This window comes from Syngnathus leptorhynchus, chromosome 1 (genome assembly GCF_054491065.1).
Source record: "Syngnathus leptorhynchus isolate UIUO chromosome 1, UIUO_Slep, whole genome shotgun sequence".
NCBI lineage: Eukaryota > Metazoa > Chordata > Actinopteri > Syngnathiformes > Syngnathidae > Syngnathus > Syngnathus leptorhynchus.
Window position 1 is genome coordinate 5,125,259 of NC_141195.1, and position 109,563 is coordinate 5,234,821.

General features: G+C 41.0%; 3 protein-coding genes across 8 annotated transcripts; 2 read left to right on the forward strand and 1 right to left on the reverse strand.

Annotated features, from left to right (window-relative positions):
• The first annotated feature begins 2,759 nt into the window (after positions 1-2,759).
• Positions 2,760-15,492, forward strand: atp6ap1lb (ATPase H+ transporting accessory protein 1 like b). The gene is made up of 7 exons (XM_085918578.1): positions 2,760-2,893; positions 10,092-10,129; positions 10,701-10,783; positions 11,773-12,011; positions 12,288-12,338; positions 12,615-12,858; positions 13,614-15,492. Exons 1-7 carry the CDS (start codon positions 2,760-2,762, stop codon positions 13,848-13,850), a joined length of 1,026 nt encoding a protein of 341 aa, XP_085774704.1. The 3' UTR covers positions 13,851-15,492.
• A 3,192-nt stretch (positions 15,493-18,684) lies between these two features.
• Positions 18,685-96,639, forward strand: LOC147061529 (voltage-dependent calcium channel subunit alpha-2/delta-3-like). 6 transcript variants are annotated; one of them, XM_085918540.1, is made up of 36 exons: positions 18,685-19,132; positions 19,284-19,365; positions 35,622-35,738; positions 41,811-41,870; positions 48,514-48,676; positions 50,867-50,998; positions 51,275-51,486; positions 52,262-52,336; positions 53,520-53,609; positions 54,262-54,375; positions 56,501-56,579; positions 59,116-59,249; positions 64,874-64,945; positions 65,333-65,413; positions 66,036-66,110; positions 66,822-66,905; positions 66,981-67,052; positions 67,971-68,032; positions 68,106-68,173; positions 69,516-69,561; positions 70,802-70,899; positions 70,982-71,075; positions 71,238-71,333; positions 71,485-71,606; positions 72,278-72,355; positions 85,589-85,650; positions 85,941-85,985; positions 86,064-86,126; positions 86,928-86,998; positions 89,197-89,272; positions 89,381-89,433; positions 90,381-90,436; positions 92,262-92,376; positions 94,811-94,928; positions 95,021-95,098; positions 95,194-95,426. In XM_085918540.1, exons 1-36 carry the CDS (start codon positions 19,014-19,016, stop codon positions 95,284-95,286), a joined length of 3,255 nt encoding a protein of 1,084 aa, XP_085774666.1. In that variant the 5' UTR covers positions 18,685-19,013; the 3' UTR covers positions 95,287-95,426. The 6 variants fall into 6 exon arrangements, 5 of the variants coding, with proteins under 5 accessions (XP_085774666.1, XP_085774639.1, XP_085774646.1 ...); XM_085918513.1 differs by having other exon boundaries at positions 70,982-71,333; XM_085918520.1 differs by lacking the exons at positions 94,811-94,928; positions 95,021-95,098 and having other exon boundaries at positions 70,982-71,333; positions 95,194-96,639.
• On the reverse strand, positions 76,747-81,121 carry lrtm1 (leucine rich repeat transmembrane protein 1). The gene is made up of 4 exons (XM_085918565.1): positions 81,100-81,121; positions 78,541-78,925; positions 78,242-78,447; positions 76,747-77,255 (listed from the first exon to the last, which is right to left on the reverse strand). The coding sequence occupies exons 1-4, from the start codon at positions 81,104-81,106 to the stop codon at positions 76,747-76,749; spliced, it is 1,107 nt and encodes a 368-aa protein (XP_085774691.1). The 5' UTR covers positions 81,107-81,121.
• Positions 96,640-109,563: the final 12,924 nt, after the last annotated feature.

Sequence of the window (109,563 nt, forward strand, 5' to 3'; positions counted from 1 at the left end):
ATTTAATTCATGAATGTTATAAATACATGAATATTTAAAAATATACCTTATATTATTTTCACTGTATTATATTTATTATTTATTTATTTATTTATTTTCCTGAGCACAACAGGTTTTACAATATTATGATGCGCTGTAAAAAATTCCACCTAACATTAATTCATAAATGTTATAAATATATGAATATTTAAATATATATATTATACTATTTCTGCCGTATTATATTTATTGTTATATCATTATTATCATTATGAAAATCAAGTAAAAGACAAGGGCAGATTTGGAATCGTCGTCCAAGTGATTTGTCAAAAAAAACTATACTAGCATCTCCGACTTCAAAAATATGGTAAACATTTCTTGACCGACTGGTGTAAATATCAATCTGTTGGATCGATAATGTACCTCTGACAGTGATCTGACAGCATTATGATTCTTTTATCCAGCTTTTGAATTGACACTGCAGATCGGAGTAAATAAATAGTAATTCTATTCTAAAAGTACGTGCAATGTGTGTGTCATCACAAGAACAGCTAAAGCAACTTTGTCACTTTGTCACCCTGTGTTCTGAAGTTAGCACATTCATCTACAGTAATAGCCTCATTGTTGCACATGGGCCGCGAAAGGCACCGAACCTCCCACAGCAACCGAGTGTGAACGTTGATGACGACAACTGGTCATTAGAAGATTAGCAGTCACGTATTCATAACACATTACTGTGAAACGGCACAAACCTATTATATCACCACTAGCACGAGTGTTGTGTGTGGGTATGAAGAGCGGGATTAAAAAAAAAAGTTGGATATGAGATCATACCTATAAATAGACAGTGACCCCCCCTCGGCCTCTTATGTTCGATCTGTTTCATAATCATGAATGCTACATGATTCATTGAGACAAGGCCAAATACAAAGTTGGATGAACAAAAGTAGAAGCTATGTGCAACATAAACAAATAGCAAAAGCCTATGCTGAGAACACAAAGCAAATGTAAGTGTTTTGTTTGTGGGGGAATATTCCTGTTCCACCTGGATGTTTTCAAGCGTGCTTCCTGTCGATCTGCGCTGACAGCGGTGACGATCTGCTTTACAGGCTCCCCATAGCAGACTGACACCGTGGCCGGTTGAAGTGACTGTGGCAGGCTGAGACAGCCTTTAGTCACTTCCTGTTACTGTGAGCCCTGCGAGACACAGATGACCCGTCTTGGCCCGTGCGACATCTCCAGACTTACGTTTTTGAGCCTTCATGTTATCGTTTGACAGTTTTGAAATTGCGGTTTCTTCAACTATGTCGATAATAGATGTTCTTATGTCACAAAATGTGAATGGACTTTAAATTGGAGTTTAAGTGAAAATGTGATTCTGCTGACCTTTGATTTTGACGCTCAGGAGAGTCCAGAAGTTGGAAATCCTAAATTGGCTGAGTACCAAATTTTATATGCACTGATTTGTTCCTAAGGATTCATCATCATGTGTTTTTCTTTGGAGTGAGCTTGATGGACTCACAAATGACATAGAAATCAATCCACTGTTTTCTTTTTAAGTTTGAAGTGGGGATCTTGTAGGCTGAAATGTGGAATCATTTTTAGGCAGTCAAACAGTACTAGCGGTTCCCTTTTTGTAGTCTTCAAGGAAAACACAGATGATGTTTTGTGGCTTTTCTGACTGAATATTGCAAAATCCTTCTATTGATTCTTCAATATTTCACGTAAATTAATCTGACAATTTCTGTGTGTGGAGCCGCATAGTTTTTGAATGCCTGGCAGAATTTTTTTATTTTTTTTATTTTAGGCAGGTGACTCCTTCCTCAACAGCACTGAACACTAATTTATTCACTTTGGCTTTTGACTCAGCATGATACTTGGTTTTATTTGTTGTTTTGATAATATCTGACCATTGCATGTCTTTATTCAAAGGTTGAAGAAGCACTACTCTTGTGAGAGAAAAACGACAGACGGTGTGACTCACTTGCCATGCATCGATGAGGAAAATCTCCCACAATAGTAGGTCAAATTTTTTCTTATATAACCACTCTTGCTATTACGCTCATTGCTTATGGAAATGCAAGCGAGATCTTAGCAACCTCACGACAGATGAGCACCTAGGCGGAAATTGAAACAGCGGTCGGGGTCACCGGGGGTCCGACCTTTCCTCCTGTCTCGTCCCACCGCTGCTCAGCTGCTGCTGTCATCCATATTTGCAGCCTCAGTGGACAATTTCCTCCGCTGCGGGCTCGCAATAACGCATAGATCAAGTGAATTAATTCTGCTTTTGTGGCAGCACACTGGAGATCTAGGTCATGCAGTCGTGGCTCTCCTCCCCCCTCTTGTCAACATCCTCCCATCTCCCTCTGTGATCTGACCTTGACTTTCACAGGTTTTTGCGTGTGTGCCCTCTCTTGCGACTCCATATGTGTGTAGTTGTTTGTGCGCAAACGTTGACGATGACATTGGAGACAGCAAAAGTATGACGGGATGGGAAATACAGCGAGATGTTTCCTAAATGTGGGACTGGCCTGCACCTACCTGTGTATATGCCAGAGGCAGAGTGGATGGAGAGCACAAGAGTAGAGGTGGGAGGGTGGCAGAGGAAGAAGAGAGGGAGGGGGGTGCAGCGAGGGAACTGTGACGCACGCCGATGCTCTGTGCCGGCCGCTGATTGGCCGCGGCGAGTGCCGCTCACAAGAACTGGGAGCCAGGCGGCCGCTTGGAGAGCAGATTATGAAGCGGTGCTCCAGCAGCGGCAGTCTCCTCTCATTGTCTCAATGGCTTCACACGCATTCCTCCTGTGCTCCATCGCTTTGCTGTCTGCTCTCAGCCGGCCTGCTCTGACTCTGTCCGAGGAAGAGCTGAAGCCAGGGCTCACCTACGATGAAGTGCCTGATATCTTGGACAGAAGGTAAAGACATTCTTTTCTCCATCGCTATGAGCACAAGAGGTGTGTGTGTTTGTGTAGTGGGGAAGCAAGGTTCATTCTATCTTTTGTATTCCTCCCCATTGTCGTGCTTCACCTTGGCGGTCTCGTAAATACCGAAGCTTGTCCGCATGTGTTTGGAGAGGGCTGCACCGCAAGCCTTTGTTTGCCTCACTGTTGGGGACTGCATCAGACGCCACTCATCGATCACAGATGAGGCTGTTGTCTATATTAGAGTAGTGTCGGTCCGAAACGAGGACGCCGACCGAATAAGGCTGGGGATGGGGGGCGTTCAAGTGGGTTGATGAGGACATAGAATGGGAGAGTGGGACATGGAGGGAAGGTAAACAAGGATGGGACAGGGAGGAGAGGATGCATCAGTGGTGGTCTGCTGGAGTCAATTTAGTGATGCAGTCATTGGGAGAGAGCAGGCGGGTGGGTGGGAGGCAGGAGGAGTGGCTGAGGGGGTGACAAAATGAGAGAGGGGGAGATTGGGTCAGGGAATTGTAGCCAGACGTGTCTGCATGTTGCAGTCCTGCAGGTCAAATTTGGATCAAGCATTCAGGGGCCATGGAAAGAAGCACTCACAACAAACAGCCTTACGAGGGCGAGACTGAGGATGGACTGAGCTATAGGCCTCGCTTGCTCATACTCATCACAGACACCAATAGTATTGAACCAATGCCATGTTAGGCTTTGGAAACTATGTCACGCTTTGCATAATGTCCGACAACTATTCTGATCTGTAGAGTCTTGAGCTTTGGAAGTAGAGGGTCACGGTCTGAGTCCCCTCTGTGGACCCAAAAACTGCAACTCCTGGTGTTGCGCTTCAAATTGCTGACAGGCTAGTGTGAGATGAATTCCCAGTCAATGCTTTTTCATGTTGTTGCTTACTTGTGATAAAATCCTGGAAACTTTAAAATATGAATGAGTCACATTCATGACGACATTGTTAGTTAGGTTGGTTGCAAAACAATTTGCTGGAGTGTTTGTACTTCTATTTTTAAGTTGGGGGATAGAATAATAGACAGGTAGTCCTCTTTACTTATATTTCTTTGTTGTGAAATGCGGGAAAGCCAGTTTTCACAGCAACAAAACTTAAAATATTTTATTGACTTACTTGACCTAAAATTCTGATGTCTTGAAAATTTGAGCTCACTTAGCTTTTTTCTTTTTTGATTGACTTACAAAATGCAAAATAACAACAACAAGGACTTGAATGTAGAAATGGGATTTTATTTATTTATTTATTTATTTATTTATTTATTTATTTATTTATTCATTAATTTAATATGTATTTGTTTTATTTATTTGGGCATCATAAATGTTATGACTACCGTAATTTTCGGACTATAAGTCGCGTTTTTTTCATAGTTTGGGTGGGAGGGGGGGGGGCGACTCATACTCAGGAGCGACATATGTGATTTTTTTCACAAATTTTCAAAATTCCAAAATCCGCGATGTAGTGAAACCGCGATAAACAAACCGCGATGTAGCAAGGGATTACTGTCATTTGAACTGCAAGTGACGTCATCGGTTCGGGATGACGAACGGCTAGACTTTTGAAGGATTTAATGATTTGGAGTGACACAAGGTTTGAAAAATTTATTTATGTTATAGTTATTTGATATATTTTATTTCGTGTAGCAACTTGTATATGTTTTTATCGTTACAGTTCATTAGTTGTTGGCTCATTGAACTCTTGTTTTGTTAAATAAAGAGCCATTTACCAAACTCACGTCTTTTCTGTTAACGCTACAATATAGTTATATACTAGATCTGTGCAGCGTTGTTGACATAAAGGACGAGGAATTTGATCGATGGATTTAATGATTAGGAGTGACACAGATGGTATGATAATATTCTTGTTATATAAACCCACATTTTTCCTGGTACTTTGTTAACGCTACAATATAGTTATATATTACATCTCTGCGGCGCACGCACGGCGTTGTTGACATACAAATAATACATTATTATTATAAAGGACGAGGAATTCGATCAATGGATTTAATGATTTGGAGTGACACAGATGGTTTGATAATATTGTTATTTTATAAAGCCGCGTCTTTCCTGGTACTTTGTTAACGCTACGATATATCGACATCTCTGCAGCGCACGTGCGGTGTTGTTGACATAAAGGACGAGGAATTTGATCGATGGATTTAATGATTTGGAGTGACACAGATGGTTTGATAAGATTGTTGTTATATAAACCCACGTCTTTCCTGATACTTTGTTAACGCTACAATATAGTTATATACTAGTTCTGTGTGGTGCACGCGCGGCGTTGTTGACATAAAGGACGAGGAATTTGATCGATGGATTTAACGATTTGGAGTGACACAGATGGTTTGATAATATTGTTGTTATATGATAGTTATTTGAAATATACTTTATATATCTTTATATGGGTCTGTGGAATAATTACAAATGCAACTTACAATGGGTTCGACATCAGCATATGCGGTGCATACGCGGCATTGTTTACACAAAGGACGATCGATGTATTTAATGAATTGGAGTGACACAGATGGTTTGATGAATGTGTTATTTATGTAATACTTATTTGAATAACTCTTAATGTTACGTCAGGCCTGTTCTCAGCTCCTTGTTTGTGTATATGTCACGATAGCATACCGTATCGTTTAGCCTGTTGTTGCTGGTTCATGTCTGTTTTTGGTGTTGGATTTTGACAAATAAATTTGCCCCAAAAGTGTGACTTATACTCCAGTGCGACATATATATGTATTTTATCACTTTATTGTGCATTTTATGGCTGGTGCGACTTATACTCCGGAGCGACTTATAGTCAGAAAATTACGGTAATAACGTCAATTGCCCTTTTTGACTGGTTGTGAGAAATGATGAATTTTTTTGCACTGCTCTAATTACGCCTCCAGCTAATTTGTTTTTAACTTTTATATCAATCCACTATGATAGCAAAGGGCTGCCTTACTTCCATCTGATCCCATTTGGTCAGGATCAAACTTTATATATAACCTACTAAGTAATGTGAGAGCTCATTGTCGGCTCCCCAAGTTGGAGCATCATATTCAGCTCTGACACACTCACCATGTCGTTATGTAAGAGCAGTCTTTTAGGGCTGGCTTTTTCTAAAAACTTCCAAATAGCATCTCATTGGCTGAAAGAGGAGATGAAGATGGAGCAAAACAACTTTCACTATTATGCAGAATGCCTCTTGAACTATAACCATCCAATATGTGACAAATAATGTAATTGCACGTAAAGTCAATCAATCCAAAATATTCATTGCATGGCATAAAAAGTACTAATATATGGACATTAAACATTTCGAACTTAATTGAGTGTTACCACATACACTTGTACACATACAACTTTACTTTCTGAACACGAATGCAATACTAAAATATAATGTAAGTAAAATATGTTAACTAGTACTACTACTACTAATATTGGGTTTCTCATATACATAGTATATATTACGGCAATCCCCCAGAGAAAAGTGACGATCCAAAGAACTTTGTGTGACATACGTATGATTTGTAAATGCAGACTTCGTCATGCATGCCCTTGTTGCGAAGGAACAAAGTGACGCTGCATCAGGATTAAGGGCTCCGTTGTCATGATTAGGGCAAGTCTGACACAAGATGCAGTCCAAGTGTGCACATGGTGGGGCTTTTGTTTCTTTAGGCGTTTTCCTAGACAGGAGCCGTTTGAAATTTGTCCCATTGTTGGACTGAACACAGCCATTTTAACCCCTCCCCCATATTTCCACCAGTGGATGGGAATGTCAAAATGTGCTTAATTATATCCTTGAACTTTTGAAACACTTTGAGCTAAATATAGAAATAGATTATGAGCAAAATATCTTGGAAGAGAAGATTAATCAACGATGAACGTAAACAACATCCATAAGAGCAAATAATCTGTTTATACACTGGTCAAAAAAATTAAAGGAACAGTTTTTTATCAGGGAATGGCATGAATTCAATTACACTTTCTGATAAGGTTTTGGTCAGGCACGTGGCAGAGGGGGTTGTTAATCACTTTCAGCTGCATTGGTGTTGATGGAATGAACAACAGGTACACTAGAGGGGCAACGAAATTAGGTATCGGGATGAAATCCTTGCACCCATGGTTAGACCCTACGCTGGTGCAGTAGGTCCTGGGTTCCTCCTGATCCACGACATTCCTGGCCTCATGTGGCAAGAATATGCAGACAGTATCTGGAGGATGAAGGAATTGACACAATTGAATGGCCCTCACGATCATCTGATCTAAACCCGATAGAACACCTTTGGGACATAATGTTTCGGTCCATCAGACACCGCCAGGTTGCTCGTTAGACTTTGCAGAAGCTCACTGATGCCCTTAGACAGATCTGGGAGGACATCCCACAAGACACCATCCATCGTCTCATTAGGAGCATGCCACGACATTGTCAAGCATGCATACAAGCATGTGGGGGCTACACAAGATATTGAAAAGAGTTTTGAATTGCAGAAATTGAATTTAGGCAAAATGGACGAGCCTGCCACATCATTTTTTCACTTTGATTTTTGGGGTGTCTATATACTGAGCCCTCTGTAGGCTGAAAACTTTTATTTCCATCAAAAGATGTGGCATCCTTTTGTTCCTGAGACATTAAACTGTCCATATCAGTATAGATATCCAACTTTTTTTTTCACCATTGAAATCTGATGTGTTTTCAAACTGTTCCTTTAATTTTTTTGAGGAGTGTATTAAATTCTTACTCTACTGATGTAAAAACTAATGAGTCATGTGTTTAAAATCCAAAATTTCATTTTGATCTCTGAAGCATATGAGATTCTCATCAGTTTCGACACTTGACCAGCAGTTAAATTAGAAGCTGTAATCAAACCTCCACAAAAATGGCAACAGGGACGGACGGGCAACACCTCAGCTCAATCTGCTCGAAGGAATCTATTCATAGGCCTGCCTGCATCTACTCAGCGTGGGCTTGAGTCAGATTTTCTTTCACCAACAGGATTGTCTTTTAGATGATACATGCTGATTATTTTATCAACATAGTAATCGATTAGTGTTATTGCAGTAAACGTTATTGCCATTGGGAATTCTCACAGTGAATGCTTTGAACTCCTGTTTCAATGCCAGTGTTTTATGAAGCAAAAAAGTGTCACCCACAACAGTTGCGCCTCACCTGAGTACTTCGTGCACGTAGTTGCACTTCTCGTAGGTGTCCTCAGTTTATGATGACCTACGACCTTTTAAGATTGTGAGCTAGTTTGTGCACCAGTGTTCAGCATTATTGTCCCACTTACAACTTTTTATTAACAATTATTTACAATTATTTTATTATGGGTTTATATTTATACATTAGAATGTTCTTTCCTACAAATAGTATTTATTGTAATGATGACTTCATTAATTCAGTTTACATCAATGATAGACAATGGCAACAAATTTGGATTATGTAATAGCTTTTTGTTTTATAGAATCCTATGTCTACATTTTTACAGTTGAATGTTTTAATGTCATTATAGTGATACTTGGAGAGCCAAATATTTTCTGTGCATAGTACAAAATGCCCCATTGCAAGAGACTGACTCGATTGTTTTTGCCTTCTGATCTCCACAAAAGTCAGTAGTGTGTCAAATGTGTTGTTTTGTGAATATGCACACATAAACATGCACGCTATGAGACTATGCAGTCCCTCAGAGTGCTTTGTGCTCAAATCATAACATCCTCATGACATCAGGTGGCACATTGGCGGGCGTGTTCAAATTTATGAGACATATCAAGAGGGAGTGAGGTGAGCCAAAAGGGGTGGCGTCCATTATATAAAAGGGCATGTTCAGCACTCGGGCACCCGTGTGACAGGCTCAGCCAATGAGACGGCCTCAGCAGTCCCAGGTTGCTGACCTCACCAAACTGGCACAGGAACAAACGCAAGGGCTTTAGCTAGCACTTGCGCACTCCTCTGGTCCTTTTCGAGCAGATGAGGCCTAGTTAACTACAATAGATGGAGCATGTGCAAGATATTATTTGTTTCTTTCTTCAAGTCAGCACTGTCCAGCATGCTGCAGAATCTGATTTGATTAATCTCATCATTTGTGCTTGTGGCCTTTGTCTCCACGCGGTCAGACTTCAGCCGACCTGGCCTGTGTTCGCCGCTAATCCTAATCCACCTGGCACCAAAGAGCATAACATTGTCCAGGTAGAAACTGCACCAGATGGGTGGATAGCAGCTCCAGACAGCTGAAACGCTTACATAAATGCATTGGCAACCTGCAGTACTGTTTACAGTTCTTTCAGAAGGGCAGCCATGCTTGATGTCAATTATGAACAGAAGCAAAAAAACTTCAGGCTTCGGCTCACAAACATATTTTTTCTTAAATCAACTTTGACACAAATAAAATAAATAGACGTCGAGAAATGTAGCAAATCATGAAGCCCAATCCTTTTGATCTATTCTATTGTTAAATATCAAGTTTCCCTATCCCAGAATGAAATACTGAGATTTATTTAGTGTGTTGGGCGGGCGACAATCATGTCAACCGTGTCTGAGCAATTGTGCACAGCACTTGGATGCAAGAGCCAGGAAAAAAAAAACCTTTAGGCAACAACTACCACCTGAAAGAATGGGCTGAACATCTCACTGACGTCAAGATTTTCTCCTCCATGAATGTGGCTCCAGCCCAACCCAACTGCTTCAAATGTTCAGCTTGACTGGCTCATAGCAATGCATGAATGGAGAAAGTAACTGCACCAAAAATATTTTTAGGATGTAGCATTTGCTTGTTCTCTGAACAGCAGGATGACTATTAATTAAAAGCTTGAACTGGACATGAACATTTATTCCACAGTGTTTAAGCAAAGCATCCCGACAAGTAGGACGGGCCCATCCGCTGCTGCCCAGTAAACCAGTTTCCTCTGTCTGACGTCTTTTATTGGACAGTTAAAAGGAGCAGGATTAGCTTGACTGAGGCGGCGCAGGATTGCCCAAGAGGGAGTGCGGAGCAGCTGCTGGCTCGGGTCTCACACGTGAAGGAAATGCGTGTCCAATATATGGGTCAATACCACATCAGTGATTCGCAGTCCACCAGAGACTCAGGGGCTAACTGTGCACATGGCTGATTACAGAGCATTATTTTCAACTACAATGTATGATTTCTTGCCGTGAGCTCAAAATCTTGTCTTTTTTTTTTCTTCACAGCAGAGAGAACCCCAAACAAGCCACAAGAGTCACATCAAGTAAGTGAGTGACAAACATGGCACGATGGAAGGCCTGATTCAATCAAGCTGACCATGCTGACATGCATTTTGCTCCTGACCCACATCTTTGCTTCACTCTTATGCAAATACAAGTGGTATCCCGGCTTTTTTTTTTTGCACCCCAAATCTGACAGATGTGCGGTTATCTTTAGATGGGTTTACAAAAAAAAAGACAGATAATCACTGCTCCGATTTAGAGGATGTTGTGATGCAATGTAATGTGGGATGTTTGTAAATACTAATGAATGGTGTTACTGCAAATACAAAATAAAAACGCTGATGAGTCAGTCACAGGGATGACGCAAAACTACTGGAAATAGAAAGGATCTTGAGCGCGGAGGTGTAGGCAAGATATATTTGTGCACGCGTGTGTTAGAAGCATGTGTGTGTGTGTGTGTGTGTGTGTGTGTGTGTGTGTGTGTGTGTGTGTGTTTGTGCGAAAGGGGGCTGAACTTTTATGATTACGTTGCAATCCGCTGCAGTATCAGGATCAGCTTAATGTGTATGCTGATGTAACCTTTCCCTACCAAACCTAACTGTACATTTACAGGTCAGGATGGAGAATACGGCTTAGAAAGCGAAGAGGTCTTTTTAATGCCTGAAGATGAAAACCCACTCAGGAGAATCCTGGAGGTACGCACGTGGACTTTTGCTTCTCCATTGACATTGTGTCTTCAGCTGCATATTACACTTGTGCATACACATTGTGTGTGCGGATGAAAACCAAACGAGGCACTCTGCCGCTGTGCGTGACCTTGGATGTGGGAATATTCTGGTGTCACATTCACCAGAGGAACACGCACACACACACACACACACACACACACACACACACACACACACACACACACACACACACACACACACACACACACACACACACACACACACACACACACACACACACACAGCACCATTCTATATATTACACATCTGTGTGACCATATGCCACAGATTGAGTCAGACATGCTTCAATCTGTTTCATTTAGATTAAAGGATCCTATGTCCTCTCTGATTCTTTTTCAAATTGTGGCTATTCCAGGCATGGAGAAAAACAGTATGAGCCATATATGTCAACCGCTAGTGGGTTGTAACTGATGACCCCCCCCCCCCCCCAAAAAAAAAAAGTCGCTCAGAGTAAATGTCTTGTAATACATTGCTGGATTAGCACAAATGCCTTCCAATGCGATGTAGTCTCAGATCAAAGAGATTAAAAAGATGGAGGAGCTCCTGGTATAGACTACTGTACATCATGTTGTCCTCAAAGCGCACATCTGCCACTGACTGACTCAAATTCGCCTTGGGCTACATCACTCTTGCAACAATTCGAGAACAGGGGTTACAATTACTAAAGACACAAAAGTTGTACGTCATGAAATTGTAAATTGCAAATATGGTTTTAGTTTCACTCCACAAGACTCGTTTGGATTTATTTAATCAACTAATTTAATTACAATCCAAACAAAATTGGGTAAAAGTTGGATGACTGTGCTTGTTGTGGTTTCACCTACTGTCTCCCTCTCGTGGACAAACTGTAGTCAGACAGTGTTTCTGCCTGTCAGAGCAATTACGAGGCGTAACTTCTTTTTTTTTTTCGGCATATGTCTTTTTTCCCCTGCCAGCCTTTCAAGTGGCATCATGCCGGGATCTCTCACAGCAAGAGGAAGCTACTTCAGTCGCTGATGGGACCATACGGCCCCTTGAGTGTGTCCTACAACGGCAAGACGTGCATTCTATTCAAAGCAAAGCGGCTGGCTATCCGCTACCGGAACCACACCTTCATTGATCTAACTGAGAAAGTATTCAACGCCAACTCACCTGTAGATACCAAAGGCTCCGTTTGCACCAAGGAGAAGGCCACGTAAGTAACAACATCTTGAAACATCTTGGAGCGCCACTCCTTGCACACCAAACTATCCAAACTTAGTTGAATAAATCTATCCGTTTTAACCATTTCTATGGAAAAACATCAGTCCTGGTACTGACTGTGCTGTATTTAGGATTATCGCAAAGTACAAGGATGTTGCACATGTTCCAGACAGAATTTTGTACTGTAGGGTCAGTGCGCATGTGTTTTGGTTCATAGTGGCGTTCCAAAAACAGTTCTCTGAATTAACATTTTAATGTTCTTGCACAGGCTTTCGTTAAAGTTTGGTGATGTGGAAGACTTGCGAGGTCTAGTAATCAGGTAATTTTTTGTGTTCTTTCTTGGAATGTGTTCAACAATCAGCACATTTTACATGATTACATTTTATGGATATGAAAATACACAGCACTAACAAACTCACATGCACAGGAGGTATGTGGTCCAATGTGAGCCTCAGGTAGCACTGAAAAACATTTTTAGAATCTAAATTGCCCATTCCTGACATAGCACGTCTCCGACTGATATAGACCAATTGTGTCACATAGCCTCACAGATCCAAAGCAAAATCCACAACAAAACTATGGTCTTCCCCGCCAGGCTTCAGATGTCCAACACCTTCTACGAGGCAGCAGGTCAAAATTGGTTCACCCTGGACAGTGTGCACATCCACTACAACTGGACTCAGGAGGCCACGTTCAACGCCAGCGAGGTTTACGCTCCCGCCACGTCGTCCTATCACTGCCAGCACGTCAGCAGTCTGCACAAATACGACACTCTCCTGGTGCCCAGTTCCCACACTGACACGTCCGCCAACTGGCACATCACTTTCACTGATTTCCAGGTACAGTCTCTAAAAGGGGGTGCAGGTGTTGTAACCTCAGACTACTTCCAGTGTCTGTCAATGACAGCAGGTATTATTTATTTTGTCACGTAGCGGAGACTGCGCTTGCTGTGACAGCTCGATCAAATTACAGAAAAGTCATCATTTTATACGTTGGGCTTAAATTTTTTTTCCTGGGGGCAGGGTTAGCATGAGGAGGGAGATAGCTAGGGGGTTCCACTATTCATTCATTCATTCATTCATTCATTCATTCATTCATTCATTCATTCATTCATTCATTCATTCGTTCGTTTATTCATTCATTCATTCATTCATTCATTCATTCACAACCCCCAAACATTCTTGAGAAAACATTGACAAACACTGCTGGCCTAGCACATGGGGGGAATCCATATCATGACTCACTTTGCATATTTGTGTTGATAATCAATTCAAAGGTGATAAAAAAAAATCATCAATGTTAATTTTAGGGATATGACTACTTTTCATGGTTGATATAAAAATCCCTATTTCACAATAACACTGCTCTTTTTTTTCATCCCATTTCTACTTGGGTGCATGTCCATGTTTGCCAGCCATTTCTTTTAGTGTGCCATCACTCTGTTATAGCGTATGTTTGCCAGTCTGTTGGCCTGTCTGTACCCAATGTGCTTGGCCATCTGCTAGGCCATCTCAACCTGTGTATGCTAAACCCAGTAAAACCTATTTGTTCTCTTTAATTCTGCCTAATCTCCGCTTCCTGACTTCCTTTTCAGATTCAAGCCTTCAATGTGCAGTCGGACAAGTTTGCGTCGGCCAGCGACTGTGCCACTTTCCTGACGCCGGCCATTCTTATGGGCTTGGTGACGTCTCTGATCCTGCTCCTGGTCCTGGCCTATGCACTGCACATGGTGGTTCACCTCAAGCACATCGACCGCTATGAAGAGCACAAGGCGACCGTCTACTTCCCCCGGAGTCCAGAGGCTGAACTGCCGGACAAGAACAGCCTGTGAGCAAAGAAGACAGGGGCAGAGAGAGGAAAAGCAAGGCAGCGGCAGAAGGCAAGTCACGGAAAAAGTATCCTCCACAAAGTACTTCTTTAACAAAATGCCTGTTCACGTGAAAACCTTGTAAATCACTCGTACCTAAATGCAGGATACTTTTTCCTCATTGACTTGTATCTTGGCATCCGGTGCCTGGATGCGCAAGCCTCTCCTGGGCCTACAGTTCATGATCCAAATGTCAAAAACGTAAAGGACAGCAGTCCTGAGGCCCTGAGGGGCGACAAGCGGCCTTTACCCCAGCCAGCCATGAGTCCCTTATCAGGCTATCCGTCACTGACACAGCTAACATCAGATGCTCTCGATTAAATGTAAGTAGTACATGGGTCACTCACAAGTGTCATATCACAAGCTTCCGTCACTCATCATCTTTCCAGCTTTCTCGAAGATATCCTTTGTCCTACTTGCTGCAACAACTATACGCTTCAAAAAGCCAGTTTTAACACTGGAATAGTGTTAGCTGCATGCCATTAAAAAAAAAAAAACAAGCTGGTCAATCTGAGCTAGTGCAGTATTTCCTGATCATCAGAAAGTGTTGCATGAAGTGCAGTTTAAAATGAGCAAGTGAGGCACACACGAAAAAAAAAAAAAAAGCTTCAGAGCCAGAGCGAACGGGAACATAAGGAAACTCTGGTCTAGCATCTGGCTGGAGTGAACGGCCCTTCTGAGCCTTCCATGTCTCTCACCCCGTCCGGAAAACAAGACTGCTGCTTGGGATTTAACTGTGAAATGGCCTTTTATGGACCCACTGGATGAAGACGAGTGGAGAGGGGTTCTACAAACTAGCACAACATTCGTTAGTCGCAAAAGCACTGACCACCAGACTTTAAAAACTATACGAGGAACAATGGTGCAAACGACGACCCGCCTGAGGGTGACACGGAAGTGCATCGCTCTGATGAAATGACTCTCAGAGAGTCAAGATTTTGGACAAGGGAGGCCGTGGGACTTCCCGACGAGACACTGGGTGTGACTGCCAAAGTTGAAGCTTCAAAAGGTGTTGCCATAAAATATGGTGACCTATTGTGAAAAAGAGCTAACCGTTTCAGCTACAGTATGTGCAAAACAAATGTACAGAAGTCTCACTCTGCAGAGGTCATTTTTTCTTTGTCTTTTTTTTTTTTTACATAGTACAGGACAACGATAACAATGCTCATCTTCATAATAAACGTTTTAGCTACATCCGAATCTCTTTCCAACAGTAATTTACTTCAAATATAAGAAGCATAATTACAACACATTGTGCAGTAAGATGAGGTCTAATGATATGATTTCCGCTCCCTTCAACAAATGTCTACTTGTTTTAAAATCGGCTCTGATGAAGTCAAGTCTAGTCAAACAAACTGTAAATCCAATTTCCAGCCATAGAGGGACAATACTAGGATTTATGGATGCCATTATTATGCCAGAAGCCACCCTAGCAGCAGTGACAGCATCAGTCAGTCATCACCACAGAAAAGACAAAGAGTCAGCATGACAATAAGTAGATATCTTAACATTCGATATGGCAGTTCTGTCAATCTGTAGCAGTGTCAAATGTGTTCTTTGGTCATAAGTGTATCCTACAAACTATAAAATGAGTGCGGGGAGTTTGTTCAAGGACCAACTGACTGAACAATAAATGATATTTAGAGGACAATGTGTGCTGTGTTGATATGTGGAGGAGTGCTGCTAATATTCAGATTCATTCGTTTGCAAAGGTTATACAATCCCACCGGTGTAAAACGGAGAATACAGAGAGATATTTGTATTTAATTGGCACGAAAAAATGCTAAATACTTAAAAATATATTTTCGTCTTTGATTAACCCTACACCGAAAAAGCCAAAGTGTAATTTCATAGCATAACCAGGAGAGGGCAGAATACGAACGTCTTGCAATGGAAGAGAAAATATGCTCTTGCAGTAAAATTATTTGTGGTTATCTATTGTCAATTTTTTTTTGTGCCACAATCACGTTAAATAGGCCCAGTTAGCATTCGAATACATTTTGAATAACCAACCATTTGCCGATTGATGGTGTGATACAATATTACAGCCTCGAGATAGCGGTGTTTGATTTACTTGGAATCGTCTGCCATTGGTTCTGCCAGGCCAATAGAGAACTCAAGTGCCTACAATATAACGTTGACTCAAAGAGTGACAAAAAGATTCATTAGGAAATGCTAGTCAACAAATATTCCAGCAAGACTACCAATGATTCATCAGCGCTTCTTGCAGCCGGGCAGAGATTCTTTATGATGACCTCAAACATCAATCAGAGAGTCCTAAATAGCTTTGCATTGTGGGAGCTCAAGATTTCAGCAGGACGGTTTCTCGAGTTCGTCTTCACATTATTTCAAATGTCGGCTTTATAGAAGAAAAAAAAAAAACAGCAATGGATGAAGTTCTCTCTTCCTTTTGTCCAAGATAACATCGTTCACACTAACTGCTCTGCCAATTATTATTTTTCTCTAATGGCGTTTTTTTTTAAATGGCCGTTGAGACTTGGTGAGTCAACTTTTGATTGGACTTTGCAGTCAAGACAACCGCAGTCAAGACAACTGCGGACTCCAAATTTCCTCTCCCCTATCAGCATAGCCAGCATGGAGGACCTAATTTTAGCCCTTAGGCTTGTTATTATTGCAAATAAGGTGCGAATCAACAAGCCTGTGGGCCAGCGGCGAATATGAATTTCATGGATGGAACATGGTGTTCTGCATATGCTGCTCCACACTCAGAAATATAAATATTTTTGTAGGCCTTGTAGAACAAAGTTATTAATGAAATGCTTGAGATGTTTCATATGTGACATAATCAGATGAAAGTGGATGGGAGAAAAATAAGTGAGGCAAAAATAATGAGGTGAGAGGCAAAGGAAAGAGTTGAATTGAAAATGGAACTGAAAATGATTTGTGCGGAATAAGGAGTCCTTGTGAACAGAAGAAAATACAAAGGGAATTAATACGTTGCCTGCTTGTTATTGCTTCGTATAATAACAGCACAGCTCTCCCGTAAAGTGGTTTCTTTCACACCATTTGATGGAACATTTAGTTTTGCTGTCATTTAAGTATTTGTTTTCCTTGGCTAGAGTTTGTATTGGCCCAACCAAATCGAGGACTTGGGCCAGCACGAGTATGTTTTTTGTTTATTCATTGGGTAGCTATAGCAGGGGCTTCAAGCTTAACAAAATAGTGACATCTAGTGGATACTGCAATCAATGCATCCTATCTGACAAAATTGTCTGAAAAATTAATTGAATTTCAACCTTCTATATATGCTTGATATTGTTTGTACGATAATGAAATACCGTTTTATTAACAGCACACGGTCAATGGGTTTTATGTATGTCTGCATTAACGATTTTATTGCTACTGTTTAGTACCATTGATAACTTTTTGTGTCATCGTTAAAGCTTGACACGAATGGAAAAAGCTCAAGTGGAAGAACATGTATTTTTTAAGGTATAATAAATCGTCTTCATTTGACTTGTATAAAAGTTGGTTGTGACAAACAACTGGAAATGGACGTTCCAGGGTGAGCCAAGTAGAGACCTCTAAACACAAAAAAGATGCTTAGAGCAATATTTCTCAAACCAGTGGAAGAACCAAAATCACCCAAAAAGATTCAATTAACCTTCACTGTCAAATAAACTACTTGGAGCCATGGCTAGCTTTGGTGTTCGGCCAAGATCAGAGATCAAATGGATGTTCAAGGGCACGATCCACTTTGGGAGCAAAGCCCAATAAATGTTCTCCTGATGAATTACACAAACAAGTGACAATGAGGAAACTATTGGCTGCTTTAAAGACTTCATGAACCCAATAACCACTCTGATGATCAAATCAGTACACCTAAAATGTTTTAAAGTTGTTGAAAGTCTGCAATACGGTTTGACATGAATGAATGATAATTCGTCTATGTAAATCATTGGATCAGCATTCTATCAAGGCAGCCTCCCCCTTGTGTTTTTTTTTTGTTTCATCTAAATTGACCTTGATGCTAATGCGCAGCTGGGGAAAAAAGAGCACAACACAAGGCAAAGTCGACATTTGGACATGTTTTTTTTCTCCTTTTACCTATTTCATTCTATTTTGTTTTACAATATTTGTCCATGAGCATAACATTATTACTATTTTCCTCTGATCATCATAATTATGGAATCAAATCGCTGGCCGGATTGGACAATTGATGATCCTTGCTCTATCTATAGGGTCCTGCAGTGTGCAGATATTCACTTCTGCTGATCCCTTCACAAAAAATTCCCAGAATTGCAGCTCCAAGAGAAATTCGAGCTGTCACATGGGATTCGTCGCCCGAAGGCTTCTCATCATCTTTCACCCACCATATGCTCACACGTTGCTAGTGCCACGTCGCCCGAAAGGGGCACTTGGGTGCAACAAAAACGTCATGTCATCACCCATCTACCAGAAAGCTGGACAATACAGAACACCCCCCTCCTTTTATATGCAGCCACTCCACTCTTTTTCATCAGCACTTTGTCAGAAATCTGCTTCAGTGAACTGCCATATAGTGCATGACTTGATGTGACATGAAAGCTTAAGGACAGCTATTAAAGCCCTGTAATAAAGATAGTGTGTGTGCTTGTGTGTGTGTGCGCGCGCGTGTGTATGCGTGTGAAAATATGTGTGTGTGTGTGTGTGTGGGGGGGGGTGCTTGGGTCAGAAGTATGGCGTAATTCAACAACAGCATCCTCTGTAGCCAATCCTAAAATGCCGTGAGAGAGAGAGAGAGAGAGAGTGCGAGCGAGATCAAGAGAGGGAGTAGGTTTTTTCGGCACCACCTGAAAGCCACTCCTCTTCCTTCTCCTCCGTTGCTCAGATCTGTCAATAACGCAAAGGCAGCGGACTTTTTGTTCCGGTGAAGTCCAAGCTCGACTTTCACGTCCGAGTCGTGTGACAGCACCGGCGTCGCACTTTCGATTAGTCCCGCTGCGTTTGCGCGTCGCTACACATATTGTCCACCATGCATCAAGCCAGGAAGCTTGGTTAATTTCCCCGATTTTTATATATTTATCTATTTATTTTTATTTGTTTATTTTCATTGTTAATTCTCTGGAGGGGGGTTCACAGTGGCTGCGTAAATCCAACAAGCACGGTGCGTCGGAAACGACCAAAATGCAGGTTGATCGGAGCAAGGTCCGTGCTTGGAGCGCATGTTTTTTCTTACTTTCTTCAACTCTAAGTTACGGCGTAATCGAGGTTGGAGGATTTCATCAAAGCATCCCTCCGTCAGTGTGAGTAAATGCTTTCCATTTTTGTTCACGGTACTTCTGTTAGAGAAAGATGACGATTTGTAACCCTTGTAACAATCACATTTGCCAAGATATGAAAGTTTTTTTTCAATTCTAAAATTATGCATTTACAATCATACATTTGAACCCGCAGAGTGAAGCTATGGGCTTCAGCATTTGGTGGGGAGATGAAGTCAATCTCTGCAAAGTACTCCGGCTCTCAGCTGCTGCAGAAGGTTAGTCGGCATCAGATGCACTTTTTTCAAAATTTACCCCCATTGTTGTTGTCGGCATACCTGTACATTAACTTACGTTGTTTGCCTCATTTGTAGCTACACAACTGAGTTCATGAGAATAATGTACTCCTCAGTATATACAGACACGGCTTCCAACTACAATATAATGCTGTGGAACATGCATGGCTGGAGCATGTTTTTTTTTTTTTGTCATATTCTGAAAATGGATTCAGTCAGGATGCAACTTTCTGTACAAGGACATCCATTTGTCTTAAAACATTTCTTATTTGAAGTCTTAAAAAATAATTTGAAATTGTAATTAGGAGGCCGTTTTTTAGCTACTTAATACATTTCTTGCTTATCGTCCACTAAACCATACAGAAAATGTGTGAATGGTTTGAGAAAGCGGCAAAATGTTTTCCATCCATATTTTATGTGTGTGTAGCTTGACAATTTGTAGAGTACAACGTTTCAGGGGTTAGTACTTGTGTAAGTCCTTTTACCAAAACAGTGAGGCTCAAGTTTTAGCCACCCTCGGAAATTGTACTTTGACATATAGGGTTCTTTATGTATCCATAATGCTTGACAGCTAACTTTTGACTTTGCTCTACTGCTATTTTTCACACAAGAGTACATTTCATCATTTGCACCCTGCAAATAATCTCAAGACCAAACACAAGTTAATTTCTTTACATCAGTCTTCCTCTGCATTTGTGGCATTTTCGAGAGTGGTGAAATGCAAATTCTCCACAAAGAGGGTCAGGCAATGAGCCAAGAATAAAAGCTGTTGAATACATATCGTCAAAGTCAAAGTCTGTTTTATTGTCAATTTCTTCACTTTAAGACACACAAAGAGATCGAAATTACGTTTCCCACCGTCCCACGGTGACTAGACACATTACTCAACACATACAATAGCACAAAGAGTAAAAACGAATAGACAAGAGCGATGAATAAGTAATAGGCAAATAACCCAGCTCAGTGGCCTAGTAGTAGAGTGTCCGCCCTGAGACTGGAAGGTTGTGGGTTCAAACCCCGGCCGGGTCATACCAAAGACTATAAAAATGGAACCCATTGCCTCCCTGCTTGGCACTCAGCATTTAAGGGTTGGAATTGGGGGGTTAGATCACCAAAATTGATTCCCGAGCGCGGCGCCGCTGCTGCTCACTGCTCCCCTCTCCCCCAGGGGATGGATCAAAATCACATGGGGATGGGTTAAATGCAGAGGACAGAGCCCTTTGAGACTGCTTGTGATTTAGGGCTATATAAACTTGACTTGATTGATTGATTGATTGATAAATATACAAAACATAAATAAATAGACAAATAAGAGGAGCAAAATGGAGCAAGTGTGCATACAGCAGACAGCCAGAATACAGCGCAAAAGAACAGGTCGCTATGCAGCCGAGGGTGGGGGGGGGAGAGAATTCAGGAACCTGACAGCTTGGAGTATGAAGCTGTTGGTGAGCCTGGTGGTGCGGGAGCGCAGGCATCTGTACCTCTTCTCAGAGGGCAGAAGATCAAACAAAGAGTGAGCGGGGTGACTCACATCACACACAATCGCGGTCGCCTTGCAGAAGAGACGGGAGGTGTAAATGTCCTTCAGGGAGGGGAGTGAAGCTCCAATGATCTTACTAGCCGTGTTCACTATGCGCTGCAGGGCCTTCATGTTGTATTCAGTGCAGCCACCACCCCACACAGCGATACAACTGGAGAGGACGCTCTCAATGGTGCCACGGTAGAATGTGGTCATGATGGCAGGAGGAGCACTTGCTCGCCTGAGTTTCTGCAGAAAGTACAGGCGGCGCTGAGCTTTCTTCGCCAGCGACGCAGCGTTGGTGGTCCAGGAAAGGTCCTCACTGATGTGCACCACCAGGAATCTAGTGCTGCTCACAAAAAATATATATATAGAGGGGGATAAAGCATTGTTCAGGGTCGCACCCCACCGGTGTCGCGTTGCTGCCGCCGGTTGCGATGAGTGAACACGACGGCACACCGTATTCACATCGGCAATCACGCATATCCACTGTACGCCTCAGGCGTGGATTTCATCATCTACTGATAAGCCTGAGTCAGGGTGTTATCTTTCTGACAGGATAAAAACTCTTCCCCTTCTCATCTTTTGCCACCCCCAACGAGGAGATAACCCTCCTCACAGAGTGACGACCTCCTTCTAAAATGCAAATGAAGGCCACAGGGTTAACTGAGCAAAGAGGAGATTGCAGACATTGCTGGAAAAAATGTACCGTGTAACACCAACTGGAAGCATTGAGTGGTGCTCACCTTTCCCGCTGAATGCAGAGCTTTGTTTGATTTGCGCTTTTTGTCTTCAGGCTTTGACGCCGCGTAAAACATGGAAAGATGAAAACCAACAATGAATTTCTTGAAGACCAATGTAGATGTGGACAAAATTGTCTGTTAAAGAATAGTGACCAGAATAATTTGATGAGACGGGACTTTGGAGAAATGCATATTGTAAAGCCTGGAGGCTTCTCCAAGAATGTCCTTTTGATAGATGAGATAAAAGTGGAGGATTTTTTTTTTTTGTGTGTCACATCTGATCCATGATAACACACACCAATTTGGCAACCCTCGCAATGATGTCCACCATTACGCCCAGGCCACAGACAAGGGAGTTTCACCAATCATAAATACATTTGGATTCAAGGATGATTGGTTTGATGAATCTGTAAAAAATATAGGACTGAAAATTAAAGATAAGGCACACACAAACTCCTACAAATTTAGGTAATGTCAAAGTCTGCTTTATTGTCAACTTCTTCACGTCAAGACACACAAAGAGATCTAAATAGCGTTTCCAACTGTCCCACGGTGACAAGACGTATCACATATTAAACATGGAAAGATGTATAAATATATATATATATATATATATATATATATATATATATATATATATATATATATATATATATATATATATATATATATATATATATATATATATATAGTTTTGCATTGTGTGTTAGCATTTAGCTAGCAGCCTCTGTAAATTTAAACTGCTGTGGTTGTACCTTATCTTATGCTGTAGTATCACCTTATACTGGACCACGGACAAACAAAACATACAAGTAAACAATACAAAAAGTAAAAACAAGAAGGCACATACAATGAATAAATAAGAGCAACGAATAAATATATAAATATTGAATAAGTAAACAACAACAACACATTCTTCTAAATGTGTATTCATTTGACACTTATAAATTGTTGCTTATTTTTTAGAGATGTAAATGATGAGATCATGTACTTCTTTCACTGTATGATCAGTGGAAAAATATTTTTGTCACCAATGTGTAACTGAGTAAGATATTATGACTTGATCTAACAATGTAATGACTTAAATCCTCTTGCTTGAAATTTGGTGGTGACTTGACCTGGTTGATTGGCCCCCCCCCACACACACACATCCCATCCTCACATTTACTTGGGGTAACCAGTTGCGATTTATGGGAAATTCATAGGATTCCTGTAAAAACTCAATCTCTCTCCCGTATAGCGGAAAAATCCCTGAATCTTGAAACCATCGCGTCCCCTTTCGCCCTCTGTCCTTATTTGCCCTCCTTCTCCAGTTCCTGCCTCCATCTCACAGCTCACATTTCAAGGTTATAATAATAAGGGAATATGTGTGTATGTGAGTTCCTGTACAATAACACCCCGATCAATAATTATTATTTTTTTTCACTTCATACAGTGCGTCACATTCAAACTGCAGCTTATAGATTTTCAAATCATTAAACATCACTCACTGATTGTCACAATGAGCTCTGTGTATTTTACCCCCTTCACTGCTAGTCTGCTGAATTCTTTAATTTCATGAATCATTGAACAAAGTTGTCTCTAGTCTGTGTGTGTGTGAACTGGTTTTCAGATCACTGACATTACAACCAATCACAATAGTGGGACATTTTTCCACAGTGCAATAATTTCAAGCCCCCTTAGTGATGAAAGGTACACTTCAAATTACCACACTAGAAAGCCAAAGCTCTGTAATGGCCAAGGGTCTTTGTCAAGTGAATGCAAAAAAATATGGACAAAAGTATTGGTACACTATTGATGAGGACTGGCTGTGGTTTGGATAAAAATGCTACATATTTGTATCGCATCTGTACAAATGGTAATAAATACCTTGTATGGTTGTTTGGGTACATACCGTAATTTTCGGACTATAAGTCGCTCCGGAGTATAAGTCACCCAGCCATAAAATGCACAATAAAGTGAAAAAACCCCCATATAGAAGTCACACCGGAGTATAAGTCGCACTTTTGGGGCAAATTTATTTGTCAAAATCCAACACCAAGAAGAGACATGAACCAGCAACAACAGGCTAAACGATATGGTATGCTAACATGACATATACACAAACGAGGAGCTGAGAACGGGCCTGACATAACATTCAGAGTTATTCAAATAAGTATTACACAAATAACACGTTTATCAAACCATCTGTGTCACTCCAATTCATTAAATCCATCGATCGTCCTTTATGTAAACAATGCCGCGTATGCGTCGCGTATGCGTCGCATATGCGCTGCGCCACTGACGTCGGACTCGTTGTAAGTTGCATTTCTAATTATTCCACAGACCCATATAACGATATATCAAGTATATTTCAAATAACTATCATATAACAACAATATTATCAAACCATCTGTCTCACTCCTAATCATTAAATCCATCAATCCAATTCGTCGCCCTTTATGTCAACAACGCCGCGCTCGCCGCACAGATCTAGTATATAACTATACCCTCCTAACTGTGAGGCCGACGTGCTAACCAGTTGTCCACCTATGCATATAACTAGTTCCACCAATTTATATTATATGATTAAGTGTTCACCTTATACACTGCCTTCACTCCCTGATGTCATCGTCCTTCTTAATGAGTTTAGTAATCCTGCTGGCACTAATGTCAGAGATTTCCGACATCTTGTTACACTCATTAAAGAATCTGAACTTCATCATCAAGAAGATGTTCCCTTTATGAACACAGCCTCAATGTTGCAACATAATTTTTCTCAATGTCCTCAATAATTGCCCCTGCTGCTTTTAATGGCCCTCATACTACATTTGTGCATTATTGTGTGAGAGTTTGTTCATCGACAAGGCTTTTCTCATGCACATGGGGGAGCATTAGAGAGCAAAAGGCAAGGGGACGATGAGAAGGTGTAATGATGTGTGACAGCTATGCAGTAATCCATTTGGCTGAATAGTACTGAAGAAAAGCATGTGTGTATATTTTAACACGTATAAACGGTATGCTCTTTGTATGACACTTATGAATATGTGTGTATGTATATATCTGGCCGAATTAATAATGAGCTGTGTCTGCCGAAATTACAAACCTGATGCTCATTTTACTCATTCCATTGAGAGCTGGTTTTATACATGATTATACATCTTCCTATAAGGAATCAACACTTCAGATGTTCACATGTGAAAAATGCTGGCCAATTGCTCTCAGTTTGTGTGAAAACAGTGAACAGCAGACTATTTTACACCTCCGCGGTTATGAAGTATTTTGTTTTTATACCTTTTTCTCTTTGCCTTCTATAGAGTGAGATGACTTAGTGTGAGTGTGGGATGTGTGATGATGCCAATCTGCTGCCGATGATGGGTGACGTTTGAGGCGTTCCACCGTTGCTCGGTGTCAGTACAGGGGAGACAGCCACAGATTAGATTTAGTTTTGGGGAAATTGACTCGCTGTCAGGTTCCGTTCAGCCTGACTGATGATGAGTTGAGGCGAGAGTGTGTGTAACGATGTGTATTGCCCTTCTCTTACCTAAAACACTCACTCACTTGTTCTCATCCACCAAAAAATGATCTTGCAGAATTTATAACTGCTTCTTGTCTGTGTGTAAATGAGACACAAAGAGCAAAGTGCACTGTCGAGTTAATTACAAAGTCAGTCAGGAGTATAGTAATCCCTTGTTTATCGAGGATAATTGGTTCCAAGACCACCCGCGACAGGTAAATTTGCGATGTAGAGAAAATATATTGCTACAATATCCATAAGAGACTTTTATGAACCTTTATTGTATTTTATTGGATTTTTAAACACTGTATTTTGTACTTTTAAATGTTTTTTGTATTCTTAAAAACTTTAGCAAACATTTCAAAGTCAAACTGATTTTCAAAAACATTCTTTATTTAAATAAATAGGGAAATAAAGAAAATAAACAAGATTAAATATATAAAACATCCACACAAGACTTTTATGAACCTTTATTGTAGTTTTATACACTGTTTTTTAAATATTTATTTTTATTTTTAAACAATTATAATTTTTTTTAAGTCAAACTGGCTTGCAGAAACATTCTTATTTATTTAAATAAAAGAGGAATTCAATACGAGTAAATGTATTGTTACAATATACACACAAGACCTTTATGAACCTTTTTTGAAGTGTAAACGTATCTGGCTCCTCTCTGCTCTTACGTGCTGGCCAACTGACGGGCCGCCGCAGCCCAGCGCATCCGCACAAGACTTTTATGATTTGATTTTTATACACTCTATTGTACTTTTAAATGCGTTATTGTATTTTAAACACTTTTTAAACCATTTTAAAATGTCACGGATCCTCTCTGCTCCTGCGTGCTGGGCGACTGACACCCCCCCCGCGGCCCAGCACTAGCGCATCCGCAGAAGACTTTTTTCTAATTTTACTTTTAAACACTTTATTGTATTTGTAAACATTTTAGTGTAAATGTGTCACGGCTCCGCTTTGCTTTTGCGGTGCTGACCGGCTGACACATCCCGGCAGCCCAGCGCGAGGGCATCCACACATTGCTCAGCACGTAGTGCTCAGTGCTGGGCGCTGTCCCAAATCCTGGACGTGGTTATGCTCACTGCCGTTGTCCTGACTGTTTCTGCACGGCGGTGCATTTTTCCTTTGTCCATTTTGCTCTCGCCCTGCTGGCCTATGGTATCACGCGCTAGACCTCTGAGGCACAAGGCGCCAATACGGAACTGCTAATCTTCAGTCCTCACAGTTTTGACACGCACGCCTGGTACCTGATTCTCATGTGCCTGACCCGCTGTGATACGAGATGCCTGCATGACGCGAGCTCGCTGACCGGCTCGTCATTTTAAAATCTAAACGTGCAACGACTCCACTCTGCTCTTGCCGTGCTGACCAAGTCAAGTCAAGTCAAGTCAAGTTTATTTCTATAGCCCTAAATCACAAGCAGTCTCAAAGGGCTTCACATAGACAATCAATTGACAATTATTCTCAGCCAGCTGTCGCGCCTCCGCTGCCCAGCGCGAGGGCATCTGCACAACACTTTTTAGACTTTTATGACGGGCAAACAGGACAATCCGATCAGGAGTAACAAGCAGACACACAGTTCTACTCCGCTTGTCAATCGAGAAGCAGAGACGTGATAGTACGTGTGTAATGAAGTGGAATTCTGAGGTGCTGCTGATATGTTGACACAGACGGAGTGAATAAAGTGCGGGAGCCTGAGATAAAATGTTGTTAGAACTGCTAAGCCAATCCGCTGCAAGGACACAGATCAACAAGTTCCCATTAGCCATTAGTGTCATATGGGCAGACAAAGCCCTGTGCTCCAAGTGACGCCGCAAAAAGCCACGACCATCGGGGAGTCACTGATGGTGTAGTAATCCACGATAGAGCGAGGCCGCAATAGGAGAAGCGCGAAGTAGCGAGGGATTACTGTATGGCCTGTGCCATGCTGCTTTTGACGTTTGAGCAAGGCGGCTTTGTTAACGCAACCACCTACTCATAATGTAATTAGTGCTTTGTTTGTGAGAAAAGCCACCGCAAATCAAACGCTGCACGGCCTTTGGCCACCGGATTAAAGTATTTAGATTGCATGTGCTGACGCTGTATTTGTGTACTTGGAAATATCAATCACTTTTGATGCCTTGTTCTGCTGTGTGACTCTTTGATTTACTGCCAGTTTCTCTGTCAAAGCGTGAAGTATTTGTTTTAGTGGACAATTTGTTTTTGTAAGGTGTTTTTCCCCCCCATTCACATCCACATTTAATCTTTTTTTTTTTTTTTTTGCAAAGCAGGCATGCAAGCAAAACTTGGCATGCAGTCTAGTCTTACACAGACACAAAAGACGAATATCCTCTGTTGTCAGGCATCGGCTACTCAGGTGTGGCTGTGCCTCAGATGGCCGGCAGATAAAGCGCATGTCATCTTGCAGCAGCACAGGTCACCAGGCACATTTTTACAATCACACACATACATAAGCACCTTTGATCTATCACATTAAGTTTCTGTGATGATGACGAATAGCTCACTGTCATTGCTCCAGCAGCACAACAATCGCCAGCTTTGTAAATGGAAGGGACTTGAAGTACTGAATATGTGCAGCTTGGTGTGAAGGCCTGTCAGTGACTTGTGGCTTCTCAGATCCATCATACTCAAGTTTTTAGAAAACCTCTTGCAGGTAAAGATGGACCGGCAACTGACAGCAAGCGTCAAAATGTGTTTAATAATAATGATTGCTTTAATATTTGAAAGAGATAACGTAAAACTTTGCTCTAGCTGCTACCTTGATTTTAACTGTTCAGCATTGTCCAATTATTTGACTACTTTTGAAAATGTCTCCTCTTCCCACGCCATCACTTTGTTTTAATAATAGATAGTGTGCAGCTCTGGCACTAAAGAATACATGGAAGGGGATCTGGGGACAGGATTGCACAGGTGCACACAGAGGCCTCGCTAAACTGTCGTTGTGTTGGGCCAGCACAATATGGCGTCACTCTCACGGGGGTCACAATAAGTCAACCGCTACGTCGTTGTCATGCACATTGACACAAATGCTTTTATTTTGACTCTGCTTCATTCCGCCTCTTTTGCACATCACTCGGCAGTGGAGAGAGCTTCCAGATGAGTGGACGAATGCTCCTTTCTGCTCACGACCTTCACCCGTACTTGCTTGCGTCTCGCATTAACAACACATTCTGAACTTGTGCTTTAGTGGCCGTGAAGGACCGGACATTTTTTTCTCTCCCAGAGTAATAAACTGGTTGACTGTAATATTGACTGTGGGAAGATGAAGCTCCATTTGAGAGAAGAGGGGGGAAAAAAAGCTACCAGACAAGCTTGTTTTATTATCTAGACATTATTTTTCTATTGATAACATTGCTGATGAGTATTATGAGTGACACTGGACTAGTTTTGTCCAAAGTAATAACAATGATAGCCTCATCAGTTTAGTTAACCCCCCCACCCCTTTTTTGTTTTGTTTTCTTTCATACATAAGGTTTCCAAAGCCATCAGGAGATGAGGAGCCATTATGATCTCAATGCATGTGAAGACATGGCAGCCATTAGAGAGAGCAAGAATTTGGCTTCGACTCTTACGGGCAATGGTGCATACCTAACAGACGCCGTGCACACTAGGAAACATTCCGAGCTCCTTTGAGCAGCCATGCTACAAGGACTTCCACGAACGGTGCATGCTCATGTTAGTCTACAGCTGTTATTCTACGCTTCCACTCAATAAGCCTCAGGCGACATTTAAATCGACAAAAACACACACAGGAGGTCTGGGTGACTTTCCAGCCAAATGGATATTGGGGCATATTAAGGAAATTATAAAAAAGAGCAATATGGGTTTGAGCAGCCTGGATTGTAGTTTCTGTTCAGGTCTGCTGCTGCTGTTAATGTTTACATGTGATTTATCCGTCGTATAGTCCAGGGGTCACCACTCAACGACCTTTTTTGCGCTTTATTCTGATTGTCTGCTGTATGCACACTTGCTCCATTTTTGCTCCTCTTATTTATTTATTTATTTATTTATTTATTTATTTATTTATTTATTTATTATTCACCGCTCTTATTTATTCATTGTGCCTTCTTGTTTTTACTTTTTGTGTTGTTTACTTGAATGTTTTGTTTGTCCGTGGAAAAAAATATAAACCCCTCCGTGAGTCGTCACCTTATCGTGGTGGAGGGGTTTGCGTGCCCCTATGATCCTAGGAGCCATGTTGTCTGGGGCTTCATGCCCCTGGTAGCGTCACCCATGGCAAAAGGGTCCTAGGTGAGGGGCCAGACAAAGCACGGCTCAGAAGACCCCTCATGATGAAAAAGACAAATGGACCTAGTTTTCCCTCGCCCGGATGCCGGTCACCTCTAGAGCCAGGCCTGGAGGTGGGGCTCAAAGGCGAGCGCCTGGTGGCCGGGCCTTCGCCCATGGGGCCCGGCCAGGCATAGCCCGAACAGAAAACGTGGGTCCCCCTTCCCATGGGCTCACCACCTGTAGGAGGGGCCAAAGGGGTCGGGTGCAAAGTGAGCTGGGCAGCGGCCAAAGGCGGGGAGAACCTTGGCGATCCGATTCCCGGCTGCAGAGGCTGGCTCTAGGGACATGGAATGTCACCTCTCTGGCTGGAAAGGAGCCCGAGCTGGTGTGTGAGGCAGAAAAGTTCTGACTAGACATAGTCGGACTTGCCTCCACACATAGTTAGGGCTCTGGTACAAGCCCTCTCGAGAGGGGCTGGACTCTTTTCCACTCTGGAGTTGCCCACCTCTGAGAGGCGTCGAGCAGGTGTGGGCATACTTTTTGCACCCAGAGGGTAGCCTCCCTCCGCCTTCGGGTGGGGAGGACGGGTCCTGACTGTTGTTTATGTCTATGCACCAAATGGCAGCTCAGAGTATCCACCCTCCTTGGAGTCCCTGGAGGAGGTGCTGGAGAGCGCTCTTTCTGGGGACTCCATCATTCTACTGGATGATTTCAATGCTCACGTGGGCAATGACAGTGAGAGACAAGGGCGTGATTTGGAGGAACGGCCCCCCTGATCTGAACCTGAGCGGTGTTCTATTGTTGGACTTCTGTGCTCGACACGGATTTTCTATAATGAACACCATGTTCAAGCATAAGGGTGTCCATGTGTGATCTTGGCACCAGGACACCCTAGGCCGCGGTTCGATGATCGACTTTGTAGTCGTGTCATCGGATTTGCAGCTGCATGTTTTGGACACTCGGGTGAAGAGAGGGGCGGAGCTGTCAACTGATCACCACCTGATGGTGGGTTAGCTCCGATGGTGGGGGAAGATGCCGGTCTGACCTGGCAGACCCAAACGCTCTGAGAGGGTCTGCTGGGAACATCTGGCAGAATCCCCTGTCAGGAAGAGCTTCAACTCACACCTCCGGCAGAGCTTTTCCCACGTCCCGGGGGAGTTGGGGGACATTGAGTCCGAGTGGACCATGTTTCTCGCCTCCATTGTTGAGGCAGCCGACCGGAGCTGTGGCCGTAAGGTTGTTGGGGCCTGTCGTGGCGGCAATCCCCGAACCCGCTGGTGGACACCGGCGGTAAGGGATGCCGTCAAGCTGAAGAAGGAGTCCTATCGGACCGTTTTGGCCTGCGGGACTCCGGAGGCAGCTGACAGGTACCGGATGGCCAAGCGGAACGCAGCTTCGGCGGTTGCTGAGGCAAAAACCCAGGCGTGGGAGGAGTTTGGTGAGGCCATGGAGAATGACTTCCCGACGGCTTCGAGGAGATTCTGGTCCACCATCCGGCGTCTCAGGAGGGGGAAGCAGTGCACGGTCAACACTGTTTACAGTGGAGATGGTGTGCTGCTGACCTCGACTAGGGACGTCGTGAGTCGGTGGGGAGAATACTTCGAAGACCTCCTCAATTCCAATGACACGCCTTCCATTGTGGAAGCAGGGCCTGAAGACTCTGAGGCGGACTCTCCAATCTCTGCGGTCGAGGTCACTGAGGTAGTTAAAAAACTCCTCGGTGGCAGGGCCCCAGGGGTGGATGAGATCCACCTGGAGTTCTTAAAGGCTCTGGATGTTGTGGGCCTGTCATGGCTGACACGCCTCTACAACATTGCGTGGACATCGGCGACGGTGCCTCTGGATTGGCAGACTGGGGTGGTGGTTCCCCTCTTTAAGAACGGGGACCGGAGGGTGTGTTCCAATTACAGGGGAATCACACTCCTCAGCCTCCCTGGTAAGGTCTATTCAAGGGTGCTGGTGAGGAGGGTCCGTCGGGAGGTCGGACCTCGGATTCAGGAGGAGCAGTGTGGCTTTCGTCCTTGCCGTGGAACAGTGGACCAGCTCTACACCCTTGGCAGGATCCTCGAGGGTGCATGGGAGTTCGCCCACCCAGTCCACATGTGTTTTGTGGAAATGAAGCAAATGATGATGACATGCATTACCATGTAGCTATGACCTCACCACTAAACTTGCTATGGTAGGATTTTTTGTGTGTGTCTTGACATGTGAAGAAATTGACAATAAAGCAGACTTTGACTTTGACTTTTTGAAACTGAAAGCTGCAGTGAGACGCTTCTGAAATAACGTGCTCAAAATTCCTTTAATTACTGTTTATGTGAACATGAATAAATGATATGAATCTATTTCAAGATTTGAATAATAATGATCAAACATGTTTTAATTAGGTAGGGAACAGAAACGTCAATGGGAAACACGATACCTATAAATCTCTGTGTTTGGATTTTGAAATGACTGATTACTCCTGAAATTTAGGAAGTCATCAGAAATGAGGGACACAAATAATATAAATTGACTTGAGTCAGACTCAAATTGCTATTTTCAGGCTTCATAACTTGCTTGGATGTTTAAACATTGGGGTGTCGATATTTCCATTTGGCGACACCAAGACACCCAAGGCCACATTTTGATGATCGACTGTGTAGTCGTGTCATCAAATTTGCGGCTGCATGTCTTGGACACTTGGCGAAAAGAGGGGTGGAGTTTTCAATCGAACACTTCCTGTTTGGCTTCAATATTACACCCTCAATATTACACCCTGCTGTCCCTGTGGTCCGGAAGTAAATGGATGGATCAAAATAATAATCATATTAATAATAATAATAAAGTAAATAAATAAAAGAACCCCCCCTAAAAAATAAAAAGGTATTGGTTTATTAAGGTTTATTGCTGATCTTTAGATTTTTGTCGAGGTACCGTTTCAGTACCGGTATTGCAGGTAGAGTACCAAAGTCATAAAGTCGGTACTGTGACAACACTAGTTTTCAGTATGTGTGTTAAGTTACATGTGCTGCCCGTGTAAGGGATTTCTACACAATCCTCCATCTCTGTGCCAGCAGATACGAACTCGGACCAACCTGCTTTTGAGGCAGCCTGGACAAGCGTGAAATTAATTGTTCCACTTGGTCTCCGGTCAGCGCTCTTCTTTTGAGGGACCAATTTGTCGCCTGGCCCACGAGGGAACCTATGAAAGGAGGAGGGTAGAGCAATGATTTGCTATTTTGGAGAGTTTCCGTCATACGGGAGTGGTTTCCCTGGCTTGGCTTCTGCCCACCAACATTCATAGGTATACAACATCAGTTGATGTGTAGTTGTGGTCACCCTCTCAGACACAATTATTCACGGAAAAATCTGACAAGACCAAATCAACCTGAACCAAGTGATGCCTTTGGGTCTTAATCATCATCTCATGTTCCCCCTTCCTGCCACCTACTGGAAGTATTTTCCCCTCCATCAATCACTTTAGCATCAAACCCCAAGAGGCGAATGCACATTGTCACAGATGCATATGATGCAACTGCTTTGTCTATGCGCTAACACGCCACATTGAAGAGAACAAAAGGGAGGGAACACATCTCAAATTCCAAAGCATGTCCTTTCTTATTGGAAGATGCAGCCTGTGAGTTTGAACACAATATTGGTCATCAACTTGTTCAGATTTTGAATCTATTAAAACATGACCACACTCTGGTATAGATGATACAATATAAACTTGTTTCCAACAGTTATGTAATGTGGCCAATTAAATGTAATTTTCTGGCCTCCCAATGACTGTTTATGCTAGCTGACTGTAGCTATCCGGTTAATTATAAAAATAGGTTAACTCCACAATTACATTTTTCTTCCTACCATTAAATTTCTCTCAGCTGATGTCATCATCATCATAGCTTGTCACGCCAAACAGCCAACCAATCTAGGGTGTTCTGCACGCTCGGAGTATATGCTCGATGGTCTGGTCGCTCTCTCCACACTCACACGAATATTCATGTTATCAGTGGGCCGAGGGTTTATCCTTTTACCACCCACAAGATCGCAATTGGTTGGACGTTCCTAACGACCCCAGCAGATGTCATAACCAACATCCATCCATCCATCCATTTTCTGTAGCGCTTTATCCCCACAGGGGTTGCGGGCGTGCTGGAGCATATCCCAGCTGTCAACGGGCAGTAGGCGGGGGACAACCTGAACTGGTTGCCAGCCAATAGCAGGGCACACAGAGACGAACAGGCATCCGCACTCGCACTCACACCTAGGGGCAATTTGGAGTGCTCAATCGGCCTACCAAGCATGTTTTTTGGGGATGTGGGAGGAAACCGAAGTGCCTGGAGAAAACCCACGCAGACACGGGGAGAACATGCAAACTCCACACAGAGAGGGCCGGAGGTGGAATCGAACCCGCACCCTCCTAACTGTGAGGCGGACGCGCTACCCAGTGCGCCACCGAGCCGCCCTTAACCAACATTCTTCCACAAATATACATATATGTTAGCGCTAAGTTTTGAGCTGCTTAAACTATCTTCTAATCTTTGCGAATAATGACAATAAAGCATTGAAAAGTATCAGGCTTTGTTTTGGTCCAACCAGTGTTTGCGAGGCCCAATATCATTTTGTGCCACACTCCTCAGCAGGACATCTTGCTTTACTATTCAAAATGAACAGATGCTCCATTTTAACTCAAGAAACTGCAGCCAAAGCATAGATGTGTGTACTTAATGACTAATAATATTAAACTCCTTTTACGCGACACTAGTGAGGATAAGCGGATCGGAAAATGGATGACCTGAATAAATTATAACATTACGGGCTTGTGAAAAATATATAAAATACTTTATATTGGTGTTATTAATGTGACCTCACATGATGTTATTGTAGGTATGATTGTAACAAAAAAAAGACAAAACAAGTGCTTTGTTTTGAACCGGACCTTAGAGAAGAAACCTGAAACCCCAAAACATGACCTGACAGCCTCGCCCGCACCCCCACTCCCACCCCCACTCAGTTGTGAAGTGTTGCAGTTGTCACCCGGTAAAGGGGATTATTGCCATGATTTCATGAGGATGAAGCTGCCGCAATTTTGCCTGCTGAATCACCAGTCACAATGTGTCAGAAAATGCATGCATATATTTTTTCACTTTTTGAATCTTACTAGAAGGAATTGGAGTTATAGTCAGCAAAACATAATTCAACATGTATCACCCACCATCAGTGCCTTTCAAAGCCTTTATTTTGTCCTTTGAAGAGGCAATGCCATGCGGCAATACAACAGCGCTAAAGACAGAAATCCTTTGACACGAACATTTACAAACACAGGGGTTTTATTCGCCTTCCATCATACTGCAAGTTGCAAAGTGCCCTAAGGAATTCAACTCACTTTCCTCTAATCTCGGTAATTGCTCTAAAAATCTTATCTACTTAGGAAACTTTAATTGATTCAATACTCTCTTCTCAGGCCCGTATACTGTCTGAACATGAATGTTCATGGTTGATGTAGCTGTCTGTCTGTCTTTCCGTCCGTCTTTCCGTCCGTCTTTCCGTCCGTCTTTCCGTCCGTCTGTCTAAATGCCTTAACTGTCTTTTTCCATAGTACTGCATTACACCGCCCTGCTACATACGAGCACAATCTGCTCCCTCTCAGCCAATTACTTAAATCTCAAAACCTGCTGGACCATTTTCTTCCCTCCCATGAACTTGTCTCTTCCGTCACCTTGCTCTTTTGTCTGGTACCGTGCAGGAGCAGCTAAGAGCAAATGCCCAGAAGAGGGGAGGGCACACTGTATGATATGACCGTAATCTCCCGTATAATCCCCTCAAGAGTGAAAAATCTTTACCAAGAGTTTTGCACAAATTTTAGAAAACGTAAAAACTATACTCCCTTGCTTAAATCATCTGTGTGCTTGTGTGTATAAAAATGTGATCAGGTATTCCTTATATTATGGGGACATAGATCTGTCGGTATGGTTGTTGGAATTAACCAGATTTAATGTCGGTGTCCCAAATTAAGGTGCGACTAATGGCAAGCATGTGTGAATGCTAGTATATGTCCCCCCACCCAAACTAAGAAAAAAAACGCGACTTATAGTCTGAAAATTACGGGAATCATTCCTTAAAAATATATTAAAATGCTGTGTGATAAATTATATCTCGCTCATTTGTCTGATATAAATAAAATATTAACAGTGACGACATTGCAAATGTTCTCCTAATGGTGTTAATGGTGTGGCATTTTTCCCCCCTGCAGAAATACAAGGAGTTTGACAGGGCCGTGCGTGTGGAGGAGATTGATGGGCTGCGTCTCGTGAAGAAACTGGCAGAGAACATGGAGGAGATGTTTCACAAGAAAGCCCAAGCAATGAAGGTACGACACATACTGGAGCAGATGATGGCTATATTATACAGTAAATTAATTCCACCCCTACTATGTCCAGTTACATTGTGGCATTTGCACAATTCCAGGTGTGTCAGGCGGAAGGTGACAGAGTGTAAAGGTTGTTTCACTTTATTGATCTAAAAGTACACTGAGCAAGCATCAGTATCTTAATGGCTCCTTCAGGACTCTTCTTATGTGATTTTCTGTGGAGTAGTGACAGTACTTTATTGCAGTAATAAATATCACTTTATCTACTCTGTAATATAGACAAGGCTTGCTGATACTTGAGACTTACTAGATGCATCCAGCAGAAGTTGTCTAGAGTCAGTCCAACGTTCCAGGAAATCTTCAAGTTTCAATACTTCCTGGAGCAAAATCTTCTGCCCAGTGTCGCAATTGTCCGTACTGGCCTTAAAATAGGACTGATAAGAAGATGAAAATAAATAAATAAATAAATAAATAAATAAATAAATAAATAAATAAATTAATTAATTAATTAATTAATGAATGAATCATTTTCAAATGCTTTCACTATCTCTTTTTTTTTTATTAGTTACATGCATTGTGAGTCTGTTGCTACTGGGAAATAAATGTGCCTTGTGACAAGCATCACTTTTTTTTACCTGAATGATAAGATGCATTGAGTTCACTAATATACTGTGAGTCTCTTTGTGTGTCATCTCTCGGAGAGTGCGTTAAAGCCCCGAAGACATAAGGACTCTGTGGGCTAATAGCTCCTCTCAAGACCTCTTCTTGAATGCAAAATGCCTCATAATTGTTCATCTCAGGGGATTGTGAATGTGACCTATGTGTTCCATCCATGTCAGAAGATTCACACAGGGAGATTGATTGATATTCATATGGCACCAGAACAAAGGCTATGTTTACACTGGAGTTCCATTTTCATATGTGGTCTTGATATTTTGCAACATTATGGACGTTGACTCGAAAAACAAATAGAAGAAAAGGGAATGGAAGGCTATATGACCTAAATGGATGGAGAATTTACTCCTTATCAGGAGCTATCATTTTTCCACTTCATTGCCACCTTTTTCATTTCCTCACCTTTGGCTGACTTATTAGTCAGGAACGTACAATGGAAGTCCCCTCTCTTCATCTCACTTTCAATCCAATTTCCCTCTGCCTATATTAGCCAAACTCTCGTGTCGGGCCAAGCATGCACACTCGCAGCTGTCCTAAAAAATCTCTCTCTCTTTTGTCTGCTTCATCTCTCTCTCTCTTCTTTCTCTCCAAGCCACCTCTCCCATCTCTGCTGTTTCCTTTTTTTGTATGCTGCACTCCAGAGATTCAATTTCCGTGCAGGCGCTCAGCCCTGTCCGTCATTGTGGTTTTATCTCCCAGTGTCTGTGTCAGTTCCCCCTCTTTATCGCTCGCTGCCACCTGCTGAGAAGCAAGAGCTGCACCTGTAAATATATTTCTTTTAAAGACTCTTTAGGTCAAAAAAAGAGGTTTGATTTTGTGTTACAGTTATGTAGAATACAAATGAACTGTTCATATATTTATGCAAACGCATGTTTAGAAGGAACCAGCGACTGTTTTGTGTTATTCAAGTTAAAATGGAGCTGTTGCAACTCGCTTTGAAGTTAAGCTTTTCACTATGCACTTCAAAAGCCTTCAAATTTTTGCTCTGTTTCTGCGTTAATGGGACATTTTCTTCACCGAGTCCTCATCTGCTGATATCGTTTTACCTGTGGCAGTCGCTCCTCCGTAGTTGGGAATGCGTGGCGATATGTGAAAAATAAAAGCACACGCAACTACTTCAAATGCAATTTTGCTCTCCATGCACTTAAGTTTCCAGTTATTGCAGCGGGGGCAAAGACATTTTTAAATGTTTTTTTTTTAAACTATTGTTTAAACTGCAGGCTAATATTTGAATACAATTTTTTTTGTAAATAAACTGTAGTCTATTTGCAAATTCAGACTATTAATGTGCTTGGGCTCATCACCTCCTACGCCCAAAGCTACATTCTGCTTGTTCTGTCAGTACCCACCAAATTCTTCTGACAGGCCCTAAACGCCTTTCAAATTTTCCAGCACACCACCAGGTGTTGACAGCTTTGCTCTTATCTTTACGAGTGTTCAAGACATGCATGGACAATGACATGGCCTCAAAACTGATCATCAAACTGCGCCCTCGGCTTTCCTGGTCCCAAGTGGGACACCTTTGTGTTTGTTATGGAGGATCTGTGATGAGAACGTAAATCCAGTAATGTACCACTCTGGTTCAGATTGGGGGAGTTACCATTCTTCCCAATTGCACCCTTCCAGGTCTCACTGTCATTGGTCAGATGAGAATCGGAGTACCCCAGAATGTGGTCGTAGGTCCTCGCTAACAGCAATCCAATCGCCCAAGATGAATGGGATTTTCTTGAAGAATCAAAAGTAGATGCATTCATGTATGAACATGATGCATGGCAAGTACAGAAATCAACATGAGTCAAAATGTATTTGCAATTTGTAAGGCAAATGATGAAATGCAGGACCTGCTGTTTGCCTTTCTCATTCCCTTTATTACTGGCTCACCACCGTGCTTTTGTCTATGTGGCTGTGAGCCAGCGCCAATGAGCCAAGCACAGACAGCAAGGTGTCACTGAGCCCTTATCCGTTTTGTCGAGGCTGCAACTCCCCCCCCGTATCGCTGGCAATGGTAATTGCTGTCCTATTGACCAGCTGATGTGAGCCGACCCCCAGTGCAGCTCAGCCCGTCAGCCAAACATCAAATTTGAGGCAAAAAACCTTGAGGACCAAGCCCGATCCATCTTAGCTTGCTTTTGTTTTTCTCGCGGTGGTAGAGCATCCATGTCTTGAAAACAATGAGCCAATCAAGTTGACGGCTCGAAACGAGGGTCTCATTTGAATTTCAAAAGTGCGTCCAATCAAAGGCCTTGATCAGACAAATTGTAATCGCAGGTTGTCACATAATCAAAGGCCCAAATGAGTGCAACTCAAAATGAGTGGGGTAAGCGTGACATAAAAATTATGCAATGCAAAATATGTTTCGTTGAAGGGCAAATAACGGCTTAGAAAATTGTAAAGTATTGTTCAATAATTATGCGTGCCAATGATGGATCTGTTTTAAGATAGTTTTACTTTGGGAAACAATGACCATCAATCCTACTGATGTGATATTTGTCCTTAGTTGTTTTTCAATTACCGTAATTTTCGGACTTTTGTCATAGTTTGGGTGGGGGGGCGACTTATACTCAGGAGCGACTTATTTTCAAAATTCAAAAATCCACAATGTAGTGAAACAGCAAAAAACGAACCGCAATGTAGCAAGGGATTACTGTCATTTGAACTGCAATTATCGTTTAGCCTGTTGTTGCTGGTTCATGTCTGTTTTTGGTGTTGGATTTTGACAAATACATTTGCCCCAAAAGTGCGATTTATACTCCGGTGCGACTTGTGTTTTTTTTCACTTTATTGTGCATTTTATGACTGGTGCGACTTATGCTCACTCCGGAGTGACTTATAGTCCGAAAATTACGGTACTAAACCGTACCAACACTGGACAAAATAATGAAATAAAAGAAATAAATAACAATAATAATAAAATAATTGTTTAATAATTAGTAATCAGGAAAACATATTTTAATACTTTTTATTGCAAATAAAATTACATCTGATTATTCGATTAATCGGCGGCTCGGTGGGGCAGTGGGTAGTACGTCCGCCTCACAGTTAGGAGGGTGTGGGTTCGATTCCACCTCCGGCCCTCCCTGTGTGGGAGTTTGCATGTTCTCCCCGTGTCCGCGTGGGTTTTCTCCGGGCACTCCGGTTTCCTCCCACATCCCAAAAACATGCTTGATAGGCCGATTGAGCACTCCAAATTGTCCCTAGGTATAAGTGCGAGTGCGAGTGGTTGTTCGTCTCTGTGTGCCCTGGGATTGGTTGGCAACCGGTTCAGGGTGTCCCCCGCCTACTGCCCGATGACGGCTGGGATAGGCTCCAGCACGCCCGCGACCCCCGTGGGGACTAAGCGGTTCGGAAAATGGATGGATGGATATTCGATTAATCGATAGAATAATAGATCCAGAAAATATTTGATGACAGGTCTAGTGTGAAGTTTGAGCCTTCGCTTAATAACTCGCACATCATACAATGTGTAAGGACTGCAATTTAAAAAGACCACGAAGTCTGCTCGCTACCAGTAATACACGGGGACACGCAACACACAATTCCGTCCACCCACTACAAGTCAGCACACACTTAAAGAGTAACACATCAGAAGTGATCGTCCTTTTAATGTAGTGGGAATGAAATTCACAGAAGTGAAGAGCACTTAGAGAACCAACTGCTCCTGTTTTTTCCAACCTCCTCCTTCTTTGCAAATTATTTCACCCCCTCGTTTTAAAGCACATTGTACATTTTATTTTGTATGTATTTTATCAAAAAATTCCTATCAAACTGGTTGCATAGTGACATTTGCAAGAAAAAAAATGGCCACAGTACAGAGAATAATTGAGAAAAGCCTCAAAATTTTCCAAAATGAAAAACACAATAAGACACGCTCAATCTATCAGCCACTCAAACCTCCAAACGCCTTGAAAAGTGTTTGTTTTGACATCGACGTCACAGGTGGTGCCTGACATTTTGCTGGGAGTGTGAAGTTAAGTGTTCAGACCTTTTGAGAAAGCGACTTTCTTATTCCATTCTCATCCTCTCCTCGCTCCACTGTCCTGGTTTTTGTTCCAAAGCCATTCTTTTCGAGCTCTCAGGCAGATATCCTTCCGCACAAGTGTTTAGTGTGTGATTTTAGAGTTTAAAAGAGAAAAGGGGGCGGCTCGACTCACAGTTAGGAGGGTGCCGGTTCGATTCCACCTCCGACCCTCCCTGTGTGGAGTTTGCATGTTCTCCTCGAGCCCGCGTGGGTTTCCTCCGGGCACTCCGGTTTCCTCCCACATCCCAAAAACATGCTTGGTAGGCCGATTGAAGACTCTAAATTGTCCCTAGGTATGAGTGCGAGTGCGGATGGTTGTTAGTCTCTGTGTGCCCTGCGATTGGCTGGTAACGGGTTCAGGGTGTCCCCCGCCTACTGCCCGATGATTGCTGGGACCCCGTGGGGACAAAGCGGTACAGAAAATGGATGGATGGATGAATGAAAATAGAAAAGGGGGAGTTTTAGATGGTCAGAAGCACAGGAGACTGGATGCAGAAATGAATAAATAACCTTTTGGGACCAACTGCAGCATAAAATGCAGCAATATTCAATAGCCAGGTGGGTTGCTGTGGTTAAAAAAAAAATCGGCCAGAATTCACTTAGCATGCTTGCATCCCAAATCACTCGATGAGCAATAGCAAACAGGCATAGCACAGGTGAAGATTGCGCTACCTTTACCAATGAAGTCATTTGAATGGAAATGGAATGAAAGTCAGTCACCAGCTGTGATCCATGGACAGCCAGGCCAGTGTGTGTATGTGTGTAATCCCTCAGTCGCTCATAAGTAGACATTAGCAACCAGCAGTCGATAGTAGTGCGAGAGTGGATGTCGCAAAGACACATGTAAAACAACACCCGGCGACGATTGAGTTTGTTTTTATGGGGGTCCACTGACTCCAACTTTGCTATTACCTCCGCTGTCGGACCATTTAGGAAAATAGCCTCTTTTCACAAGATGGCCAAAATGGCTGCCAGCTTTATGCTTGTCCTGAGGGCTTTTTCTATTGATCGAGCACTAACAGCTGTGAAGATTTGTAAAGTGACTTTTTGCACGTTGTTAAGATGTCATTAAATGATATCCAAAATGGCAAAGAGAGATGAAGTCAAAGTACATGTTTACACTGCTCATCCTGTGGTAGGAATAGAAAATACTGCCTTGCTGTGGTATTTGATCTACAATGTTTGCCGCGAGTGGGGGTCAAGGTCACTTTTAGTATTGATTACTTTGTATACTCAGCATCCTTGACTCTGCCGCTATTGGACACATAACAATCAAGGTTAATCTGGTTGCTGCACGTACACATAATCTGCAGGTTTTTCAGTTTCTTGACTGATTATATTCTGCTTTAACACTGGCTCGTTGTCTTCCACTTTACCAGAGACTTGTAGTGGCGGCAGAGGAAGCCCACCTACAGCACGAGGAGGATCCAGACCTGCAGGTGAGCAAGCCCGCTTCCTGCCATCACCGCACAGTTTTGTATTAAATATTATATTCAACATTGAAAGTATAACATCAAAGATTAAATTTTGTTCGGTATTTAGCCTCCAACTCGAACAAATGCTAGCCTCATTTTCGACTTTTTGAGAAAGTCACTGTGATCTTTACCTAAGATTGAACTACACGTGGGAGGAAAGTCATCAATTTTCTCACAGGAGAATAAATTAATGTCCAAGTTATTTGCTGATAAAATGTACATGAACCATGAATTAATAACAATTTCATATCCCTGTCATGTAAATTCTCAAAGACTAACCAAACCGCTTCCTCCCCTCTCACCGTTGTGCCCCAATTCCATTTAAGCAGCTTTAATTTATAGAGCGCTATCATGCTTCATGTATGAGTGTACTTTGTATGTGCAAATGACGGCAGTCGCAAGACAACGTGATGCAGGTGGTTGTGTGGCTCTTTTTTGACTTAGTGAACATCTCAGACTGGAGTTTCGAAAAGTAGGAGGAGACACAGCAGGAAGTTGACTTTTAAATAGGAATGTGATGCAAAGCCGACTTGGGAGGAATTGCTACTCAGCTAGTTTTTGAGTCCGGGGAAATGCTTGTGCGCCCGTTACAGTGAATTTGTGTCGTGATGCTGTCAGCTTTGGAAGGAATCAGAGTGAATGCACTGGTAGTATTTTATGCTCATGCTGGTAGTTGTGCTGTTCTGAATTTCTCTTATGTGTATTCACTCTGTTGTGAAGATTTATAGACATTTTGTTTTTTAACATGTATTTATTTGAAATAGGCCTGTGCAATTAATCGATATTCAACTACAATTACGATTCACCACAATTACCAATTGTGCATAATCGTAAAAAAAGTGATTATTAATATACATTATATGCTATGTACAAAGTTTGTTGGTACCAGCAAACTATTCCTGAATTTATACAGTACATTTGCAATGTTGTAAAAAATGTTGGGTCCATTAAGGACCTTAAATGATTATTGTGTTTCAAAGAAATGTGTCTTAATATTTATTTTTTGCAAAAAATGAACATAATATGCGCTTTTCGATCTTTTGCAAGCACACCAGTTTGTCCATTTACAATTCTGCCATGTCCACATGTCTATTCTGCGTGGATTATAAAAGGAATGAAAGAAAATGCTTCGATTGGGCAGGGAGCAAGTTGGTGTTCAGTCTCACTACAGCGCAAATGTCTGTTTTTTTGCAAGAATACAAAAAGAGGGAAACTTCCAGTTTGGATTGAGTCATGAAACTGTATAGACAAAATGTTTTGATTTAATTCAAGTGACTAGTTTTACTAATAGAATGGTTGTTATTTCATTTGAGAAAAACCGCTAAACCCTGTGACTTTCTATTTTTGCTGTATTTCCACAACCTGCAAAGGTTTGGTATTTGTGTCACACAGTTCTGACGATGGTAGTTCTGATTTTGCTTTTTATTACAGACCACGTTGAATAATACACCGTAATTATCACCAGCTGGGTTAAAAATACCCATCCACCCTATAGGGTGAAACCTCCTCCATCACTATTCAGGGTGTATTTGTGTTTTTTTTGGCGGGGGGCTACTGGATACATATTTGGCTGGCAGGGGTTTGCTTGGAATTTCCTTATCTATCCATTCCAGAGCTCTTCTGCTTCCAAGAGAAATTGGCACGGTAATCTGCTCCGATTTGCCTCCCTCGCTCTTTTACCCGCATTGCTCACGCACTGTAAATAGGAAAGCAGGGAGCAGTCTCCCATGCCCTCTGCAGCCGGTGAAGACCATCCACGGAGAATGGCAAAGCCCAATGCTGCTTCCAGAAAATGTAATCCCGCTCAGAGGTGTGGAGAAAAACTCCTCGTGTTTTTGTTCTTCCGTGATCATATCTCGGCTGTGCACAGAAGAGGCCTCGTGTTTGTAGATTTGCCAGTTTGTTTGTTTTTCTTTATCAAAGCATATTTGACCTGCTGACTGCATAATCAGTTCATCTTCTGCTTCACTGGCCTGTCTAGGTGCACACAATTTCTATGAAAATGATTACGTGTTGCATTCTGAGACTGCTTTCAGTATAATGCTGTGTGCAACAGTAACTTTCAGCTTGATGCAAAGTAAATAATAATTTACCATGCAAAACATTCAGCAACAAAATTCAACTTTTTTTATATACCGTAATTTTCAGAGTAATTATTCCACAGACCCATATAATGATATATTTCAAATAACTTATCATATTGAAACAATATTATCAAACCATCTGTGTCACTCCAAATCATTAAATCCATCGATCAAATTCCTCGTTCTTTATGTCAACAACGCGCGCGTGCGCCGCACAGATCTAGTATATAACTATATTGTAGCGTTAACAAAGTACCAGGAAAGACATGGGTATGTCTAAACGGCTTATTCCCGGTGTAAACGGCTCTTTATTTAACAAAACAAGAGTTCAACGAGCCAACAACTACTGAACTGTAACGATAAAAACATATACAAGTTGCTACACGAAATAAAATATATCAAATGACGATAACATAAATACGTTTTTCAAACCTTGTGTCACTCCAAATCATTAAATCCTTCAAACGTGGGGCCCTTCGTCATCTTCGTCATCCCGTGATCGAATCCTTTGTCCTTTATGTAAACAACCGCCGCGCGGCACCGGTGACGTCACTTGCAGTTCAAATGACAGTAATCCCTTGCTACATCGCGGTTCGTTACATCGCAGATTTTTGAATTTTGAAAATTTGTGAAAAAAATCACATATAAGTCGCTCCTGAGTATAAGTCGCCCCCCCACCCAAACTATGACAAAAACCGCGACTTGTAGTCCGAAAATTATGGTATTCATACAGATGCTAACTAACTCTGTATGCTTCACATAATTAAAAGTACACTTTATATACCATGGTATTACGGACATCTCAAAGCAAATAAACAAAACAAAAAAGTCTAATAAAAATTGCTAAAATTTTGTAAAAAAAAATGTAAGAGAAAGATTATTTTGAAAATGGCCTCCATCATAAGGGAAAAAAATGGTTTATTGATTACTTAGTTAAAATACTGGAAAACTTGCTCACTAATACTTGAAAAATATCCATGTGAATAAAATGTTCAAGCTCTATTTACAAGTGTACAATCTCATGCCATGTCTTTTTAGATATGTTTGGACAAGTACTGCTTGTTACCTGGCCTGACATGCCTCGTTGCCGGTACATTTTCTCTTCACAGCTCAGCCTTGAGTCAAGAGAGCATCTGGGGAGATAATTATCCACTAATTAAGTACATTACTAATTTCCTGTAGCCGGAACATGAGATGCCGAAAGATGATGATGATGAGTAATAATGACGTTTACCTCTGTGTAACAAGATCTGTTTGCTAATGTTCCCGATCTCGGTGTCACAGTGTATTTGATGTCATACTATTTATATAAATATTCAACATTAGTTGTGCACATTTCGAGAGTTCCAAATTAGTAAACCTATGTTGAACCTACCCACTACCCAGTCTTGGAAATAAATAAATAAACAATAGTCTAAGCAAAGACTGATGCAGTCATGGTGTTTTTCACTTCACTATTTTTTTTTCACTGAAGCCTACCTTTTAAAACTTCTTTTTCGCACAATGAAGTGTTGAGTAGAAATCTTGGCTCCCCCCTCGGGTTATTTGTTACACTGTTGTGTTTACCCCCAAATTACCTGTATCCATGCCCCCAGTTGTTTTCCAGTCTTATTTCCACACCCGGAGAGTGATGAAAGTTGAAAGTGAACTCCAGAGGGTTGAAGCGTCACGGTTCTTTTTGGTGCGCTATCGCCTTCCTCCTTGTGGCTGTGACTCAATTTTATGCTTTTTCTGTGCGTGTGTGTGTGTGTGTGTGTGTGTGTGTGTGTGTGTGTGTGTGTGTGTGTGTGTGTGTGTGTGTGTGAAACCAATAGCAAGAGTTGTATGCTTGTATGAAATGTGTGCATTCAACTTGTGTGTTTCTTAAAAGAGACAATATGAACTTTTTTGTCTTTGAACTGTGAAGTCTCTTCGAATATCTAACCACATTCTATTACATAGTTTTTGGGCCATAGGCAAACCTGCACACAATTGTGCCACATAACAAATAGAGAAGTGACACGGACAACTTTTCTGCTTGTGTTTACAATTTGAGGCAAGATCAAAGACTTCAATCAACAGTCATTGTGATTAATGTTTCTGACAATATTAATTAATTTACACATTCCACACCATCAACTGACATAACACACAACTCTCATATGGGCGGGTATGACAACCTCATTTTCGAAAAGGGGAACTAAGGTATGCTGCTCTACCTACTTGCTCTCGTAGCACTCCTCATCCTCTCGTCTTCTCTCGAGCCCACTCTGAGTGGGTGCTGATGGCGCAAATGCGGTCTTTCGGCATAAAGATCAGCTTGTGAACACCGTGATCACGGACTGCATTAGTGGCACTGGGCACTCCTTTCGTGAGTGTACTACTAGAATTGCATAACTGACTTAACACACACACCTACACGTGTGCTTTAACACAAACGCACGGGAGCTTGCACAGATGCAAAGGCACACATTTACACGCCCACATGCACTCCAAAAGTGCTGAAACTCTCAGGCTAATGGGTGCAATTTTAATCAAAATTAAAGCCCACATGCTGTCAGTTTAAATGGCTAAGTCGTTCACCACTGTTTTGTTGTATTTCTTTCATCTAACTGTCACCTCTCTATACAATACTGTACTTTATACAGTATTGTTTAATATGACATTTATTGGAAGTTAGGATGCACTGGATTATATTCATTACATTTTCATTTATATGTGCATATTTACACTAACTAACTAACTAACTAACTAACTAACTAACTAACTAACTAACTAACTAACTAACTAACTAACTAACTAACTAACTAACTAACTAACTGGTGTAAAGACTATTGCAACTATATCTAACTACTGAATTTTCCGCACACTTAAAAACTTAAAATTTACTCAAAAACCATCGTGCACCTTTCAATGCAGAGTGGCTGATATATGGATCAATTGATGAATTTGTTGATCCATACTGGTTGTACACAGGGCTCTGCCAAAATGTTTCAGTATGTTTTAGTACGACTAGTAAATTACAAGGTCGCATCGCTTTCAGCATTACAGCAACCGTGATCAGGGGCGTCACCGAAATATGCTACTATTGGTCGATCGCATGACATTTAAAAAAAATAAAAATAATAATAATTAGCCTAGAATCGCTTGATTGACATACATGTAAGCCTATCGGGAGGCAGTCACAGTTAGTTCAAAACGTCTCCAAAAAGCATTCCGCAAGACCACGTACATCGACAAGTCCTACAAAGGAAGAAAGAGTACTTGAAATGTTTCAGCAAAGTCCAAGAAAGTCTGTGTGAACAGTTCCATCAGCTTCAAACTTATCTCTAATTGGAGTGATGGTAATTCATGTTGGTGGTTCTTTTTTAAACATCCTCCTAAATTGTCTTTGCACTTCTACTGTGTTTCCATGCTTCCAGTAACATTTTAGAATGGATTTTCTTTCTTCAAAGTTTAGTCTGGCTGCCATCATTTGGATCCATGGGTTTAATCTGCAAAGGAAAAAAAAAACTTTTGAGTTATCAGCTGCTAAAAGGTGTATTCATCTTTTTGGGACACCCTGTATTGACACACATTTGCACATCACAGGTGATCTGCACTGGGAAACAAATGAAAAGGTTTTTGTTTGAATTTGACGGCCGAGGGTCCTCTGGCACGGGCGTGACAGTATCTGGTATGATTTTATTTGTATAACCGCTTGACAAAAAATAAAAAGGTATTCAGTGTATGTAACATCATTTGCTCATTAGCAGTGAAGTCTGTGTTTGTGAAAGGAAAAACAACAGAAGAGCAATCCAATTTCAAGATAATCATTCTAAATTCAGAATGGTTTGAATTTAACCAAGCAATACTCAAATCAAATGTGAGTTAAAACTACATTGAATTAAATGGAGTTTTAAAGTGAGAACAGTTTCCTGCACAGCAAACTTTAAAAGACTGTCCAGTAATAATGACTGTGCTGCACTAATTAGTTTCCTCATGATGAAATGGAAAAAAAAAGTTGTGGCACAAAACTGTGGATGGGGAAAGTTTTTTTTTTATTAAATATTTTATTATGCTGTCTATGCCAAACAAGCGTGTATCCACCATTGCACTTTGCTGCCTATCTAATCCTGGGAATGTTCATGTATGATCAATGATCTTGTATTTTATTGTGAAATATTTGTTCATTTCCAACCATCCTAGGTGTTCTTATCTGTGTGTGATCGCTCCCCTCAGCCCTCAGCCATGGGTGGTATCTTGGCTTGGGGGTTGCAGGGATCCATGTGTTCTATATTTATCTTGCACCATCATTTATTAATAGGCTTTCCAGTATGAGGCACTAAAAATACAGCCAAGCCAGGGCACCGCATGCAGTGTGGCGATAGGAAAAGGAGCGCAAGGGAAGAATTCCTACCTCAGCATTTTATCACACATCATGCATGATGATTCAGAGATTCACATTACATCAGCATCTATAATACTTTCTGACGCAGCACTTGCATAACCGAGACATTGTGGTTTGAAGTATATTCATTTGTGTCTCTCTCTCTTGTGCCCAGTATGAATACTTCAATGCGGTGCTGATCAATGAAGTGGATGAGGAGGGCAACAATGTGGAGCTGGGAGGAGAATTCATCCTGCAACCTAATGACCACTTTAACAACCTGTCAGTCAACCTTAGCCTCAGCGTGGTCCAGGTGCCCACTAACATGTACAACAAGGGTATGTTTGTTTATTTTGCCTTGTACATTGTCACCATTCATCTATTATGTTAGTTTTGTTCCCCACAAAAAAAACCCAAGAGTGATATTATATGCAACAACAAGATAGTCGTTCATCAATTTGTATCTTCCATTTTTTATGTCCAAGTGTCCTAATTAGTTTTTAGTTCAAGTGTCCTAATTAGTTTTCTTGAGAGTTCTTAAGAGTTTTATGTCCTTTCCAGTCTTGAATGTTCAGTTTTTATTTTTATTTTTGTTTTTTTTATTTTCTAGAGTTCTCTCGGGAGAAAAAAATTACTGTGCATATTTGCAGGAGGGAATAATTGTATATTGAATAATTCATATGAACTTTGCTTTCTGCACACGGTGTCTGCATTTACATTTATGAAAATGTAACACTTTGGATTATTTCAGTCACATGCTAATTGTTCCAAAGTCAAGCACTCGTCTAATTCACCGTTCATACAGTCAAACCAATGAAGTCTCGGCCTTTGAACACTGCTTAGTAGACAGACTACATGTCGCGAGGGCTTAAGTCAGCTACCCAAGGCGGAATTATATTCGTGAGTGCGTAAAAGGGAAGAAAGTAGGTTAAGTCAAACTGATGGAAGGTCCGAGCAATACTTTAATTATTGCAAGGTGATGGGAGAGGGGGGAATCAAATGATAGTGACAGAAGGGGACTGATTGAAATGGAAAGGAAGTGAATGAAAATTCTATGAGAGTGCGACTGGAAGGCTAATGCAAGGAGAGGAAGCGTAATCTTGATTTGATTCCCTGCCAAATGAATGGAACGGGGCACAGACAGCGAGGGAAAGAGCTCGGAGAGGTTTTTTTTTTTTAAATCCTCCAGCTTTGTTCGCTGGGAGTGAGAACATTTGCTGGGACTGCAAGGAGCTTGTTTGGTGGGCAACAACTCGCCTTGGTGCAAAAAGTACTAAGAGGCTTGGATTAGAGAAAAAGAATGCTTCTCTGAACGTTTTCATTGTAGCGCTTGTGCTTTGATGTCAGAGTTTGCATGGCTCCAAGATCTAGACCACTTTTTGCACAATTCTGTTCTGTTTGGGTATGATGTGACACAAGCAAACTACAACGTCAATGTACTTATTATTACGACAGATATACTATTATACGTACCTACAAATAATCCCAAACTTTATGTTACGCAGTCGTTAATGGATTGCATCTGGAACTGTGAAGGAATTTGCATTGAGCAAGATTAGTTTTGCGAATTGTTAATTCTGACTGCAAATTGTCTTGGTATTGTTGTGCAAATTGTTCCCTTCCAAATATCGCTCCCCTCCAATCCACGTTGCATATCAAGCTTGCTTCCAAAAGACTAATACATTCATGGTTTATTGGCATGAGTGATGATGAGGAATATTTCATCTGTTTTTCTGTCTCCATTTCACATCTGCACTACTTTTGCCCACCTCTCCATCTACATTTTTTTTTATGTCAGGTTTTGATGTGCAGTGTAAAACGTTTTTTTTGTACAGATTAGAGTACTTTACTGGCGGCAGTAATCCAGTTAAATACTGTAATAGTATGTTGTATGTTACCACATCTTTCTAATATAAATATATATGTATTTTGATAGTATATTGACTGCATTACAATTATTCTAATATTTTAAATAAAATGTGGTTTTCTTTTGTTTTATTACCTTTGCCATCGCCACTTTTGGTTTTGCTCTCTGGGTCGATGCAAAAATCTAAATTTTAGGTGACACATGTCCTGTTCTTACAGCAAAGTAGTAGAATACCGACAGCCTTGAGTTTCGACTTGTTTTGCTTCTCCTCTTGTTTGCCTCCTAATGAGACAACAAGTAAGTGAGTGCTGGAAAAACATTCAAATTATGATTACGGCTGACAAAATCTTCCATTCAAGCACTCTTGTGTTTTTTTTTGTCAAACTTTCTATTGTCAGCCTGACCCACATGTGATTGTAGCACTTTGCGTACCAGGCAGTCGTCATAGTCTTCTCATTAAAGTACAAATTAGTTGGCAATACATTCCAGAATGAGCTTTGTACAGCAGTTTGACTGAAAGCACAAAACCACTTTGTACTAATGTCAGCACTAGTCTTAATCTACTTCTGGTTGAATTTTTAAAAAATGTATCATTATAATTATTTTTATATCTGAAATTGTTCTATTTTCTACCTCTTCCCTATCTGCCATGACTCATTAGACTCCGCCATCGTTAATGGTGTGTACTGGTCAGAAGCCTTGAACAAAGTATTTGTGGATAATTATGAGAGAGACCCATCGCTCATTTGGCAGTACTTTGGCAGTGCCAAAGGCTTTTTCAGACAGTACCCAGGTAAGCGTGTTTGTTCTGCTCTCTTGTGTGTTTTGTCTCCACCTTCTTGAATATATGTGAATGTTCAGTTACTCTCAGGCAGCCTGTCGCTGAGTGAGCATGAACAAAAGTGGCATCATTAAATAGCTATGAATACATTTAATATTTGATTGCTTCTGCTTTTTAGACTAAGCGGGACAATAAGAAAAAATCCTTTCAATTTCTTTTATCCTCTGGAATCTTACGTGTTATTGTTTGATACTGTGGTCACTCATTCATCTGTTTCCACTATCCCAGGGATTAAATGGAAACCGGATGAACACGGCGTCATCGCTTTTGACTGCCGTAACAGGAAGTGGTACATCCAGGCTGCTACCTCTCCAAAGGATGTGGTGATTCTTGTTGATGTCAGTGGAAGCATGAAAGGTCTCAGACTGACTATTGCCAGGCAAACTGTCTCCTCCATACTTGATACTCTTGGGGATGATGACTTCTTCAACATCATTGCTGTAAGTTCACACAGTTACCATCCGGATAGAGAATTCTATACAGACCTTGCTTTTGGGATTGTGTACAAATCAAGATGCACTCTTGCTAAGTTCAGAAGAAATGCAGAAATCAGCTTTCTCTCCTGTCACGCTCTCAGGCAATTAAAAGGCTGCTAAATGAAGATTTGTAGCGGAGAAAAGACAGTTGATGATGGGATGCTGCCTCAGGCATCCAAACCATTGTTACTGTGTGTGAGTGTGTGTGTGTGTGTCACCATGCACACGTCTGAGTCTGATGCTATTTCACATCAAAACGTAGCCTGTCACATTGCCAGCCCACATTCTGTCTCGTCACAGAACAAAGTTGTCATTATCATTTCATAGCCTAATCATGATGTTTAGATAATTCTTTTAGAACAATCAAGACTGATTGGGAAATGTGTTTCGTAATCCATTTGGCTCGTTGGATCGTTTTCTTATTGTTGTTTTACTTGTAGCTGTCACACTTTACTCATAATTACGTCAAAAAACTTCCAAAGCCCTAAGTAATATTATTTTCATAGCAGGGATTATTGTTTTGTTGTGAAATAATTTTAGTCTCTTTTGTAGCTACTTTATGTGTAAATAAATTGAGGAGGGGTGAGAACGTTAGCATACATCTCTTTGCTTTCATGCACTTTTAATTATCGCTTTGTGGCAGGCGTTTCAGTTCATGAATGGTCACGTCCTCACGTTACGTGCTGTACATTTTGGAAAAACTAATGATAATTTACTAATTCCATTTGTATTGTTTCAGTACAATGAGGAACTGCATTATGTGGAGCCGTGCCTGAATGGAACGCTGGTCCAAGCTGACGTCGCCAACAAGGATGTGAGCCCTCTTTTACTCCTATTATTCCCATCTGTCGAAAGACAGACGCTTCTAAGAAAATTCAAAAGTGTCAAATTAATTAATTTGCTGAAATTAATTAGGGATTGTTTTAAGGCCATACGCTCATCGGGTTAATGCTTTTGTTTGATTTACGCTACCTCAAATTACTTAACAATTGAATCGTGCTCATATAAGGAAATTATTGATTGTCCAAAGCAATTACTGGTAATAAAGTAAAAAAAAACACCCTTCAGTTGAAAAAGGTATTTATTGAAACCGCAGCAGTGCATGTAAAAAAGAAACTGAAAGTCATCATTTTAATTCACTCAATATTAATACAGACGTAAATATCATTGGCATCGATTTTTGTCTTTGCGATCTTTAATATGGCTGCAGGGTGATGTCACTCAAAGTGGCTCATGCAACCATTATACTGTATATACCCCATACCATTTATTAAGCAGTGCTCAGGTATTAATATGATTAATAGTATTAATGATTACTTCAGAGCTGGCTGTAGTGCAAATTAATATGCGCACAAGCTAGCACATGCTCCCACGGACGCACTGCTGCGATACGGATTAACTGTCCCACTGTGTTGGGGCACTTATAGGAATCCGAATCCACAAACATAAAGAACAAATTCTTCCCCGTGGTCACACTCAAATGCAGCAGGTAATATTTGCCGTGCTCTGGGGTGCAACCATTTACTGGAACTGATTAACCTTTTTTCCACGCCAAAGGAAAGGTTGTGCCTTTTGCCATTTGCAGTCAGATCGGTGATGCCGGAGGCTGTTTTGATGCAATTACTGTATATGTTACTGATGTGCGTGTGTGGGCGCTGCACGTTTGCGTTCACCCAAACTTAAATGAGTAGACCTCGATAGAGACTTCATATAGCTTTGGTCTCCCGCTGAGTGTGGAGAACCTGCTCTCCTCCCAATGGAGCCAAAGACCCTCCAGGTGATAAATAAAGAAGGGAGTGGAAAGGGTAGGGAGGGAGAAATAATTGAGTGAGAACGTTGATACCAAAAAGGGAAAATGTGTAAAAACAGATTCCAAAATTTTTAGTTTGCACACGTCCCCAATTTTTGCCAAGCCAGAGAAGCAAAACACACTTTCAGTTTTTTTCCTTTTGTCACCATGTTAGTAAAACCGATTCCTCTCGATTATATTTTTCCAGCATTTCCGGGAGCACCTTGACAAGCTGTTTGCTCAAGGCATTGGAATGTTAGACATTGCTTTAAGTGAGGCTTTCAATCTTCTCAATGAGGTAAGTATCACGCAATTGCATCATCGCTTGACACGATCAGGGGTCACAAACCCTAGGTCCGGGGGCCATTTGCTGGATGGGATTTTGCGACACGCTACTTGAGCTGAAAGTCCAACATCCAACTTTTTTGTCATTGCTTTGGGCTTTTTGTGTGTAAAGAAAATAAAACCTACTGTTGCTCTGCCTTGTGACAGTTTGGGCGAAATGTGATTCTGAAATGACACCAAGTGGAAAGCAAACATATCCTGTCACCCAGTCCCAATCATGTCTTTTTCAAAACTTGCCTTGAAGAGGCAGGTTGGCGATGAGAAAAGCCAATTTCAAGAAAAACAATGCACATGCAAAGTTGCGGTGCCGGGAATCAGCTGTCATTCGTCAACTAGACATGCTGAGGAGAATGCAAAGTAACAGGCAGACGGGAAAGAGTTGAGTTCGAGATGCCTGACTTAAACATTCTGCTAATAGTTATAATGTGTTTCCGTTTGATTAGTAAATAAAAGCTAATTAAAGCTGTTTTTCCTTTTGCAAAGGGAATCATATTTAGAGGTACATTTCACATGTTAATTTCTGATCCTTTTTCACTGTGGTGCTGTTTCTGCTATCCTCAAGTAACTCTGCCCTCATTTTCTCACACGCTCTCTTGTCTTGGCAGTTCAACGAGACCGGTAGAGGCAGTGAGTGTAGCCAAGCCATTATGTTGGTTACAGATGGAGCGGTGGATACATACGACACCATCTTTGCCAAGTTCAACTGGCCAGACAGGAAGGTAGCGTATTAGAATATGCACATAACACATGTCAGTATTATGTTGAAGGGCAATTTTATATTGAGGTCACCAACAGCAGACTATGAATAAGTTTTACATTTTAAAAAGTATTGTGGATCATAGATAAATATAATTCATTGATTAGTTTTTGGCGGCAATGTAAAGGAGTCTGGGTCTTGAAATAGGAATGGGGAGGGGCAGCAATGGAAAAGGCTTTGTCCCAACAAGTTCTTAACCTGGTACCATGTGGCACCTTTTAGTTGAATGTGTTGAGGACGTTGGAGCCAGTGGGCAAAACATTGACCCAAATCAACAAATCCCTCTCTCAACCTGCCAATACATGATTGTTCTGTTGTCAACACAGTGTTTGAAAATCACTGGTTTGTAAAGCAACTATTTAGTCATTCACCCTTGTTCCATACATCAAGACAAGTTTGTCGCTCTTTTCCAATAAATAAGGAAGGAGGAGATGGATGCAATTTTTCATCGACCGTCATTTACAGATTTGTGTGTTTTTGTGTGCACGCACATGCTGTGCTCTGTAGGTGCAACAATTAATCGATGAATCGACCACTAATCGCTAATCAAACTGAATGACAATCAGTTTGATAATCGATTATTTTAAGCCTCTCGACAATAAATATTCTCAGATTTCTTTAGTCCTGAAATGATGACAGCAGACTGTTGTTGTCATTAATCACACTAAGACATTAACAAATGTCTTCAACATTTTACCCTATTTTCTGATGTGTCCAAATCAGTAATACAATCATAAAAATATGTTAGTGCATATTCTGCGGGGTCAATTTGAAATTAGGTCTGTTTTTTTAATAAATGGATGTAAAGGACATGCTTTTCAAAAATCAGATTAATAAATAAGTAGACAAAATAATCGACAGATTAATTAGTTAATAAAAATAATCATCAGTTGCAGCCCACAGCACGTCATGAATACACCCAATTATCGTGGATAAAAATAAAGGCGCTCAAGCTATTCCCATGTGGCTTTTGGTGGTCCACCTTGTGAACTCCCTCACCGACGTCCGACTGCTACCTCAAGGCTGAAGATCAAGTGACAAGTAGTTCCTATAGTTCAATTTATAAAATGGTCTGCTGATAATATAATTCTTTAGTCACTGTCGCCGTGCACAGATTCTCTCCCTCTTCTGATGTCACTTTTCTTCAACAGAAGCTTCACAATCAAACCAAGTTGCTTTGTATCAGAATGGAAATGACATTTTAATAGTGTTCGCTCCAGTAAATCCAAATTGTAATCATGAAGTCTTCTCATAAATGCCATCTATGAACTTCAAGAAAACAAACATACTTTCTTGCATCCATGTTTTAAATATTTGAAAGGGAATTCTTTATATTCACGTGTGCATTCAAGTAGGTTGAAGATTGCATGCGGTGGCTGCTTGTTTGTACTTCTGCAGCATTTTGCACTGCAGTCAGTTACTTTCATATTTAATAAGCAGTCGCCTTTAGTTTGACCTCACAACAACCGCTAAAGTGCAATTTTGAGACTTTTCTTTTCTATCGCCGTCCGTGGATCAACTCTAAGCATACTGACATGATCTGTCACTTTGATGATTCAAATTCTCCAAGTTTGTATTTGTATAAATGGGTCTTGTCCGCATAGTGTAATTGCATAGCAACTCTTATGATACATTTATTTTAAGTGCAAGGCACTCTTTTAAAAAAGGATAAACACCTACTAGTTCAAATGTGCTGTGTCCCATTCAGTAATCGCACGCGCACGCACGCGCACGCACGCGCACACACATACTCACACACACACACACACACACACACACACACACACACACACACACACACACACACACACACACACACACACACACACACACACACACAAGCGCACAATATAAAAGCAATAAAACAGCAAAACACACATAAACATAAACATGATATTAATTCAAATAAACCATAGCTGTGTTTCATGGGGGGAAAAATCTGTTATTAAATCAATAGAAGGGGCCTGCTAATCAGAATGAACACACTGGCTTGTTTTGATTGCATTATCTCCCCCTTGCTAGTGGGATGGGCCCTGTGGAAATATGATTAAGAAGACTGACGGGTGCTATCTGCTTTTTTTCCACAGGTCCGCATATTCCCATACCTGATTGGCCGAGAGTCAGCCTTTGCAGATAATCTCAAATGGATGGCATGTGCTAACAAAGGTGGGATCAACATACTTTGTTCCCCTCAGAGAACTTGCAATGTGTTACTTTGAGATACACAAAAACATCAGTCGATGCGATAATTGTTTGGGTATTGACCTGTGTGCAGTCCCTGAAGGTCTTCAAGAAGAGGATGAGCCTGTGTGCCTGTATGTTTAAGTGTGTGCTATTTACCAAACACTCTAGTTCTGTGTATTGTTGAATGGACACCGAAGCAATGCCAGGCGATCCGGTGTATGGAGGCACACTTGACAGTCACGTTTTTTTTTCCTAGTTTGGGTGGGGGGGGGGGGCGACTTATACTCAGGAGCGACTTATATGTGATTTTTTTTCACACATTTTCAAAATTCTAAAATCTGCGATGTAGTGAAACCGCGATAAACGAACCACGATGTAGCAAGGGATTACTGTCGTTTAAACTGCAAGTGACGTCACCAGCACCGCACGGCGGTTGTTTACATAAAGGACAAATGATTCGATCACGGGATGACGAAGATGACGAAGGGCCCCACGTTTGAAGGATTTAATGATTTGGAGTGACACAAGGTTTGAAAAACGTATTTATGTTATAGTTATTTGATATATTTCGTGTAGCAACTTGTATATGTTTTTATCGTTACAGTTCAGTAATTGTTGGCTCGTTGAACTCTTGTTTTGTTTAATAAAGAGTCGTTTACCAAACCCACGTCTTTCCTGGTACTTTGTTAACGCAACAATATATTTATATACTATACTATATACTGCACGCGGCATTGTTGACATAAAGGACGAGGAATTTGATCTATGGATTTAATGATTAGGAGTGACACAGTAGGTCTGATAATATTTTTGTTATTTTGAAATATACTTTATATATATGGGGTCTGTGGAATAATTAGTAATGCAACTTACAACGAGTCCGACGTCAGTGGCGCGGCGCATACGCGGCATTGTTTACATAAAGGACGATCGATGGATTTAATGAATTGGAGTAACACAGATGATATGATAAACGTGTTATTTATGTAATACTTATTTGAATAACTCTGAATGCTACGTCAAAAGTACGACTTGTACTCCGGTGTGACTTATATATGTTTTTTTCTCACTTATTGTGCACTTTATGGCTGGTGCGACTTATACTGGGGAGCGACTTCTAGTCTGAAAATTACGGTAAATGCTTTCATCACGAACAGTTCATACCGCTGCTCTCCTGGCCTGTACCAATGACAGGTGTACTGTGTCACTGAAAGCAGGAGGATTCTTTTTTTTTTTTTGCTCGCCATCTCATCTCCCTCTCCCTCGTGGCTCAGCCCGAAGGACACCCTTAGGCCTCCGGAGGGACCAGTCATTCTTCACTCAGCGCCTTGATAAACGATGCTGCTACACTGAGGCAGCTTGTTGTGTGCCTGATGTGAACCTCTTCAGTGTGTGTTTGAGTGTGTGAGTGTTTGTGTGTGTGTGTGTGCGTGTGTGTGTGTGTGTGTGTTCACGCGCGTGCGTGTGTTGTAAGTGACTATCTGGTGAAATAAAAAATGGAGCCCGTACTTTTGGTATGAAAAGAATATAGTAGTAATGCTATTTAATGCTGCTTTGAGCCCTTTTATTTAAAAAAAACGTTATGTTTTTGTATTTTCTGGCTATAAAGGGCTACGTGTTTTTGAGGATTTCCAGCAACGCACTAGCCGGTAGCCATTTTAGTGTGCTAGACCCACAACTAACAAATATGTCATTTATCATTGGTCAAAGTTCTAAACTGTACTGAAGGTACTTTGCCTGCCTGGGATTGCGTGGAATGTTACTATTTTTAGCACAAAGGTCAAAGCCCCCCATTGCCTATTGTACATTTTGATTGACTGTTCCCCATCACACCTCACACCGGCGCTGTTATGCATTAATCTCGACCCCTCTGGCTCTGTCCCCTTTCTCCATGTGGAATAAAAGTTACCGCCTGACTCCCAAATCTATTTCCTCTAGCTATGATTTTCTCCTTGGCTACCTCATGGTGATGCTGCAAGTTTGCTTTCATATACGGGTGGGAAAGCAAGTTAATTCCCTCTATTCTCGTCACTTTTTTGTCCTTTCTGTCTGACTTGCTGCTTCCCAGATTCATTCTGCCCCCTGTTGAGATAAGAGTGCATTCCCTCCTGCACATAGACTTGAGCATCACAATACTGACAATATCGGAAATAGTGTCACATTTGGATGAAATGTCATAACATTCACATAAATAACACTTAGTATATATATCCCCAGGCCCATGCTAGTTTTCCTTTCACTTGTGCTTGGAATTATCAGTGAACATGTATCAAGTTTCATCTGAAAGTTGTCCGTTGCCTGCTGAACTGTACTTTGAAAAATGGTAAATCGCAAGTGATAAGTCTGGAAAGATTTTGATGCTTTTCTGGGAAATTGACTGTGATTTTCTTCTTTTTTTTTTAAAAATAATTTGGTATGTGTATCTCTGAAGTGGGAGTGGTAGCTAAGTGAGAAGAAGCAGCCAGTTCAAACTATATTTCTTGAAATTCAGAGTGTCTTTCTTTTTTTTAAACAACAGGTTACTTCACTCAAATATCCACCCTGGCAGATGTCCAAGAGAATGTGATGGAGTACCTACATGTGCTGAGTCGTCCCAAGGTGATCGACAGAGAGCATGATACAGTTTGGACCGAGGCCTACATTGATAGCACGGTTAGTTGCTGAACTCAAGTTTACACAGTCTGTCGAAGAGTGATACCAATCATTTTTTTATTTTTGTTTTTTTAAGTCTCCATTTACTTTTTTACTGAGCAGGGCAAAGAAGTGGTTTTAACACTCAATTTGATTGTGTCGCAACACAATTGTTGTGTGTATGACGCAGATGGAATGATGAGGCGAACAAGCTGCTTTTTGTGTTGTGGGGCTGAACCGATATTAGCGCTATAAGGTTCTTTGGAGATGCTACAAAACAACTCTAATCATCCATTTCTCTGTCGCTTTACTTAACCTGTCACTCAAACACTTTACGGTATTGACCTCTGCCAAGGCTTAAGGGAGCAGGTACAATGTCAGAGCCAGATCCAGTACAACTAAAAGACTGCTAAATACCTTATAGTAGATTTTAAATTTCAAATTGATTGCTAGTCTCAAATTCCTGCACAAAACCTTTAAAATATTTCAAAAGTTTGACGTACTTTTGTCTATAGTGTTTTCTTTGGTCACTCTTATGTCTCAATATTAAAAGCTTCAGTTGTGTAGCCTTTTGGACACTATTGAGTGGGCATAATTTCTGTCGCCAATCCCAAAAAAAAAAAAAAGCAGTGACTTTTTTTTCCTGTCCTCTACCTCTTTTCCCACTTGAACTGGCCCTAGCTTCCTCAAGCACAAAAGGTAAATAAAAATTCAGCTTTGAGATTGTTGCTGTTTTGTGATGTGTTGTGTTGATGCTTGGTGGTGTATGTGATTTTATTGTCAGATTCCACAACAATAGGAAACATAATTGAAGGAAACAACTATCACATAACTGTGACTTTTTTGTAGGCTGTGGTTTCAAAGCATCCAATGTGCTTGTTGGTAGTGTCTGCTCTTGCATGATTGGTCAAATATGCCAACACATCTATACACAGTAAATGTTTAACTTTCATTCGTCAGTGGTGATGCAGTAACAGCCATGCATGACACAATTTTCAGAACTGGCAGCAGTGTGACCATAATCGAGTCAACATTTTATTTATTTATTTATTTTTTATGTGAAAGCGAGCACGTCATTGGTATTTGTCTTGATCGTATTTTCGGAATTAACTTTAATTTCCATAGTCTAAATGGAAATTCAGCATCCTATAAAGACTAGTGGGATGATCTGCACTGCTGCTTTTGTTTCTTTAAGCCTTTTCAGTGTTATATTTGATTACACAATTAACATGAACAGAGAGTGCAGCCGCATGAGGCAGTTGGCAGACATTTCACACTGTTGGAGTGCTAGACGCCAGAGCAGCTTAACAGAAATCACAAATAGATACAGTATTGTCTCGCAATTGTGGCTATGATTAACTCTACAGTATTTATTTGCCTGCTATCTTCCCAATACAGCTCTGGCCATGGTGCTTAATTGCGTAAATAAAAGTGAAGCCCATCTACCGTGTGTTTGTTGGGGAGCGTTTTGGAGTGAGGTGGCAGTTCAACATCATTTAGTCTATGACTAAGGTCATAGCATTACTAAAGTGTCAATAATGTAAGTGCAATGATTTGAAGTGTTGAGTTATCTTGAGAGCCTTTTATTAAGGAGCCTACCTTGGCTGCCACACCACCATTGAGCTCAGTCTCCAAGGAAACAAAGGTCACGTCATCCATAAGCGTTTCCATTTGTCACATGAAGCTACTTTACAAGGCGTCCCCTGAGACATTAAATTAAAGGCATGGGAGTGTATTTGGATTTTTAGAGGAGTGTTGCAATGTTTACTTGTGTCTCCAAGAGGATTCTTTTAGCCTATGTCTTGTTAGGAAAAGGGGCATACATTTCTGGCCTTTTTGAGGTCAAAGGTTTACAGGTGTGGTCACAAGCTGTTAGTAAAGTTTGAATTGAACAAAAACATTCTCTGTAGTGAGCATATTATTTGAAAGGATTACAAAAAAGGTTCAGTAAGGATTGGGCCTTAAGGGAAATCCAGATAACAGGTCCAATTCTAGAATTTGGGCAACGTATTTGTGGGTCCCTTTAAGTATTAACGGACGGTTCTCCATCTTCTTTGAGATTATGACAATGCAAATTCTTTCACCGTCAAGGCAAGTAAAAGCTCCGCTTTCACAGTGATTTTGACATTTAAATATGTCGCCCGTTGTCTGTCCTCGTGCTGCTCCTTTTATCTACTTATTACACTTTTTCATCTCCCAGCATGGCAGAACAAGCCACCAAACAAATTAGCATTCAAGCACAAAGTAGTAGCCAGTGAATGGCAACTGTTGAGGAGAATCCCCAACATCTCCAAGCTCACGGTTTCAGATCTGTGATATATGATCCAATATTTGTTACCTGAGCTTGGAAATAGATTTTTTTTATTTTTAGATGAGGTCCCTCTCATTGCCTTTTGTCCTTTGATCAATACCATTTTTCCAGCAGCAAGGTTGTCCATCGTTACAGCACTAGTACTTAGGTGTACTTTTTCCTCCCTTTGATGTCCAATACTGTGTCCTCAGTGGCTATTACCATCTGTCAAAGCTCAGGTCACTGCTTCCTTTTTCGCTCTGTGTCTGATAGAGCCGCGATGGATGCTAGTAGTTTCCTGTCATTACCTGTTATCGGTGGCGGTGAAATTGAGGTGATGTTTGGAGGCTGTGCAATCTTTTCTGTAACACAATAGTTGTAAGCTGATTGCTGCTGCAGAAATGGAGAAACAATACCTGGATCAATATCACTATAAGGGGCCTTTGGTGTTCTCATCATAATCACTCAGTCGCAGAATAATGGAACTCTGAGATCTTATGACAAATGATCAAACATCTGCACTCATACCAGTTGAATGGTTCTTAAAATGATTTATCAATGTCAATTCATTGTCCACAAAAAAATATTTAAGAAATTGAGTCATTTTTATAACATGTATATTCTATTTTTATAATCACAACAAACATTTTGCATATGTCCCTGTAACTGCTGTCCACCCTGTCATTATGGGCTGAATTCCACCTTCAGGGACCCTCTGACAGTTTCATTGGCACGACGTGCATTTTTCTTGGGCTAGAGGCTCATTGCTGAGTCGATATTTATGCTTATGTTTTCTAATTTTTTCCCCTCCGTGAGTCGTCACCTTATCGTAGTGGAGGGGTTTACGTGCCCCTTTGATCCCAGGAGCCATGTTGTCTGGGGTTTCATGCACCTGGTAGGGTCACCCATGGCAAAAGGGTCCTAGGTGAGGGGCCAGACAAAGCACGGCTCACCAAAGCCCCTTATGATGACAAACAAAAATGGACTTCGTTTTTCCTCGCCCGGACGCGGGTCACCGCGGCCCCCCTCTGGAGCCACGCCTGGAGGTGGGGCTCGAAGGCAAGCGCCTGGTGGCCAGGCCTTCGCCCATGGGGCCTGGCCGGGCATAGCCCGAAATGAAAACGTGGATCCCCCTTCCCATTGTCTCACCACCTGTAGGAGGGGCCAAAGGGGTTAGGTGCAAAGTGAGCTGGGCGGCGGCCAAAGGCGGGGACCTTGGCGGTCCGATCCCCGGCTGCAGAGGCTGGCTCTAGGGACATGGAATGTCACCTCTCTGGCTGGAAAGGAGCCCGAACTGGTGTGTGAGGCAGAAAAGGTCTGACTAGACATCGTCGGACTTGCCTCCACACATAGTTTGGGCTCTGGTACAAGCCCTCTCGAGAGGGGCTGGACTCTCTTCCACTCTGGAGTTGCTCACGGTGAGAGGCGTCGAGGAGGTGTGGGCATACTTATTGCCCCCCGGCTGGGCACCTGCACATTGAGGTTCACCCTGGTGAGGGAGAGGGTAGCCTCCCTCCGGCTTCGGGTGGGGGGGACGGATCTTGACTGTTGTTTGTGTCTATGCACCGAACGGCAGCTCAGAGTACCCACCCTTCTTGGAGTCCCTGGAGGAAGTGCTGGAGAGCGCTCCTTCTGGGTGACTCTATCGTGCTACTGGGTGACTTCAATGCTCACGTGGGCAATGACAGTGAGACCTGGAAGGGCGTGATTGGGAGGAACGGCCCCCCTGATTTGAACTCGAGCGGTGCTCTATTGTTGGACTTCTGTGCTCGACATGGATTTTCTATAATGAACACCATGTTCAAATATAAGGGTGTCCATGTGTGCACTTGGCACCAGGACACCCTAGGCCGCGGTTCAATGATCGACTTTGTAGTGGTGTCATCGACGTCGTGAGTTGGTGGGGAGAATACTTCGAAGACCTCCTCAATTCCACCGACACACCTTCCATTGTGGAAGCAGGGCCGGAAGACTCTGAGGCGGACTCTCCAATCTCTGGGGTCAAAGTCACTGAGGTAGTTAAAAAACTCCTCGGTGGCAGGGCACAGGGGTGGATGAGATCCGCCCGGAGTTCTTAAAGGCTCTGGATGTTGTGGGGCTGTCATGGCTGACACGCCTCTACAGCATTGCGTGGACATCGGGGACGGCGCCTCTGGATTGGCAGACTGGGGTGGTGGTTCCCCTCTTTAAGAAGGAGGACCAGAGGGTGTGTTCCAATTGCAGGGGAATCACACTCCTCAGCCTCCCTGGTAAGGTCTATTCAGGGGTGCTGGAGAGGAGGATCCGTCGGGAGGTCGAGCCTTGCATTCAGGAGAAAAAGTGTGGCTTTCGTCCTGGTTAGGGTCCTTCAAATTGTATTCATTGAACCACACACTAACTGCTTGCTCACGGAATCATATCGATAAGGGAAGGTCCATCATGTGTTCTTTAAACGTCCACCCTGTCATAATCCACCCTCTCAATAGTGTTTGATCTTGACCAATGGGATTTTTAATAATCATCTTAATCAATGGTGAAATAAGGAAGTCTCAAAGACAACTTATGGTGACGTCTCGACGCCATTGTCTGTTGTTTTCTTCCATTGTTTCAGTTAGTGAGTGAGTGAGTGAGTGAGTGAGTGAGTGAGTGAGTGAGTGAGTGAGTGAGTGAGTGAGTGAGTGAGTGAGTGAGTGAGTGAGTCAGTCAGTCAGTCAGTCAGTCAGTCAGTCAGTCAGTCAGTCAGTCAGTCAGTCAGTCAGTCAGTCAGTCAGTCAGTCAGTTAGTTAGTTAGTTAGTTAGTTACAATACAAAGACTAAAATGACACCGGTATGTTTCCAAATGTTGAAGGGTTAACAAGCATAAGTGTTGATATTGCATATCTACAGAGGTAGAATATTTCTAAATATGCATGGTTTCTTAGCGGAAAACCATGTAACAGATTGTGAGCAGTCTCCACAACACAACGCCGTCAAGCTTTCATCATAAAATCGAAGTCACAAGCGTAGGCAGGCAGCCTCTGGAAAGATAAATATCTTAATTATTCCAACAGTCTTGAGGGAGGCAAGATACTCACATCCCAGCTAAAAGCACTGCCTGCTTATTCTGAAGGAGATCAAAGACAGGCTGTGATTGAACACGTTTTAAGTCAAATACGAAACATGAATAAAACATGTCATATAAGTTGTGTATAGCCTGAAGAAGATAATTGAGAATGACCTGGTCTGATGCACAATTACTCACATGTCCGCTATTTAGGGAAAGATCTGAAAAAAAGTGTCACAAGGCCATTTCACACCAAGTGCGTGATGATCTTTATTGCTTCCCTCTTTTCCCCTCCTCCTTCTGTCTTTTTGTTGCATCCTGATATCTATTTAGCTGGATGACGGTCAAGATCCAGTTCTGATGACCACCGTGGCAATGCCTGTGTTCAGTACCAAGAATGAGACTGTAAGTATCAGCACCATTATTTCATTATGACTCCGTTGTCAGGTTCCAAGGAATGTGAAGTGACGTTTCTTTGACTGCTTGCTTTTTGAATGAAGGATTGACTTTACAGGCCCACTTAATTTTGAATTATAGGAATCTTTAAAAGAGCGCTTAGACTTGTCAAGAAAATCAGGTTGAAAATGTTCAGACTACTTTCAACAATTGGTCCTTAGAGTACATTTGTCTGGCGCGGCACCTCAATTAACATGTCAATGCAGGAGCTCATAGTAACAGATTAGTACAAAGTTTTAAATCAACGTGTGGATTACCTTCCAAGTGTGTTTTGCACGAAATCTTTTCAAATAATTCTCAATTTTCTTTTTTTTGTATTTTATTTTGTGTTTTTAGCGGAACCATGGCATTTTGCTTGGGGTGGTAGGAACTGATGTCCCTGTCTCAGAGCTCCTCAAGACTATTCCTAAATACAAGGTATACGATGCTATTATTATTTGTACAAAGGCCCATTATAATTATACACACTTCATGCGGACTCGGTAATTGGAGTTGCAAATTGCGGCCAGGATAAAGAAAAGATTTTTCATATGGAGGTTTGATGCTTATTGTTCTTGTCTTCTTACTCCATTGCAATAATCAAAGAATCAAGTTAATTATATAGCACGGACAGCAGTGCTACTTGATGCTTGTGTCCCCTTTTTTTTATATGTATTATATAGAGAAATGTTTTTTTTAATTATTTAATAACAATTTAAATTAAAAGATTAATAAATATATTTTGTTGCTTTTCTTTTTCATTATTGTAGTTAGGAGTGTCATTAAGCTGTACATCATAGCCAGGATTTCTCATGTCATCTAATCATAATGTGGAGAAAAACATGGGTAATCCAAACTCTTCCAAATTATTTTTAATAAATAATGAAAGTCAGCATGAAGAAGCACATTTTCAAAATAACTATAACAACAATCCTAGCATTTTTTCATTGAGACCCTTTATGGCAGTCTGTGAAATTACTTAATTTTACTATTTAATTTGACTAATTTTAGATATTTATTGAATCATCTATCTTTACGTTGTTTGTGTATTTTCTCTTAGTTGGGAATTCATGGCTATGCCTTTGCAATCACCAACAACGGCTACATTCTTACCCACCCAGATCTGCGGCCACTTGTAAGTACTTGTTGCTAAACAAATTTTGGACCGCTCTATTTTAGCCACCCTATATAAATTGCATAGATTATTGTTGAAAAATATTCCTCAATAGAAATTAGTTAATAGTCGTGAGTTCATGTCAAGTAAAAATATATTTTGCTGTCACATCAGAATGTCAATGGGCACATATAGTAAAAATAGACATTTGTGATTTGTAGTTAAGGAAAGTGTGACGCGGTCCTCCACTTCAAAGATACAATGTCTGAATGGTTATGATTAATGCTATTGTGTTAACTGAGCAAGAAGAGTGAAGTTGAAGGGAGGCTAAAAAAAAGGCAGTAATAATGGAGGGATGAGATGAGAAAAGATGAGGAGGAGGAGAAGAAGACAAAACAGTTGGTGAGACAGTCGGACAGATGGTTTAATAGTGATCTAATTAAAGATGTTAATGAGGAGTACTAATGAGGGTTGGGAGGCCATCTTCACTGATAGATGAACACGAACGAGACTTCCTCGTACGCACATTCAGTACCGCTGCACAAAAACATGTTGACACACAGATGGGTGACAAATTGAAATAGAGGATAAAACACAACGTCATGTATATTGCAAGCTGTTGGCTTTGTGCCGATTATCTGTTCGAATGTGACACACTTGAACCAATAAAAAAAAAAAATTGGACACGTATGATGAAATCATCCCATCATAATTTCTTTCCCACCTGACTAGTATGGTGACAGCAAAAAGCGAAGAAAGCCAAACTACAGCAGTGTGGATCTGTCTGAGGTTGAATGGGAGGACAAAGATGACACGGTGAGACTTTGCTGTTATTCTAACACCGTTATGAAACCCGTGTTGGACTCTCACCACTGTCTTTTGTGCTTATAGCTGAGAAATGCAATGGTCAACAGGAAGACGGGGACCTTCTCAATGGAAGTGAAAAAGAGTATCGACAAAGGGGTGAGCAACCCCCCCCCACACACACACTCCTTTTCGCAAACAAAACCATTTTCTGAAGCTTCTGAATGGAATTTCAAAAGCAGCACTTAGCAGAGAAAGACCACTTTGCCAAGAGGTTATACAGCGGTGTACACTATTGACTGGGGAATTTGAGTCTGATTTGGTTTGTTCTGCATGCACGAGTGTGTCTGCCTCAGTGTGTGAGCCCCTTATCTCCGACAGGCACATGTTGCTGAATATGAGAGTCAGCAGCCTGATGTGTCTTTTGGAGAGAGAGAGAGAGAGCGAGAGAGAGAGAGAGAGAGAGAGAGAGAGAGAGAGAGAGAGAGAGAGAGAGAGAGAGAGAGAGAGAGAGAGAGAGAGAGCAAGAGAGCAAGAGAGAATGATGTGTGTGTGTGTACGTCTGGCTTTGCATTGCACTTTTAATGCTTTGTAGACAACGTTGTACTTTCAGCTGATTAATAAGCATTCAATATGCAAATAGATATCTTCAAATACAGTATTCCCATTCATGCACACACAGCACTCATTCATATTCACAATTTTAATTAAAACAAATCCACAGTGTATAGTCCCATCACCACTAGATGGAGCCATGCTGCAGCAAATTGTCTAACACTGAACTGCTGTATAGTTGTACTGAGTTCATTTTGTTTCCTTTGTCAATCACTTTTTGGTTCTTTTATCACAAACAAGGTATTTTAGGTTGCATTACCTGACATGTTTCGGCATGAACTTTCGCCTTCATCAGAGTGTCAAATAAAATGAAGGCGGAAGTTCATGCCGAAACATGTCAGGTAATGCAACCTAAAATACCTTGTTTGTGATAAAAGAACCAAAAAGTGATAAACTGCTGTATGTTATTGCCTCTGCTAAGAAGACTGGCACAAGAGCTCGTTCATGTCCGTTTTGTTACAGAAGCGCGTGCTGGTGATGCACAATGATTACTACTACACAGATATCCAGGGTACTCCTTTCAGGTGAGAAATATTTGGATATTTATTTTTGCACAATAAAGATTAAAAGAGGAGGGATTTGTTTTGTTTTTGCTAGTCTTGGAGTAGCTCTTTCGAGAGGCCACGGCAAGTTCTTCTTCGCAGGGAATGTGACTGTGGAAGAAGGTATGACATGCACAGTAGTTTTGTTGTTGTTATTGTCATATGATTTTATGTAGTGGGTATAAAAAGTGTACACACGTCAATTAAACGTTATACTATTATTATTATTATTATTATTATTATTATTATCAGCAGCAATCAAACTATAACTTGTACAACTCAACTGGGGAAAAAACATCTTTTCATGAGGGAGGTTGAAGTAATCATATTGATTAATGTGGTTGCACTAGGTTAGTGTTTCAAAATCGGGTCACAGTTCATAACAGTGGCAATAAAGTTACTGGTTAGAAAATTCAGCTGTCAGAGTTTGTGTCTTCAAGTTTTTGTAGGGTCTAGTGTTTCACAGTTAAGGTTGGGGTTTCAAAATAGTGCTTCAAAGTAGGCTTGGGGCTTTCAAAGTAGGATTTCAAATAACAGTGTGGGTTTCAATGTATGGTTCCCAGTAATTTCATATTCCACATCTTTCCATATCATTCAATATTTTTCAATACCATTCCTCATCATTCATTCATTCATTCATTCATTCATTCATTCATTCATCTTCCAAACCTCACGAGGCTCGCAGGCGTGCTGGAGCCATATTTTTGCATAAAATTCAGTAATTTTTATTATCAATCGTTGTCATTCTGGGTTGTTGCATACCATTTCACATCATTCAATATCTTTCAACATTGTGACATACAAGTCAATATCAAATGTTTATAATCCAACATTCACACGCAGTTTCTCCAAAAAAGTGCATTCGATAGTCATCCTATTGATTAGTTCATATTTTTTTTCACTGTGAGTTATTTATCTCTCGTGCTGCAATGTGTGCATCGGTGTTCTAAAAACATTGGTGTTACCACTGACAATTTGTGTTTTGAATGCAACAAAACTCCTAATAGGTTGTTGAATAAGTTGCTTAAAGTTGCCAAGTCACTCCTCACAATTTGTAGAAGTCCTCATAGGTCGTAAAATTTCACTTCTCACGCTGAAGTAGTAGATATATCATGAAACCTCCAAGTTTAATATTTCTTTGGTGACTCTTTAGATGTGTTGACTATATCTTGATAGATGCTTATGTCAACCACAGTGTCTAACTTCCTTCTCCAGCCTCATGCATGTAAATATTCATGTCACGGTGGTCTCTTTGTAACTCCAAAGATATCCATCATTGGGAGCACTGTGAGCATGACTTGGCTCTTCCTGAACTAATCAGTCCTGCCAAAACCAGACACCAAATACATTTTTCACACATGCTGCATGTGTTTGCCAAGGTCAGACTTAAACAGCTTCTCCGGCTTAACTAAATGCTTATTCAAATCATCTATTTTTCTTTATTATTATCTTTATTTTTTTACAGGTCTTCATGACTTAGAGCACCCTGATGTAGCCCTTGCAGATGAATGGTAAGAGTAAAAATGAATTCAACATTGTTTGAGTTGTTTCAGTCAATATTATGAAAATAATTATATTCCTTAGTCATGAGATGTTGAGTTCACAGTTTTTTTTTTTTTTTTTGGAGCAAGTAGTGTTGTTAAAGTTAATAATTTGAATTCAGACACTTTGTTGAGCTTCTACCTAGTCAGAGATAGGAAATCTGAAATAAATATATAATGCTACTGATCCTGAATGATGAGTTATGCTTAAAATATAAAAACAGTACCCTGTTGCGACATTGCAGCCAGTCCTCGATAAATATTTACCGTATTTTTGGAGTATAAGTCGCACCGGAATATAAGTCGCACCAGCCATAAAATGCACAATAAAGGGGGAGAAAACATATAAGTCGCACCTGAGTATTAGGGAAATTTATTTGACAAAATCCAACACCAAGAACAGACATTAATAAGCATCAGGCTGAATGGTACGGTATGCTAACGTTACATAAACACATAAGAGAGGAACTAATAACGTGCCTGACGTCACATATTAAGAGTTATTCAAATAACTATAACATAAATAAGTTTATCGAGCCATCTGTGTCATTCCTATATCATTAAATCTATCGAAATCTTCGTCCTCCATGTCATTTATAAATAACTGCTGACTCCGTAAGTAAATGTGGCGCTGATGTCAGACTCGTTGACAGTTGCGGTTCCAATTATTCCACAGGCCTATATAACTACATATGAACTAGATATCAAATAACTAACATAAATAACAAGTTTATCGAACCATCCGTGTCACTCAAAATCATTAAATCCATCGAAATGTTCGTCCATTGTGTCACTTACAAACAACTCAGATGACTCCGGAAGTAGGTGAGGCGCTGACATCAGACTCATCGTCAGCTGCAGTTCCAATTATTCCACAGGCCAAAAGCGCTCTTATGCGCATTAGTGTGAAAATAACATGTGAAGTGATATACTAGTAAGTACGTAATATGTTAATGATCAAGTAATAATGTGTTAATAATTTCACATATAAGTCGCTCCCGAGTATAAGTCGCACCCCCAGCCAAACTATGAAAAAAACTGCGACTTATAGTCCGGAAAATACGGTAGTTGGTCTTTAATTTGGGGAAATTTTTTTAAACTGGAATTGTGAAACTGCTCCATATTCAAAACATCTGTCATCAGATACCATCATATATGAATAAAAACTAAAATTATTTTCATTTACATATATTCATCTGTCTTGAAACAGGACATACTGCAATACAGATGATCACCCAGAGCACCGCTACCTAACCCAGATAGAGGCAATCAAACAATACCTCAGTGGACATGAACCCCAACTACGATGTTTGTAAAATTCATGAACAATTTATCTTATTTGTGGTATTTTCTGGCTTCAATTTATGCCTGTTTTCTCTCTCTCTCTCAGGTGATAAGGAGTTGGTCCAAGAGGTGCTTTTTGATGCAGTGGTAACTGCCCCACTAGAGGCATATTGGACCAGCTTGGTGCTGAATAAGTCTGAGTATGACACACACACCACACACACGCGCACACACACACGCACACGCACACGCACACACACACACACACACACACACACACACACACATGCTTACACAAACACATGTGCTAATGTGGCTTTACTTGTCTCGAGACAGCATTTATTAAACATTTTAAAACACAGGAACTCTGACAAAGGAATTGAGATTGCCTATCTTGGCACAAGGACCGGCCTATCCAGAATCAACCTGTTTGTTGTACCTGACAAACTTACGAGTCAGTAAGTAAATGTTTCAATTTGGTTACTTCACTTGGCAAAAAGATAAAATCAAACTTTCCTTAGGTTTTTGATGAAAGAAATTCTGGCCTATGAATTAATATACATTTTTAAACGTGCATGGATCATCTCTGCCATTTCCGTCCGTTTCAAGAGACTTCCTGACTGCTGAGGATAAAGAAGGCGTGTTCAATGCCGATCATTTCCCCTTGTGGTACAAAAGGGCAGCCGAACAAGTTCCTGGCACCTTTGTCTACTCTCTTCCCTTCAACACAGGTTAGTAAATCAGGATATGTGGAACATTTCTGTATTTCTGTCACTTAATTTTCCTACACCTATTATTGTGAGAAATGTTCAGTTGTAATGACTTGCTAGACTCTAAGGAGTGGTTATCAAAAATAATACAATACAAAAAATTAACACAAGGTAAATTTAGGTTTACAATGTTGGCCTATTCTTCACACACACATTTGGTCACCTTCTCGAGTCATGTCCCCCCCCTTAATTCTGTGATATGCCCTTGCGGACAGGTCTGATTGCTTTGGGCTGAAATCAGATATGCTCTGAATACGTCCAGCCCTTTCCATAGTGACTTAGCCAGAACACACACAAACATGTACACACACACACACACATACACACGTGAACACACGCGCACACACACACACACGGACACAGTTCAACTTTTTTTCTCCTCCAAAGATGGAACTTGTTTTTATCTGTCCACAGCCTCGGGCTTTCCATTAGTTTCAGCTAATAGAAGTGATCCGAAAGCCTCTTATTTACTGGCAATGACTCGCCTTGGATTCACTCACTCATGGCAGGAAGCTGTGGCGTTGAAATAATACTCTTCTGCCGTTTATCTTTACTGCATCCCTCGCCACTCACTTCAGAACTGATAAAAAGAATTTGGAAAAGATTCATGAGGGGTGTTTGTGTGCTTGTAGGCTCAGAAAACAAGAGTGTCGTCTTATCCAGCACGGCCATTCAGCTCCTGGATGAGAGGAAATCACCCATAGCTGCGGGTGAGTAGGTGATGGCTGCTTCCATCCTGCAACCCCCCCCCCCCCCCCCCCCCCCCCACACACACACACACACACTCACCTCTAAAAATGTGCTTGCTAATATATGAATGTACACTCTAAAAAAGTTTTAAAATGAACAGTCTTCCATCAATTAGCAATTAGCACAAACTGCCATCTAGTATTTTCTTGCCATTCCTCTCTGTCTAATGTTGCTGTGGTTCTTCAAGAATAACACACACATTTGTCTTTCAAGCACTCACCAAAAATTGCTTATAAAAGCTGATTTCTACTCTATTTTTTATTTATTATTTCTTTATTTTATTTCTTTATTTTATATTTTTTATTTTCATTTATTATTATTGAATTATTTCCGCCAATTTGCCACGCTCAAAGATTAACCGCATTATAATATGATAGTTTGGGATCTCGTGTTATTTTTTGTGTAACAAGAAGTCAGCATTTTCGGTTGTCAACATTTGAGCCTTAGTCACGACACTGAAGAACAGCTGAGAGTTCCAAAGGTGCGCCGATTGTCGGCGATGTTTACCGAGTGTATCAGAGGCAGACTCGCTTTCGAACAAAATCTGTCCGGACAATCCAACTTTTTACAAAAAATGACACCGCGGGTAAGACATGTTTGTTTTTATTCATGGATGGGTTTTTTTTTTTTCACCCTAACCTGCTTGGGGACAAATCCACTTGTGAGGCCATCATGGATCTTTTGGCACAGCAAAAATTACGTCATTAAAGACACATTTTTAATGTTACATAGTATCGTATTGCAATGAAAGTAAACCTTTTTCCAACCCTCTAGATCTATGCATTGTGACACATTTTCTCAATTTCACATTTACTCATGTATAATACGTAACCTCAATTTATTATTTTATTTGAGGGTGGCTGAAATCTTTGTGATATATATTTTTTTAGAAAATATGGTACATACATTAATAAATTTTAACATATAGTACACTGATGCACAGATGATTCTACCCGCACCAAAATACCAGGACATCGCTGTATCTTGGCAGAGGGAGCAACCACCCAGTTGGGGAATAACCATTGGTAAGATAAGGGAGGCAACGGAGAAGGACAGGAAAAGAGAAACATTTTCACGGTGCCTGACTGCGTTGACATGAGAGCAGTGCATTGTGGGTGCTCTAGGCCTGAGGGAAACCATTGGAGCAGAAGGACAGAGATGAGAGAGTCTGTGTGGTGCCACAGCTCTCGCTCACTCACACAAGCACACACGCACGCACGCACACACACACACACACACACACACACACACACACACACACACACACACACACACACACACACACACACACACACACACACACACACACACACAAACATCCTCACACAGATACTACGTCAGAGCAGCCCACCGTGTTATTTTGTTTGTATTTTTCTCAGGTGGCGTCCTTGTATCAAATCTGTGAAGCTGCATTCCAAATGACTATACTTGCTGAAACAAGGAGAAAGAACCATGACAAAATGCTTCTGATGTACACTAATGATGATCATTTCTGTCAGGTTGGGGGATGTCTGTAAGAATGATTTTATGTAATAGAGTCAGATGGGAGGGGATATGTAGGCTGGAATGCAAATTTAGCGTAGGCCGGTTAGGGCCAGTTTTCACTGGCCTGCGTTGCAATGGGCTGTAGACTCAGGAATACGCTACGAGACTAACTTGACAGGACAGGCTGATGACATCACACGCCATGGGACCCCCATGGGCCTATTGCACCCCTCACCCACCCCTCTGCGTCCCCCAGACATCTCTTGAGTCATAATGTTGGACAACGCACGCACACGCATGTGAATGCCAGCATATCTGTGAGTGTGTCTGCGCGCGTGTCACATCCTGCACCACGTGCGGTGGCTTTGCTGGCATAACGCACAACGCCATAAATGTCAGGTCAGCCGTTAAGGCCAAAAGCATCTGTGTGTTTACTGTACATGCTTCAGCAAGCTAGAATTCAGTGTGCGCCGTTTTATCATTTTATAGCAAATGACACTGGCAAATGGCAAAATGGATAGATTTTTTTTTTCTAGTTTTATTATTATATTATATTATGTTATATTATATTATATTATTTGCCCAAATGCTTGCCTTCTCTAGGAAAGGCTCTTTTTGGTGCCACCCATGTGCTCTTGTTATAAAAATCTTCAAATAGACATTGATGAAAGCTTATATTGATTTTGTTCTCTTCATCTGAGTGTCCAACAGGGATAGATTTTTCTGTCTTGGCTTCTGTTAAGGAATTTGCTGAAAGATTGCTTTGCAATTGAAGTTCCAAATTTTTGGTTGTTTCACAAGGGTGCAGATTTCCCCACTTGAGAATGTCCACCTGCTCAACGGTCAAAACAAATACGGTTGACGGTTAAAATATTTCCATTTATTTTCTATACTGAACGATTTTCAGCCTGTCTCACAAACACCTCACTTGACTTTCCAGTAAAAGGTTGCATTTTGTTTGTTTGTGATTTTGTGCAGCAGTACAATAATGGTCAATAATCTATTTGTACCCGTAAATTTGTTATTGCTTCCCAACATCCCTTCAAGGGATGTCTGAAAAATATCTTTCGTAAAACATATTTCTCTGCAAAACTATATCACATTATTAGGCACAAAAATGAAATTCTCTACAAATACACAATGTGCATTCAGTACATACAGCCTACACACACCCAACTGTCACACAATCACTCATTTTTTTCTCATCACAAAGAAATAAAAACATTACTGAGACCAGCTGCCTACTACGAATTTCAAAAATTACCGTAATTTTCTGACTATAAGTCACGTTTTTTTTCATAGTTTGGGTGGGGGGGGCGACTTATACTCAGGAGCGACTTATATGTGATTTTTTTTCACAAACTTTCAAAATTCAAAAATCCGCGATGTAGTGAAACCACGACAAATGAACCGCGATGTAGCAAGGGATTACTGTCATTTGAACTCAGGTGACGTCACCAGTGCCGCGCCGCGGTTGTTTATATAAAGGACAAAGGATTCGATCACGGGATGACGAAGATGATGAAGGGCCCCACGTTTGAAGGATTTAATGATTTGGAGTGACACAAGGTTTGAAAAACCTATTTGTTATACTTATTTGATATATTTTATTTCGTCTAGCAACTTGTATATGTTTTTATCGTTACAGTTCAGTAGTTGTTGGCTCGTTGAATTCTTGTTTTGTTAAATAAAGAGCTGTTTACCAAACCCACATCTTTCCTGGTACTTTGTTAACGCTACAATATAATTATATACTAGAACTGTGCGGCGCACGCGCGGCGTTGTTGACATAAAGGACAATGAATTTGATCGATAGATTGAATGATTTGGACTAACACAGATGGTTTGATAATATTGTTGTTATATAATAGTTATTTGAAATATACTTTATATATCGTTATATGGGTCTGTGGAATAATTTGAACTGCAACTGACTTCGAGTCGACGGCGCGGTACATATGTGGCGCATACGCGGCATTGTTTACATAAAGGACGGTCGATGGATTTAATGAATTGGAGTGACACAGATGGTTTGATAAACGTGTTATTTATGTAATACTTATTTGAATAACTGAATGTTACGTCAGGCCCGTTCTCAGCTCCTCGTTTGTGTATATGTCAAGTTAGCATGCCGTATCTTTAGCCTGTTGTTGCTGGTTCATGTCTGTTCTTGGTGTTCGATTTTGACAAATAAATTAGCCCCAAAAGTGCGACTTCACTTTATTTAGGATTTTTGGCTGGTGCGACTTATACTCCGGAGCGACTTATGGTCCCAAAATTACGGTAATTTGATATTCAACAACAAAACTCAAAACAACAGCTGACAGATAACCACATTCTGAAATAAATTCCAAATACCAGAGCTTTACTAAGACCTACAAATATTAATATTGACAAGAGCGACCTCGCAGTGGTCACTGCTGAGGCCCTAAATGTAGCAGTTTGCATCTACTTTATCTGTGATATGTGTTTCTCAGAAAAATGGAATATATTCATTTTACCGTATTTTTTGGACTATAAGTAATGCCGCTTGTAACCCCTAAAAAGGGAAATATCCCCAAAGCGGCCTGTTCATTGACAATGGGCCTTATAACCAGGTGCACCTTATAATCCAAAAAAATACGGTAATATTTTCTTTGGTTTGCCCCCTTAAAGTCACATAATTCCAGTTCTTTTCAGTGCATAGTCAAATACCTGTGGAATTGAATTAGCTACCCAAGTTTCATAAAATGTCAAGTCACACCAACATGATTAATTTCACACACCTCTCTCCAGCACATACACACAAATATGTCATCCAAAGACGATTAGGTTAAAGGGTTGAGGCCCAAGTTTGAAGTTCATTTTTTTTTCTTGTTATCATCTCCTAGGCAATGGCATTCTCCAGCGGTTCCTTCTCATCTATCCTGGCATGATCGGCCCCACGAGCCGCTGCCAATTCCTCGTTTTTCTTAAGCTCCCGTTGATATTTGGCCATGATGGCGGCATAGGCGCAACCATATACCGCTGCAGCCAGCATCATCAGACACACGATGCCACACACAACACCGGTGATGATTACCGTGGCGATAGCGTGGCGTAAATTGACCGGTCGGTGCCTCTGCTTCGGCTCACACTCTGGGATATTACCCCCTCCGCCAGCAAATCCCTCCCCCATCATCATGGGGACATGGAGCGCGTGGCTTGAAGGATGAGCGTGGTTGCCGTGCATGTGGCCTCGCAGCAGCCTCTCTGATTCCAGATGATGTATGTTGGCAAACAAGTAATGGTAGCTTGTGGTCATGCAGGCATGGAAGAGTTGGTAAGGGACCTTCTGCAGATCTCTGTCTCGCATCTCGATGGGCTGGCTGCAAAGCACCTCGTCCACCATGCCACCTTGGGAGCAGAGATATACATCACCAGTTGTGTTATAATCCTTTTGGCATCCCGTTATAGAGATGACCTCAGTCATAGCTCAGCTTCAACCAGTTCATGGGCTCATAATGAATCTAGTCTATAATGCCTTTCTTGAATGGAGTGTATTATGATTAATGCTAGGACTTCAGGCCCTCTCCATTGCCCCTGTAACTCAGTATTTTATGTCTCACTGTCAGCTGACTTTTTTTAGCTCTCCAGATAATCACTGGTCTTCTCTTAGCTGCACGTTCTTCTATCAAGGTTCATTGTTCTGTTGTGCAGCACTAGTAATTTGCAGCTTTTAAAGCAGGCAGCCAAGGAAGTATGACCTGCTTTATGGCTTTCAACACACAATGGTTATTTTTTTTTTTATGCAGTACATCTATTGTACATTTCTCTCTCTTTCTACACACAATTGTGACACTTCTCCAATACATTGTGCAAGTTTAAGCCGCCTCTAATTCTCTCAAAATTGTGACAAGCAAGCAGCAGATTGCCTGCTATAACCACTAAGTTGCCAGACCGGGCCTTCGAGCACAGCCGAGTAGAGTCCTGAAGTTGGTATGGGTAAAAAAATGTTGGTGCAGTTATGGACTGAAAAACATCTTGCCAGGTGTCAATTTGGGAAGAAATATATTCACCAAATTTGCAGAGCCTAAGCTGTCAAATGCGGCCTCTGTTTGAATGATACCTAAAAATAATTGTACGAAAAAGCAATTGCAAGTGATTTTTTGGGTACTCTGTACATAGGAAGTTTTATTTACACACAAAAAAAAAACCTTACACTAAAATGTAATCACTTTTTTTTTGGGCTCCAACAGTTTTGTAAACAATGTATACATTGTATTCATCCTGGTTTTGGCCCATCGAGTTCCGTTTTTGAGCTTCTGTCTTGGCTTCTGTCTGAGTTTTATAACCCTACCGATATATTCTATTAATATGGAAAGAACGTTGACTTCACGCACCTTTATAGAGGTAAGTCTCAAGCCATAGCTTGAGGCCTATAAGGTGGCAGTCACACCTCCAGGGGTTGCCTCGGAGCGTGATACTGTCCAAGCGGGTCAAGGCCTCCAACAGCAAACGGTCTAATCGTGTTAGCCTGTTGTGGGCGAGCCCCAGGTGGCTCAGGTTTCTCAGATGTTCTCCCATGGCTCCAGATAAACCCCACAAGCTTATTAAAAGCACAAACCAAGAATACAACATGAAATCCGAGAAGCAAAATGATTAAAATTCCATCACGGTCCAATCGTGACAATTGCCTAACCTGTTGTGTGAAAGGTCGAGATGTGAAAGTGAATGAATGGATCCAAACAAGCGCTTATCAAGCTCCCTCAGGCTGTTGTAGGCAAGACTGAGGTGCTGCAGAGTTCGGAGCCCCAGAAGAGCAGTCGGCGAAACAGTTGTTATGGAATTATTGGATAGATCGAGAACACGAACAAAGGGTATTTCTCGAAAAGCCATGGATCCCAGGCCTCTGATTCGGTTGTCTTGGAGATATAATTCTTGTGTGTCTGGATGCAATCGACGGGGAATGTCATATAGGCCTCGACCCCTGCAGTCGACAGCTTTGGTGTTTGTGTTGCAGCTGCACTCTTTTGGACAGGCGCGTGACAGAGAGAGGAGGGAGAGAAGGCAACACGCCAGTATCACTGCAGGGACAGAAAGTAGTAATTATAAATTAGACATGTTGAATTTTAAAATTGGGCTTTGAAAATAAACTGAAGGTGTGTGTTGTCAACATGCATTGGAAAGGTAAATCTCAAAACAATAGCATTGTACTCTATAACACCAGACTAGTTGGGGCACACACATTCAAGCCTCCTATAAGTGGCGCTATTTTCTTGGAACTTCCAACATGCCGAACAATTAAATGCATCTAACTAGTGAGCTACTTTGAGAACAGTCCACAAGCAACTTGCTTGATCCATGGGGGAGCTATCTGCTAGTAATTGGTAAATGAAGCTTCACATTTGTTTCATGAACCAGTTGTTAAATTTTTTTGACTCCTCTAGATAGCACTGTTTGTTTTAAATGTCAAGATGTTTCGGCCCAATGTTGCCAAAGTGCCATCAAAACGTAAAAAAAAATAAATACAAGAAATGGGTCAAGAAGCAGGCAGCTCGGTGATGCACTGGTTAGCACGTCCGCCTCATAGAGGAGGGTGCCGGTTTGATTCCACCTCCGACCCTCCCTGTGTGGAGTTTGCATGTTCTCCCCGTGCCTGCGTGGGTTTTCTCCGGGCACTCCGGTTTCCTCCCTCATCCCAAAAACATGCAAATAGGCAGATTGAGCACTCCAAATTGCCCCTCGGTGTGAGTGCGAGTGTGCAGATGGTTGTTTGTCTCTGTGTGCCCTGCAATTCGCTGGCAACCGGTTCAGGGTGTCTCCCGCCTACTGCCGGATGACTGCTGGGATAGGCTCCAGCATGCCCGCGACCCCCGTGGGAACAAAGCGATACAGAAAATGGATGGTTCAAGAAGCAAATTTGAGGCTTCATTTCCCCATCACCACTATCTGTTGCCCAGGAATCCATGTTGGCAACCCCCACGTAAAAGTATTCAAACTTGTGATTTTCATGGCATAAGCAGACCATAAAATAGTTTGATTAGTTGAACATATTTTTCAAGATTACTTGAATGCAGCAAAAGTCTGAGTATGATGCATCAGAATGATGCTCACTCCTACCTCCTCGACCCGCTTAGACATGGGCCCTCTCTGACGTCAAAATCTTCAAACGGCAACCCCTCACCCACTCACTACCCACACACAAATCCATACATAGCAGATATTGGGTGTCTGATTCCTTTTGAGTTGACTTCACATGTCCATTCCTCTTGGAACATCGCTGCTGTATTTATAGCATTGGCTGGACTAGCTTGAGGCTAAATGAAAGGCAGTTCAGGCCCAAGCCTGGGAATGTAGCTAACTAATTCTAGTCTATTTACAGTTGCTGAATTGATTGGTAGGCTATGCAACGGTTTGCAATTCAAACCCAACAACATTACAGTTAAACAGTTTAGAAAGCATGAGGGAAGTCCAGCAGCTATAATAATTTTGTATTTTCACAATATCAAAAGGATTTAAAAACAGTTTAAATAAAAACACCAAAAAAGCGAGCAAGACCTATTTTGTGATCACGTCCACTATCGGTCAACAGACACACCATGAGTTCAATAGAAGCACAACTTATTGTAAAATAAATTAAAATGTTATTAGGTGTTGTTCTTATCAACACTTCAGTTGAAAATTCCAAAATGTAGTGAACCTATAAACATACATATCCATTTATAAAAATTGATAACTTAGGAAGAATATATCAATATATAGTATGATTCTATGGATACACAAGCGTTCGTTGAAAGAGTGCGCTGACACGTGTGCGCTTTGCATGGCCACACATAAACAGAGCATCAGCTCAGTGAAGCATTGTGGCTCTAGAACGAGGTCAACACTGGAGAATGGTTCCATGCTCTCATGTGTCCCTTCAGCCTCAAGTGCATGCACGGAGGCTTGTAATGATGTGCACACGCAGTCCACAGCAAGTGGCTAACACTTGAAATCAGCCTCGCACCAATGCCTTGCCTTTTTGGAATAGAAAGCTATAAGATTTGATGCAGAATAACAATCAATACAGCAAAGACTGTTATTTATATAAAATAATCTTATTATTATTATTATTATTATTATTTTATTATTATTATTATTATTATTATTGCAGTTGCTGTGTTGTTAAGCCATTGGTAAGTCAACATGCTGGGAACAAAAATGCCACGTTAATGCACACTGAATTTTTAACCCAAATATTATTGAATTGCTCTCCTACCTCTCATATCTGCCAGGCGTCCTTTGGCCGCTTGAGTTGCTGTGCTTTTTTTAATTTATTTATTTTATCTCTCCTTTTGGGTGCTAGTGACTGACCCGTGTTCAGGCTCCATTAGCTGTCATTGATGAGTTGAGATATCCTTATTTTCATTTTGCTGGCTTGAGCAATTAAAAAAAAAAAAAAAAGAGGCTTGGAAACCCGTCTTGCTTTCCGAATCGTCAACACTGCGCCGACAAGCATGAAACCCCATCAGAGGGGCAGGATCAGAACACAGAGCTTACTGCCAGTGTGAGAATCACTGAAACTAACGCTCTCTCTTGCTCTTTCTCTCGCTCTCTCTCGCTCCCTGCCCCCTCCCGCTTGCAGCTTGATTCTTTCTGTCTCTTTTATTTTCCATCACTGTTTTTGTGCTTCAACCTGTTTTTCTCTCCCTTCCTCTGCCTTTGTATGTTTGTTTTTTTCAAAATCTAGTGTCTCCTTGCTTGAATGCTTACTCCCCCTGTCAGAAGTTATATTAGTAAAGTGTCATATCCCAGCGGACAGCTGCGCCTCTTAAATCTGCGGGTCCTCATGGTCCATGACATTGACCACCGCTCCTATTTCTATGGCAAAAGCTTAAAGTTGAATTTACAGTGTTATACGCAAATAATGAAATGTGCAAGACCACACTTGGAGAGAATGCCCAGTGTGTTCACATGCTCAAATGGTAATATGCATGAGACATGGGCAGAGGCGATGGCTGAACAAGTAAAAAAAGAAAAGAAAAACGCAACAATGAACACTCGTATGCAGAGCAGGATGTTAAGCTGTTGCCGTAAAGCGACATTCCATTATTTTTGCTGAGCTCTCTTGGGCTCTTGGGTCAATTAAAGGAGAGTCAAAATGGACAAAGGATGAGGCAGATTAATGAGGGACTCGTTTATTTGAATGCTTGTTATTATTTTTAAGCTTTGACCTTGGATCATGGCTTATGTGTTCGTGGCCTCCATGTCCGTCCATTTGCCCATCCTATTTATTTCTAAATGATTTTCTTTCTCCCTGACATATAAAACTGCCATTTATGTCACATGCTTATGTGCATTATATTGGCAATCCAATTTTATATGATGACCCACCTCAGGATCAGCCCAGGGCTCGATTACTACACACATTAGAATATTAGAATGTAGAATATACAATAGCTCAGTGCGCACACACACACACACACACACACACACACACACACACACACACACACACACACACACACACACACACACACACACACACACACTCTCACACACACACACACAAAACACACTGACAAGTATTTGATATTATTGATTTGTCCGTCATCCAGTTCACTTTATCCCCAGTAAGCACAAGAGAGTTTGCCAAAATCAAAATCAACATATTGACCACATTCTTTAACGAACTAAAGGAAATTGTTTCCGGTTGTTCGTTTCACTCTCAAAAATGAACAATGAAAAAGGAAATTGAGATTAATCATTATTGCACAGCCCTAAAAAGGCTTAGACTGATAGACAAACATATAATTCCTAGCTGTTCAGGAAGGTTTAAAGTATGTTGTCTAACTTGCTTATACCTGCTATGTACTGTACATCTATAATAATAATAATAATAATACCGTGATTTTGGGACTATAAATCGCTCCGGAGTATAAGTCACACCAGCCATAAAATGCACAATAAAGTGAAAAAAAACATATATAAGTCACACCGGAGTATAAGTTGCACTTTTGGGCCACCCAAACTATGAAAAAAAACCCGTGACTTATAGTCCGAAAATTACGGTAATAATAACCAGGGTGGCTCGGTGGAGCACTGGGTAGCACGTCCGCGGGTTCGATTCCATCTCCAGCCATCCCTGTGTGGAGTTTGCATGTTCTCCCCGTGTCCACGTGGGTTTTCTCCGGGCACTCCGGTTTCCTCCCATATCACCAAAACATGCTTGAAAGTCCGATTGAGCACTACAAATTGTCCCTAGGTGTGAGTGTGAGTGCGAATGGTTGTTCGTCTTTGTGTGCCCTGCGATTGGCTGGCAACCAGTTCAGGGTGTCCCCCGCCTACTGCCCGATGACGGCTAGGGTAGGCTCCAGCACGCCCACGACCCCCGTGGGGACTAAGCGATTCAGAAAATGGACGAATGGATAATAACTATAATAATGATAATGATAATCATAATGACTTTATTATACTGAGCAAAGCAGCATCAAAATGATGGAGGGGAGAGAATAACTCTCACTTCAAACGTAAAATGAGTAGTCCACATCCTGCAGCCTGATTGCACTGCCCAAATGTCACCTCAACAGCCCAAGTAACTATTTAGATTCTTCCAATTGGGCTTGTGTCAAGTCACACATATACACAATTCACTCACATTTGCCTCAGCTATATAAATAGTCCATTAAGTCACACGGTCACTGAAATCTCTTTAGGTTTTGCAGTCCTTAGTAGAATTCCAATTAAGTGTGGGCGTTAAGCCAGTTGTTATCTCATCCTGCCTGGGATTGTGTTGATGGGATATTGCCGATGGGTGGATTTGAAGTGGATTTTATGATTTTTCATCTTTGGATTCATAAACAAAGCTCAGAGCATAATACTGGACACCCCAGACGTGTATAAATAATACCTAGGGAAATTTTATTTAAACAGCGCAGAAACTTCAGCATGGCAGATCCAGGTCCTTTTGTCTTTTTACACTGAGCATCCAAACTACTTGAATACGATTTGACTGTTTCTGTAAAGCACTTTGACACATTTCCATTCATCCTGCATGAGACTTGAACGTTTCCCACCCTTGTTATTTAATTCTGCACAGTCACTATTTCAGTTGTCTGTTTTTTTGCAGGGAATAAAATTCATACAGTATCTGTTTTGGCATCATGAGCTAGGCTTTCTTTCCATTGCCCAGCGTCTTAAATTAGCTTTTTCTCTTGGGTTTTACAAGTGGGTGTAGAAATGGTGGGCTGGTGAAGGGATCTGGCAAAGCTTATGATGAGATAATCTGCACCTGTTCCTCTGGGCGACAGCTAAAACAGGCCGCAGCGCCACACCACTGCCCTTAACAATTGCGCAAACATACACAAAAGCAAAGCTACAAATCCCTCTTTGATCAAATTAACACAGGAAAGTGCACGCCAGTGGCTTTTTATAGTACGGACTACACCTTGGAGTCCTCACTGGTCACAGCACTTCAAAATTTTAATAGCGATTTCAGTTGAGGCTTCTCTGGATTTTAAAAACAATATAATCAAATACAAATTACCGTAATTTTTGGACTATAAGTCGCGGTTTTTGTCATAGTTTGGGTGGGGGGGGCGACTTATACTCAGGAGCGACAAATATGTGATTTTTTTTCACAAATTTTCAAAATTAAAAAATCTGCGATGGAGTGAAACCGCGAAAAACGAACCGCGATGTAGCAAGGGATTACTGTCATTTGAACTGCAAGTGACGTCACCTGTGCTGTGCGGCGGTTGTTTACATAAAGGGCAAAGGATTCGATCACGGGATGACGAAGATGACGAAGGGCCCCACGTACTACCGGCATAATTCGCGGCTTTGTTTGTAAGTGACACTGAGGATGAAGAGTTTGATGGATTTAATGATTTGGAGTGACGCAGAAGGTTTGAAAAACTATTATGGCTTTTACGCTTGCCCAATCCTTCTCGACGGGAGCTCTCTTTCACCTCCGTGGATGGAAGTCGGGGGCCGGCGCTCGACCGGGTGGCTGTCCGGGGACGGTGGATGGGGCTCGGACATGGCTTTTACGTACGCACGCTCCTATTCTATGGAGCTCTCTTCCACCTCCGTGGATGGAAGTCGGGGGCCGGCGCTCGACCGGGTGGCTGTCCGGGGACAGTGGATGGGGCTCGGACATGGCTTTTACGCACGCCCGCTCCTTTTCTATGGAGCTCTCTTCCACCTCCGTGGCTGGAAGTTCAGTAGTTGTTGGCTCGTTGAACTCTTGTTTTGTTAAATAAAGAGCCGTTTACCAAACCCACATCTTTCCTGGTACTTTGTTAACGCTACAATATAGTTATATACTAGATCTCTGCAGATCTCCGTTCTCAGCGCCTCGTTTGTGTATATGTCACGTTAACATACCGTATCATTTAGCCTGTTGTTGCTGGTTCATGTCTGTTTTTGGTGTTGGATTTTGACAAATGAATTTGCCCCAAAAGTGCGACTTAAATACATAAATAAATACACACATGGTTTATTTAATACTTTGTTTTAAAAGCACTGCCAATGCTAATGCTAAAGTCAATGTAGAATCCTGTTGAAATGCTAACGGGAAATTAGCATGGACAGGGAAATGTAGCCTGAAATGAAAGTGGACATTTGCTTTGTGCCACTCAAACGCATTTATCATGAAGTACCACATCTACAATTAGCTGACTGTAGTTCATATATGTATTCATTTTAATTCAAAGAAAAGCCTTTTCTGATGTCACATCTTACTAGCAGTGTTTTGTGTTTTCTAGCTGTTGGGATCCAAATGAAACTAGACTTCTTTCAGAGGAAATTCTGGACAGCCAGCCGACAGGTACTCAATGACAGAGATATACATATCAATTTAGAAAGATAAGCACAATACTTTTCGGAACACTTTTAAATTTCTAAAGCCAATTTACTTCAGGCAATGGTTGTGAATGTTTACAAAATGTCATTTTCGTTTTACTTTCAAGACTTCTTTTCAAAGGATCATGAATCAGCTCATTAAATGTCTTCATTTTAAATTAGGAGTTTTACAACATAATAAAGGTTAGCATCTGGCAGAGGTCTTTATGTTTGTAGCCTTCGCTAATATTGCACTGCACTTCATCCTCTCTACAGTGTGCTGCACTCGATGGAAAATGCTCCATAAGTTGCGATGATGAGGTTTGTTCCTTTCTCGCTTGTCACATTCTTACACATAAACTTGAACGTGATCTTTTTTTTTTTTCTTTATTTCAACAGGATATTAATTGCTACCTCATTGACAACAACGGCTTTATTCTGGTGGCAGAGGACTATACTCTGGTACGACACGCATACTAAAATTATTTTTATAAAGTCATAAACGTTCGTAGTGAACTGGACATATGTGAATGTTTTATGGTATTTTTTCAACATGAACCATTTTAGCGTATTTAATATATTTATTATTAGATCATCGTTTTAATTAATGATAGTGAGACACCAAAAGGAAAATATATAATATAAATATGTGAGTAAGCATCAGATTTAGAGAATAAATATCAATTTGTAGCATGCCTAATAGGAATATATTCCACTGACCTGTCAATACTGCCCCCAAGTGGTTTAGATGATAATGATTAGAGTGTAAGGTTTATCTTTTCTATTTGCTCTTTCTCTTCAACTCAAACCTTTGTCTCCATGTAGGAAAGAGAATCACAAGTAAATGAACTCTGAATTCTGCTTTAACATTATAAAGATCCTCATTCCAAGTTAACTGTACCAGCTACAGCACGGTGGCAAATTTAGCATTTTAGGGTTAAGGTTTCAATTTAGGGTTTCAAAGTAGGGTTTCAAATTAAATTAAGGTTTCAATTTAGGGTTTCAAATTAAAATTAGGGTTTCAAACTAGGGTTAGGCGTTAGGATTAGGTTTGTCTGGTTGGAGATTTCTTCCGTGAACGTTTTTTTTTCTTTCCTCTGTATCCAAAGTGTTTACTTATGTGGGGTTCGGTTAGTATTGTTTCTGTACCGTATGTATGACGAACACATTTCTCGACCTGCTTGAGCCTTGAGATAGCTTGTTGGTGAGAATTGGAGATGCGCAGTTAAAACGGGCTCGCCTTATGATTGTCTTTCCTTTCAGACAGGAAACTTTTTTGGAGAAGCCGAAGGGGCTGTAATGAGTAAGCTCCTGCAGATGGGCTCTTTCAAGAGGTAAGTCTTATTCTCTGTGGGCGTACCAGGGCAAGTGTGTATGCGTGTGTGTGTGTGTGTGTGTGTGTGTGTGTGTGTGTGTGTGTGTGTGTGTGTGTGTGTGTGTGTGTGTGTGTGTGTGCGTGTTAGAAAATCCACACATAATATCATGGCATACAGACGGGGCCGCAGAATGAGAGCATGTCTCCAACGGCGCTGACAGCTCTTAACTTGGCCAATCATGTTGAGCTATTAAGTGGCGAACTCCGACCCTTTGCAAAATGTTCTTTGTTTGGGGATTACCGTAAATCTTTTGCTCAAATGCAGAAGAAACTGGAAATCACAGACACGCACAAAATTTGCACGCATTTGGACGTACGAAGCTTGTTGTCGAGCTGCTGCTGAAAAAATATTTCACGTACAGTCTTACTGTGACAATATAATTCACATTTCAGTATTTTGTTCATCCTGCACTATGAAATAAATCAGACTCATCACAATTCTTATCACGTGTCGAGAGTACAAGTTGTCAAAGAGACCCACGAGAGCTTTCAGAGAATCTTCAGGGTTGGATGAGGAGGATTAAGTTTGAAATTGAGCATGACGCAATGCGCGTCGAGCCTTTCCAACCATCTCCATCTGTGCAGAATCAATGCGCGAACGTGAACAGTTTTGATTTGGAGTAATCCTTAACGCAAGCTGCCCACTTATTTGTCAAGATCAACTAAGGTTTTGTTTTCAGCTCACTTTGGTGATTAAACGTGACAGTGATTTCCTAATGCGAGCATTCCAAAATCAAATTGATGAGAAATTCCAGTTTGCAGGCAAAATAACATGTATGATGTATACTTGCATGTATCACGTTGGGACATGAGTACAAGTTTGCCGCTTACAACATAATGGGACCTGGCTTAGTGTTAAATGGTTCCTGGTGGTGCGTTGCAGCTGCGTCCTGGGTCCTGTGACTGAGGTTTTCATCTGACCCGAGGCTGCGGATTAACCCGGTCCCCTCAGACTAACAAAATGGTCTTGTCAAATATACCATTAGATGAGAAAGTGTTTAACTGCAAAAGTGTTTGTACATAGAACGTCATATGAGGTGCAGTTAGGGCAGCCAGCGCTAGCCAGAAGGTTTTATACTTCTCAGATCATGTCTGCGAGTACAACTGGCTATGTGGTTCCTCATTTTTTCCGTATAATTTGCATAGCATGTCAAAAGCAGCGTAAGCCTGCTCTCAAATGGCCTCTTTTCAAAACAGTTTTAAGTTGCACTTTTTCCAAAGGAATGACACAAACCTTGGCGAATTTTCTTCGCTGTGTGGATGTGATATCGTTCAAACGATGACATTACATATTTGTGTTTATAAAGTGGCGAGAGACTGCTAAATGACAGACAGTGGATAAAAAAAAGTTACACACCCGTGGTCAAATACGTTTAAAAAAATATTTACATTTTAAATAGATATAGAATGTGAAGACCCTTTAAAAATCGTCCCGCCACTCATGTGACTAACAACCTGTACAACAATAAAAAATTCTCTTAAAGACGAAAATAACCCTATCAAAGTCAGTCAGCTTTATTGTCAATCAGACTTCACATGCCAAGTCACAAAGAGATCGAAATTGCATTACCCACTATCCCACGGTGACAAGACATATACAAAACATCCAAAAAACACAACACAAAAAGTAAAAACAAGAAGGCACATACAATGAATAAACAAGAGCGACGAATAAATATAAATAAATAAACAAATAAGAGGAGCAAAAATGGAGCAAGTGTGCATACAGCAGACAGAATATAGCACGAGAGTAGTGCAAGGCAGCCAACATGACATGGTTGCTTAAGTGTGCACACCCTTTAACGACCAGGGTTTTGGCTGTGTTCGCAATTAACCAGTCACATTGAAAATCATGTTAATTGTGAGTCACCACACTTTTGCCATCATTGAATGTGGCTCTGATTCACACCTAGATAAAGTTCAGCTGTTCACTTGTGCAACCACTTGATCTCTCTAACTACTTTTTGTGATCACCAATCCAATTATGAAGAGGCATAAAGTAACTATTGTACGTCAATTTCTTAATTTTCCAAAATGAGTGGTACTTGTTATAGGTCACAGCAAAATAAGAAAATAAAAGGAAATGATTTTATTTTGACAATATTCTGCTCACAATTAATCAGTCATCTAATTTGGGTGTTTCTTGTGTCTACGCAGGGTGACTCTTTATGACTACCAGGCTCTGTGTTGGGTGTATACCGAGAGCAGCGACAGTGGAAACGCACTGTTGGATGTAAGTTTTTCACTGGTCAACCTAATCTTTGGATTAAGCCACATCAAGATATGAGATTTATCTCGCTTGTGGTAACGGAACATGTATTCATTCTTTTCTCTCCTTCAGCCATACTTTGCCTTCCTCTCAGCTGTCAAGTGGCTCCTTACGGAGTTTGTCATGTAAGACTTGTGATGTGGGACTGCAAAGTCTGCTTGTAATAGAAATAGTCTTCAAGTTGCCTTTGTCTTGAAGTAATCGATCATGTTGATGTGTTTTTCTGTAGCGTCTGCATATTTGTTTATAAGCTTCCACTCATGCATGTTGATGTGGTCACCATCATTGCTGCCTGCTGTTTCCCGCCTAGCCAATGCATACCTTTCGTGCCACATTGTGGCGGCAGAATGTTTCTGGGTGGTCTGTTGTCACCGCACCGCACTGCTTCATGAGAGCAGACAGTGTGAATATTCACGCTTTCGCCATGTTTTCATTGAAATATTATCTCTTCAGTTTAGCTACTTAGCTTCCAATAGTGTTCGACTTTCTGGTAATTAAATTAAAAAAAAGCCCAGATGTACTACTCCGCCACCCACCCCTCCGTCCTCGACTTGCACTTTAGACTTTATTTGTATATGATAATGTCTTGCAAAATTGTTGAATGTGTTATAACCATTTGGATTGAAGACTTCAGTTCAGTCTGTTGCAATTTGTATTGAATTACAATTCATATAATTTTTTTACGGGGGCAGCTCGGTAGCGCACTGGGTAGCGCGTCTGCCTCACAGTTAAGAGGGTGCGGGTTCGATTCCACCTCGGGCCCTCCCTGTGTGGAGTTTGCATGTTCTCCCCGTGTCCGCGTGGGTTTTCTCCAGGCACTCCGGTTTCCTCCCACATCCCAAAAACATGCTTGGTAGGCCGATTGAGCACTCCAAATTGTCCCTAGGTGTGAGTGCAAGTGCGAATGGTTGTTCGTTTCTGTGTGCCCTGCGATTGGCTGGCAATCAGTTCAGGGTGTCCCCCGCCTACTGCCCGATGATGGCTGGGATAGGCGACCCCCATGGCGACTAAGCGGTTCAGAAAATGGATGGTTGGATGTTTTTTTACGCTCCGTGTTCTTTGTATGTAATAGATTTTTGGTCGAGTTCAACCTGTACAGCTGGTGGCAGTCTGACCTCACCGCAAAAGGTACTCACACGCACACACGCACACACACACATACGCACACACACGCACACACACGCGCACACACACGCACGCACGCACACACAAGCGCACAAATTTTAACTTGCATTGATACTTCCTCCGTTCATATAGTAGTTTCAACAATTATTGATTTAGATTTTACCTCTGGAAAGTGTACCTTTTGAAGAGGGAGCAACAGCAATGTGTACATGTTCTATTAGGGGAGACAATCTCTGTACAATGTGATGCTCATATATGTACAATTCTTTTATTATTTTACGTAAACATAACTGCTCAATCAGAAGACGTATACAACACACACAACTGGATGAACACACACAGGGGGGTGACATTTTCTCATGTAAGCCAAGCACCCGATATTAAAAACTAAATAATTTCCACACTTTAGACTTTAATAGACTATAGACTAAAATAGTGTCGGCAGGCCCTCAAAGCATTATTTTAATTGAACAGTATTGTGGTGTCAATCTAAATGAGAATATATTTAAGAAAAAAGAATGATAAAAATCAGGCTCTCTACTATATGAGGAATATAAAAATTAACATTGTTCGTTCCAATGATACCAAAACAACTATTTTCCATCTGGAAAGGCCTATCCACAGACGAAAATGTAACTTGATCCACAAACTGTTGGAACAAAAGTGAGTGAAAGAAGACTGGTCCTGTATTTGACTTCATACGTCATCTTGACCACGGAAAAACAGAACAGAAAAGGCTTCAATCCAAAAAAGCAAAAATAAAAGCGGCAAAAACATGATTGCCGCAAGCGACATGAGCCCTGGTGTTTATCTGTCAGCACACACATTTGGCTTTATTTTTTTATTTCGCCCCCAAAAAAATCACATATGTGTGTCCGCCAAAACTGCATTATGTTGGAACTTGCGGTAAGCAATGTCCAATATGGACTTTTTATTTCCTTTGTTGGTTTCTTCCACATGAACGCACATTCGATCAGATTTTTTTTTAAATCGTGTGATGCCTTTGTGGCCTAGTAAATCCTGAACGGCTGTCTGGGATAAAAAAATGTGTTCTGATGAACGGCAATATTTTATATTTGGATGGAAAAGAAAAGGGAGAAAGTCCACACTTTATCGTGAATAAAAGGAAGACGAGCACGGCTTCTTACCAAGCAGTCGGGACAATTTCACAGCTGGGTGCCCTCGGGTTTTAGCCGCACTCATTTTACAATGCAATACATGGTGCTCGTGACACCCAGATGGCGGCACGCACCAATCTCTTGGCCTGTAAAGCAATCTGCAACACCTACCAAGTTAAACTAAACCCGCGTCGTCTTAGTACACATATGCACACATTATGGGCGAGGAATTAAACGAGCTCATTCAAATTACAAACATAATCCACCTTCCCTTGAAGTCTTGCTTGGAAAAATGTGTTGAGAGTTGATGAAAGGATGCCACTTAATGTTCAAATGTTTATTTCTGACATGCAAAGTAGGATTAGCTGCTGCTTTAATAAGGCTGACTTGAAACGTTGACCCGGATAGAACGTTTCAAAATGTTTTTCGCTGTATTTCCCGTTTAGGCCTCTGAGTGGCAGGAAAGTTCAACATCAGCCTCCTGGCTTGGGCTCAAGTTGACCGTGTGCTTTAAGAGCTCTGCTTCACTAAAGTTGTTTTCTCCTAAGCGTGTATATTTACTAGGATGTGGTGTGTCTAACTGTTTGCTTGCATTTTATTTACACACCTATTTCGGTAGTTTGGGTTCCAGGAACTCCTCACAGGCGACTTTATTTCTTTCTTCCATTCCTCATAATTTCCCTCTCCTCTTTTCTTCCTCTCTTGTTCAGCTCAGAGGACAGGCCGAGCCATGCAGGTACCATGTGACACCGAGTACCCGGCCTTTGTCTCAGAGAGAACCATTAAAGAAAACACCGCCAACATCGACTGTGACGGCTGCATCAAGTATGAACGAACGCACATTCATGTTAGCCGTTATAAGGGCAGAGATTCCCAACCAGGTTACGCATTTCATAATTCGTAAATTCATTGAGAGGAGATTATCCTTATGTCCTTTTTATGACATCTTTCTTTGGCGGTGGGGCGTGATATTTCGAAATGTAAATTGAGTGCCTTAATAATAAATGTTGGAAAATTGTTATCGAGAGCAGGAGCAGGTTGGAAGTTCCATAAGGTTTTGCAATACTCAGATGAAATCAGAAAACCTCAGAGAGCTCATTAAAACAAGCTACAGCATCTATAAAGACATTTTTAATATATGATCCCTATAAGTCATTTGTCTGCTAACACATGCTTGCAGTTTGGTATGTGAGGCATTTTGAGAGGGGAAAGGAGAGTTGAAAAAAAGGGCTTCCTTTTAAAAATGGGAAAATGAGTGTGGTCCCCATTAACAATTTGCACTTTTCTGTCAGGCAATTGTGGGGTGTTCTCCGGAACCCTCCAATGGGCCCTTCATTGCTCCCAGCTGTGGAACTGCCAGGGAAATATGTGTGTGTGCAGTCCTCATGCATCTCTTTACACAATCGCACAGCAGGGATGCAACAACAACAACTCAGTTTTAATTGACATTGTCTTGGAGGTTTTTTTTTGTTTGTTTGTTTTTTTACAAAGTTATGTTTATTGTGATTGAACTCGGGTATCACTCGGGTACCTAATGAAAAAACTTTGCGTTATCATCTGCAAGTTCAAGTGGACTGTCTTGTCTTGTGTCACTACTAAAAAAAAAAAAAAAGCTATCTGGGTTCTGTAGCTCGTCGCATCATTTTACTCTGACTTCTGGTGTAGTATCAAAGTGGATTTCATTACCATAAACATATTTTGCTAGTGTGTCAGAAAAATAAATCTTTGTTATTATTTTATGGTAATGTTTGAAGCACTCAAAGCATCACAGCCAGCAAAACCTCGCTGAATTAATATGTTTTGAACCACATACAGTAATAATGATCATATTTCTCTGCCATGATGACAGATGAAAAACCACACATGCATTTATGAAAAATTAGAATTGGAAAATGTGAAGCCACACGCTCATTAAGCCAAAAGTGAGCAAATAAGGTGCATGACACTTTGCTTGGTCCATAGCAAAGCCTGAGAAATTAATAGAATCGACCACAATTTTTACTCACATTATCATAGCCGTTGCTGTAAATGTTATTTTGTGCTATTTTGATCACGTCTTAAAGGGCTGAGACTTAGTGTGCCTTTTTACGTTGCCCGTGTGTGTGTGCCCGCATGTGTGTGTGCGTGCGTGGGTGTGTAGCGGTGTCTTGGGTAAAGTATGTTCAAGGCCATCGGGCGTGCAGTCAGCGAATATTTTCCTCCAAGGGCAGCAGATTAAACATCAGCACGTCCACTTCAGTGTGAGCGGGACAGTCGCGGCCTGTCCGCCGCTTTGGTCTGTCATGGCGCGACGACCGTGCGACGCCGCAACTGAAGGCTCTTTGCGGTTGGTCGACTTGGCCGTGCCATTAATTAGAATATTCCTGTCGTTTTGAGGTCATTTTTCTTCCTTGTTGCAAGTTCAGTTCAATTGTGTTTTATTTAAGTACTGAAATAATAAAAGTATAACCTTAAGACATTATTTTTGGGAGGGGAGGGGGCGTACTGAGTCTTGTGGGGAGGATGTCTGCCTCAACATTCCAGGGCCAAAGACAGATGAGATAGAGGATGAAGCTATGTAGCTGTGGGAAAAGAGAGCAATGCAGATAGTAATATCATTTGTGATTTCATTGCCGTCTCCATTTAGCACACCTACACGATGTAATCTGACCCAGAACCGTATCAAAAAAATTTGTTTTTACAAAAACACTGTTCACTTTTGTGAAAGGGAACATGAGATGGCGTGCACAAAGACCAAGCAGTATTATCTTATTTGTACAGCTTCTCTTTTTTTAATTAGTGACTCTGGTAATCTCTGATCACTTTTTCTGTGTCTTCGGTAAATTAACTACCGCAAAAAAAAAGGGAGGGATCGAGGCGAGGGATAAAGACAAAAAGAGAAGATGACAAAGAGATGATCCGTCTGATTTGCTTGGTGAGGCAAGCCAGCCGGTCGGTAAAAAGGGAGCCATGAAGCAATGAGCGAATCAATCTCCTTCAATATGTTTTATGTTGGGCGGCACTTCATTGCAACGCACCTTGGATTGAGTAAAAGAGAAAAGTAGAAGAGGATAAATTGAGGATAATGATGTGTCCTCCCGTCTCTGCATTTTGATCGACAACTGGCAATGAATGTTGATGTGCGTCCAGTCTAATCGCTCTTCTACACCAGAAGAGAATTTTAACGCCATAGACGCATATTCCATTCCTGTGAAATTGCAGCCCGACTCTCACCAGTACGATTATTTCTGAGGGTTATGTCTCTGTCTGTGATTGGCAGGTCCTTTGTAATTCAGCAGATCCCCAGCAGTAATCTCTTCATGGTGGTGGTGGACAATAAGTGTGATTGCAGCATGTTTGAGCCAATCACCATGGATCCTGTTGAAATCATGTATATCCTTTATTAATAAGTCTGGGCTGTCAAATTCCTCAAATAAAAAAAAACATGGAACCCCCTGAATGAAGCACCTTAACTTTTCCCTCACATAACGAGTCTCTGAAATGTGAGAGACTTAAGATGCAAAAGGACAGGAGGCGCCCAGATACCTGTCACCCATTTCACCCTGAGGTATAGAACCTTCCATATGTTAGCTGCATGTGGGTCGTATTAAAACGTTCCATATCTGTTCTACATCATCATGTTTGTCTGGCTTCTTTCGGCAGGAGAACTCAATGGAGTGTGGAGGAGCTCACACTCTCACACCGTCGTTTTCCGCAACACTGCTCTGCGTTCTCCTGGCGCTCTTCCCCAGGTGACCAAAGCTGGCTCCATCGACGTATCCATCCAGAACTTTCTGTCAAATCGACTTGGCATGTAAATCTATCACAAAGAAATCACACAAAAGAAACTGAAAAAACATCCCACTTCATCTTTCAACACCATTAAAGGTCACTTTCCTGAGTTAACTGCTGACGACAAATATTCATGAAAGGACTGAGAGCTCTAATGCAGTGTGATCAGTCAGGTGCTATAGCAATATCACATCCGCAAGAGCTTTTAGTTCCTAGGTCTCGCGGACACTCCAAAGTGGGCATTGAAGCCACGGACAACCCATTAGCTGGTACCAACTTTTGTTTTCATAGACAACTATCATTTGAAAGATTTCAGAACAATGGAGGTAATAATACAGTTGGGTCTTTTTAAAAAAAAAAAAAAAAAAATTAAGCGTCTCACGTTTTGTTAAAAAAAAATTCAAATTCGCCATTTTTGTTAATATGTATATGTTCTATCTGTACAGTATAGATGTCTAAAGAGTTTAATATTTCATGAACAAGTGGTACCCCTAAACTGTGACTTCAACATTTTGAGTCCTCTGATGTGAGTAGTTGTTAAAATTGAAGCTTTGCCTTATTCATTGATATTGGTCCTGTTTGTGAACTTTTTTCTTTTTAATAAAACATATAAAAGGGGATTAAAAGCTTTCATATTGAGTTTGAGTCGCCAAATTGCAGACAGATTTGGGTTTTGATGCATTTTGATTTCTTTGTTCTTTCAGTACTGGTTTGGATGTCGACAGAAATGTGGTAGTTTTGTGTCTATATGTGTGTGTGCGCACATGTACGATAAGTGTGTGCGTGTGTGTGTGTGTGTGTACATCTGTTGTTTTACCCTTCCGTCCTTTTGTGTACACTGTACACCTTTGACCAAGAGTTCTTTCATCGACCGAGAGACACATAAAAGCGATTAAATTCAATCGCGTCACACATCTGCAAACGCTCAGCAAATAGACACAAACAATCCTTTGATATTCCTTTTCAGGCCATATGCCTACATGCATGCAAAAGGATTTGATAGCATGTTGGGTCAATCTTTTTGTGTTTGTGAAAACAAACGAGTACAAGAAATAATAAACCGCAACAGTTCTATGAGAGTATCCCAGGCGCCTCATCTGTGGTTGTCAACTCGAAGGTCCTCGTGATCAAATGCTTCCCTCTTCTTTGGCTTCTCTGACCCAGTCGTCTTTGCGAGCTACCCTGGTTTGATAAAGTAAAGCTCACTGTTGGAGAAAGTTAGATTTTTCATGTACCGTTTCGCCAGTTTGGTCCCTTGAGTCGAGCTATGTGACTGTAATCACTCCCAGTTCATCCTGTTCTTCCTCCCTCAATGCCGCTAGGTCATATATCACTCTAAAATGGGCTGAGAGCTGTTTGGGGTCATCACACATTGAATCCGGTCTGTGATTCCTTCCTGGTTGCCAGATGAGTGAGACCAATGTGTGTTGCGACACAACATCGGCGTTTAGGCAGACACATGGGCAAGTGAACTTCTCCGTGGGGATCCGCCACAAATGCAACCCTGCAGAGAGAGAGAAAGAGAGAGAGCGAGAGAGAAATGCTTGTCACTATTTCGTTCATGCTAGAACGCATTCTTCGTATACTGGTGATATTCCCACTAATGTCCAGGCAAAGAGCAAGTTTTGGGACATCAGAAAGTAAAGCAGGAGGAAGTGTTGATAGCTTTTCATTCAGAGAGACACAGTGATGACGGGTCTTTCAAAGGATATTTGATGGGGGTATAAAATGCATATTTTAAAGAGAGAAAAACAGAGCTAGTACTACTTAGCCCCCTAGTGCAGCGTTGTAGAATGTGTACTATTTATATTTATCTTGACAGAGCAGTCTCGGATCATAACTCTGTGGCAAGACAGACACACCCAGAAAATGTCCATCAAAAGCTAGAAAAATATTTCTGAATGTAGTTTATGGTTTAGCAACCACATTCCTGATGTACGGGACACTGTTGTTTGTGGTGGCTTGGGGCGAGACAAAATATCGTCAAAAGGGCCTGTGCATAATTCATCAACAAAACATTTTGTGCGTTATCTTGACGACATGAAATGATTGTTTGAAGTATTGAAGATGAATCAGATGTTCATATTTTCATTCACAAAGTACTCAAATCCAAACAGGCATTCTCACACTTACTGTGCGTTACGTGGTCACCAGTCATAAACTACAGTGGTGAACTTCATAGTCGTAATCCTGAGAGTAATGTTACATTAATCCATTGAAGTCAAAACTTCAGTCGTGATCTTAAGCTGTTACTATAGTTTTAGAATTGATTATTCCATAGACTAATCAAATAATTGGCTAAATTGTATTTGCATTGTGTATTGAAAAACATAATTTCCACGATTACTTTATTAACCAATCATTTTGTAGTTTATTTGGTATTATTTAGTGATTAAAAAAACAGCAATGAAACAACAGTTAGGCAATATCGCACACAAGATTGGTCGTCATTGTTCTCCGAAGTAAAAACAGATGTTTGCAAATGTCTCATTTTAAGTAAACACAAAAAATAGATAAATCTGCTGTCATTAAGGACAACAACAAAAAGAGCATTATTAGTTTCAAGAACCCAAAATCAGAAGATTTGGACAATCGTTAGTCAAAAACACCCCTAAACGATTACTCGATTATTAAAGTATGAGGCGCCACTTGGTTAAATTATATTTTTGTGTGCGGATAAAGTGTAGTTCAATATCTAAGACTTTTTTTTTTACTTAAAAACATTAAAATAACTGAAACTGTCATCAAAACTAGCCACTTTCAAAAATGATTTTTTGCTCAAATAATAATGTGCAAGGTGACTAACTGCTACTAAAGGGATTTTTTAAATACTCGTACATTTACTCAAGTATCACTTTCAGGTACCAGATTTCTTGAGGACCACTGATAAATGATTCTGACGAGCTGAACCATGCAAAGACCACACACAGGCTTATCGGGGAAAGCACGGCATAGTGAAGGCAAGCTGGGAAAACACATATCCTCATTCCACTAGGTTAAAGCTCAAAGTTCCACTGTCGATATTTGTTTAATGACAATTATTTAAAAAAAAAAAGTGTTTTGTATCTTGTCTTTCAAAAATGCTCTCCGCTGTCTATCAGACATTCCTCATTGTGTAGATTGTGTGTTACAAGCATAATTGTCATGCAATGCATTTTTCGTTGACACGGGAGATTTGTCTTTTATCCCTTGGCCTCTAAGCATCTTTGACAGCTTCTTTCTTCTCTGTCTTCTTTGACCTAATCCTTTTTGCTTTGGCCACATCCATCACGCACACTTGTCGGCTGCAGTTGTAATAATGAGCAGGCACACACACACAGAAAGAAAATCCCAAAGTTCAATATGATCTTGCAGGTGTTACACTTTACCTCATTGACAGGGTCAATATTCCCTTTAGCACAGCACCATCTAGTGCAGGGTAGGCAATTAATTTTTACAAGGGGCCTCATGAAAAACCTGAGTTGTGTCAGAGGGCCACACCAACAGTACGTTATTTTAAGTAGCTGGTACTGGGAATTAGAAGAATACAGTTATTCTGTTTATATTTATATTAAGCTATGTGAAATTGTGGTGTATAGGTCAAATAAAAAAAACATTCATCAGTACAATTTATTCTTCACTTTTTTGTTTGTGCAAAGAAACAAAAGGAGACTTTTCACCATGAATAAATTGCAGCCACCCTTTGAAGTTGTAATGTATGCTCATCACGTCGAAAAGCCTCGTTCGATTAGTGAGCAGAACAATGGCCTGACCAAATGGCCAAGTGCATTGGCTTGCTCAAGCAGCATAGAGACTGAATAGAGACCGAGCAATCCACCTTGTAGTATTCTGCCTCTGTCACTCAATTTCATGTTGGCTGTTTTTAGAGCACAGGCTGTGCAAAAAAAGAAAAGCTCATAGGAATCAGGGGAAGACGTTAAAGTTGAGCCCGGAGTTCAAGGAGCCAATGGATGTAACGGCAATGGACTACGGTTTCTTCACTGTATAACTGCTTGCACCAAACAATGTCATTGCCCTTTGGCCTTTGTTTGCCTCCAGGCTGCTTTGGTACCACGTACATTTCAGTGTTATCTCAGGCCGAAGGCCATCGTACGTTAGAAGATGGAAATCCCAGCACGTGATGATGGATCGGGTTGTTTTTGTTACACGGTCCTTTTGGCCTTAGTGTGGTTATGTTCTGCTTTTATGAAAGTCTATTTGTGCACACACGGCTGTGTGTGGGTACATGTCCGTCTGTCATGTTTGATTTGTATCTTTATACCTCAGCCGGAGAGCTGCCGCAGTCAATCCTCTATGAAGTCAGTGTGGACACGACTACATTTTTTGGCACATTCGCATGCATCTATGGACACGCGTGTCCTACTCTGGCACATGGACACACAACACCACCCGTAACTTGTTCAAGTGTATAAGAGAATTGAGCCACTCTTGACAGGCAGAGTCATGAAAGCAGCTGTGGTTGAGATCAGGGACGCACAAGTGTGTTTCTGCCATGCTCTCTCTCGGCGTAACAGGCGGCAGCATTTAGGCATCGTGACATCACAGCAGACTGACGTGTGATTTGCAGCTCGCGATAGCGTTTGCCTTTGGAGCTTCGCAGTCTGCTGGGAGGCCGGTGGAGCCAGTTAATTAGCGGTCTCGTTTGTGTAGCACTTACACAGTTCACGGTCAGGTTGTAATTAAATTATTCAGGGAGGCCAAGGTTTAAAGTCATACTGTATTTTTTTTTTGTTTTCGTCTCGCTTGCTTGATTACAAGTCTGCAGCTCTCGTCAGAGAGTTTGGGATTCAAATGTCCTGATTAAAGAGGTTATTTTTAATGAAGTGTGTAATCTCAGGGATCTATTTGTCATTGTTGGGTCAGGAAAAAGACCACAAGCTCACAACCTGATCTACGAGAGTGAGTGCCAGGAATAGAGACGGAGATTGCAAAAAGCAATTATACAGTCTATAATAGATATTCAGCATACAGTTCACTTGTAAATATGATAAATCATCATTCTTGAAGCATCATCCATACGTGAAGGTTTATGAAGACTTTAATTTGCATTTAGGTTAAGTGAAGTTTTACCTCGGGCAGTTAGTGGTTAGGGCAAGTCCCCAGCAAATGAATGGAAGACAATTTAATTCCTTTTCAAATAAAAACACAACTCCAAACCCACAAAAGACACGCACAAACAGAGGGTTTAAGAATAAAGAAGAGTCACCTCCCACAAAAAACTGTATGATTATTGCTATCTTCATACAGGGCTCATTGTGATGTCAAGCAAACGTCTTTATCCACCATTTTGGCAGTTGCGTCCAATGTAAAGAAAAGCAAATGCTGCAAATTGTCAAATTTATTCGCAACTAATTCTTGGAAAAGAAAAAAATGGATAATGTCATCTCATGTATGACTGTGCAATTAAAGGAATTTCAATTATACCTAATTATTACACTTCAAAATTACAAAAACAATTAAATAGGATAAAGAAAACAATTATTGATGTGCATTGATGTCCATTGTTTGTTAATACAAAATACAAGGATGCTATATTTGAATTTATACATTTGTACTTTTCTTTAATTTTAAAATTATGTCATTAAAAATGTTTGGTTTTATCCGAAAGGAACTGTCATTTAATCATAGTGTTTTTAAAGATTTCCTTATTTTAATATTTTTCCATTTATAATTTTTTTGTTTAGCAATCGTGATTTCATTTCACTGATTACCAAAATTATTGAAAATATTTTTTCGTCATTGAGCATCCCTAACTATAATTAATTGAAATTCTACACATATACCTAACATTTCTTTAACACGCTGCTGAATCATTATATTTAATTCTTATTCTACCACCCCACTATTAAATATAGTACTGCTGTCATATATTCTTACAATAAAAGTTTAGCTCTACTTACCATGACCCTACAGATCCCAATCATCTTCCAAATGAATCGCTTTATGAATATTATTTTCTATCAATCTAGCCAGCTTCCCTCCTGAGTTCCATGGTGGCGTTTAAAAAAAAAAAAAAATCGTTCTCGCTGCTTGACAGTCACCTCGACTCACATGAATCTCTATCCACGTGAGCCGTGTGTGTCTACATGCTAAACTCTTGTGGTTACGAGTCTACATGCTTGTGTCCATGTAGGAGAACCATTTGTGTTGTCTTCAAGCCAAAGGCTCTGCAGAGCAGCCATATATTACAAGTGGATAGAAGAACCGCATTCTCCTCCCATGTCTGTAACAACGTTTTCTTCTCTTTGCCCAAAATTATCTATGGTTCAAGGCGTGCACTGTGGTTGAAATATTGCTACAAGTGTGTTATGTTTTCTGAGCTTTACAGCAAGGGCAGGAAGCATTTGATGGCGCTCTGACTTTATAGCATCCATGGGGAAACAGTAAATCTCGCAACATTAACACAAAATCTGACCGAAATAAAAAGACCATATATGAACAGTTAAAAGACCTCTGTGAGTTGCAGTTGGTTAATCTCTCCAGAGCGCCGCTACAGAGGTAAACGTCTAAAAGGACCATCAGTCTCTCAAAACCCTTTGGGGTAAGGACTAAGAAACCACAGTTCGACTGAAAACACCTGCACCTTCACAGTGCAGTGTACAGAGAGAGCTTCAATATCTTCATCCGACACTTTCACATAAACACACGTGTGGGTTAAATACACATACATCTACGACGACATACAAGAACGTTTCTAAAAATCAAGCAAAGACACAGAAGACTTGAGCAGTTTATAATTCATGTCTTGTTTTCCGTGACGACTCAGCCCTTTCTATCCTCGCTCACATTTTTGGAATCGTTTCCCTCAATAGGTACAGTGCAATGAAATACAATCCAATGTTATGGAGATGGCCTCGACCCCAAAATGCTCGACACTCCCTCTGAATTCTGGGGGACATGGTGGGGGGTGTCTCATCTGGAGACAGTGAGCTATTTGTACGGTTCTGTTACATACGTATCTAGGCCTGCACCGTTTCAAGTATGGATGATTGGTTGCATTGCTCTGCCTCTTTCAGGAACAGAATTCATAAAACTCCATAATCAGAAGACATTAGTAATGGAAACAGTTTTCAATAAAAAATAATCCTTGCTCAGGGTCTTACAACTTAACATGATGTTTCATTGATAATAGTTCATCAAGGCTCTCATCTAAACCCCTTCACATTCTGTTGCATGAGCCAAAATGAAATGAATTAATTGATAAATAATAGAATTTAATAACATCAAACTACTTGAGGGAAACATAATCTTGTCACTCTGTGAAGGCTGCCTAGTAATTGTCAGTTCTGAAATATATAAACTCACTTCATCAATTTAATTTCTTTTAACTTTATGATTTTACTGACTGAAAAGCTTTCCAATTCAATGTTCTTTGAAATAATCACTTTGTTTGCTTTTCCACCTTGATGGTTTAGTTCCATACCAGGGTAATCTGGATCATGAATGTAAATCATAAATAAATTATGATTAGCAAATAGGATTTTGCACGTGACGCTGTGGATGTCCTTACGGGCCACATTACACCAGAAGAAAGAGGCTGAGGAGCTGCAGGCAAGGACACGCATACTCCTTTCACTTCCATTGTTGAGCTTCTGCATAAACAAGAACTCTAAAAAAATAAATAAAAGAAATCAGAGCCACGAGGGATGACATTGGACTTGTGCCAGAGCGAAAAGTGAAAGTTTCATAATACCCAGGAGCTATTGGAGTCTAATAATTGGTAGTTTTGAGACAGGGCTGAAGATGTTTTGTCCAGTGTCCAGTTTTGCTTCAGTATATTACAACTTTTCCTTTTCGCCTGATCTGACTTTTCACCTCCATAGCAATTTTGACACACTAGCTTTCTTTCTCACAGAAATATTGAGACCAAAATGTAAATCAAGACCATTGTTCCATTGCAATAAGTGATATATACAATGTGCAAAAAAATACAAATAAATAAAAATAAAACACAGACTCTGTTAGCCAATATGTCTGTAGAGCCAAACCAGAAATTTAAGTTGAGTAATTCATGCTGTATGGACACGAGCACATTATTATTATTAGTTTATGATTATTATTTTCTGATTATTATTTTTCCCACCCTTCTATGTTATGCATGCATTTACACACACACACACACACACACACACACACACACACACACACACACACACACACACACACACACACACACACACACACACACACACACACACACACACACACACACACGCACACAGAGGCACGCACATAAACATGCTTTGCTTGTGCCAGAACACATTCATCAGGTCCTCATAGCTGGGTCCAGTCATGCTTTAGCCTCAGGCCTGTAGGCCCGAAGCCAGAGACTGCAGCATCAGGCTCTCCGCCAGTCTGTCATGACGCTGGGCCATGATCCAAACTTCCTTCAGCTTTCATGTGAGTTGGACGTCAAAATGGCAGCAAAGGGGGTGGCCCCTCACTGCAGCAGTACAATGTGCAGGTCAGTGAGCAATCATTGAGAAACCTTGAACAGGTTACTCACAAACACACAGACGCGGAATGTCCTGTCAGACATCTGTTAAGTGTGGTGTTAAAATTGTTGGTGTAGTAATATCATAAAGTGGTGTTGCTTAATTGTTTAATTTGGAGGCTTTATAGAACTCTACTAAACATTGTGGAAAATACTTATTTTTATTGCACCGCATGCTAAGCTATAATTTGTCAAATATGTATCATGTCAAAGAGTGAATCATTGCATTTTATTGCACCTGCTGTTTGATTACATTAGAGGAGAGCAGAAAAATGGCAACAGAGTGCTGAATTATGTCCAGTTTTAAAATCTTATGCCATTTCCAACGAGAAAAATAAATTCCCGTCCTATCACAAGATGTAGCTGCAGGCAGTGATGTAGCTGCAGGCAGTGATGTGCAGCGAGCCCTCCAAAGTCTTCCTTGAACTCTGTAGCACTGATTTGAACCTCAGATTGTGCAACGCAAACAATTGTGGTCATCTACTAGCGACATCCAACAAACTTGCGTTGATTGACGGTTGTTGGTCATGTTTTAATGTGACTTAAACGATGAAGTGAATATTAATATGAAACATACGTTTCTAACCATTTCCTGGACTTGATATTGTTAGGGAATGAAATGAGTTCACCAAAATACACGACTAAACGATCAACTCATGTTTCTGGCTCCTTTTTCTCCCCTCCCCAAAGTCTGGACTTTGCTCTTTGTCAATATCACTTTTGCCCAGTATTGTTTTTTTTCATATTCTTTCTGTTTGATATTTAAAAAAAGAGTTTGCGTATTGATCATGTAAAAACAGATCAGTTACTCTCTACAGTCCCCGAGGTCTGATGGGGCCCTGGATTCATCCAAAACCACACTCATCTGCATTCATGAAGCCATAAACTCCAGTCAGCCCTGAAGCGATCTAAAAAAAAAGCTAAAAATCCCCCTTTAAAAGTGCAGTTGGAACTCAGTCAGTTCCAGGGAAGACGTGCAATTATTATTTTTTTTTTAGCTGCATGTTGAAGTGTATTAAGTCCTCGTCAAAGTAAACAAACACAAAGCCAATAACGCCCCACCTGGAAGTCAACGAGGAAGCGTAAATATTTCATTACAGGTTTCCTGCCCTTGGAGGGCTTTGTGGTTTATTGGATCTAGTGCGACATTACCTTGGTATCCTGTCATTTTCCCATCTGCAGTGTGTGCATTCATTAATCACAAAGACCTCAGTGTACAACCACCCTATTTAAACACCTTATTTCAAGTTTTTAATGGTGCCTCACACTTGCCAAGGTGTCAGTCAGATGAAAAAAGACAGGCAAAACCGTTGGAAGTGGGGCAAGTTGGGGTATGGAAAAATATCCTGTGGTTGGTAAATTTTTTTTCTCCCCTCAAACATTACGAACGAATGTGTCTTCTTCTCTGCAGGCTGTGTGACCTCTTTGGATGAACGGAAATCCTTCATAATAACACTGGCAATGACATCGTTCCCCCCGTTGCACAATTGCATGACTAAATGGCCATGATGTCTTTGGGAAATAATTTACTCTGTTTATTTTCTACACAGTTGACCTCAGTAAGGCGTTTTCTTTTGTTTTGATCAAATGGACATGTTTCTTCTGAAGTTTGGCCACTTAAAATAACAACAATGTGAAGTCATATTTACCATTACAATCACCCACATTAGTCATACAGTAATGTGTTTGTGTTAGCACTGTTGCAAAAGAACAAATATTGTAACACAGATGTCATAACACAAACAAATTTTTGTACAATGGCGAGGCTTGTCATGCGATTTAACATTAACTGTGATCATTGATGTTCAATAACTTTGTCAATAGAGTGAGTTATTGATAAAAAAAAAAAAAAAAAACAGAGGGTTGTTCCTTCTCTCACACAGAGGGATTAGGGTAAAGGGGGCTTGGAATATGCTCCGACCCCCCTAGGTGCCAGGCCACACTTTAGAGCATTTTCTGATTTATTCGAGAATGTTTTACCTTCTCCGTAGAAAACATAAAATAAATGTTTCTCAGCATTTTTGAGCTGAAGAATGTTTGGGGCTTGTAAAAAACATATTTTGCGGACCTCCTCAGATATTCATACCACTAGTGAAAAAAATTCTATCTCCGCCAGTCTTTCCACATGTCAGAAAAGAATCTGAATCAATAAATCCAGAGGGTTGCTTTAATGATCTAAGCAGAAAGACAGATTGTTGTTCTTGTTATTGTTGCCATCTTATCTCCGTCGCAAGTTAATAGAGAGGAACTGAGAAGTGTCTCGCTGCTGATGGATTGGACCCAGAAGCCAAACTCACCGAGCTCCCCATATACCCGAACTTCAACACTTCACTTGCTATGCTTCATTAATGCAAACATTGACTTCATGCGAGACACCCAAAGAGCATCCGTCAATGTCAAATTTCTTCCTCTGCCGTTTCCTCCTAGTGAAGAAAAATGTGCTTTGACATGTTTAACCCTTAATGGAATGACAGTGTTCATTTATTCCCAAAATTGAATTAAGCAGCAACTTTGTTTTGGAATTGCTATAATAGACTTTTAAGCCTCAGTGGGGGAAAACCATGCAAATGTGCAATGGTTGCCATGAAAATGAAGTACTGAAATGGAAATGAAGTAGATGTTCCCATAGGTAGGTGCATGCAGAAGTAAATAGCCCGTTGCATAATGGGAAAAAAATGTAAATTGTGCATTGCAGCCACAATAAAACCATAATATTACGAATAAACAATTTCAATCAGTTCATTTTTTAAGCAAATAGCTTTTTTACTTGCACATTATGGGAAAAGTGCAATGTTTGGAGCATTTAATTCCAAATACGTATTTATTCACAAACTACTGAATTTCTGGGTGTCAACACGTTGGCATTTAACTGGCACAATGTGGGTAGAAAAGGAAGCTCAATAACTACACTAACAAATAATGTTAACCATAATTTGGAACGGGAAGTTTCACATGCAGGCTGACAGAATCAATCATCTGACCTGGCGCTTAGATCTCCATAGACACACAAAATTACGCTGACAAAAGAATCCCCTGGCGAACCGCAAACAAGTGAGTTTGTCAAGCATTGTCAATGTCTCGTTGCATAATGAGTAAGTACACATGGAAGGGACGATAAAGTGTAGGTATGATACAGGAAATATGTAACCAAGAAGAAAAAAATAAATGAAACAATGGCATTGTAAAAGAAAGATATTTGATTGTAAAGATTTTATGCTAATATTTTCAGTTTTGTGGCGTTAAGTCAGAAAGTAAATGTCTTAACTCCACTGTGTGAAAAGAAAAGATCATGTGTCTGAATGTTGAGAATGCTCCACTGTCAATGTTTACTTTGGTCATACAAGTTCTGTAAATTCAATTAGAGAACACCTTGAAAGAAAAATGTCACTTGACAGAACGGTCATCCAGACATTTAATATGGAATAACAGATTGAAATCCTCCCCGATGAATGTGATTATCTTTCCACATCTGTGTGCAATAAAGTGAGATGAGCTGCGACACTGTGCTGTTTCGGTTTCACGCGCGCACACACGCGCACACGCGCGCACACGCAGGCAGCTATTCTGCTCGTTGACATTTCCACTTTACAATTACCTCATCGAATATCATTTGTTCTGCTTTGTAGTTGAACTGACAAGTGTGCACTCTAACAATTGTGCGTATTGGAGGGTAACTAGGGGTAAGCAATTTGACCCAGAATAAGATTAATTGAGTTCTGGCAAAAAAATATTTGCCCGAGCTGAGAACAATTATCAAACTGACGTTGATTTACAAAAGTAATTATTTTTCCTCTACTGTCACATGCTATGCATTTAAGGACAAAAGCCTCAGTCATGGCACATTGAGAAACTGTGACCTCTTTGTGTAACCTTTCTATTTTCAGCCGGCGTTATGCCCTGTTGAAACAACTTGTGGTGCAAGTGGTTTTTGGGGGGACACTGGGTTAAAAACTGGCAGCCAGGCAAGCATAAGTTGGCAGCTGTGTGGCACCGTCCCGTCCCTCTGATCCAATCCAGACTGTTTGCAACGTCACGGTGTGGCGTTCTGCCCTTCTTCTTTAAAACACACAACCACAATCCCAAATAGTTCTAAATGGAGCACTGCGGGGCGCTTTTATTTTGGCCCGATTGTAGCTACGCGACTTTTACTGTAAGAACCTTGGAATGGAGCAATCTGAGCTTTGGCTTGGAAGGCTGAGCTTCGCCAGAGCTGCTCAACCTGACAGCTCATGGATTCACTTTTCGAAGCAAAAGGTGCCCAGATCAATAGTAAGTGTGTATTTATATGGTGTTGCCTTGGCTCTGGCCAATGACACTTGACTGTGCACAATGTAGCCGTGATTTGATGTGGCAACATAAGTAACTAAGAAGACTCGTATGGACCTTAAGATTGCACCCCGCCATTCTATGGCTTATTTAAAAAAAAAAAAAAAAAGGTCAGAGAGGTTTGGTTTCGCAGATGCTAAACTGTGGTGAAAACACATCACATTAGTAAATACCATTGCATGAACGCAAGTGAAATCATTAAGATTAAGCAGGAATGGTCAGCAAAGGCATGTAGCTTTACATTAAGCAGCCGCGTGGTTTTAAGAAAACACAAGCAGTGTGATCATCCTTAAAAACGTTTTAGGGGTGGAATTTTAATGTGCCTGAAAAAGAACTTGGTGAAACTGAGTTCTTGACCGACCTGTGTGGGTTTCAGCCAGGTGTTCTGGCTCCCTACCACAGTCAACACAGACTTTTTAGGTGTTAAAGTTGCCACCATGTGGGTTTGTTATTAATACAACCTGCAACCTTGAACAGAATAAGCAGCAGATCTTGCCTGGTGGTTTAATGGAGGAAAGGTACTTCCAATATATGATTTTAAGTTAATTTGCATGGAGAACAGAAAGAAGCAATAGAAAATGTTCAACGTTCTGGATTTTCCTGGGTAAACAGTTCTGTGTTAAAAAGTTCCAAGTAGGAATATTTGCTTGTTCTGTGGCTATGTGCCTACTATACCTGCGGTTAACTTTAAAACTAGGGTCAGGGTTTCAAACTAAGGTTTCAAATTAGGGTTTTTAACTAGGGTTAGAGTTTCAAATTAGGGTTTCTAACTAGGGTTAGGGTTTCAAACTAGGGTTAGGGTTTCAAAATAGGGTTTCAAACTAGGTTAGGGTTTCAAAATAGGGTTTCAAACTAGGGATAAGGTTTTAATTATGTGTACAATTCCCAAAAAACAATCCTTTACTCCGTGACCACAACCTGCAAACGAAAGTGTTGTTCTGGATGGAGGCAGGCAGAAAAATATTTTCACAGCCGTGCACATTCTCACCCCAACCCTGAAAGAAAAAGGTGGCAAAGCTGAGCAAAGTGGCTACTTGGCCACCTGCATGTATTAAGTTTCCTCCACCGTCAGATCATGGTGCACCTGGAGTTTGTTGTGCTATTACGAGTCATGCTGGCTTGAAGCATTTCAAGGAGCCTTGTGTATCACATGCGTGCTGTCTCCGACTGTCCCATGCAGATGGAAGTTTGAGGGAGATAACACACTTCTAAGCCACAAGTGACAGGATTACTCATGCTCATAATCGGCTATGATGGTCACCAAACAAAGCTTCAAATTTGCTTCATGAAGCAGTTTTTTTTTTTTTTTTTACTCTATTTGGCACTCTGTTCAACTTTGGTATGAAAGCACAATGACTTATTTGGCATTGCTTAAACCCCTTTATTTAAACCAACAGTGTAATTTACAGTAGTCAGAAAAT

Coding starts and splice junctions, on each gene's coding strand:
- atp6ap1lb (XM_085918578.1), top strand. CDS start 2,760: ATGGCTTCACACGCATTCCTCCTGTGCTCCATCGCTTTGCTGTCTGCT. Junction 10,130..10,700: donor AGCCACAAGAGTCACATCAA/GTAAGTGAGTGA, acceptor GTACATTTACAG/GTCAGGATGGAGAATACGGC. Junction 12,012..12,287: donor TGCACCAAGGAGAAGGCCAC/GTAAGTAACAAC, acceptor GTTCTTGCACAG/GCTTTCGTTAAAGTTTGGTG.
- LOC147061529 (XM_085918513.1), top strand. CDS start 19,014: ATGCAGGTTGATCGGAGCAAGGTCCGTGCTTGGAGCGCATGTTTTTTC. Junction 64,946..65,332: donor TCAGTACCAAGAATGAGACT/GTAAGTATCAGC, acceptor TTGTGTTTTTAG/CGGAACCATGGCATTTTGCT. Junction 71,607..72,277: donor CTCTCTTCCCTTCAACACAG/GTTAGTAAATCA, acceptor GTGTGCTTGTAG/GCTCAGAAAACAAGAGTGTC.
- lrtm1 (XM_085918565.1), bottom strand. Junction 78,448..78,540: donor CTCGACCTTTCACACAACAG/GTTAGGCAATTG, acceptor GCTTTTAATAAG/CTTGTGGGGTTTATCTGGAG. Junction 77,256..78,241: donor TGAGACTTACCTCTATAAAG/GTGCGTGAAGTC, acceptor TCTGCTCCCAAG/GTGGCATGGTGGACGAGGTG.